This window comes from Abramis brama (genome assembly GCF_963993115.1).
Source record: "Abramis brama genome assembly, chromosome: 13".
NCBI classification, from domain to species: domain Eukaryota; kingdom Metazoa; phylum Chordata; class Actinopteri; order Cypriniformes; family Leuciscidae; genus Abramis; species Abramis brama.
The window spans coordinates 23,838,097-23,977,640 of record NC_139975.1 but is presented as its reverse complement, the minus strand read 5'-3'; the positions used below and the strand labels follow the sequence as shown (position 1 = coordinate 23,977,640).

At 39.0% G+C, this 139,544-nt stretch overlaps 6 protein-coding genes across 15 annotated transcripts; 3 read left to right on the top strand and 3 right to left on the bottom strand.

The window, feature by feature from the left end:
- The first annotated feature begins 18,824 nt into the window (after positions 1-18,824).
- Positions 18,825-23,067, top strand: chrm1a (cholinergic receptor, muscarinic 1a). The gene is made up of 2 exons (XM_084133697.1): positions 18,825-20,585; positions 21,612-23,067. The coding sequence occupies exons 1-2, from the start codon at positions 19,857-19,859 to the stop codon at positions 22,299-22,301; spliced, it is 1,419 nt and encodes a 472-aa protein (XP_083989823.1). The 5' UTR covers positions 18,825-19,856; the 3' UTR covers positions 22,302-23,067.
- Positions 22,926-30,962, bottom strand: dpf2l (D4, zinc and double PHD fingers family 2, like). Of its 2 annotated transcripts, XM_084133699.1 has the most exons (11): positions 30,730-30,962; positions 29,828-29,988; positions 29,635-29,742; positions 28,028-28,224; positions 27,836-27,928; positions 27,607-27,691; positions 26,891-27,022; positions 26,574-26,705; positions 26,371-26,483; positions 26,208-26,289; positions 22,926-23,852 (listed from the first exon to the last, which is right to left on the bottom strand). In XM_084133699.1, the coding sequence occupies exons 1-11, from the start codon at positions 30,759-30,761 to the stop codon at positions 23,770-23,772; spliced, it is 1,218 nt and encodes a 405-aa protein (XP_083989825.1). In that variant the 5' UTR covers positions 30,762-30,962; the 3' UTR covers positions 22,926-23,769. The 2 variants fall into 2 exon arrangements, with proteins under 2 accessions (XP_083989825.1, XP_083989824.1); XM_084133698.1 differs by having other exon boundaries at positions 26,208-26,483; positions 30,730-30,880.
- A 65-nt stretch (positions 30,963-31,027) lies between these two features.
- Positions 31,028-39,353, top strand: hnrnpa0a (heterogeneous nuclear ribonucleoprotein A0a). The gene is made up of 4 exons (XM_084133700.1): positions 31,028-31,902; positions 34,507-34,625; positions 34,790-34,869; positions 39,177-39,353. The coding sequence occupies exons 1-2, from the start codon at positions 31,089-31,091 to the stop codon at positions 34,560-34,562; spliced, it is 870 nt and encodes a 289-aa protein (XP_083989826.1). The 5' UTR covers positions 31,028-31,088; the 3' UTR covers positions 34,563-34,625; positions 34,790-34,869; positions 39,177-39,353.
- Positions 39,354-39,555: 202 nt separating this feature from the next.
- Positions 39,556-50,813, top strand: klhl3 (kelch-like family member 3). Of its 2 annotated transcripts, XM_084133361.1 has the most exons (15): positions 39,556-39,865; positions 40,424-40,546; positions 41,692-41,798; positions 42,382-42,503; positions 44,105-44,267; positions 44,390-44,499; positions 44,870-44,986; positions 45,093-45,242; positions 46,132-46,249; positions 46,329-46,526; positions 47,109-47,210; positions 47,407-47,535; positions 47,636-47,776; positions 48,851-48,994; positions 49,063-50,813. In XM_084133361.1, the coding sequence occupies exons 1-15, from the start codon at positions 39,852-39,854 to the stop codon at positions 49,089-49,091; spliced, it is 1,767 nt and encodes a 588-aa protein (XP_083989487.1). In that variant the 5' UTR covers positions 39,556-39,851; the 3' UTR covers positions 49,092-50,813. The 2 variants fall into 2 exon arrangements, with proteins under 2 accessions (XP_083989487.1, XP_083989488.1); XM_084133362.1 differs by lacking the exons at positions 39,556-39,865; positions 40,424-40,546; positions 41,692-41,798 and having other exon boundaries at positions 44,395-44,499.
- A 1,710-nt stretch (positions 50,814-52,523) lies between these two features.
- fam13b (family with sequence similarity 13 member B) lies at positions 52,524-98,885 on the bottom strand. 8 transcript variants are annotated; one of them, XM_084133352.1, is made up of 25 exons: positions 98,700-98,885; positions 94,663-94,761; positions 91,489-91,647; positions 90,771-90,951; positions 88,590-88,799; positions 87,127-87,304; positions 86,374-86,521; positions 81,288-81,403; positions 69,634-69,675; positions 68,283-68,402; positions 67,998-68,121; positions 66,357-66,460; positions 65,219-65,273; positions 65,026-65,128; positions 64,311-64,376; positions 62,762-62,972; positions 62,544-62,682; positions 62,253-62,334; positions 61,762-61,911; positions 61,053-61,273; positions 58,924-59,007; positions 58,744-58,839; positions 58,205-58,470; positions 57,495-57,596; positions 52,524-54,481 (listed from the first exon to the last, which is right to left on the bottom strand). In XM_084133352.1, exons 4-25 carry the CDS (start codon positions 90,919-90,921, stop codon positions 54,358-54,360), a joined length of 2,892 nt encoding a protein of 963 aa, XP_083989478.1. In that variant the 5' UTR covers positions 90,922-90,951; positions 91,489-91,647; positions 94,663-94,761; positions 98,700-98,885; the 3' UTR covers positions 52,524-54,357. The 8 variants fall into 8 exon arrangements, with proteins under 8 accessions (XP_083989478.1, XP_083989477.1, XP_083989482.1 ...); XM_084133351.1 differs by lacking the exon at positions 94,663-94,761 and having other exon boundaries at positions 98,700-98,858; XM_084133356.1 differs by lacking the exon at positions 61,762-61,911 and having other exon boundaries at positions 98,700-98,852.
- Positions 98,886-103,454: 4,569 nt separating this feature from the next.
- Positions 103,455-109,515, bottom strand: cxcl14 (chemokine (C-X-C motif) ligand 14). The gene is made up of 4 exons (XM_084132645.1): positions 109,092-109,515; positions 107,881-107,986; positions 105,766-105,879; positions 103,455-104,691 (listed from the first exon to the last, which is right to left on the bottom strand). Exons 1-4 carry the CDS (start codon positions 109,153-109,155, stop codon positions 104,676-104,678), a joined length of 300 nt encoding a protein of 99 aa, XP_083988771.1. The 5' UTR covers positions 109,156-109,515; the 3' UTR covers positions 103,455-104,675.
- Between the last annotated feature and the right edge of the window lie 30,029 nt (positions 109,516-139,544).

Below are 139,544 nucleotides of genomic sequence, written 5' to 3'. Positions count from 1 at the left end.
TCTCTGGCCTCTCCACACATATAAGTAAACACAATTCCCCCTCTCGACCACATCCACCTGAGCCAGCATTTACAGATGAAATATAATAGAATGCATATACGTGATGACTGTCAATTCAAGTCAAATATGGGGCCACTGAGAGGTAAAGAGAAAGGTCACACAGTTACAATAGTGGCCCACTCTTCAGAGGCGTTGAAAAGAACAAGTCAGATAACATGGGTTCTTTAAAGTTTCTTTCTCCAAACTTTTGAAAGGTAGTGTAGATAGAAAATTTGTTACAAAATTGATGCATATTCAACTCATAAACCATTTTGAATATGAATTATTATAACGGTTATGTTTGGTTTTGTTGTCATTGTGTTTGGTTTTCCCTGTCTGCCTGCCCGTCTGTGTTAGTTAGTCTCCTTGGTTGTTAATTAGATCTACACCTGTTCTGTTTTACATTGATTACTCTGTCTGTGTATTTAAACCCTTAGTTCTGTCTGTTTATTTTTCCTTGTCATTTGTGTTTAACATTATGTATTATAGATTTCCTGTTGAATTTATTAATTAAAGACTGTTTTTTGTTGAGCCGTGCCATTACTGCTGCAACCTGCTTGCTTACAAATATTTTTTGCTTTCTATTCTGTTGACAATTTTTGTGTAGAAGCTATCATGTTGGAGATACTCGTTTTCAAAATTAAAAACTCATTATATAAAACTTTGTAATTTCAAGGATCTTTGTAAGAGATTTTATTGACAATTGTCACTTCTGTCTAGATTTTGGTTCTTGTTTCATGTTTTCAATTCATGTTTATTTTCTTCTTCTTTTGAATTTAATAGAGGTTTTGGTGCATTTCCGCCACATACTGGAGGATGGAGCATTGATGAGAGGGGAAAAAAACTAAATTCCTCTAATCAAACTTTCTTTAGGTATTCTAATAAAGTTGTGGTCAGTTTTGAATTATTGTTCAATAAATTATTTAATACTAACCTTTTTATACAACCTCTTTTATGAGCTGAGATATTTCTTTATTATAACCAACACATTTTAGAAAAACACGTTCGACTGTTTCTGGTTATTCACTTTTGCTGAACAATCCTGTAATACGTTTACCAATTTTAAAAAGTGATTGATTCAAAGCTGTGTGCCCAATACGAAGTCGAGGAATTATTGTGTCATCCCTTCTTTTGCCTTAAACTTCTCTCCCAATACCTACTTCTTTAAGTTGTATACATGTCTTGTAAATGTTATTGTGCCTCTGGGGAAAGCTGAAATGAAGTTAATCAAAAAGCTATAATTAAGAATAGATGGCAAGAGATGTGGACACAGAAAGGAAAGGGAATACATTTATATGATGTAAAGAAGTGTATTATTGAACACTTTAAAGCATTTTCTGCAGCTATTTTGTTTTCCATAATCTCCACATGAGCAGGAATTCCCAAAAAGTAGACTTTAATTTCTAAATGTTGAATTCTGAACAGGATCTGAAGGGTTTCTATGAAAATATCCTGTCTTGAGTCAGATTTTCCATTTTTAAGCTTATGAGGCTTGATAAAGAATAAGCACCAATCACCACTTTAATGAACCTCTTCCACCCATTGAAGGGCCAATTGAATTGCTATCAATTCTGATGAGTAAACAGATAAATTATTAGATATTCTTTTACCTATATAGTGCAGCTGTATTGAGTACAATAATTATAACTCTTGATAATTAACAAACCTAAATACTGTATTGGGGGTTTGCTTGTCCACATTAAAATGTGTCATCATTGAAAGACTATCCACTTTCTCATAATTTTTTTTGGACATATTTCAGCTGTTAACATTCATTAATGATTCCCCCAGACATATTTCTCTCTATATCCTCAACTGATACATCCGTTGGAACTCCTGTAATGACTGCCACTCTTTTTTGGTGTTATTGTCTTTACAGAATATCCTATCTTGGACAACCTTAGTGCTTCCTATTTTAACTACGGCTTCCTTCAGTGCTACTTAGTTGTTACTTTGATTGGGCTTTGATTTGGGATGTTGGGCCTGTGGCCGACACTCTCCCGCCTGGCGGCCAGGAAGTGCGGCCTTCTGCGGCCTACACTGAGCTTGTGGACATGCTAACTCACGCTCCTGAGAAGCTCAACATTGAGAGGCCTGTCAAGTCTTGCGATTCTCCTCCTCTCCAAGCTATTTTGAGTGACCAATCTAATTCGCTCCCCATTAAAAGGAAGCTGCCATTTTAAGCAATCTTCATTATGAGATCTAAGACCCTGGAAGCAGCCTTTTTCTGCTTGTCTGACTAATGCGGTGGCCTCTGACTTCACCAACCTAGTTGGTTCTGTGGAGCAGGGCTATACTAGCATTCCAGAGGACATGCTGGCCACTCACCTTCCTCTGCTCTTCTTTCCTTCTTCTTCTCCCGAACACTTCTCCCTTCTAAGCCCCGTAGGATCACTTTCGCCCCTTGTGGGCAAATCCTACATGGAGGCTTCATGGCGCTTCATATCATGGCCATTCTTCAGGCCTACTTAGCAGACGTCCTTAAGGAAATGGACAAGGCCAGGGTCTGACACCGGAAGCGGTCAAGGAGCTCCGCAGAGCTACTGACCTGCCATTGCGTGCGACCAAGCACACTGCATGCGCAGTTGGGCGCATGATGGCAGGTTTGGTGGCTGTTGGAATCTCACTGAGATTCATGAAAAGGAGAAAGTCTTCCTACTGGACGCCCCTATCTCCCAGTCAGGTTTGTTTGGAGAATTGGTCAGTTCAATGTTCAATAAATTCTGTACTGCTAAGACACAATCTGCTTCCCTCTTGAGATGCTCTTCAAATCAAAATCTGTTATATCCGCTGCCATGCACGCTTCGGGATACAGAGTTAGGTTACCAACACCATCCTCTTGTATTGAAGGATGGAGACGCTTCAAGCTATCTCCCCTCAACACCTCTTCTCACTCGAGCTGCTTCACCCGCAACGGGAGACGCATCTGGCTTTCTCCCTGCATCCGATGCTCCAGCCTTTATGCCAGACCCCAGAGTGAGAGAAACCTCCTCAGTAGCCCTTATGATCTAATCTTCACTATCAGAGGATGCCTCAGGCCCCCCTCCAACAACTTTAGCGCTGTGCCAACCGCCTCTTGCGGGCAGCCGCACAAAAGCTCCAGAGGCCGGTCCCCTACCAGAGCTCTTTCCTTTGTCTTGCCACCTGCCAATGTGGAGGCTTCTGCCAGGTGTGTTGCACTGGGTTCTACGCACAGTCCAATTTGGATACACTCTCCAATCCTCCTTGCTTCGATGGGGTTCATTCCACTGTTACAAAAAGCGCCATAGAAGCTTCTATTCTACAGCAGGAAGTGAAGTCATTCCTCCTGAAGGGAGCAATAGAGGAGGTTTCTCCTAAAGACTTGAACCGTGGCTTTTACAGTCACTACTTCTTCGTTCCAAAGAGGGGCGGGGGTCTGCGTCGTCTGTATTTTTCCCTCTACAAAGGAAAGTTTAAGATGCCGACATTAAAAACTATCCTGGCGCAGATCAGACTTTTCCACATCCAGGTCATTCCACGGTACAGGGGGTTCCTCAGGTTCACCTTTGGGGGAAAGGTGTGCCAATATTTGGTCCTTTCATTTGGTCTGGCTTTGGCTCCGCGGACGTTCTCCAAGTGCATGGATGCAGCTCTGGCCCCTTTGAGGCTCCAGGGCATCCGTGTGCTAAATTACCCAGGGAACTGGCTCATTCTGGCTCAATCCAGAGAGTTAGTCCTTATACATCCCTCTCCACCACTTCCAGTCTCTTGGTCTCAGGCTGAATGGTCAGAAGAGCATCTAAAAACCTTCTCAGCGGACCATTTTCTCGGTTGTCCAGCTCAATTATCTCTCAATGCAGGCCCGCTTGGCCCCTGGTCGAGTTTACAGTTTCTGTGCGTGCTTGGCCCATTTCAGGCTCGTCCATCGCGTGCACATGTCACAGACTTCAGAGGCTCATGGCAGCAGCCTCTCCTGTGCTGCTTTTGGGTCTGCTTCATATGAAGCCATTCCTGTGGTGGGCGAAGCTCAGGGGTATTCACCCTTCTTGGTCAGTTTTCCATCTGCTGAGAGTATTGCACAGTGGCTTTCTTGCTCTCTGGAGGTGGAAAGACCCTCCCTTTTTGCTACAAAAGCCGAGCTGTCTCTCTGGCTCTGGATCACTTCCTTCAGGCTCTGATGGGTTGTCATGTTATTTTAAGGATGGACAACATGGCAGTGGTGTCCCACATAAATCGCCAGGGAGGTTTGCGGTCACGCACCCTGAAGAAAGCAGTTCACTTTCCAGGAGCCTTGAACCTCAGCGGACTTCCTGTCGACACAGAAACTCAGGTCGGGCGAATGGATGCTGAACCTCCAAACGGCGGCTCTTTGAGTCGCAAAACTCAACTCAGTGCCCCCTGTGGTTCTCCCTGTCTCATCTGACACCTCTGGGGATAGATGCCTTTGCCCCTCCATGGACTTATCCATGGACTTATTTGAGACTATATGCATTCCCTCCAGTCAAGTTGATCCCTGAAGTCCTTTGTAGGGTGAGGGAGTGCAGAATTTGCCTCCTATTGGTAGCCCTGTTCTGGCCATCCCAGCCGTGGTTTTCGGAGCTGAGCTCCCTTGTGGAGGGGTCCCCGTAGGAAACTCCAATCAGGAGAGATCTGTTGTCTCAGCTCCAGGACAGGATTTGGCCGTGATATGAAGACTGTGGTTGTGGCTGATCAGGGGTGGTTGCTAATGGTTTCTGGTCTGTCCACTAATGTCCGGGAGACCATTGATAATGCTTGTGCGCCTTCTTCTAGATGGTCTTTGAGTCTTAGTGTACAACTCGTGCAGTGGACCCAGTCAGCTGCCTGGTTGGTTCAGTGCTGGAATTCCTGCAGGATAAGTTTGTGGCAGGAGCAGCTGAGACTACTTTGAGGGTTTAGAGTCAGAAAAGGTTCCCTTAGGTAGACACCATCTAGTCTCTTCATTTATGCATGGAGTTAGATGCTTGAGGCCTGCACGTCCTGTTAGTGTGCTCAACTGGGTGTTATCGGTTGTTTATTATTATTGGAGCCTTCTTTTGAACCTTTGGAGTCAGCTCCTGACCAGATTCTGACTTTCAAGCATGTTGGGGATCTGCAGGCTCTCTCTGTCAATGAGCCTTGCATTGAGTTTTCCCCAGGTCTTGTAAAGGTGTTTCTGCAACCCAGGCCTGGTTTTTCTACATCCTTTCGCTCTCAAGTGTTAGTTCTTCATTCTTTCTGAGAAACTCCATTTGCTTTGCCCTGTTCGGCTTTAAAGGTGTATGTGGACCGCTCTGGCCAGTGGCGCAAGTCGACTCAGTTGTTTGTATGCTTTGGGGCAGCCGTAGAGGGCTCGCAGCCTTTAAGCACAGGATCTCTCATTGGATGAGAGACGTAATTTCTTTGACTTATGAGGTGCGGAAGCTTCTTTCATCTACAGGTGTTAGAGCTCACTCTACTAGGAGTATTGTGTCTTCCCAGGCTCTTTTTAAAGGAATTCCTTTGGAGGATATTTGTGTGGCAGCAGGTTGGTCCTCTCGGCACAGTTTTATCAAGTTTTATAACCTGGATTTTGATTATTTTATAACCGGGTTATTTACCCATGAATTGGTCCCTTTTGTCCTGGTTGAATTTGGTCTGGAAAAAAATCCTACCTACATAAATAGATGATTTGCTCACATTAAAATTAATTTCAATTCATAACATTATATCATAACCTCTCTCTTCACTTGGTTGACATAAAATACCTTTAGTACCCCACAAAGAAAAAAAAGAGTCAGTATCACGAATTCATAAAACTTGTACTACAAAATTAACCTACTTTTTACCAAAGCCTTAAACATATGTAAAGGATCAATTCCTCCATTAAGAAGTGTTTTATTCTTCCTTGTCAGCAAAATTGCCATTTTAGCCTTACCAAACAAGAAATTTATCAAAACTGTTTGTGTCCTGTTTGAGGCACTATATTTTGGTCCAAAAACAAAAAGACCATTTGTAAAGTGAAAACCAAATATATGACTCAATTCTCCTAATACACTAAACATGTCTTTTAGCCTTGAACATCCAATAAAAATATGAAAAACAGTTTCTGAAATTCCACAAAAAGAACACTCTTCCTCTTGCAAAGGATTCAAATGTGCCTTATATCGATTTGTTGCTATTATCCAATGTGAAATTCGCCATTGCAAATCTCCATTCCGTTTTTCAATTGGTCCTTATATAAGGACCTACAACTACCTTTTGGGGAAGTACCAGACTCTTAAATTGAGATATTTTACACAAACACAATAAAGAGCTTTCTTAGAAGTAATGTTAAAAAGACCAAGTTCAGGCGTCCTAAAAGAGAGCAGACTTCCTTCAAACTCCTGCCACTCTCCTATCCACAGCCACACTGATCTTGGGGAATACATTCTCAGATTTTTCAACTTTTAGTGGCAGAACAGGAAAAGAGACTTGAATTTCAGCAAACAGTTTTTGCACAGTTCGAACAGAACGGATACCAGTCTTTATGGCCAGTTTTTCTGCAGTAATCCACTGGTCATTTGACCTAAGATGGCAGATCTCATGGACTCCTACTCTCACCAAGCTTGTGCGTACAGTCTGTGATTCCAATATCGCACTGGGTAGGTGAGAATTAAAAATGAAGGGTTCTTAAAGATCCCAATGACTCTGTGTTTCAGAAATCTCCCTTTTAACAATAAAAATCTGCCATGCATTGAGTACTGAGGCATACAAAGATGGGAGCCCACTAAGATCCATCTCCTTTAAATTCATTAAAAAGAGATGTCTGTCCAAATTCAACCGTCCCACTCGATTCAATAAGGCACAAGCCACTCTTATCCAGTTCTGAGACTGATGATAAAGTAGTCTCTGAGCAGTTTGCAGTCTGAAAGCAGCCACTTTAGACTTAATATCCATAAGACCTTGACCTCCTTCATGTACCTGCAGATACAAAACTGACTCTCATAGCCAATGTTGTCCAGACCAGAAAAAAAATTTACAAGCAATTTTTGGACTCCTCCAATAAAATCTTCTGGTGGATTCAATACAATTAATCGATGCCATAGGATAGAGGCGGCAAGATTATTTATAACCAGCACGCTTCCCCTATAGGACAGTTGAGGCAAAATCCAGTTCCATTTTGACAATCTGGCACAAACTTTGTCCTTCACACCTTCCCAGTTTTTTCTTTGGTAGTTTTCAGAACCCATAAAAATTCCTAAAAACTTAAAACCAACTTTTTCCCACTTAACATTTTCAGGGATAACTGGTAAAGGCATTGTTGTTTTATCATTACACCAAAATGCTTCTGTTTTACCCCAGTTGAGTTTTGCAGATGATGCTCTCTCATACAATCCAATACTGTAATTAATAATATCAATATATTTTTGTTCTTTCACAAATCATCCGCATACACAATCAGTTTAACAGAATGAAGATCATCACCAATCCTTAAACCAGACAGATCTTTTCTTTGTAGACATAAAAGTGGTTCCACTGCTAAAGCATAAAGCTGACATGACAGTGGACACCCCTGCCTAATACCCTTCTGTATTCTTATTGGTTGACTTAAACCACCACCAATCTTTAAAATAGAAGATACATTCATATACAAGAGTTTGATCCAAGAAATAAGAACATTTCCAAACCCAAACGCATGCATTGTTTCAAACAGAAAACCATAGTCAACTCTATCAAAGGCTTTTTCCTGATCCAGGAACAAAAAACCTACATCCACTTTATAAAGTTTAGAGTAGTCCAAAATATCTCTGATCAGAAAAATATTATCATATATTGTTCTTTCTGGAATACAATAGGACTGGTCTTGATGTATTATATCCCCCAAAACAGATTTCATTCTATTGGCCAATAACTTAGCTATTAGCTTATAGTCAGATGTTAGAATTGATACAGGCCTCCAATTTTTTAGGAAACTCAAGTCTCCTTTCTTAGGTATCAGTGCCAACACTGCCCGTTAACAACTTTTGGGAAGTAGTTTATCTTTAAAACATTCTTGAACCACCTCATAAAAGTCTCTTCCGATGATCTTCCAAAAAGCCAAAAAGTCCACTGGCAGTCCATCAATTCCAGGTGCACAGCCAGCATTCATCTGTATTACTGCATCAGTTAACTCCTTAAAAGAAACAGCACTGTACAGAGTCCGACTCTGCTCTTTAGTGATGGTAGGAAGCTGTTGTAATAATTGTGAAATGCATCCAGTATCAGTGTCCTCCTTTTTTGAGAGAGAGAGAGAGAGAGAGAGAGAGAGAGAGAGAAGAAAGTTCTTGGGCGAGATCTTGCAGCGCTTAGCTTGGCGTATATGATATTTCACTCCTATTGCGTCATCGCTACACAGCGTTGAGTGAACCTATGAAAGAGAACGTCTCTGGTTACCTGTGTTCTCTGAATAGGGAACGAGATGCTGCTGCGTTCACTGCCAAGCTCTTCGCATTGCGGAGGGGGGCTTCTTCGGTGGAAAATCTGAGGAGCAGATGGCGCATTCACTGTATTAAGAGTGAGTGACGTAGCTCTGCTGGGGAGGTGCCCGCGCCATCAGCAAATGAATTGCCGTGATTCTATATGGGTTCAGACCAGGGGGGTAATCCAGCACCCGAAAAGCGTACCACCCCCAGGGGCAGCCATTGGCTAACAAGCCATCACCTGCTGTTAGCATGCCATTGACTCCCATTCATTTTGGCGTCACTTTGACAGCGAATAACTTTACATCTGAGGTGCTTAAAGACTCCATTTGTCCATTGTTTATTTCTAAAGAAACACGAAAATGTATAAAAGGCTCCATTACCTTGTATCTTACGTTATGGCCCCGTAGAAGCAGTTTTTGTAAAAGTAGGCTAACAATTGCGTCATAACGATGCGACTCTCTGGAAATTACTGTATAGACATGAAGAGAAGCTTGCAGTCAATCGGGGGGATGTGGAGGCATAAAGTCCGATAAAGTCAAGGGAGAAGCCCATAGAGAGTCATAGGCCCTGTTTACACGAGAACGCTCGCGGGTGAAAACGTAAAAATATTTTATCAGATGTGCCTTTCGTTTAGACGGCGACGGCGTTTTTGGGGCTTAAAAACGCAAAAAAGTGAAACCACCCTCCAGAGTGGAAATCTTAAAAACGCTCCACCGTCGCGTTTCCGTCTAAACGGTAAAAACGCAAAAGTCTGCTAGACAGTGAAGGCACCGATCAGTGCTTCACATTGCCACCTAGCCGCCTGGAGTGCATACTACATTGAATTTCACACACTTTTGCGTCACCGTATGCACGCAGATTTCCCCCCCATAACGCTCGTCTAAACGCAGAATAAAAAGTGATCACTTTTGCGTTTTCTCTTCAGATCGTTTCCGTGTAAACGTAGCCATAAAGTCAACCCAGGCTCATTGGAAATACGTTACTCTGCCTACATTTTTGCAAAACCTGAAATACGTACCTCCATGTACGTTTTCCTGCACTTTTCGGGTGAAACTTCCACTAGAGGCGCTAAGTGGTATCAATTTTTCTCCGTTCCAGATGCGTGTTTATTAAAAGGTTATAAAAGCGAAAATATCAGTAAATTACGTTCAGACTTCTCAGTATACACTAATTTTAATATAAATTAGGAATTATTTCCCAAAGGCGTTTCCCATTGAGTCGCCACACAGCGTCTCGTTCCTTATTCAGAGAACATGGGTTACACACAAGGGCGTAGATTTGGTTTGAACATTGGTTGAAGTTTGGGTATGCCTCCTGATGCCTCCTTTTCATGTGATCATGGTATAAATATTGGGGGGGGGGGGGGGGGGGGGGGGGGGGGTATCTTGGGGGGAGGTATGGAAATACACATGTTGACATTCAGCTAGGACATCGTATCATTGCATTCAGACCGGATGCAATGTTTGTAAGAATATTTTTTTTGGTCCTGAGACTTCCACATAAGATAGGCTATGTGTAAATTTATTGACATTTAGACTACTTAGTACTTTTAGCCTACTATTGATTTCTACCAGGATATGAACAGAGTTTAAACCAGAATAATAAAAAGTGTTTATGAAAAAATTGCCAACCCAAGATAAAATCAAATAAAAACACAAAATGAACCAAAGCAAACAATGACTTAAGGAATTGAGTCACTGTTTGGTTTGGTTTATTTTGTGTTTTAGATTAAAACTGCATGTGGTTTCATTCAATTTGCCTTCAGTGGATTTTATGTGACAGAAAGCTTGTACAAAATCTAGACAGATGTGACATAACAGGACTAACTTTACTAAATATTTTTGTTGAATAACTACTCCAGCAACAGTTATACATTTCAATTCTTAATATATTTATTATAATGTTTCCCTTTATTATTATACTCTTAATAATGTTATCATTAATATATGATAGTTAATGGCAAAAGGTGTTATGGTTAACATTATTTATTATAAGTTTGCTCAGTCAACAGTAACACACACCATATGCTTTTGTGGAAGTCCATGTTAACAACACTTGCAACCTCCAGGGCTCTCAGCAGCAAGCTGAAACACACCTCTTGCTCCATCCTGAGTTCCAGAAGGGCGTGATGCTTAGTCTGATGTAGGCCTTAGCAACTGCATAGCAACACCCTGGTAACCACCTAGCAAAACTTAAACAAACACCCAGGATAACAGTCACATAGCAACTACAAAAGTTGACTCAAAACTGCTTCAAACTTTTTAACTACTTTCTCAAGCCAACATAAAGTTTGTCTTGACAAACCTTTAATCTAGTTTGTTTAGTTATCTTCTGAGGACAGAATAGATAAGGATGTTAACCTAAAACACAAGGTTTGCATTTTCAATGATTTCCTTTGTTCCTTTTTGTTTCTTTTCTTTTTTTTCTACTGTGATGCATGTAGATGTGTGACAACCAATGATCTACAATATGCATAAAATAGGAGATTTTTTTTTCGAGTTACAGCTTGAATTTTGTAAGCAAAAAAAATGTACCCACAGAGAAGTAGGCTAATATTGAATTTTTTTTTTTTTTTTTTTTTCTTCACATATCATGTCTGAACTTTCATCGCAAGCATTGCAAGCAAGCAATTTCCAAGTTTTAAGCTGACCTTCATAAAAATCAAACAAACAAAAAAACAAAACAGGGGAGTATTCCAGAAAGCAAGATTAATTTACTGTCACACATAGCCTACCCTGAACTCTCTCTGATTGTTTACTCGGAACAAACAAACAAAACAAAAAGCATTTGTGTTGTCTAGTCAATACAATAACAGTTTTTTTTCCTGTTGATAAAAGGCAAGAATCAGTGAACTGAAATATAGACTATACCCAAAGTGACCAGACGGCATTTCTTGTTATTTAGTGCCCTCTGCTGTTGGCAATTGAGCAAAGAACAAATGTAGAATGTAGAAAAAAATGTTATGCGACAGTAAAGTGGCTCCATCAATTTTAATTCTCAGGACGATTAACGGAACAATATGTGAGGTTCGCATGACAAAAAATAAATAAAATCATGAGTGCGTTAAATCCGACTAAAGGGATTAATAGAGCATAGCCTATATTGATCTAGTGGAAAACGAAATATTGGCACAATTTACTGTACCGATATTTTTTAATTTACCGTTTTTTAATTGTGTTAAAGTGGACATATGTACATAGTAAAGCTACTCCTTTAATTAAATCCAATAATAAATTTATGATAAGAATCATAAATAAAATATAGCCTATTTTTCCAAAATAAGTGTTGTAGTATAACCATCAGGACAGTAGGGATGTGTGAACTGAATTTGGCAACAATGCAGTGAATTAGGCTACAGTTAAGTCATTGAATATTTTTCATAAATAAAAATAACAATTATACAAAAATATTTTATTCCCAATATAAGTGTTGTAGTAGCCTAGCCTATAACATCAGGACAACAGTGATGTGTGAACTTAATTTGGCAATAATACAGTGCATTACAGTGAAGTTGTTGAATATTTTTTATAATAAAAAATCATAAAAATTATGCAAAGACTTTTATACCAAAATAAGTGGATTTCTGTCCATTTCGCGGCGCTGTTTCTCGGCAGCTCCAGGGTGTGCGTTAAAGTGGGCATAAGCTCGTTATAGTAGAGCTGCTCCTCTAATTAAATCCAAATTTAAAGCAGTTTTTACTATGGAATTATTATTTTATGAAGCTTTGAACTTGACACATTACACAATGCACAAAGAGCCGCCTATTGCATTTTCTGCACATTTCGTGGCGCTGTTTCTCGTCAGCCTCAGATGGTGAGTTAATGTGGACATTATCCCTTTATAGTAGAGCTACTACTCTAACGAAATCCAAATTTTAAGCAGTTTTTACTGTGTAATTATTTTGTTATGACGCTTTGAACTTGACATTACACAATGCACAAATAACCGCTTATTGCGCCTTCAGCCTAATTCACGGAGCTGTTTCTCAGCCGCCTCAGAGGGTACGTTAAAGTAGACATAGGCCTAAGCATAATAATATCTCTAGGTAATGCAGATATATTAACAAAAAATCGTATATATTATATATAAAACATTTATAAAATACATATATATATAAAAAAGGGCCTCATTCAGTCATTTTGCCTGGGGCCCCCACTCAGTGTTGGTTCGTCTCTGCACACAGGGTGTGAAGCATCGCGTCATTTAAAGGGAAGGTCCACGCGTCAGTAAGCAACAAACGAATAAGTAGGCTAACTGGATTCAGCCTCCTCAGCAGATGTCCAGCTTCAGAGTTTGTCTGATTGTTCAGCTCAGTGAATATTTCTGTGCTGGATAGTTCAGAGCAAGAGACACATAGAGAACAACAGATACGAGATGATTGAACATCTCTACTGCAGGTGAGCTTTATGGATTTTAATGTATATTAATAGGCTACATTACAGAAACGTGTTATGTAAAACCCCTGAAATTTAGAAATAACTTGCCATATTTTGTTTTATATCAAAATTGCTTATCAAAAGATGCATTTTTACAAGTTGAAAATACAAAGTCTTATAGGTAGCCTATAAGTCTTTGTAGGCATTGTATGTTTTTTTAGGTACTCGAAATAACGTGAATTTGACTGTGTGTGTAGGCTACATTTATTTAATTATAATTAATCATTTATTTTAAGGTTAATCACATGTTCTTGAACAAACATTTTTTCAGCGAAATTTCAACAGTAAAACAATTATGAAAAATTATGATTTTTTTTTTTTTTTAGTTAATGTTTCCCCAACTTGACATCTTTGAAAAATACTCTATAGAGAACACATCTCAATCTTTCAGTTACAATTGAACCTTGTCTGAATTTATGTCAGTGTGGTTTTACTGTGTTCACCTGCTACAGCAAAACATAGCCTACATTAATATTGGATTTTCAGTTCAGAGGGGAAAAAATATTCAAATAATTTAAAGTGGACCTAGTTTAAAACAATGAAAAACCACTGTTAAACAAACATATGAGTTTTGCCTCAAAACATTTAGGTAATGAGATAGGCTATGTCAGTTCTGGCAGGTCACATTAGTCAAGCTTACATCAGCTGACTCTCAGCTGATCCACGTCTACCAAGGAATACAGCGCCTATCACAGCATCCATATACCCTCCTCCATCCCCAGCTCCTCCTCTCGTCCAGTCAGGATTTGGCATTCTGATTCCCCTTTGAATCAGACTAAATTCTCGAATTGTGTTGGCTGCATGGATGCGAAGGGAGTTCTTGCCCAGAACAGAACCATACCGCCAATCCAAACTGTATGCTAATTGGCAATCGTATTTGATGATAGTGGTCCTGACAGAACTTTTGTCACGTTACCAGGAAAGTAAGGCATTACTTTTGTTACAACAAAATATCTCTTTTTCAAATTATAATTCAAGTTACTTTTTCCAATTTACTGTCCCCTTGTTGAGAGAAATCAGAAGTAAGTGCAAAGGCGTTGTGTGCGCTGTGTAAACATAATGGTTATTGTAGTTCTAGACTAAATGTGAGCATATATTTATTCATCTCACTTGCAGATTCAGTATTCTTCAAAATGAATAAAAACAGTGAAATGCAAACACAAATCTACAAAAATTAAATATGTGAAATAATACAAATATTGGCTACTTTATGTATTCAAAATGACAATACTAATAAGCAAAAATTACTTTAGATTAACATTACATGATGTTTATTTTTTGTTGTTGATTTTAATGCTGAAGTAAGAGTGTTACTTTCTGGTCCTGCACCTTATTCTTCTGCAATCCCGTAAGACAGCACATCTGAAAGCACTACTGCAGTGGTTCCCAACCCTGGTCCTGGGATGTGTCTCAATCACTCAACCGTTTTAAGGGCTGTCTCAATTGCAAAATCTTTCCAGTGAACTGGAACGTTCGCTCCCTAAAAATATCCCACAATACACTGCAAAAACCAGGGAGAATTAATGCCCACTACGCTCCCTTACTGGAAATTAGGTTACATTTCTGAAGCACAAAACATAAAACGCATGAGTAGTAGTAACATAAACGCTAGTGTAACCAGTCCTACTCGACCCCTTCAGAGTGGGATTCGACCTCTGGCATGGGAGGCTAAAGACCGCGGACGCTAGCACGCTTCTTGAGGCCAGGAGAGTGAGGTTTGCATGCATTCACCCCCCTAAACCTCACTCCCATCCGGGTCATGGCACCAAATGTAACCAGTTCTACTTGACCCGCTCCAAGCAGGATTAGAACTTGGGTCGCTAGCACGGCGCTAATGACTGCTATCGCTAGCATCAGCGTCCCTCTTGAGGCCAGAGGAGTGAGGTTTACACACACAGCTCTTACTGGCCTATACGTCTGTTACACTAGATAGGTTGTTAACACATCTAGTAATCATTTATAATTAATATAGGGCTGTAATGATATGTAACAGAACAATATGTTTAAAATTGAGTAATCACTGCCCCAATGTGTTGTGAACCAGGGTCCTTACCAGTGCCCAGACTCATGTACACAATATAATGATTCACAAGCTCGGGAGCTAGGGAGTTGATTTAGAGATACCCCAGAAATTGACCATGATAATCTCACAGTGTGTTTGCTGCTACTACTTACTTCTACTGCATATGGGACCGAAAAAAAGCCATGAGCATGTACAATTTAGCAGTTAGTTGTTCCAATAAGCCTGGCGATGGCTTTGGGAAACATGTGGATTAAGAAGAGACTAGAATGACTAACTATCTTATTACAATTACACTGTTAAATATTTTGGAATAAATGTGGAAGTTCATTTTAGTAAAAATAATTGTAATTGGTGAAAACAAGACATAGTGGGCTACGCTGACCCATTTTCCACACTTGTTTGATTGATCTCTATGTTCTTCATTGCTGAGGGTGGAGTGAGCATCACATTCTGAGTGATGATTTTTCATTCAGAGGAACCTGTCCAACGGGGTTAACTACTGCATTCAGAAGAAGGATCTGCATCCGTGGACTAGAAAGTGATGTTTGTCAAGGACTTAAAGTCTTAAAGTTTTTGTATTGCAAGTGACAGTAACTATATTAATGATGTTCTATAGTAACCCCAGAAGCCATTGCTTTGACATTCATTCAATTCACTGCTAACTTCACTTAACTTATGGTCCTGTAAAAACATTTATGGTTAACCCTTGTGCATATGGACATTTTTGTCTTTTTCAGTTTTGTTTTTTTCACTTTGCCTGTGTTAATGCTAACTGCATAACATTTGGCACAGGTGTGTATTTTTATTGTAATTTTACTATTTCACCCCCATTTGCTTTAAAAAAATCTATTTTGCACCCAAAGGTACCCAAAATACTTCCTCTCAGTGCCTTTTGAACAAAAACGTCCCCATTGAAACTGCAATTTTTAATCCCTGGGCCATTTAACTATAAAATGATGCAATCTTTGTTAAGAGGCTTTCATTCTGTTGGCAAGGCTTCAAAAAATTTAATTTGTACTATTTTTTACTAGATGGTGCCATTTTTTCAGATTTGGCCTATAAAGCAAATACTCACTTTATTCCTGTTTTCTGCTTCTGCATATTATAGAGCCAGTTGGATAAATTATGCAACGATAGTCGTGTGGGTGTGTTGGTATGGATGTCAGAGTGTGGTTGGTATGTGTGTTATAAATAAAATATGTGTGTGTGTGCATGTGTGTGTTTGTAATGTAATATTGAGAGAGAAAAATTCAACTGCAAATAACAAAACCAATCACTGTGTGCACCAGAGATTTGCTGGCATCCAATGGGGAAAATCTGTTATTGTGCCCAAACAAAATCTTACCGAAAGCTCCTTTTTTAACATCAAATTTGGAACACAATTTATTTAGATTTATGGCTTTGATTTTTTTTAGCCGTTTTAGAGTTCAACTTGTTTCATAAAATATATATTTTATATAAAATAATGTTAATAAATAATTTTCATAAACTTAAACCTATATAACTTTTTCTTTTTATTTACTTGTTATTATTCTTTTAATAATCTGCCAATGGTCTTCTTTAAAATGAGACCAAACTTAAGTCTGTGCTCCCAAGCTTCAAATTTTTATGACAGTTTTTTGACACAGACATTTTTGTCCACTAAGTACCTATGTGTAACTTTTTTTAATTGATGGGTTAAATAACAAAGAGTTTAGTCTCATTTAGCAGCTGCTTATACAGTGACTTACAGTACACTGTGTATTTGCAGTATACAGCTACATACTGTGTTATGCTTTCTGTTGCTACAGCACAAGTAAATTAAATACACATGGAGGGTTGATTTCAGGATGATGATATTGACTTTGCAGGGCTGACTGGCGTGTGTTTCAGGCCGGCCATCAATAAACAGGCTAACAAGAACAAATACTCCTTTGCTTTTGTAACTAATCAGAGTTTACCATTCTTATTAACGGTCATGGTAGATGTTTTTTTGTGTGTGTATGTGTATTTTATTGTTGCAGTCATAATGACCAATCAAACTTGGTTGATGTTTTTAAGTTCTGTATTAAAATTCATTTTGATATGTTTTGGGGGGACTGAAATGTGTGCGGACCCAGTATCTCTCCTGGATGGACTCCCATGGGAGATTCCGGTCCAGAGGGATCACCTATCTCAAGCACAAGGGATTTTACAGTGGGGATGGCTCTGGCTATAAGGTGTATGTGGCCACTATCTCTGCTAACCACTCACCTTTTGATGGAGCCTCGGTAGGGAGACATCCTTTGGTGTCTTAGTGCTTGAGCTGTGTCAGACCGCTGAGGCCTATCTGCCGGTCGTGAGTTCCCTTCTGGGACTTGCCATTGGTCCTAGGAGCCCTGACAGAGGCCCCATTTGAGCCCTTAGAGTCGTTTCCAGAAAAGTAGCTGTATTACTTGCCTTGAAGACACTTAAAAGGGTATCAGGCCTTGTCAGTTGCCTTATCCTGCTTGGAATTTGCTCTGGGTGATGTCAGAGCCATATTGCACCAAAAGTTCCTTCTGCAACTGGTCAGCCAGTTTTTTTGCAGGCTTTCTTGAGACGCTGGAGCAGGAAAGCTTGCTTCTGTTATGTCCGGTCTTGCCTTGAGGATCTATGTCCACTGCTTAGGCCAGTGGCGTAAATCCTCTCACCTGTTCATTTGCTTTGGTCTTGTAAAACAGAAGTAATGTGGTCACCAAGCAACAAATTTCACACTGGATTACGGATGCTATGACCCTTTCCTATGAGGCGCATTGGAATTGCCTCACCTATAGGGGTCAGGGCTCACTTCACTAGGAGTATGGCATCTTCCAAAGCTCTTGCTAGGGGTGTGTCATTGCATGATGTGTGTGCTGAGGCAGACTGGTCCTCTCTGCACACATTCATTAGGTTTTACAGTTTAGATGCGGATTCAACCACAGAATCTCATGTACTTCAGGGCTGATCCAAGTTGAGTTGCGCTCAATAGTGTTCTGTGCTTATACACAGCCATGACATAGTAGAGTTGAGGTAAAAAAAACTGCAGATATTCACATTTATTCTAAGTCTTACTGCAAAACATTTCATTATGGCTGAATACCATAAGCAAAAATCAACAGGCTAAAGAACACAGACCCAAGGAACTTTTGCCTATGGTTTAAAAATACCATAGCAAAAACCACTAGCCTAATATAAATTTCAAGCATTATTAAAGACAAGTACACTCAGTAATTAAAAAAGAACAAATAAACAAATTAGCAATCGCACAAATAAATACAACTGAACAAAGATATGATTTAAATAAACAGTGTTTTAAGATTTTCAGGTATTCAGGTAAAGAAACTGTAATCAAATGTAAAACATGCTGCACTTTATGCATAAAATATAGGCTACATTACAATTTTTTAGGGAATATTGTGCTGCTGTAACTTTAAGAGCTGCACAAACCCAATATACTGTTACACATGCGTTTTCTTTGTCAACTGTTTACGTTCACTTAAAGGGACACCAGGCAACGTTTTCGTGTTAATTAATCATCTTCGTAAGTCGGTATATGGTTAAATGACAATGACTCATTACAGGGCGAATGAAGACTCTCTTGCCCCCCCCAAGTGCAAGTTCGGTGTATCCTACCTGCGTCCTTCAGTCTCACAAAGTCTCAGACATCGCGAGAAGCAGGATCAGTTTACGGCAAGCATCCTGAGCAGTGTACTCTATGGGCTTCTCCCTTGACTTTATCGGACTTTATGCCTCCACGTCCCCCTGATTGCCTGCGAGCTTCTCCTCCTGTCTATACGGTAATTTCTCTCCTGTTCGACAGAGAGTCGCGTGGTTATGACGCAATCGTTAGCCTATTTTTGCAAAAACGGCTTCTACGTTGCGGCCATAGTGTAAGATAGAAGGTAATGGAGCCTTTTATACATTTTCGTGTTTCTTTAGAAATAAACAATGGACAAATTGAGTCTTTAAACGCCTCAGATGTAAAGTTATTCGCTGTCAAAGTGACGCCAAAATGAATGGGAGTCAATGGAATGCTAACAGCAGGTGATGGCTTGTTAGCCAATGGATGCCCCCATAGAAGGTACGCTTTCCGGGTGCTGGATTACCCCCTTTCTTAAGACATAACCGACTGTGTTTACGAGAATATGTTGACATATTTTTGAGTGTATTTGTCCATTCAAGTGCAAAAAGATGCAGAAGAGAACTCAGTTCAGTATCGAGCAACACTATTCAGTATGAGAGGTGGATTTCTGTGCGCACGTTTTGGATGTGTGCGCAGCACAGAAAACAGCGCACGAGTCATCTTTGCGCTTAAATGGTTTAAAATCGCATTAAAATCACTTTTCTGTGCGCACGTTTTGGATGTGTGCAGAGTACAGAAAACAGATTGCGAGTCTTCTTGCGCTTGAATGGTTTAAAATCACATTAAACTGCGCACAAGGGAACCGATAAGTGGAATCGAAATGCGCATTTCTTATCGAATCACCGGTTCTTGGAAATTTGGAGCTGGTTTATAAATGTAACTGGTTCTAGATACCCATCCCTAGTTACGTATGATGATGATTCAGGCGTCTATTAATGAACTCGATCACGCACTATGTCAAATCACGACATCCATAAAGCTTGGCCAATTGACTCGTTTTTACACATGCTTCAGACACCGGCTCATGTGAAAGCATTCCCATAGGGTCAATGCCATGACGCAGCATCTCGTTCCCTTCTCAGGGAACCGGGTTACATATGTAACCTGAGACGTTTTCCTCTTTGATGTACGCTTTCAACAATTTTTTTAATTCAGAGTTTGTATGAATTAAGCGTGTATTATAATACATATATGCCTTCATTCAACCTGCAATATTAACTATTTAGAGTTTGAAATGTCCTATTTGTCTTCACAGAGTAATCAAACATCAGGAATCCCCAAAAGATGCAATACAAAGCACACATCAGACTTTTAAAGGACAAAGATAATCTCATCTTTCCAGCCATCTTCAGTTCATGATGAACGTGACCACATTCACTCTGAATCTCTCCAGTTTACTCAATGGGACAGACGCATCGGTCTCTGGTCCTGTCAACTGGAGGACAGCAATGATCACTCTCATAACCATTCCACTCTCCCTCATCACCATCATAGGCAACGTCCTGGTCATGATCTCTTTTCGGGTCAACCCACTCCTGAGGACAGTGAGCAACTACTTCCTCTTAAGCTTGGCCGTGGCTGACTTCATTTTGGGCGCCATCTCGATGAACCTCTACACTACCTACATCCTGATTGGCCAGTGGACTTTAGGAAACCTAGCCTGTGATGTGTGGTTGGCTGTGGATTATGTGGCAAGCAATGCCTCTGTTATGAACCTGCTGGCCATTAGTGTCGACCGCTACCTCTCTGTCATGCGACCTCTGACCTATCGAGCCACTAGAACACCTAGAAGAGCTGCAGTGTTGATTACTCTAGCATGGACTGTCTCCTTTGTGCTTTGGGCTCCAGCCATTTTGTTCTGGCAGTATATAGTGGGTGAACGGACCGTTCCAGAATTCCAGTGCTCAATCCAGTTCCTGTCTCAGCCTGTGATCACATTTGGAACAGCCATTGCTGCATTTTACCTGCCAGTAAGTGTTATGGTTGCGTTGTACTGGCGGGTGTATCGTGAGACAGAGAAACGCTCTCAGCAGCTAGCTGGACTGATAGCATCACATGGAGGACGCACTGGAAACGCATCTCAGGTGAGTTTTACATTAAAAGGGTTGTCCATTATTTAAAATTTGAGTGGGTACGAAGCCCTGCACATGACATGCGAAAGTAAAAACAGGTATCGTGGCTACTAATTAAAAAAATCTTAACGACAAATTATTAATTTGTGGTCACATTTGATTAATTTGTTCCCTTCAGTGTACTATTTGATTTAACTAAAATGAGGGAATGATTTATTACAACATGGTCGTGATTTACCTAAAACAAGGAAACTAATTAATAAGTCATTATCATTGTGACCTACCAGCGTTTTTCGCCTTATAGTAAGGAAGGATTCAGATGCAGCCTTACTAATGTTTGTGCTGTTGTTTTTCTACCTAAAATAACATCACTTCCTGGAGGATGATGTAAGGAACAGGCTTTTGTTAGTTATAGAGATTATACAAAAGACTTGTACAAAAGACATTTATGTTCAATTCAAGCAATAATCCAGAGAAACATTATGTTATGTAATAAACATTACTATTGCTAGTCAGAGCCAGTGTTATTTTAGTCATAGTAGGCTATTATAGTATTTATTAATATTTTTAGTTCATTTTAATTTTTATATTTTCAGTAATTTTAGTAAACTTCAACCTCCCAGGGCAACATATATATTTTTTGTTTAAGTTTTTAATTTTAAGTATTTCATCAAATATTGATTCCCCCTTAAAAGTTTTTTAGATTTATAATTCTAGAGAGCTTTCACTGGACAGAAAATGACTGAAACCTATGTGTATAAAATAATCCTTTTGGTCCATTTTCCTTTTTTTTAAAAAGGTTATAAATTTCATATTTTTATTTCTGATAAATGTGTAATTTGTCAGTTTTTTGGAGCACATTAGCATACAGATTGTCTTGAAGTCGACTTGAAGACACAAAAATACTCATTTGGATTTCATTGGGTTTTAAATAAACTTTGTTAAAATCATTCCAATTTAAGTGAACTAATAAATGACATTTATATAGATGAAAGAGCAAAGATGTTAATTTTTTTTGTCATCATTTATGTCTCCCAGAGATCTTGTCAAAGCAATTCTCGCAGTGTTGAGGATGTGAGACCACAAACAGACCAGAAGCAGCACAGGAAGGGACAAAGGACCATCTGTCCCACCATCACCCATCAAACAGCAGCGTGGTGGAAGAAACGAAGGGAGAGGGACGAGACGTCCAACTCATATACTACATACAGCCATCCACAGATGGACACGGACCACATTTCTCCAGGAACAGACGACAGTAACAAATACATTCCACTTGTTCGAATGGATAAGACTGCAGTCAATAATCAATCCATGCGGAGCTGTAAGTCAGGCAGTCAGAATTCGCTTGATTCGCCTATAACCACAAGTGCTGCTCAACCTTCTGCTCTATCACTGACCACAGGCCAGCAGGGCCGGAAAGCCCGGACCTCGTGTCTGATCAGGGAGAAGAAAGCGGCCCGGACCCTCAGTGCCATTCTCCTGGCTTTCATTGTGACATGGACACCCTATAACATCATGGTTCTAGTGTCCACTTTCTGTGACGACTGTGTTCCTGAGGGGCTGTGGCAGCTGGGATACTGGCTCTGCTACGTCAACAGCACAGTCAACCCTCTCTGCTACGCGCTCTGTAACAAGCACTTCCGGGTCACGTTCAAGGCACTGCTGCTCTGTAGGTGGAAGGAGCATAAGAAGGGGATCAGGTGGACCCCAACAGGAAATGGCTGATTTCATCACATTTATTAAGAGTTGGATTTTCTATTCATGATATTGGTGATTCAGCACTGGTTGACCAGTCATGAGTTCAGGGACAAATACTGATCTATATTAGGATGCCAGAGAGCATGTGGGCTTGAAAAGATCCCCGAGATCAAGGTTGTGCATCAAATATACGAGGTTCAGATTGTCTGTTTGTGTAATCACGTTTTGGCAGGGCATGTAGCAGTTTTCAGGGTTGAATTGCCTATCTTTGACACATTTAAAATACAAATGTAGCATCTAGGTATGTGTTTATCAAGCATAAACTCTTTAACGTACAAATTTGCACTAGAGCTATAGACATTTTATTAGTAGTGTGACATGCAAAACTTTTTTTCTAATTCTGTGAAAAAAATTGTCATGACATTATATAAGATCTTAAATTATTATAAAATGTCTCATCTAAAATCTTGCAGTTAAAAACAAAAGCTATTTTTAAAATATATTCTTATATCTCATGCATATTATTTCACACGTGGATGTTTTACTGGGTGTTTGTGGATCTGAGAGCTGTAGGACTCTATACACTGATACATCGCAGTCTTTATTTACTGTGCTAGTAGTGGTCATAAAAAATACTCAATTAAGATTATTTCTCTGTTACATGTATGTTTATTATGGAAAGGCCAATATGAAAAATGTAAATAAAAAAAGACAGAAAAATACAGCATTTACATTCAATACCAAATACAAACTGACATGATATACCAAAAAAAAAAAAAAAACTAATACAAAACGATACAGTACTCACGATAATTCAATATGGTTAGTCAACAATAATAGATATTGGTTATATCACATACAAAATTCTACTACGAAAGATAACCCGCCTTATGAGAGTGTTTTGTGGGAATAAAATGGATCAATAAGTGAGTCCAGAAAATGTAGCAAAACATGATGATATGATAATAAAAATTAAAAATGCAGCACCATCTTCTGGTTTTTGAATCTGGACCTTGGCACAAATACTTCCTGAAAGAATAACTTGCAAGAAAATAATTATATACGACAAAGATAAACAGGGATGCACTACTTATACAAATGAATATTTAAATCCATAACATCCTTAAAAGGATTAAGCCATATGTTTGCTCTATGTAAACAAATGTATCTTGAATGAGCAATAAAAAATAATAATATTTGGCAATGCATAAACAGGTGCTTAATCATCTGAACCATTGGCCCCAACATGAAGGAATGTGGAAATACTGCACATAATGCATGAAGTGTATATAATCTATTTCAAATGCGCCCTCTGTAATTTCAAACACTGCTCATGATGTGAGTAACAGTCATAGCAAAATAAAAACCCAAAACAAAGGCTATGTTAGGGGCAATGATTTCTCTTCCAGCCTCTCCATCACTCTGGAAAGTCTCACAACAGTTTAAGTGTGTTTCTGCGTGTTCTTCAAGGTAGACTGTTGTTGCGGTTCCTCCGTCACTCCATTGCGGTGTTCTGGCTCTGATAAATGGAGGCCTTGTCCTTCAGAAGAGCCAGACACAGGTGGCAACTCCAGCTTCCTGTAAACATGATTAAAGCCAAATACTGATCAGCAGCAGCAATGCATAACTATAACTAGTACTAACTAAAACAGCAATAAATGCATAAACTTGTATAACCTTGCCGTTTTGGTCTTCACAAGACTAGTTTGAATATGCACACAGACATGAGATTTGAGAACTTTTCAAAGCATACTGACTTTACTTTTTGGCCTTTTCTTCACACAATGCTATTGTACTGCATCACAAGACTTGGACTAAATCACAGTCAGTCAGTAGTGTGACATGCAAAATATTTTTATTTCTGCTTCTGTTAAAAAAAGAATCTCTCACGCCACATTATATAAGTTCTTAAATTATAATTATATAAACTTCAATCTAAAATCTTGATGTTAAAAACAAAACGCTTTTTTCTTATCTCATGCATATTATTTCGAATGTTTTACTGGGACTTTGTGGATTTCAGAGCTATAGTACTCTATATTAGGGCTGCTCCCTAAAGGTCAACTAAATATTACTCGATAAGAAGAGGCTTGGTTGGTTGGTTGCAGAAAAGTGGCAAAGTCATGCACTCCATGACGGACAGATCATTAACATGTTGGTCCATCTGTGGGATCATTTTGAGAGGGTAAAGGATGACCCCAAAAAGGTGACATGCAAACTCAGCGGGCAAACATTCACCTATCATTCATCAAACTCAAACATGGCTTATCGTTTGAAACATGTAAGTAGTAGCCTAATGATGTTTAACTTAACATGCTTTTCTGTCTATAGGCACATCCACTACAACGCGAAGTAGGCCTGGAACGACGCTCCGGCGTAATGGACTACGCACTTTTTGTTCATCTCAAATCCCCTGTCATATTTCACACAAAATAAAACTCTAGATATACTAGACTCTATAATATAGATATACTAACTCTATAATAACTAGTATAGCAGCGCCGCTTAATACGAGCCTGCACATTTTCAGGTCTCTCACAACCACATTCAGCTCCGGTGGATCTGCAGATGAACGCAAATCATTTCTCCATCTCAGTGAGTGAACTAAACCAGTCAAGGCTCTCACATTATATTACGTGGCAGACAACCAGTTGTCTAGTTGTGAGTCCTGAAAAGGTGCAGGTGTCAGTTGGGTTGTAGAATGGGGTTGTCACGCTTGTAAAAAACAAAACGCGGTATGAACTAAACCGCATTAAGTGGCACTGCCATAATAGCCATTAGCATCTGCTGTACAGTTTTGTTTTGTGTGAAACATGACAGGAGATTAGTGATGAACATAAAAAGTGTGTAATCAATTACATCGACATGCTGTCCCAGCCCTACTTGCGAAGATGATGAGTCAACGTCGCCAACTCCATCTTTGTAGCCGAGACAGACTCAGAAAACACTAGCTAATATCATAAAAGTGCGACTAGTTAACTAATGGCTGAAATGAATGACCAACATATTGAATCAACTAGGAAAATCTTTGTTCGGGGCAACCCTACTCTATATACAGACACATCTCAGTGCAGTCTATATTTACTTTACTGGTAGCAGCATAGACTGTGGCAGCCATAAAACAAATAGTTTTTTTGCGCTTCTGTGCATATTTTTGGAGATGCCCCATTCTCATTCTATTGAAAGAATCAGTGTAGACATTCTTAAAAAAAATCTACTTTTTGCATTTCACAAAAGCTAAAAAGTAAAATGAGTCTAGAACGACATGAGTTTGAGTAAATAACGACTACATTTACATGCACCCTCGTAATGCAATTATAATGACGTTTAAACAATTTTACAATTAAAATTTACATGAAAACTAAATACTTGGATCAAATTGATGCAATTAAGCTCATAATCATAGTAAAATATGTGGCTTATGCCAAACTTCTATTCCATCTCTAGCCAAAGTACGTATGTGCTTGTGACGTACACGGATGGATGATGTTTTCATGCGCATATTCGTATACAGCAGTAAAGAAGGCATCACATTTTTTGGGGTGCTTAAGAAACTAAGCTTATATTGACAACGTATCGAGATATCAATAAAATGCAGTATATTCATGGTCGAATACATCAAAATGGAGACATTTTAGGCATGTAAGAGGAAAAAATCCAAATACGGCCATAGAAATGTGTTTTTGCATTTGACGCAAGTAGAATAAAACAGTGGCCAGTAACACACTTACTGTATGCGAGTACATTATTTGTGCTGTGCATTTGGATATATGAATAATGGCGGCAAAAATAACCACAATTCTTAGGGAATAATGAAAATTGCATGGAAAAGGGTGTGAAGAACGTGAGTTTGCTTGTGTGAGTCCTTACTCTAATTATTGTTAAAAAAAAATGTTTTTAATTATTGGTGCACATGCAAATGATTGCTAGTACCTTCTGGAGGGTCTGACATGGGAGGGCTGAGGCAGTACATGTGGTATCCTCTGTCACAGTCATCACAGAACAGAAGCTGGTCCTGGGAAAGAGGATTTAAACACATTAACAGATGGTTTTCTGTGTAAGGGGTTTGTTTGAGTGATAATGTGCGGAGACTCACGTCATTCTCAGATGTGCCACAAACATTGCAGCACTTGCACTCAATGCACTGCCAGCGGTAAGTCTTTACGGCTGCCATCATCACGGCAGTGAACTGCAGGCACGAAGGATGTCCTTAGGAGGGATGAGAGAAAAATGCCATGCATGAATTACGTGCATCTGAGCGTAGAGGTTTAGAGTTCGTTCTGTGCCTAGGGGTCATACCTGAACGTCCACAATCAGAGCAGGACACCAGCTCTTCAGACTGGCCTGTTTTCTGGTTCATGTTGGAGTCACCCAGGCAGAAGTCACAATAGTCATTGGGTAATGCCAGGCCATTTGGTCCTTTTTTAGGGGCTGTAATAAAACAGAGCATCAGATCAACTGTTTTCCTGCTTCCGTTAATGTTTTGACAAGCAGGACTATCCAAATCGAATAGAATAGAACAGAACATCTTGTACTTGTTAAATCCTTTAAAGTGATAATGCACAAGTGATGTGTAATGACCGCATACTGTGCAGTCATCATGAATGAACGCTCACTCTTGGGTTCCTCTGGTGGTGCAGGGGTGTGAATCTCAGGTTCTTCTTTGTCTTCTCCCTCCTCATCAGCCAGGTGAGAGTGAGTGTAGTGGTAACTCAAGCCTGGTCTGTTCTTATAGCGTTTCCCACAGACTATTCAAAAGAAAAGGTTTAAAATTAAAACAGTCGTGTAAAAAGCGTTATGCATTATGTAAAACAGGATTTTCATTGATCTTTTAGCATAAAGGCTTTCAATGTACTATGCAACTTTCACAATCAAAGCTCCCTCTCCAGATGACCAAACGATTGATGGGAACTAAGCTGCAGACATGAACCACTCAGAATTCAGCTGACATCAAGTTTCAGCAACTTAATGAACAAAAGCAGTACGTAAGGTTAGCCAAAAACATATTTGCATAGACTACTGTTCAAAAGTTTGGGGTCAGTAAAATCTTTTAATATTTCTGAAAGAAATAGTTTTTGTAAGAGATCTCTTATGCTTACCACGGCTGCATTTATTTGATAAAAAAAAAAAAAAAACGTGAAAAAAGTAATACTGTGAAATAATCACGTTGTAGTATATTTTGAAATGTAACTTATTCCTGTGATGCTAAAACATGAACTTCCAACAGCCATTCCTTCAGTGTCACATAATTCTCATTATTAAAAATAATTCAAATCTTACTAAGCCCAAACTTTTGAGATATATATGTCCAAAATAACATGTCAAAACTCACTGTCACAAGCATACGGTTTGTCTCGTTCTTCCTGGGCAGCTGCAGCAGCTTCCATTTTCTTTTTTCCATTCCCAACTCCTCGACCCTGGCAGATTAAAATTACATTTTATTAACTGTATTCCTTCAGGCCATCGTATGACCAGTAGGCAGCATCACAAGAGGAGATTATCAATGGTTAATACTGTATTAATATTCAATTAATTAAGCAACAGCAGACTAGGCACGGTACCTTAGACTTCCCTTTTCCTCGTCTTTTTGGAGTTTCCTCCTCAAAATCTTCATCGTCCAGATCATCCAAGTATTCTTCGGGCTCAAGGATCCTCTGAGAACGACAGGAAACAATCAGGCCATGCATTCATATATGAAAATATATGAAAAGCCCAGAGACAAAAGAGGCCATATTGAAAGCCCTGCTATATACCTTCCTGATGCGTGTGGATCCACTGTGGCTGCTGGCCGTGCTGGTTCCAGTGATCTCAGACAGACTGGTTTCTTCCTCAGGTGGCCTGAGCTCTGTGGGCACTCTTTTATCCAGCGGCTCTCCTTTCAGCAAGGCTTCCAGACTGCTCCCATCCAACGGGCCCAACACATCTTTTTTCAGGCCCAGCTCCAGCTCAGCTTTGGAAACATGCCTCTCTTTAATCATTTAGTAATGATTTATAATCTCATTTTAAATATTTTTTCTGACTAGCATATCTCAATCTTTTTTTGTCTAAACTTTTTAACCATGTAAAGCTTGACCTATGAAATATTAGTCCAAAATACCTATTTTGTCAAGATCAAGACAAGACCAGCACTCCTCAAATGTCTGAGAAATGTCTTATATTTAATCAATAAATACAATTAGAATTTGACACTATAGAGCAATAGTTTGATTTGACCAATCAAATCACTAAAACATAACATTCATCTTTGTGTTGCAGAGGTGGCACAGAAGTTGCATCTGAATTGGTACAATTACATCTGCATAAATAATGTTGAGATTAATGTTTTAAAAATAACATTTTGAATATAGAAATATGATGGAAAAATAAAATGATAGGTCTACTTTTAAATATGAAACTGAAATCAATGAGTGAGTCACAGAATAATTTATTTAACCGATTTGTTTAAAGCAGCTGATTAAATTTTGTCTAAAATCGACAAGACCAAGTACAAATGCGGTCGAGGCCGAGACAAGACCAAGACCTTTAAAAAATGGTCTCAAGATCAAGACCGGTCACGAATACTACAACACTACTATTTTTTTTTTTTAAATTGAATCATTTATTGAAACTATAGACAAAATCTAAAAAAGAAGAAGAAACAGCTTGTATGCGTTTCTGTTGAGTATCGTATTTGATACATCAGCCTTTTATGGCTCATATGACATGGGAGAATATGAAGCCCATACTCAAGGAGAAAAAAAATACCACCATTTTTATTCAAATATGCAATTTGCTGCAGTTGTTGTCATTTATATGGCCAAAAGTAAGATGAAATTCTGATAGTTTGTAATGTAAATCAATGAGATTTTTATAATCAGTTGTCTCACTATATCTCCCAAAAATATGTCTTAGAAAGATGATATTTAAATGCTCAGCTTTATGATCAAAGCTCTGTAGTTTTAATTGTGGGGGCCAAGACATAATGCACTGCAATTCACTGGTACTCATATATTGATATTAATATTGATACTCATATCCTAATATGATTGTTCTAAAAATGATGTGTGATTTATCAAGTTAACCTCAGTTGCTTCAGCCTATAAATGCTTACCTTGAAATATTACTAACAATATAAAAGTTATTCTCACATTTACTTTATAAAAATCAGAATAGATTTCACAGCAAAAAGACATGTAGGTGGGCATTTTTACAATTCAACTAAAAACTCTTTTACTGGCTAAAGAAATATAAACTATCATTCAGATGACATGTAGAAGATTGTGTGCAACAGGTTTTTCATCAAAGTTATTCATCAGAAGTTTAGAGACCTTAGAAATTTGCATACAACAAGAAATCTACTACTTATGTTGTAACAGAATACCAGATTTGAGTGGAGGAAAAACTAGAGCAGGGTCTTCTGGTGGGTGAGCTCTTCTTTTCTTCCTCCAGCGCCGGGCGGGATATGTGTACAGCTGTCCTGGTGCTGTACCTTAAATAGTAATCATAAAGTCTGCATGTCAGTTACAGTAGGACAGACTGAGAATAGAATCAGCGTAAATGGGATGATGCCAAACCTGCGCTCCTGTGTCTCTTCTCCATCCAAATGTAGCAGTTGCTTTGAGCAACTCCAGTCTGGGAGTCCAGGAAGGGCATGAGGATGCTCCTCTCGGCACACAGTCGGGCGTTATAACTATGACACTGCTCCAAAGCATCTTTGTAGTACTGTTCTCCAAGTCTTCATTCCACACACAAACAAGAGAGAATACGAGCATATATAAGTTTCTACACAGCATGCGATTTAGATTTACTGTTTAGATGCATTACATTAGTTAGGCTAAATCTTAGTCTTGGGAAGATAACGGCCCTTACGAAAATTAACCATGGTTTTACTACAAAAAAACATGGCAACCACATGGTAACCACAAATGAACTATGGTTTTGCTACACTAACCATAGTTTAACCATGGTATTTGTAGTAAAACTGTGGTTATAAAAATGGTAATCAATCCACCAAAAAAAAACATGGTTACTACACTTAATAATAAATACAATAAAACAATGGTTAATTTTCGTAAAGGGGGGAGTATTTTTAATTTACATTTCGTGCGTCACAACGTGCTGATATTCAAACAATAGACATCAATGGACCCCAATTTAATGTATTCATTTTTGCCAGTGTTAAAAAAACCAACGACAATTTGATAGCCATTTCTTAAAAAGTTGGAGAACAGAACGCCATAAAAAAGCAAACTAACCAGTGACTGGTTAGTGTAACTGATTTAAAAAGTAGACACATGGCTGTAACGCTCTTTGATGTCACAGAAAACGATGAATGAACGAGGAGCAGATTAGATAACCAAACACCACCACAATACTTCAGCCTGACTTTAGTATATAAAACCATCCCAATTCAACAATAATTTAAGAATATCATATGGAGATTCATTCAAAGAGTTTAAAAACTACATGTACTCACACTTTAACGATATTCTCCACGGCAGTCGCCATTGTTTTGCTGTAGTGGGCTGTTGTTGTCTTCACTGCGCATGCGCATTGGGACCTTTTTGAATCAACGATACGTTCTTATCTTTACATGAAAAGATTTCCGTCATAGCAAATGGAAGCTGACCGCAATATTTTATTTTTTTCGGAAAATTTTACAAAATATTTTAACGAAACACAAACGATAATTCTAGAAAGCCAAAACAACTCAAAACCATTGATCTCATTCTGCGATGGGCGTGGTTACGTTTAAATGACGTCTTCCGTCCGCACCGCCGCCATTTATATCTCACCGCCATTTTACATCAACTCAGAAGAGATTAGATTACGAAGATGACGGCTCAAATGGAAAATCAACTTTGCAAGCTCTTTGTCGGCGGTCTCAACGTCCAAACCACCGACGATGGGCTGCGAGAGCATTTTGAGCAGTACGGGAAGCTCACGGACTGCGTGGTGGTGCAGAACCAGCAGCTGAAGCGCTCGCGTTGCTTCGGTTTCGTGACCTACTCGAGCCCGGAGGAGGCAGACGCGGCCATGGCGGCCCGACCTCATGTTCTGGACGGCAACAACGTCGAGCTGAAGAGGGCCGTTGCGCGGGAAGATGCGGGCAAGCCCGAGGCTCTCGCGAAAGTGAAGAAGATATTCATCGGCGGTCTTAAAGACGATATCGAGGAGGATCACCTCCGCGACTGCTTCTCTCAGTTCGGCGCGGTGGAGAAGGCGGAGGTGATCACAGACAAAGAGACCGGCAAGAAGCGCGGCTTCGGCTTTGTGTATTTTGAGGACAACGACTCGGCCGATAAAGCCGTGGTGCTCAAGTATCACATTATTAACGGGCATAAAGTGGAGGTGAAGAAAGCCCTGACCAAGCAGGAGATGCAGGCTGCTGGTAGTCGCGGTGGCCGCGGAGGCCGAGGAGGTGGACGGGGGATGGGCAGACCGCAGAACGGCTACGGCGGGCGCGGCGGAGGATACGGCAACTATGGCGGCGGCGGCTACGGGGGCAACGACGGCTATGGAGGCGGATACGGTGGCGGGTATGGGGGAGGCTACGGGGACCAAATGGAGGGCTACGGCGGTGGTAACGGCTACAGTGACTTTGGCAGCGGCTATGGCCAGCAGTCCTCTGGCTATGGCCCAATGAAAGGTAATTACTCGGGCAGAAGCAACGCTCCTTACTCCCGAGGTGGTGGTGGTGGTGGTGGTTACGGCAGGGGGGGTTACGGAGGCTCGTATTAGGAGCGTTTATTAGGTCTCATATTAAGAGCAGCTCCTTCCCCAGCCCACATCACAGTTTTGACCACACATTATCTTCAGCTAAGTAGCCAGATTTAGCCACCTTAATATGGCGTGGCATTGACTGAATCACTCAAGCTCCATTCAGGAGGTCACAACTTATCCAGCCTAGCAAATCATAGGTAGGGCTCACCTATCCGACTTTGCTCAACATCTTACAGCTGTTACTACTACTACTACACATCCTTTTGCTCTCTTCCCTGAAGTACTAGGGAGTTTTTTTCCCCCCAGCAAGACATAGGACTACTACTCTGGATCTCTACTTATTATAAGACTGGCCAGTGGTGGCAGGCTACCTGTTTGCGAAACTGTTTCTCACACGTTTTTTTTGGTGCATTGGGATTAAGTTAACATTAGTATTTTTGCTTGTTAGTGTTGGCATGTTTTTCTCCTTTTAGTATATGTATTGTATCTTTATTGTGTCTTTTTTTTCTTCAATTCAAGACTTATATAAATCTGGTTTAAATGTAGAGTCAATCGCAGTGAACCCCTGTAGAGATTAAATATTTCATTGGTTGGCAACAGGCATTATCTGCATATCACGTGATCTATAGAGTGCAACTCGGCGTAAAATGCTAATCTCAGTTTTTTTGGGAAATCCTAGTGATGAACTCACAATAACCATTATTCTGTAAAAAAACAAAACAATGAATTGAAACAAGCAAATTGTGCTTGTAAAATAATAGTAAAAACACTGTAGCACAAATGACTTAATAGTCGCTCCCAAACTACTTAAATATTGTGTGTGTATATACAAATATTGTTTCTGTATACACTACGCTTTAAATCAATAGAAATCAAATCAATTAATATTTCTGGAAATATGGCCACTGAAAAAAGTGGACGTTCACCAATGCACTTGAAGGACTCGCTGTGGAGTCTGTTGCCAACCAATTAAACATTTAATTTTATTTAATTAGGCTCGATGGCAACTAGAAGTTGTTCGTCCTAACATAAGAAACGTGTTGGAATAAACAAACTTCTGTGGCGTTTCAGTAAAAACAAAGTTAAATGGACTAGTTTCAAATGTTCAGGCTTACCTAAAAACCCCTCAATATTCGTTAATATAGTGACTAACGTGTCTCTCCCAATTAGTGTCTTCTGTTAAATAGTTCAAGCAAACTGAAAATATTGTCATTGGTGTTACAGTGAACCTTTCTGACGGGACTCTGAAGACCGATTTGAGTTGTTTTTCTACAGTTTAATCATTTAGTAAAGGACTTTAATGTTCTTGTCTCATTGTATTACTGCTTCAACGGAATAACCTATTGAATATTGTTTATTTCAGATACAACTGAACTGTATGTACTTCTGTTAATAAAAACCATTACTCCGTAGCCATTATGGTTCTTGACGAGCTGAGATTTATTGGGTGGTTTTGACGTATATGAGGCCCGTTTAGTGATTTGTCTTTCCAACTAGGTAAGACTAAAATTGGAGGCGCACCCATTGGCTCTAGTGCTCAATATTAATTACATTTCTTTGCATCAGACATGTGGGGATGTTAATATTTTCCCAGCCTTATGTTGTCTTTATTCTTAAAATATGTTTAGAGCTTTGTTCCAATACTTTTAGTGATCAAATAAGATGGATCTATACCTTAGCTGTGTCCACTACTACGTCATTGGATTCTCCAGGGGTACTCCAGAGATGTAGAAACCCAGCTGAAAATCCATAGGATAATCGCACCAGGTTTCCAGGTTTGTAGAAATACTTTATACACAAGACATTACATCAGGTGTGTCTTTAACATACTTCGGATCCACCTGGAAGAAAATCAGGTATTTGTGAGTCGTTAAAGTAAAGCGTGCATGCAAAATTTCAGCATTTCCTAAATACTAGCTGTGAATAGCGTTAACTTGCGGTGATCATGTAACAGAGGAAAAGTGGCAATTAGAACATACTCTGTAGTTCAATGTGTGTGACGCTGTGGTGATTGTGGTCTATGTAGTTATGTGTTAATCCAATATTTTAGCCGATTTCCAGTTTAAGGTCAAACCGGAGAATGGAGCTTATAGTTCCTGTATACTTGATGCATTAGTTCCAGATATTAATGACATCAAATGCAAAGGAGATCAGCATTTATTAAGCAAGGTTTGTGCTTTCAGTTATTTACTTTACATCTTATCAATCCCCCTCCCCTCCTCATCTCGGTGTTTTGCTCGTGTTTTGTCCTACATTTCTGGGACTCTTAAAGAGGACAGTGGATATTATTGATAATTCAGTGAGACTAGTGACGATTCAACAGTAAAACTTCTTGGCATTGGCTTTTTTTTTTAAAGTGAGATCTGCTACTCTCATTCTTAAAGCACAGCTCCTACATAGACCCTCCTTAAAGACAGTGTGTAAATCTGATGGGGTTGTGTCATAGATTGACAGTAGACAGACGTGTTTCAGGACACTGTTTGTTGACTTGACACTTACATGCATCTGCATCTGTCTTTTTTTCCCACAGAGGGTATGCAATGGAAGGATTTAAATAAAATCTCCCTTCCAAGTGCGGCCGCTTGATGAACCTCTTCTGTGGCTGTGAATCCAGTTGCTTGGAAGAAAGGAAGAACTCCAGTCAGTTTGGTGAGCAAGTTTTAAAATCAATATCTATCTATCTATCTATCTATCTATCTATCTATCTATCTATCTATCTATCTATCTATCTATCTATCTATCTATCTATAACTTACATGCATACATACATGGTCATACCAATTATGTTTACAATTCTGTTTTTCTTTTTGCAGTCTAGCAGAGTTTGCTTATGAATGCAGTTCATATGCTAGATTCCTGTGGAAGATGCCTATGCTTAGGCAAGATGCCTTTGGTAAGATTTTGTAATATATTGCATTGTAATTTTCAGTGATTTTACTTTTGAGATCAAACTGATTACATACTCCTTTGGAATTTTCTGTGATTTGTCAAACATCACTGCTTTTCAGTGAGATTTTTTTCTTTTCTTAAAGTGCCCCATGCAGTTTTAAAGTTTCCCAATTTTGTTTTGGAGGTCTCCTACAGTACGTTTACATGAATCCAAAAAACACTTTAATTTTCTCATGATATACACTGCAACATCACCTCTTTTCTCACAGTGTCTGAAATGGTTCGATAAATAATTCAGTCTCTAAACCTCTCCTTTCTGAGAGTCTTCTGTTTCAACTCCATTGCTGTCTGAAATCGCTTGTGTGTTCTGTCGCAGAAACAACATCAGTCACATAGTTTTATCCTACATGTAGCTTATTTACAATAAAATAACAGCCAATTACGTTGTAATTATATACATGTCTGCGTGCCAGCTTTGTGGTAATCATTAAATAATCATAATCATTAAACTAATCCAAAAAAAAAAACTGCCAAGAATACTCATTAGTGCACATTTATTGTATGCATTTAGACTAGATATTATTTTTAGTGTCTTGAACTGTCCTGTCCAAGCAGCTTTTTTGCACTATAAAGAGAGAATGCGCTTATCACCTTCAATCCATTTAGATGAATTCGGTAAAGAATACAGTACCTTCTCTCATTAATGTAACTCTGAAATAATATTTGACCAAGGCAGCAACTAGGAAACGATGGGGACATCATTTTAAGGTAATGCCGTCTCTAAACTGGGCTAATTTGGCCAGTCACGCTAAAAGCGTGTTTTCATAAAGGTAGTTTTAGGCTTTGTGTCAGGGGAAAAAATAGCCTACGTTTAGTGTGTAATGATGGCAATCTTGTATTCTTATTACAGACTCTGTTTTGACTTCAAGCAAATGAAGTTGATTCCAAGAGCAATGTGGGAATCGGAGTTGACTCCGAAAAACCCGAAATTGAACACCACTATCGAACAGTAATAATGTTGTTGCCTTGTTGGTTTTACCAACAGTCCTCATTTGGAAGATTTGATTTCGCAGCGCTGAAAACAGCATCGTCTCGACATGTCAACGACGCAAACTCTTCCAGGCCTCAGCTACAACTACAGTGTTTGAGGGTCAAAGTAGATGTTGTTTGCAGGTAGCCAATGAAGACCATAGGCTGGCATTATGCAAATTTGTTACAAACCTACGTAGGTTCATGTAGGAAGTAAGACTGGAATTACTGACGGCTCGTTTCAGGCAGAGACAATAACTCCATTTATCGTTGACTTTGCAGACCTTTTACATTCACAAACCACTATATAACATGCTACAGCAGCCATATCACCCTGTAGCCCAAGACTGGTTGTACCTGGATGGGAGACCTCCTGGGAAAACTAGGTTGCTGCTGGACGAGGTGTTAGTGAGGCCAGCAGGGGGTGCTCACCCTTTGGTCTGTGAGTCCTAATGCCCCAGGATAGTGATGGGACACTAAACTGTCAAAGAGCACCATCTATCGGATGAGACGTTAAATCTTAGGATGTCCTTTGAAAAAGTGTATGGGTTTAACCCTGGTTTACTGGTCAGATTTGCCTATTGGCCTCTGTACATCATCATGGCCTCCTAATCATCCCCATACAGTGAGGAAAATAAGTATTTGAACACCCTGCTATTTTGCAAGTTCTCCCATTTGGAAATCATGGAGGGGTCTGAAATTGTCATCGTAGGTGCATGTCCACTGTGAGAGACATAATCTAAAAAAAAAATCCAGAAATCACAATGTATGATTTTTTAACTATTTATTTGTATGATACAGCTGCAAATAAGTATTTGAACACCTGAGAAAATCAATGTTAATATTTGGTACAGTAGCCTTTGTTTGCAATTACAGAGGTCAAACGTTTCCTGTAGTTTTTCACCAGGTTTGCACACACTGCAGGAGGGATTTTGGCCCACTCCTCCACACAGATCTTCTCTAGATCAGTCAGGTTTCTGGGCTGTCGCTGAGAAACACGGAGTTTGAGCTCCCTCCAAAGATTCTCTATTGGGTTTAGGTCTGGAGACTGGCTAGGCCACGCCAGAACCTTGATATGCTTCTTACAGAGCCACTCCTTGGTTATCCTGGCTGTGTGCTTCGGGTCATTGTCATGTTGGAAGACCCAGCCTCGACCCATCTTCAATGCTCTAACTGAGGGAAGGAGGTTGTTCCCTAAAATCTCGCAATACATGGCCCCGGTCATCCTCTCCTTAATACAGTGCAGTTGCCCTGTCCCATGTGCAGAAAAACACCCCCAAAGCATGATGCTACCACCCCCATGCTTCACAGTAGGGATGGTGTTCTTGGGATGGTACTCATTCTTCTTCCTCCAAACACGTTTAGTGGAATTATGACCAAAATTCTATTTTGGTCTCATCTGACCACATGACTTTCTCCCATGACTCCTCTGGATCATCCAAATGGTCATTGGCAAACTTAAGACGGGCCTTGACATGTGCTGGTTTAAGCAGGGGAACCTTCCGTGCCATGCATGATTTCAAACCATGACGTCTTAGTGTATTACCAACAGTAACCTTGGAAACGGTGGTCCCAGCTCTTTTCAGGTCATTGACCAGCTCCTCCCGTGTAGTTCTGGGCTGATTTCTCACCTTTCTTAGGATCATTGAGACCCCACGAGGTGAGATCTTGCATGGAGCCCCAGTCCGAGGGAGATTGACAGTCATGTTTAGCTTCTTCCATTTTCTAATGATTGCTCCAACAGTGGACCTTTTTTCACCAAGCTGCTTGGCAATTTCCCCGTAGCCCTTTCCAGCCTTGTGGAGGTGTACAATTTTGTCTCTAGTGTCTTTGGACAGCTCTTTGGTCTTGGCCATGTTAGTAGTTGGATTCTTACTGATTGTATGGGGTGGACAGGTGTCTTTATGCAGCTAACGACCTCAAACAGGTGCATCTAATTTAGGATAATAAATGGAGTGGAGGTGGACATTTTAAAGGCAGACTAACAGGTCTTTGAGGGTCAGAATTCTAGCTGATAGACAGGTGTTCAAATACTTATTTGCAGCTGTATCATACAAATAAATTGTTAAAAAATCATATATTGTGATTTTCTGGATTTTTTTTTTTTAGATTGTCTCTCACAGTGGACATGCACCTACGATGACAATTTCAGACCCCACCATGATTTCCAAATGGGAGAACTTGCAAAATAGCAGGGTGTTCAAATACTTATTTTCCTCACTGTATATCCACCTTTTTCCTGAGTAGTCTCGCCCGACTCCTAGCAGAATTTTCCTTTACATTTCCAGTCTACAGTGTTTCTAGTCAAATTAGCATATTTTCCAAGCTGATGAAGCGTTATGCAAACAATTTTCATAAAGTTAAACTTGTGAAAATGGTTTTAAAAATCACATAGTACCATCACTTTACAGTGCCTCAGGTGTCAAAGTTTAATGAGTGCGTAGAGAACATGAAGCAGCCCGAACTCACATCCCACATGCATCTCCCTCTCAAGGTGAAGTTCGAGGGGGATTTTGTCCTCAAAATAAGAGCGCACATATACCTTTTATGGGGAGTATTTTAACTTAAGAGCTGCAAGCCATGCTCGTTTTCTCTTGTCAGTCTTTGGCTTAAAATGCAAAGCATGTGACGCCGAACACAGACATTCTTTTCAGATTTGCTGGTGCTCAAAACGTGTACTTTCCAGGAATTTCTTGCGTTTGTGTTGTTGTGGCAGTCAACAACAGCAGAGTTTAACCCTGTGATCATTTAAATTTTTAGTAATGTTCAAAAAGTTTAATTCAGTCGCTCTTTTTACTCCTTTTAAATAATGGGGTCCTATGGAGACCGGAACAGGACCGCATCCAAACGGAAGTTAGAATCCATCATGACGGCGCTCATCGGTAGCTCAGGAAAAATGTGGATACTGATTGGCTTCATCACTCTCTCTTCTACACCAGTAAGCTGGTGTGGGGTGGGCGTTCTGGCACAATATGGCTGCCGTCACATCATCCAGGTGGATGCTGCACATTGGTGGTTCTCCCTTCCATGTGAAGCGCTTTGAGTGCAGAGAAAATATAAATAAATGCTAAATAAATAAGCGCTATATAAATGTAACGAATTATTATTATTACATGAAAGGTAACATCTTTAAAAAAAAAAAAAAAAGCATAATGGGGCACTTTAAGTTAACAGATAAACAGTTTTTACTTTGATGTAGTGCATTTTCCCCCTTATCTCTTGTGTGTTTAAATCTGTTATGCTCTCTTAACTTAGAAATGTCTTGTCTTGTTGTCTTTACAGGCCTGGTGCCAAGATGATGCCATGATAATAGTACCTGGAGGACGGCTTCATCTGATCCTTTGACTGCTGTTGAATCAAATGAAAACAGTGATTGGAATCATTGTACATGTGCATATGAGCAGGAATGAACCTGGCATTGAATGTCTGATATGAATTCAATAAAAAAAAAAAAAATAACTGGATAACTTCTGAGTCTGTTATTAAGGTTTGAATACAAGTTTTTATATATATAGATATAGATTGGAAATCAGCTAAGCAATTAGAAACAGTTACCTAGCTTTAAACCCTTAGTGTATGAATGATTAACTTCTATATAGCTGATAAGCACAAATGCATGTTAGTGCAGTGCCATGAAGAGTGACTGGAGACTGGAGAGATTGTATCACTGTTGCCAGGCAACGGGCTGATGATGGAGGACCATTACGACGTTCTCGGGTGTAAAGTCAAAAGAGCCCAGCGTTAGCTGTGAGCTGCTATCCAGTCAGATAAACAACCACGGCCATCTCATGAGGGACTGCACTGACCACGAAACAGACTGAAGACATTCAGCACTCGACTTGAGGATTTAAGCTACCGTTAACGTAAATTAAAAAATACCTGAGACTTACAAAACATGCACGAAAATAATGTAGCAAGCTAACTTTAGCCAACTGCCTAGCGCGAAACTGCTCAGATATGGACTGTGAAGGGTAAGTGTGTGTTGTAACGGCAAAAAGGAGATGTATTTAATTAAATACTTTTGGTAAAGAGGAAACCGACGTGATTTGTAACCGATAAAGTTGTTATTTGTATCGTGAAATGAACTGGGGAACGCGTTTTATTTTGCTCTTACCACTATTTGTAGCAGCTAAATTGCTAGCGGTATGTTGTGTATTCACTTAACATCGAATTCAGCAGCGAACATTTTATCATGATACTTCATGTTTAAGTTTCATATATGAGAATTGAATGAAACATATTCGTAAACGTGTGAAATATTGCTGTGCTAGCGGTTGACGAAACATTCAAACTAGTAATCTCGTGCTAATCGTCTCGTGCGGTAACTTGATTATCGATGCACTGATGTGGTCAATATCTTTTATCATCCCGTATCATCAAAATGGTAGGTGCAGTGAAGCTGCCATACGAAAATAGTAAAAGTTAGTTTGTGTTAAGAGCAAATGATCCGTTATTTTAGAGCTTAATGGTGGTAGAACATTAGTGTAATTAAACATTAGTTGCAGAGATATTTTTGTTTCATTTATTAGATATGGAGTCCCTTGTCCTCTGCCTAGTTTGGATTCGCAGGAGGATGCCAAAGACCCAGGGTTGCACACCATCAGCCACACACACATGAGGAAAGCCTTTCGTCTAATGAATGACTTGAGAAGGTTGGTAAACCTACTCAGCATCGCATGTTATTCAGCTAACCACCAAAGTCATTGATGGGGAGATTTTCAATCAGAGTTTAAAGGGTTAGTTCACCGAAAAAATAAAGTGATCCCATAATTTACTCACCCTCAAGCCATCCTAGGTGTATATGACTTTATTCTTTCAGCCAAACACAATTGGAGTTGTATAAAAAAATATCCTGGCTTCCAAACTCTTCCGCCGGAACTAGACCCGCTACCGGAAGCCAGTGATTCTAGTTTATAAAGTTATAAATATGGATATTTTTCTCACAAAAACGCATCGCTTCGCTTCAGAAGGCCTTTATTAACATAGTGGAGCTGTATGGATTACTTTTATGAAGGATGGATGTGTTTTTTTGTGCTTCAAAATCTAGGGTACCATTCACTCCCATTATGAAGCTCGAAAGAGCCAGGACATTTTTTAATATAACTCTGATTGTGTTTGGCTGAAAGAAGAAAGTCATATACACACAGACATAGGGTGGCTTGATGGTGAGTAAATTATGGGATAATTTTCATTTTCAGGTGAACTAACCCTTTAACTTGTGTGGATGGATTCTTAACATCAAGTTTGGTTCCTCACAAAATCCAAAATTTGGTTATGGTCTTGAAGTTGTCTGGTGTTTTTATTTTTATTTTTTTATTATTGTCAGTAAGTTGTAATGTTGTAATCCAATGTAAGTTGGATATAGGCTACAAGTATGCCCAAATGTATCCTCATACATAGGCTTACAGTATACACACGTATGCCTACTATATGGCATATTTCAACTGCTTCATTGCTTGTATCGTCGCAAAATGTAAACTATATTATCGCCCAGCTCTAATCTGCTAAATGTGACTATGAGGCATGACGATATTAAATTATTAGGCTATTACATTAACATATTCTGTAACACTGCTTTAAAACATTTTGTATTGTGAAAAGTGCTAAATCTGACTAAGAGTTAATTATCGATTGCGTATGTTGCATATCCACAAGACATCTCTATCGTGAGTCTAAGTAGATCATAAAGACCATTGGTGCCAATTATTTCTACAACCTATGTAGGCTTATGATATATTCGGGAGACACAGCCCTGGTCCAGATCCTCAGTTTTCTTTTCTTTTCTTTTGAATCACAGTAGGAGGATGCTTTGTGACGTTCTGCTGGTGGCGGGTGAAGTGGAGGTACCAGCACACAGAGTAGTGTTAGCGTCCTGCAGTCCTTACTTCTGTGCCATGTTCACAGGTACTCTACATATACACATCCTAATGCTTTTCTTACATTGATGGGAGCAACATGTCCCACGCTGCACACTGATGTTCTCTAATACTTAGCAATGTAGGATCTATGATTATGATTTAGGAATTAAAAAAATGGAAGTTCTGTCATCGTTTACTCACCCTCATGTCATTTCAAAACTGGAAAACACAAAAGATACTTTGAAGAATGTTGGTAACCAAAAGTTTTGATGCCCATTGATGTCTTTTATGTTCCACAGACAAAAGAAAGTCATACAGGTTTGGAATAACATTGAGGGTGAATAAAGGAAGATCATTTAAATTTTTGAGTGAACTAACCCTTTATTGAAGACTGACACTTAATTGTTTACAAGGTATTTGAAGCTATATGAGTGACATTAGGTGATATAAAGTGTCCCTGCTTAAAAACATAAAAACATTCTGCATAAAAACATTATGATGTTCATTTTTGCTTATTTAAGTCTCATTTTCAACAGTTATTTTTTTTTAGATCTTTGATTGAGAGTTTGCTGGATTTTTAGGTGTAATGCTCACGCTCGCTGATTCTATATTGTGATTGATGTATCCAGGTGACATGAGTGAAAGCAAGGCTCACCATGTTGAGATCAGGGATGTTGATGGACAGACGCTCTTGAAGCTGGTGGATTATATTTACACCGCTGAGATTGAAGTGTCTGAGGATAACGTTCAGGTAAGTCAAGGCACATGAATGTACTGTACTGTAGCTCTTTGTGTAAAGGCTGATTTCACTCTCTGCCTCTGGTTCTCTGGTTCTTGTGGCTCTGTTGTGAGTGCTGAGAGGAAGGGCATTTCCTCTCATTATTAGCAGAGGAAATGAGCAGAGAGGGAGAGGAAGTTTTCTGTGGTGTGCACTTTGCCCTTTGTCTTGGAGCTCTATTGTCCCAGGATATTCTGTTGTTTGTGTCTGGGCCTTTTGTTTAGATGTACAGTATACAGCAGAGGAGAACAGATGATCTGAGAAGCTTCATGCCAGTTGTGCTGGAGCAGTGTGAAGTGGCCTAGTTTTTGGAGAGGATGGGCAGATGCTCCAGTGGGGGTAGCGGCTGTTTATGGCTTAGTTGGTCCATTGAGATTTGAACAATGTCATTCAGTGCAGTGATTCACCATATTTTAAATTTCCTTATAAGCCATTTCTAGGAAGAAAGTGGCCATTGAATTAGAAAAGAGCATCTGCACATTGTTCTTCCCTGTGGCCGTTGCTTTTGTTAAATAGCTGATGCTCTGTTAGAAACATTTATTTTCATTGTTCACCACCATTTTAATTCATATAATTCATTCAGTATATAATTAGATGTGGAGACACTAGCTTAAACTCTTTTGCAATTACTAATAATTAAATCTCTGTTAGAATACATTTTTGACCAATATAAATATTAAGTAAAATGTAATCCATTTTAATAGCTGTTGTTTACTTAATGAATCGTTACTGGAAAGAGAGAGAGACATATATAATGGTTCAAATACAAACTATAGGCTAGGTATTAGTGTGTCTCTATTTAGTATGTACACTACTGTCCAAAAGTTTGGGTCAGTAAGATTTCATTTGATTTTTTAAAGCTAATATTTATTTATTTTTAAGCAATGATGCATTAAATTGATCAAAAGTGATAGTAAAGACATAATGTTACAATAGATTTTAATAAATGTTGTTTTTAATAAAACCTTTTATTAATCAAAGAATCCTGATTTTTTTAAATCAAAGTTTCCACAAAATTATTTTTGATCAAAGTTTCCACAAAATTATTAAGCAGCACAACTGATTTCGACATTGATAAGAATAAGAAATGTTTCTTGAGCAGCAGATCAGTATATTAGAATGATTTCTGAAGTGTCTTACTTTATCAGTGTTGATTTCTTGAGTTAATACCAACGTCTGGTCAACAATTTTTTTTGACGTGTTGATTTATATTTATTACCTCCACTGTTTTAAGTACTGTATATACAACTGTATAAATATGTACGTACATCAGAGTTATTATTGCCCAATGCATGGGTAGTATAAACACCAAAGAATAAAAACAGGTAGATAGTAGTTAAAAAAAATTGTTCTTGTGCCTGGATGTTCTAGTGCACAGAGATCTGTAGCATCTCTCTGAGGGGATAAGTGCAAACACACTGTGTCCTGGTTGAGAGGGGTCTGTGATGATATTACCTTCCCCTAGACCTATACTGGTTAGTCATCATGAATCTGGTTCACAGGCTGGCTGGTCACCTCATGTATAGTGTGTGTGATGTGTTTTCATCTCTTTGTGTTATTCCTGCTGTGTTCAGGTGTTACTCCCAGCTGCCAGCCTGCTGCAGTTGATGGATGTTCGACAGCTTTGCTGTGACTTTCTGCAGACGCAGCTTCATCCCACCAACTGCCTGGGCATCCGAGCATTCGCTGACCTTCACGCCTGCACAGGACTGCTCAACCAGGCCCACGCTTATGCCGGTGAGCTCTCTTCTTTCTTGAGTCATTGTGGGATGGCTAACAGCTAGTCGATTAAACAACCCACCAATATGTACTTTTACGTTAAGATCCATTTTTTAAACATGTTTGCTTGTTTCAAACAGAGCAGCACTTCACAGATGTCATGGTCGGTGAGGAGTTCATGGCCCTCTCCTTGCAGCAGGTGTGCAGTCTGATCTCCAGTGACAAACTGACTGTGTCCACTGAAGAGAAGGTAACGCATTACCCAGCTCATATACCTTGTTGTTGTCTTTTCTAACTGTTGTGCTTCTCGTCACATCACAGAGCCTGTTTTTAGCTCAGCTGTGCATGATTTGTAGACAGCAGACAGTTGATGTTCGGTTTTTACACGTATGCTGGTGTGTGACGCTGAAAGGGACGACGAGCCATCTGTCATTCACACTGCATTAGCTTGTCTCTGCTTATGAGTAACTTGCGTCTCCAGTCTGCGCTCACACACACCCACTTGATGGCAGCTGTCATCTGTCAGATGCCTCAGTGTCACCGCTGTGGCTGTGAGTTGCAATCATACAATATGCAGAGAAACATATAGTTCACTTTATTGTGGTCTATTACACCCCCAGGTTTTTGAGGCCATGATCGCCTGGATAAAGCACGATAAAGAGGCCCGTTTGGAGCACATGCCTAAGCTCATGGAACATGTTCGACTGCCCTTGCTATCCAGAGATTACCTGGTTCAGGTATGACTGCTCACGGTTTTTCATAGCGAGCTCTGTATATTTGCTGCTATTGCATTTCTGGTTTTCTTTAAGCATTATTTTTAAAATTTAAATGTGTATTGTACAGATTGTAGAGGAGGAACCCTTAATAAAAAACAACAACACTTGTAAGGACTTTCTCATTGAGGCGATGAAGTACCACCTTTTACCTGCAGACCAGCGGCACCTTATAAAGACTGACAGAACCAGACCGCGCACACCAGTCAGTCTACCCAAGGTATTAATATATTGCAACACAAAGATTCACTTCATACAGTACCAGGCAAGTTTGGATGTACTTAGTTCTTTATTATCTCTAACCACAAGCAAGCTCAGGCTGTTCTGTTAAAGACTGTATATATTCTAAGATGCTGCACTCGTAATTACAATGAATGAGAAAAAAGTGCAATACACAATATGACAGAATAGGCCCCGCTTTCTAAATAAAAGAGCCAATTGATAAAGCCATCATGAAAGTCATCACTAATGGCGCTTTTCCACTACACAGTACCAACTCGCCTCGCCTCGCCTCGCCTCGCCTTTGTTTGGTTTTCCACTGTGTAAAAGTTGTACCTGTACCTGCTTCCAGGTTTTTTTCGTACCACCTCCGGCGAGGTTCTAAGCGAGCTGAGGCGATACTAAAATGTGACGTGAAAACACGGCAGACTGCAGATTGGTCAGAGAGAATCGTCACTATTCACTGCGTCATCATTGCACGCGCCAGACGGAGTATCCTGAATAAAAAACAGCAAAAACAAAAACAGCATACACTCGATTTCCTCCATTGCCCTGTGTGTGTGGGTAGCGGGTGTGTGTCGCATAGAAGATTAAGTCACGGCAGTTTCGTGCGGCGTCGGTATGACGACCAGGTACTATTGTGGAGGTACTATCTGCAATGGAAAACGGAGCGAAAAGCGAGTCGAGTCGAGCTGGTACTGGTAATGGAAAAGCGCCATAAATTTCACTTTAAGAATGAAAGTGTTGATTAAGAGGTAAGACTACATTTTACATTCTTATTTTTTATTAATTTTTGACAATTTTAGTCACAGTCTGAAGCCCTTGATGAATGTGACTTTCTTGTGAAGATAGTGAGGTAGACGGATTGATTTTTGTTGTGAATCTTGCAGGTGATGATGGTCGTAGGGGGTCAGGCACCTAAAGCCATCCGCAGTGTGGAGTGCTATGACTTTCAAGAGGACCGCTGGTACCAGGTGGCTGACTTACCCTCCAGACGCTGTCGAGCAGGTTGCTCTCTGTTCTGCTCCTCATCTCTCGACGTGTACTCTTCTCTGGGTCTCACTCTCTGTCTGTGTGTCTCATTTAGGTGTGGTGTATATGGCCGGTAAGGTGTATGCTGTGGGGGGGTTTAACGGCTCTCTGCGTGTCCGGACGGTGGATGTGTATGATGGGCTGAAGGATCAGTGGAGCTCCGTCCCCAGTATGCAGGAGCGCCGCAGCACTTTAGGAGCGGCCGTACTGGGGGACCTGCTGTATGCTGTCGGGGGCTTTGATGGGAGTACAGGTATATCTTTGAAAAATCAATCTCAGGATTATTCATACACTACTAGTATTAGTATGAGTTTTTTTTTAAAGAAAAAAATAATTTTATTCAGCAAGGAGGAAAAAGTGATGGTAAAGGCATGTATAACCATACAAAATATTTCTGTTTCAAATATTATCCATAAATAAATATTAAGCGGCACAACTGTTTTCAACATTGATAGTAGTAAAAAAATTATGTTTTTGGTGTTTGAGCAGCAAATTAGCATATTAGAATAATTTCCGAATGATCATGGGAGACTGAAAACTGGAGCTTTGTCATCACAGAAATAAATTACATTATATTAAAATAGAAATTAAATAAATTGTATTATTTTACAATATGACTATTTTTACTGTATTGTTGATCAAATAAATGCAGCCTTGATGAGCATAAGAGACTTCTTTTGAATGGTAGTGTATTTTTTATTATTTTTACTATATTTTTTTTACATTTGGGCGGTTGTCGTTAACATGACTTAGCACATGCACGACCAGCCTCATTTGCATCCCTGTTTCACTGACGCTTTGAATGGCTGATGAATGCATCTCTGTCTCTCTGCAGGTCTGTCGTCAGTGGAGGTGTATAACCCCAAGGCTAATGAATGGATGTTTGTGGCTCCCATGAACACCAGGCGTAGCAGTGTTGGGGTGGGCGTAGTTGACGGTGAGCATTTTGAGTACATGTGTGTTGAGCAATCTTCTCATCATATTGAGGCATGCAGCAATAAAATGTTTTAAGTGGCATGGTTTTGCAATAGTGAATTTGCAAAGAACATTTACCTTTAGGGTGGTGTTGTGACATATTTAAACTGTGCGGCTGTGATAGTTCATTTCACACGATGTGTTTGATGATTGTACAGGAAAGCTTTATGCTGTTGGAGGTTATGATGGAGCGTCTCGGCAGTGTTTGAGTACTGTAGAGGAGTTTAACCCAGTCAGTAATAAGTGGTGCTATGTGGCGGACATGAGCACTAGACGCAGTGGAGCTGGTTAGTTCCTCTTTGGACATGATTTTAAAAACACTTCTATTAATTCTTACAGTTGGCATCTCTATGTATTCACTGGGTGTGATTGTGTTTGTGTGTACAGGTGTTGGAGTGCTCAATGGACAGCTGTATGCTGCAGGTGGACATGATGGTCCTCTGGTGAGGAAGAGTGTGGAGGTTTATGACCCTGCCACTAACACCTGGAGCCAGGTGTGTGACATGAACATGTGCCGAAGAAACGCAGGTGAGTAACCGGAAAAGAGACAGCAGGGCTCGTATTTACACAGAAGCTCACAAAAATACATTTACACAGCAAAATTACAATAATGTTGTGAGATTGATGTTTTAAAGAATTATTTGAATATACAAATATGAAATGTTGGAAAAATTGACACGCTACATGGACATGATATTCAAACATTTCAAAGTTTCACATGCTACTATCATATGTTATCACTACACGCACGCAACAACTCTTTAACAAGGCTGTAGTTAATTTGATATTTTGTTATGCCACTTACATTTGTCTGTTTATAGTGCGACTAGTTTGTGCATGCATATTAATGTTTATCAACAAAATTTACTCCTAAAATGTGAGATATGGGAAAGAGGCTATATCGTCTCCCCCCACTTATAACGCAGTCATTCTTTCAAAACCTGATCTCATGCTTTCGTAACAGTTTCAGCCCACTTTTATCATTGTCTCCAAACACAAGATTATTGTAATATGTAATGAGAACATTTGGTTTAACCCCCGATAAACAACTATATGATCATCTTTCAATTTAGTACTTTTAACAATCAGTTCATTCAATAGCAAACAATGCAGGAAACATGTTTCAAATCACCCTTGTTACTGAAATAATTACAGTAATAAAAGTTTCATAGTAAGAACATTATGAAAGTCAGTTATGGTGAATAAAATGTTTAGATTTAGAACATTTTATTTTGTGTAGTGAAAAGGTTACTTGTGTACTGTACTAACACAACTGAAAATATGCTGAAATGTTTTGAAAAAAAGTGCACTTTTGATGATCTGTTTGATGAAGAGTTTTAGTCCAAAATTTGAATTTAATAAGTTTTAGTAGTTTTGACATATTTTCAAATTTGGGATCCTATACCAGAAATCTTTAGAAATCTCGGGTCAACAAATGTTTTATAAGGGCTGAAGCAACTGAAGAAAATGGTTTTTATATATTTGAAAAAATGTTGTGTTGTGAATGTTAAAAAAAGCATTTCAAGACCATTGAAATCATTGTTTTTTTAAAGGAAGAGCAGGAAAGGCCTGCAGTTCTGAGTTGCGTGTGTTTGTCTCTAGGAGTGTGTGCCATAAACGGTTTACTGTACGTGATCGGGGGAGACGACGGGTCGTGCAACCTTTCCTCTGTAGAATACTACGACCCTGCTGCTGATAAATGGAGTCTCATCCCCACCAACATGAGCAATGGCCGCAGCTACGCAGGTCTGTTTCACTCTCACAACCTCCATGTACAACTAATCTAAACTAAACCGCTGTCTTGTCTATTTCAGGGGTGTCAGTTATTGACAAGTCGTTATGACTAAAAGTCCTGGGCGGCAGGCCGAGGACTGAGCTGTGACAGACAGATGGTGATTTAAGGCACAATCCAGATGTTGACAGGTGCTTGAAGCTCTCAAAGCCTGACTGCCTCACCCACACACACACACACACACACACACACACACTTCCAGTCTCCAGAAAGTGCCATTTAGCTCTGTTATTAACAGAGAGGTCACATGGTCGCCCCATACTGTGGGTAATGAGACCTCGTTTATACAGGCCTGACTGGACTGAATCTGCCAGGGCTGAATATGCGTGTAAGGGACGACCTCAGGATACGCCCGGTGCGGACCGACTGCAGTGGGGATCTGGCTGTAGTCTATGTGCAGGTGAAGAATGTGCCAATAGAGGCTTCTCTGCCTGCTTTACTACTGACTTACAACGCTCTGAACTATGAGACAATAAGATGTCACTGGTTCTACAGGCTAACACTAATGCTCATGACACCCTTTAAACTGGATCAGGACTGGATATCACTGACTTCTGTTGTTTTGGTTACAGGGTTACTTAATGTTTTATGTTTGTATGAAAAGTAATATGGGAACAAGCCCATAAGTTGTTTTAACCAGCTGCTTTCGTGCCATATAGTATTGAGGATGTTAAACTGCTAAACAGAAACCATATAAATCTCACAGGGTCAAGGTGCGGTCACATTTCTGCAAAATATCACATACTTGAGGGATGTATGAAGGACAGTTCACACACTTTCAAACCAAGCAGGTCACGGCTACAAAATCTGCTTGGAGAAATCTTTCGCCCTCATAAAATTCCAGATTGCGTGGATTCCTATTGAAACGGCTGGATTTGTCCCCGTGAAAGTTTGCAGAACAACGTGACCGCACCTTAATGTGCCAAATGTAATTCATAATCATATGGATTATACTGTATGTTAGTTACTTGTACATAAGCTTCTTTTTTTTTTCATCATGCAGTTTGGTGTGCAATCGTCCATGTTGGACACACAGACTCTTTTATAATAATAACTCTATATATAGATGCGGTCACTGAAATATCAGTGGTTTGGTGTCTCTTTGGTAAAATTGCACTGTTCAACTTAATCAGTACTCAGTAGAGTTCTATTTCAATCGCAGGTAAATACCAAGACAGCAAATAGTTTTGAAAGGACACCATTTATCCTGTTCTACCCTGACATGGGCTGCTGGTTCACTGGGGATTTTGGATCTGTGATTCAACAGAATTGGCCATTTTTTGGAGACTGTTTTATTTTATTTTAAAAATATTAAGTCTTCTAATGTTTTTTTTTTTCCTCATTATTGAGTTGCAGGCTTTATAATGCTTCACTGATTACAATACTGATCATTGTAAAATGAAAATTAATTTTGTTTGTAATGATAAAGAAGTAACAAAACTGACTGCCCACATTCCCAGCTCACACATCACAGATTTTCACAGCAACCTGCTTTTTAAATTTGGATATATATTGATATGAAAGTCATACTATGCATTAAAACATTGTTTATAATGTTTTTGTTGTTCCCAGTGGTTCAGAGCTTATTTTGTGCTATGCCTGGTATAACTGCTGCCATTACATTTGATGACTTTAAACATCATGATCTACAACTCTCAAACTATGACATTCCAGTGTGGTGCATCAACAATGGATTATGCACGAATGTGGTTTGTGAACCAGGTGTTAATGTATTTCTAAACAAATGTATTAAATTAAGCTTTGTTAAGAGAATTTGATTGCCATGTGGTTTTACTGTGCGGTGACTGCAAGTCTATAAACTGCCACTAGAGGGCAGCGGTCAGTCATGCATCGCCAAGATGAGAGAAGATGAAAGTGAAAATGATCTCGGAGATAGCAGGGTGGGTTTGCATTACCGTCGCCACAAATAGGATAATATTATATCAGCTGGTCTCCTCTGTTGGAGTAAAATTGGTTAGGTGGCGCTGTCATAAAAAAAATAAAAACTAGGGTCCTAGAAATACGGTCCTGAATATGAAGCCTCGATCCGGTATTGCAGGAATAGACCTTGTTCACAGCAGCGCCATCTTTGGATTGCGTAAGTGGATTTGGATTGTTCTGCAGACGAAACGCTGCAAAAATATATTTTCGAGAAATTTAAGTAGGCAAAAAAACAAACAGACATGAGCTGTGGAAAATAAGTAATCTAGGAGCTTTATACAGCTGTTTTTTAATTATTATTATTTATTTATTTATTTTACAGTGGATGCCATAGAAAGCACGGTTTAGTATATCCCTCACAGCCTCGCTTTCCTTCCCAAAGATGGCGCTGCTGGAATCAACATCATGATCCACAACAAACCGTCGATGCTTTGTTGGGCGTGTTTTATGCAAATGACTAACCTCTGGACGTGGCCCCTCATTTAGGATACTCCAAATTCAATAACATTATGGCGATTAAGTACAAAGTCATGTGCACACGCACGTGTTGTGAATTATGCTGCCTTTATCGGAATTATTACAAAATAATTACGCATTTATTATTGAATGAGACCCACAGTGCGTCCGAAATGTACTGGCAGATGCTACATTTGAATTTGAGCTACTACGCAACCGTTAAAAAACGATGTATGAATGTGTGCAGTATGAATTTAACACTTACCATGTTGCCATTGTCATGTGACCTGCCAGTGTCAGTTAAGTAGCTTCACCTCGATCAAATGCACACTTCAGAGTTTCGAATTCTGTGTATTCGGACATACTAACTACTCTGTTGGTGTTGGTGTACTGTTTTTCGCATTCTAGTAGTTAAGTATTTGATTTAGGACGAAGCGCAGTTCATCCATTAGTTCATCAAATAATTACTTATTTTCCATTTTCCATTAGGATCACAAGGATGGCAATGCAAAGAAAGTTTTTCCACAACTTGCCACTTTAAAACATCTTGATTTTGAAATCCTCAGAGGCAACTCTGTCGTTCTGTTGCTGGAGTAATCCTGTGTTCCCATTGGCTAAAGAGGCAATGACGTGGAAGTAGGCGTTGATTTTCTTCTGAGGAGGCGGTCTTTCATCGCACTATGACATAACAATGTGACAAAATCCAGACTAATAATTTTCTGAGCTTGGTTTCAATTAAAGCGAGGAAGTTTTGAGTTCCAAAACTTGCAGTATATTTTTATAGTACAATGTCCTCAAGTCAAAAGATCAAGAAAAAATGAATTTCTTAATTCGTGACCCCTTTAAAAGTACTTAGTACAAAATGACTGGCAGGCAATGAAGGAAAGCCTTGTTTTGCCCTCCAGGTGGGTGTCCTTATAAGGGTGTGCCATCTTGCGCAAACTATGACTGGATTTCACCGTAATGGCAAATGTGAGTGTACCTTCTTCTGTGGTGTCATTATGGTATACATTGAGGTTTTTGCAGCATTTGTCTAATATTTGTAACCCCTACAGGCACAAAAAAGGCATCAACACAAGCAGGCAATAATACTCACAAGCTGTTTATTGAAAATGCACCTACTGTATACAAGAGGCCTCTCATTCCACTGATACAGGCCTCAATGCTAATTTATTGCTTAATTTTCATGGCACAAAAATAGAAATACAAATTTTTGCCATGCAAACCTACTACTGACAAGCTTTTACAAAACAGGACAAAGTAGGTGCTTCACTAATACAGAGAGGAACCACACTGTTTAGATGAACTGCAGGAAGCGAGACGATAAAAAACGAGAGTACAAAATAATGGTCATAAAAAAGGACGACACCACACAGTGAGTGAAAGATGAGCCAGAACGCGTCAAATAAGAACCTGCACTCCCAGCCTTCACGTGCAAGTAGTGTTTGAAAAATTGAGAAACACTAGGAAAACAAAACTCTGCATTCCCAGAATGCTGTGCAAATAATCTCCATCACCTCCTTCTGTCACGATCACATCTTCTCTTTGAAAGCTGACATTCATAACTATCATATACACTTGATAAATATTTCACCTCGACAACAAACCATGAGACCCCCTCAAACCATGCAACACTGTCCATCCCAACGATCCCATGTAAATCCCGCATCCCACCTTCCTTTAGACTTTAGTACTCAGTTGTTGTGCAGTTCCCTATCAGTTCAGATCAATGCCTGCAGGATTTAACCCGGCAGCTGTAAAGTGACCATGACAGATCAGATGATATGCTGAAGACTCCCAACATGTGGAAGAAAGCCATCCAATGCCCTATGCACACGATTATGACAGCATATACGCCACATCTGGAGTCACGGTGACACTGCAACTTCCTAAAAAGTCCAGTACAGAGTCTGTAGTTATGTAGTTGAAGAGGTTCTTCTAACTTGCAGCATTACTGGTCATGACAAGATGCTTAGTTGAATGTGTACACACTGGCAAACCATGAGTCTAGGAGGTGAGAAAAACTGACAAGGACACATTAACATGTATAAAAAAAACAAACTCCATCTATTTATACCATCTATAGTGTCAGAAATGATCTACCATGTACCACTGTGATCTAATGATTGAAAAACCGTTTGTCCGTTTGGCATATTCGCTTCACTGCAGCAGCCTTTAGTCAAATCTATATTACAGGTGTGAACATAGTAATAGAGCAGACATACAGATGTGTCATTTACATATGAATCAGGAAGAGTGTGTGACAATTCAGCTGGAGTTGCTTTTGTCAGTCTGATCAAGTGATCCGTCATTACGGAAAAAAACAAACAAGAGCACCAGCTTGATACAGGAGTCCTCTGATTTGTAACCAAAAGGCGAGGGGGCGAACAACCTTATTTGATAATTCACTGTGCCGATAAGTCTTAAATCAAGAAAAACACTGAAATATTTATGCCTACATACAATATTATATAGATATGTACAAGTATACATACACAGAACCCAAATCAAACCCTCAAATAGCATAAAGACCCCCATGAATTAGGGAGAGGAGGAGTATGATGTGGGTGTTTGAAATATGATGACCATCTCTGTGGTCTGAGGAAGAGTTCAGTGCTTGATGTCCACATACACATACTGATGCCATCACTCAGTCCTTTGTGGATTCTCAGTATGAGAAAGCTCAGTCAATGTAAAAGAAAAACAAAAGTCTAAATATCAAACTCAGGGGAGGGAAATAATTTCATTCTTCCAGTATGTTACTTTTTTAGATGACAGCACAAGGGTTTCATCTTCTTCAGCGGCTGAGTGAGGAGGAACGACAGTGGAAGTTGATGGACTACAGTCAAGATGTCAAGTTGGTTGGGCCGTTGGTTGGCCCGGCCCGACCTGATCTGATTGGCTCCTGGAACTGGGCGCTTTAGATGGACTTGGATGAATCCTGCTTACTGATGAGGACCTCCAGAAGCCGCAGTTTGGCTTTAATGCGCTTGTACTCCTTGTATTCGTCCATCATAGGCATGCGGTCTTCCTTCTGAACATTCCTGTGGGGGAAAAAAACATTTTGGTTGAGAGCAAAGCTGACGTGACATAAAACTTTCTGTGTGTGTAATGAGAAGTCTTTAATTTGGTAACACTATTTTACAGTGTCATGTTTACATATGTTACATGCAGTGTACAAGACAAATGTTACAGTTGTTACTGCAAACAATGTCAGAGGAGACTGAAACTATCATGGCAGTTTCTGATTACTTGTGGAAGAAGAAACCTACAACAACCAAAGTTAAACGAAACAATAACATTTTAAATTCCTTTCTGTTTTCCAATGCCACTGTGATTTGTTTCAGGGCAAACAATATAAGCAAAATTGTGTTTAATCAGTGTCTTCAAAATCTTGGTTGAAAGTGATTTTTTTAAATCTTGATTAATCACATAATCAAGTGTAAATAAGCATACGCCATTTATCTTGTTTAACATGTTCATTTTGTCATCATTTGCTATATTCAGCAAAATAAACCATCAGATTGAGGAGTGATTCTCACAAAAAACATATTTTCAGCAAGCTTTCATTCAAAGTAAATTTAGGTGTATTTCCAAAAAAGGACACGTGGAGACTCCAAAAGGACAACAAATAACCAAATGATATAAGGAGTCCATACAATTCATCAATGTATGCATACCAAAGCACCCATGAAAAATAATAATAACAATAATTACAGAAAAAAAAAAAAAAAAAAAACTTTTCAGAATTCAGTCTATATAGTATGTGTACAGTGCAACAGCAAAGAGCTCGTTTGCATTTTAGACAAGTCAAGTTGATACCAAACCACATGGACATGCCAAAAAAACTAAAACAACTGCCACAACAACGTGAATGTATTGAAATGTATCTGTGGATATATACGATGTCAAGAAAGTGCACATGCACGGATTGTTTACGCATCAATATAACAGACTCGCGCATGATTACTGTACAACTCCTGTACGTCACCGCAACTGTTACATGCATGTGTTTTGGTTCTGTTTTCGTTGTGCCTGCCAGTTTCTCATTAATGATCTTGTTAGCCTCTTTAGTTTGCTCTGTGTATTTAAGCCCTCAGTTTGAGTTAGTTTCCCTGTCCGGTATTGTTTGTTAATATGTAGTTTTGACTATTTCTCCTACATGCTCTCCTTTTTCATTAAAAAAACCCTCTGTTATTTCTCCGACTCATGCGTGTATTACTACACGTGACAGAATACCGGACCTAAACAGTTTATTATATCGCCGTTTTTCTTCCCTTTTTTTCTTTGTTTTTACCCCTTGTATGGACCTGCCAGCTGTTCAGCTGCTCTGCCTGGAGCAGGGAGACTGTCCGCTGGAACACGTGGGACTTTCTACATCTATTGCAGTGGTTCTCAACTCCAGTCCTCGGGACCCACTGCTCTGCACATTTTGTATGTCTCCCTTATTTAACACACCTGAAACAGATCATCAGCTCATTAGGAGAGACTCCATGAACTGAACTGAGTGTGTCAGATAAGAGAGACATACAAAATGTGCAGAGCAGTGGGTCCCGAGGACTGGAGTTGAGAACCACTGATCTAGTGTGCCAAACGCACTTCCCCCTAAGGCACACATTGCAGCGGATGGTCCTAAGGAAGACTTCGCCGCATTCGTGGAGTGGGTGCTGGTGAACAATGATTCTCCATTTACCATCGGCCTGGCTGAGGACCACACCAGCACCGGCCAGTTGAAGGGATTCCCCTGGCTCTGCCTCACGCCTCGGAACCCATCGCTCCAGCGCGGCCTGTTGGCCCATCGGCTCCTCCCTCCCTCGGCTCCACCAGAAACCATCATCCCTCGTCCCACCGGCTCCGCCTTGGTCAGACATCGTCCTGCCTGCACCTTCGCCTCCGTCTTTGCCTTCGTCCTCAGTCCCACCGGCTCGGCATCAGTCTTCAGGTTTCCTGGTTCCACCTCGGATGCCTGTCGCCGCAGCTCCACCTTTGTCTCGAGTGCCAGCAGTGTCACGAGGGCTCTTTGCCTCGTCAGCTCCACTTGGGTCTCATCTCTAACAGCTCCTTCTCCATCAGTCGTCCCCAGGGAGTTGTCTGCCCAGTTTCCAACTTGGCTCCTCCCTCCCTCGACTTCGCCCTAGAGCTTCGTCCTGGCTCGTAGGACTTGGTTTTGTACCGCCCCTCTCCTCGACCTCCCTCCTCAGTTGGACTATTTACAGCGTGAGGACGTGCCTTTTCAGGATGGGGCAGACTGTTACATGTATGTGTTTTGGTTCTGTTTTCCCTGTGCCTGTCATCTGACCCATTTCTCAGTTTGTTTGATTAATCTTCTCATTCACCTGTGTTCTCATTAATGATCTTGTTAGCTCCTTAGTTTGCTCTGTGTATTTCAGCCCTCAGTTTCCCTGTCTGGTATTCTTTGTGTTGATGCGTAGTTTTGACTATTTCTCCTACGTGCTTTCCTTTTTTATAAAGACTGTGTGTATTACTACACGTGACAGACAGTTTGCGTATCATCTGGCCATATGGCGGTGGGATTTGACGTTCTGTTCAGTCTGTATTTCAACGCAACGCAAGCTATTATCTCTGCCATCTCTGATGTAATAAGCCTGCGTTATTTACGTTCAATTATTTTAATGTGTTAGGATTTTGAATTACTCGCATGCGTTAATGCTTTAATGTTGACAGCCCTAATATATCAATACATATATATATATATATATAGGGTTAGGGTTAGAGTATATATATATATAAAAATAAAGTCCAGGATTCCAACATCTAAAAACTGTTCATCTTTGGGCATCATTTCTATAGTAATTGACCACATCTTAAAAGATATTTAACAGGTACTACTAGGAGAGTACAATAGAGTGAACAATAAGAGGCTGATGCTCTGCAGGCTGGAAAATAATGTGCCTTAGGACAAGTACTTCATGTTCCCTGCTTGAAAACATCGCACATTTCTACTGGTTTACCAATTCAGTCAGTATATCACACCTGTCTAGGTGAGTCTTGGAAACATGAAATGAACATTCAGATGAAATGAACGACAAGGCCTACCTGCCATTCTGTTGGTAGAATTCATCTTCAAACTCTCTGATGGTCCTCCTCAGTTTCTTCTTCTCTGCTCTGGCCTTCCATAGCTGTTCCAGGAGCTCAGGCCTGTGGGATACAAGTGGTGTTAAGTTGCTGGATTTCTATATATGGACCTATAACTCTCCTGATTCTACAGCAACAGGAAACTGTGTACTCAAAACACTCCTGAGCAGGAAACAACCTTTGAACAGCATGACAAGTGCACAGCTGAGGTCAACTCAGGTTGGTAAAAGTTAGTAACAAGGTGACATGGATCTCAGCGGCACCAAATACAGTATGCTAGACTTAGATCTGGCTGCCTGAGCTGTTGTTTTACTTCATACCAGATTACGGCATGATCCAGCTCAAGGCTTTCAGGCCACTGACTCCTGCAAATTTCCAGGCACCTGCCAAGCTCTTTTAATAGACCTCATATGACGAGAGCATGAGCCGATTGCTGCTACTACCTGATTAACTGGGGGACAGTGTGTGTATATGCGCATGCACATAAACAAGGTGTAGAAATCAAGTTCTCATTAACTCTGCCAATGTGGACTTTAAACCCGAGTCCTGCTGGGAAATTCCAGACTGAGGACAATTCAGATGAAACAGCATTTCCTTTTGACCTCTATACTGTTCAAGGAGCGTTTAGTGAGAAAGTAAAAATCAATTTAGATTTTCTGGTCAACACTCACATTGAGGAGGCGTTGGAACTGGACAGACGCAGATCGAGATTGAGCTTCCCAGAGTTGAGGACGTTCTCCTGAGTGGGCTGCTGAGAGCTGGGCTGGGCTACTGGGTCCATGATGATTTCCGAGCTCTCGCTCTGCATCTCTACATTTTCCTGCTGGCCCCTGCCCTCCTCCTCCTCTTCTTCTTCGATCTCACCACAGAAGTGAGCAGTTTCGCCCTCAATAATGGGCTGTAACATTTGATTGCGGCGTTTGCTGGAGGGAGAAGCCTGTGTGAGAGAGAAGAACCTGGTTATTCTGATTTCTCTGTGTCAAACACGCATGGATGTCATACAATCCGAAAACAACACTAGTTCCTGTTTCAGCACAACAAAGGAGTATCAGCTTTAATTTCGCTATCCTTTCAGATTTCAGCCACTCTCAGTGTAATTCATAGAATATTCAAAATATATAGAAACTCCAGACTTGGTTTCAGATTGCAAACACTAATTATATAAACTCCCAAAAGGTTAATGTGGGTGTGGTGAGAAAGAGGAACTTACTATGATGGGGGTGATGCTGACACGGGTGAGCATCTGCTTGACCAGACGATATCTGTCATACAAGGGCTTTACAATCAAGCGCTCTTCTCGGGTCACCTGCAGGGAAGACTTTTGTCAGAGCATTGTGTACATGAGGACAATTTTTCTGCACGTGTGCGTGTGTGTGTGTGAGACACCTACTGGGCGCCCATGAAGTCCCTCACAGTACAGAAGGTTCTTCTGCAGTACAGTTTTCTCACTAGCAAGCTGCTCCTTGGTCATTTTCTGTGAGAGCAGAATTAAAGCAGAATTCTCAAATTAGACATTAAGGCTGGATAAACTACACAACTTTTAATATCTGAACAGATTTTAAAATGCTAGGCATTATACACTTTGTAAATGGTTAAAGAAAAAAACTGGGTATCAATACACTAAACGATTGGCACACAACCAGACACACATGTGCCAGGAGACGCATGACAAATGAAAACAATGTGTTCTAAAATAAACAGAAAATATCAAACATGTTTAATATTCTCCAACTGGATGGAATCATAGTTGAAGCAGGATAGGAAATTAATGGGGGCTTGGGGTAAAAAATGCCCCAAAATTCAAAATATGCAGTCAAAAAATTCCCCCTCACAATTAAAACAAAATTGATTACGACGGCGGTTAAAGTGAAATCTGAAAATGAATAAAAAGTATTTATTGCGGCATTGCATTAAGATCTGCCCACGTTGCACTAAAAATGTCTTTTTACGCTTCATTTTTACAGTGTTGAGCATTAAAAACAATCACAGACATCTGTTGAGTGCATGAATGTTCTTTTCTTAAATTTATAATTAATTTCTGTTAAAGTTAAAAAATATCAGAATCAGAATGAGCTTTATTCGCCAAGTGTGCACAAACACACAAGGAATTTTTTGTGGTTTTTACATGAGCTCTCGGTACATACATACATATATGACATTAGAACAGACATTTAAATGGGAACATAAATAAATAGAATAAACAATAATAATAGTTTTAGTATACATCTGAAACAGAAGACTTATGTACAGATTTGTGCATTGTGTGTACAGCTCTATAAATAAAATTTGTATATGTATTTACACACAAAAAACCTCTTGCTTCTCTCTCAAGTACTGAATGAATTATACAGCAGGTGTTAATTGCTGTTTTAGCTGTTTAAGCTGGAGATAGCATGGGGGAAAAAAACTGTTTTTGTGCCTAGAAGTTCTAGTGCGCAGAGATCTGTAACTATCTGTGCCTATCATACACTATGAAATTTTCTGTGAAATCTGTCAACTTCAGCTGCCCAAAATCTGTAGACTAGCTCTGACTCTCTGCAACTAGCATCAACTCTAAAGACCCTTTCACACTGAGTGCGATTAAACGGCGCAAATATACGATGCGATGACGCTCTTGAATAGAAGCAATAGATCCCTATGAAGCTGTTCACACCGGGCGCGATCAAAAGTTTTGATAACCTGTGTAAACACAGAAGAAAAGTATTCCGAAGATTCTAGAGAATGTTGAGTTCTTGGTGGAGTTTATTGGTTTTATTCATATGTTCTTTATACAGTTTATCATTTCTATTATTTTTCCACTGAATTATGCGATTTGAAGAGCTTGAAACAGCGTACAGAGCACCGGTTTCTTCCGTGCATGTCTGTTATGAGTCAAAGAGCTCATTCGTTCTAGAGAGGTCAATCATATTATGTGATCATAACTACTGCCCTTCCGAATGACGAAGCTGTTGATTTCCTCGTTCTGAGTTCTGCATAGGTTCCCACACATAAAAAACTGAGAGAAACGTTTCTACAGATGAAAAATAAAGCCAAACAAATATGCTATGTTTGTGTTTTTCATGCGGCTCTGTTTATTTTTATAACAATAAAGAATAAGAAATGCTTACATGAGAAATGCTTAATTCACTTTATTATAAAACACTGCAAATAATGCACATCTGCCCATTATTTAATCAAAATCCACTTTAGATCATGTAAAGTGTAGTGTAGTACCAACGTTTATCTTTAATTTACTGTTGTATGTTGTACAGCGGACGAGGTTAAAGCCAAATGGGAATACCTACGAGATGCATACATGAGGAATTCGGTCGCATTCTCGGTCAGCGCCACCAATCGTGCAGGTGTGAATTAGCTGAAGGCAATCTATCGCGTCACGCTCAGTGTGAAAGGGCCTTAAATCAGGGGTAATATTTTGTGCTAAAGTCATGTAGCGTATTCCAGCCATTAAGAGAACTTTTGATTTGATGAGTTGTAAATAAATCAAAGCTGCTAATTAAAGTTGAAGAAGCTGGAACTCACTCTGACGTCCTCCGGCCAGCCGTCCTCGTCTCTTTTGGTTTGGATGCAGCGCTGAATGAGCTCCAGCGTCTCTTCTCGGGTGGGCCGGTGTTCCCGTGCCTCACTCTCCACAGGGCCCTCGTGAGCCGACTGATCCAGTGTGGATCCAAAGCTCTTGGGCAGAGTGTTACTGCGTGGACGCGTCTGTGGAGTCAGCTCACTCTCAGCCTTGTGTTTGGCATCTGGGTCACAGAAGGAGACACAGAGAGAAAGACAGCTTTAGGAGACCAGAAGGTTTGCTGGTCGCTGCGGACATTTAGGGTGGAGTTGGCCACCCTAACTGAAAGAAAAACAAGGTAATTGATCAACCCTACTCAGCATCACCAAGATCTGAGAAAAGGTCCACTAGTAGTGCACTGACGACCTCACCAAGTACAATATCAGACGGCCAATTTTCATTTTCAGTGTACTCAAAAGGAGCAGAGGAAGCACACGGAGCTCGTGACTGAGAACATCCTGTGAGCCCTTGAACCTCAGCACCTATCAAATGATAACCCTCATAAACATACACTTTAGATGATTAAAGAAGCTGAGACACGTGGCTGAGAGCGTCCCGTACGGGGAATGCATCTGCGAGACCGCGGTCAGAGAGACAGTCAGAGAGAGAGGAGAGCAGAGAGTGTCAAACTCAAGTGTTGAAGTCTACTTACTGCTGCTTATATGTACTTACAGAAGTGGGGCGCCTGTCTAGAGGCATTGAGGGGGCGTGACAGTGTAAAATGGGGTGTGTTCGGGACGGAGGAAGAGGACGAGTGGCATCTGTATGACTGAAGCACGGCCTGGTGCCTCAGGGAACCTTTTGGGAAGAGGTGCTGTCGTCCTGCCGATGCGGGCCATCCGAGTTGATTTAGTTAAAGAGAAAGAGAGACTTTATACGACAGTGCACCTCTGATGGGGGGCATCAAATGGAAATGGATGATGGGAAGTGTGGGGGGCCAAACACAGTGAGCGGAGGGGTCTCTGGTAGAGTATGAGGGTGGTCCCATGAGAGAGAGCCCCAGAGCCTCTACAGACATGCAGTGCAACTCCACACTTCTCCACTCTGCCCTACAGGGGACAGGGGAGCAGGCCCGGACCAAGACTGCCCAATAACGGTATGACACTGACAATAACACACTCCACAGCCAAATCGCTCCCCTGCTCACACAGCCACACTCTTACCTTTGAGCTGCTTGCGGATTTTGGTAAGATCAGTCATCCACTTCAGCACCTTTGGATCAGCTGCCTTATCAGCGTGAGAGGGCTGCAAATGACAAACAGCATTATCAATTTAATCGATAATCGTTCTTTTGCCATTTGTGTGGTACTTGTCAGAGCAAGCATTGTGGGAGCAAGTTAAGGGTTTTGCTATATGATCGCTAAGGTGTTATAAACAATTGTTGCTATATGGTTGCTAGGGCGTTCTGGGAGGTTATTTAGGGTGTTGCTTGTGTATGACTAGGTCTTTCTAACCTTGTAGTTTCTATCTTTTTCGAACTGTTCCTCAAAGTGCTTAATTTTCTTCTTGAGGTTCTGGAGTTTCTTGGTGAGCTGATGGGAGACAGTGTCTCCCTTCAGACTGTCTTTGGAAGAGAGGGAGGCACGGCGAGGCCTGTGAGACATGACATAAGCATGAGTTTGATTGTCAGTGTATCTGAGTATTCATAAGTGATTGTGGTTACTCTGCTCACCTCCCACAGGACAGAGTTTTGGTGGAGGAGGTGGCATCGTGGTCCTGCTGCAAGAACCGCTGACTGTGGCCAAAGTCCAGGAACCGCCGGGCCAGTAGTGGCTGAGCATCCTCTTCTAGAGGCAGGGGCATCATGCGGCCCGCCAGCGGGGACAGTTGGGCCTCCCCTGACTCGGCCTCCTCTTGCCATGGCATGAACACTGGCACAGGGTCTGCCAAAGACATAGACACATACGCTGTCATGCAACCAACATCATCACAATGTTTGTTTTTCCATTAAATACATTTCAAAACAGACTTAGAAGTTCACAAACAGCCCTAACCTGAGGTCTAAATGGGTGAGCTGCTCTGATACATAGTGAGCTAGCAGGACAACACCGTGTTATTTGTCAGGTGACACTTCTGGGTAATAGTGCAAAGTTTAATGTCATCCACTCTAGCAAACATTCTCACACACACACATTTTGGAGCCAAAATATTTAAAGAGCTTATAATTGCTGCTACATCAGCAATGACAGCTGTCATTGTTTATCGTGCTTAATGCAAGGAAACATGCTCAGAGCAGAAGTCACATTGCCCACATTGAATGTACTGGACCTGGGCTGATCAAATTTACACTGCATAGATGTCTGACATGGTGGTTGATTAGGAGAAAGCTGATGCATTTGCTGATGGCAGATGGTAAATAGTGGGAGTCAGCAGGTCCAACTCGGTGCGTGTGACGAGCCGAATGGTTAGTCAGAGTCAGCGGGGGTGCGTGTGTGTAAGGGGAGGGGGGGTCAAACTCAAACTGAAGGCGTTTTCACACCACTGAACTTTTAGCGCAGACCAGAGTCTTGGTCTTTGTGAACTTGGTAGGTGTGAAAGCTAGAGTCTGTTAGAAAATGGGGATCTGGGGTACAATGAATTCAAGTTATTGGACAGTTAAGGCCTGTTCACACCAAGAACGATACCTATAAAGATAATGATAACATCCAAACTACAATGTTCTGTTTATTCTAAGAGTTATGTCATCACCTGCTTTGAATGCTCAAGCTCTTTAAATAGGATATATTCTGATTGGCTGTCAATGTTCTTATCGTTCAGCAGGGAAAAAAAAATGTCTTTGCCATTATGGTTGTGGTGTGGACTTCCCTATTCTCAGAATTAGAACAATTATTAAAACTCTATAGTTATCATCCTTGGTGTGAAAGGGTCTAGTCAATACGGCCTAGTTTTTCTGAAGTAAATTACTTTTGTACAATAATACAATAAAAGGAGACAACAACAACAACAACTGCATCCACAAGTGTTCTGGGTGCACAAGATTTGGTAGTTAAATTGGGAAGCCAAAAACACTTCATTTTAGCGCCTGATAGGTATTAACAGTGGAACTCGGTGAATGATGTTGAAAGTGTACTGTGGTTTGAGGTCAATATAATGCAGTGTGAGAAGAGAGCTGTGGGGTAAAGGGCAGGGGGTGGAGTGAAACTCTGGTTCGAAACAAGTGTGAAAGGAGTGTGACTGAGAGGGGCAGCGGGCGATGGACGAGCAGTGGAGATGCTACTTACCGCTCCCTTCTCTCTGCAGGTGCATACATGTGAAGTCAATGGGTGGGAAATTGATGGGGCATGATGCTGACCAGGCATGGGCGGAAAGAGATAGCACAGAAGAGTGCGGTGAGCTATGAGCCTCACACACAGAGACATACATACACACACACACACTCACACGTAATGCTGTGAATCTATGGCTGAAATACAAATGAGTCATAACTAGCATTCATTCACTCCACATAAGCCATATTTATGACTCACGTACATCTACACATACATGAGAAAACAGAACAGTGCATGTTGGTGATTTATGAATAATAATGGTTTACATTCCCTATTTATAGCTCTATGATCTATTAAATTCTCTAAAATTTCAGAGTCAAGAGCACTGTCAACATTCAGCCACAGCATACATTCACTAGCACATCCTATCAGTCTTGTATATATGAGCTTAAATGTGAAGTTTGTACGCCACAATTTGTAAAAATGTAAAAATAATGACTGATTTCAAACAGGTTTCCTAAACCCTCCCCATTTTCCACTGGTCGGATAAACAGATGCATACAAGCACACCGTTTTCAGGATGTGTCCTGTTTATTAATTAATTAAATTTGAATAAGGACCGTTTTTTGCTCAAGGCTATTTTGCAGCATTTGTTCCCACAGGAAACATTAGCAGTTAATATACAGTGTGACTTGTAATCTTTTATCGAGACATAATAGAAAGTTACCTTCTTGTTCACTGTCCGAGAAAACGCTTCTGGTCAAAGACTGAGGGCCGCTGACTGGCTCTGTGGATTCAGTATTAGCATTCAGGTCACAGTCGTCAGGCTCCTGTGTGTCATTGGATAGGTTTAGTTAGTTGCTTCAGTCTCGCAGCGTAGAAAAACAGACAGAAGCCTAGTGGTATCCAGATATACTCACACAGGTGATAACATCAGCCTGGTCCATCTGCTCGTAGTCCGGGTAGTTCTCCAGTCTGTGTGAAGATGGAAACAAATGACTATGAACTCCTGAGAGAGGTGATGACCACTGTGTGATCTTTTCCCTTCACGCATGTCATTTATAGAGCTATACTATGCAAGGTCTTAAAATGTCTTGCTAGGAAAAAAAAAAAGAAGTCACATTTAGTCTATTAGTAAGGGCGCAAAACAAGCAAACTGTGCTAGCTTAAAGTGTATCCAAACTTTACTAGTCACACCCTCACATATTATACAGGCTAATTATGCAGACTAAGGAACCTAGGATACTAGCTTATCAGATGTAAGATGTAACAGGCTAACAAAAGTTTTACAAGAACACAATTTGAAATTTACAAGCTATTTATAGCTAGACATTTCTATTATTATTTTCCATTAAAAGAACAGAACAATTTTGAATGTTTTCTTGTAAAACGTTATTCTTGGAAGCTTGCTCCAATAAAACCATTTTAGCTTGCAGAAACTATTTTTTATTTCATTAGAAAAAAAATTTCTGCATGGCAGCTGAAGTCCAGAAATACACTCCACGTGAGCACACAAATGCAATGCCTGGCCAGCGCTTTCACATGTGCGCTCTCATTGTTCGTACTCAATGTACATTCTTGCGTGCCTGAGTTCAAGGAGGCAAAATGTCTGTGCCTTCATGCCCATGCCACTAAAAATATTATTCAGGCAGCTAGCTTTAAACATGTCAGATTGAGTAATGTGTGCTATTAAACTGTTATTTCACCATGACAGCAAATAACCTGAAAGAGAAAACTGACTACAAAAGATGAGTTCATGGTAATGCTCGCTATAACAGCCCTACAATGTATTCTTTTGGCACATTTTTAAAGGCAACAACGCGATATTGAACATAGCTAGAGCATTTGCGTTCATGTAGCCTACTTGTAAAGTATGCTTCAGGTCTCAAGGTGTGGCCACATTAGTAAAATTGCAGCAAAATCTGCAAGGGGAAATCTTTTGCCCTCACGCAAAACTCCTGAATTCGCGTGAATTCCTATTGAAACGACTGGATTTTGCCCTTAAAAATGAGCTGAACAACAGTGATTGTGACTGCAACTTAACACCTCCAATCTAACCTTTCTATGGTGAGATTCTCAGCATCTATGAGAGTCTCTGTGTCAAGGTCCATCCCAGAACTTTCTTCCGTGGCAGGGCTGCTGAGCTGAGAACCTTGAGATTCCTGCGGGGGAAAAGGAGGGTAATTACCACTGACTGTACCAACAAGTTTAGAAGTGAAAAAGATAATATGTTTTGGCATTATGCTGGAGATATCACACAATGCCAAATGTTCTCGAAGCCATCTGAACACTCAATTATATCTAGGCCTTGTGCGTGTTTACTGATGATTGCATCTCAAGGTCGGCAGCTGATAAGACTGAGGAATGGTGTGGCTCTCTGTGGGAGGGTGTGTTTGGGTTGACCAGGTGGCGCTGTCATTCCTCAGGGTTGGCTATTAAAAGAAGGTAACCCAGTTCATATGTTCCTAACCTGTGGCCAGGCCACAAGAACTTTAGGCACGAGTGGAGGGAAGAGAAGCCTCCCCAAGAGACTGTTAATCGGTCTCGTCAGTGATCCCAGACACATTCGTCATTTTATTACACCTCTTGGTTGAGCAACTAAAGAGTGTCAAGAGACACAAACCTTTAGCGTCAGCGTCAGTCTTCTGAGCCATCCTCATCTTGTTACTTAATTACCTACTTGAGGAAAGGGCTTTATCTGAAATGTTTCATTCGCTCTGGCAAAGTATTAAATGGGGGAAGATTGCTTGTGTCTGCTGAGAACAGCTGATGGTCTGCTTATCTGACAGGAAGGCCCTTGTTTCTCACTCTCCTAAAGAGAAGCAGCTCTGCCGTGTATTACGAACCTTGCTGATAGCAGAAAGACTAATCTTATTCAAGGCCAGATGTAGACTAAAGAAATGGTCTAAGACAGTGGTTCTCAACCTTTTTGAATCCAAGGACCCCATTATCCACAACAATATTCAAAGACCTCCAAACCCCAGTTTTGTTTTGAAAACCAATTTTAATCTATGGGCTTAGCTTCTGTACATTTAAGGTTCATGAACAATTGCCAGGGGGTCCGTGAAATAATCTGCCATAGGCTACCGTGTTTTCCGGACTATAAATCATGTTTTTTTATAATCTAAAACTTGCTGTGACTTATATTCCAAAGTGGCTTATATAATGCATTTCAATTTGATCACGTGCTCCAGAAAGACGTTCACAGAGATCGAGACTGCAGAAAGCGCATCCTGTTTGTTTTCATTATTTATTGATTTTACATTACTTCTCCAGTTGTTTGTGATTTAATGGATAAGGACTAAGCATAATGATTGGTAAAAAAAAAAAAAAAAAAAAAAAAAAATCCAATAATATATTTCAGTGTAACATAACTAGTAAAAATGTATATTAGTTATAAAAAAGATTTTATTACCTAACCTGACATCTACAAAACACACTTTTAAAATAGTCTATCTCATATATTCAGGTTTTCCAAGACTGTGGAATTCTGATTTTTCAAAGCAAACTAAAAGCTTTTGAGGGGGTAATTTTTTTAGATTTTCTGTTGTTTTAGCTTATTTCAATGCTTGTTTTGTCTTATTTTAAGACATTTTAAGACATTTTAAGTCATCTAAAGCACCCTTTTGTAAGTTTGCCAAAATATAAAATTGAATAAAAATCAAATAAAAATCTAAGTTTAACCCTCTAATTGCTTACCTCACTATTCTCTGATGGCAGGCTCTCCTCTGTAACCTCTGGGAGAGTCTCAGTCTCTGCCTCAGAATCAGATGGCACATCTTCATGGTTCTCAGGCCCTGGTGTCTTCTGAGTAGGGCTGTTTCTGTGGAGGAAAAATATAAAGATTCACATCAACACATCAAAAAAACTTTCAAACCAAACATCCATATTCAAACTTCTCTCCAAATACCTGCTAAGTTCAGCTACAAACAAATAAATGCCAGGGTCAGTGTCCATATGTACTGTGTTTATTGTCAAACTCACCCTTGAATGGGTTGGGAGTCCAACACCTGACTCTCATAGCTGCCGAGCTCCTTGTCAATAGAAGTCTGTAGGTCCAACAAGTGCTGTTCCACTGCAGCACGGATCGTCCTCTGGATTATACTGCAAATAAACACATTCAAGGCGTCTGACAAAATGTAATTCAAAATGGCTTCCCATTAAGGCCGAAACACGCAGTACCCCTATTAATCATTGTTTGACCTATTAAACAAGGTCATCCAAGAAGTTTTCGCTGCAAGCTCATCTTTCTAACAAATAGCCCTCTATCCTGAGCACCACAGATTCTTGTGTCTGAAAATAGACATGTTTTGAGCTTACTAAGACTTTCAGTATTATAACTGCCAAGTCTCTAATGTCGACACAGCTCCCGTGTCCTGTACTGGGAAACTGGCTATGTTGAATTCACATGTTTTGTGTGGAACGATAGACCCCCAAACATGCCTTCCTAACTAACCTCCACGTGCCCATCTGGGCCAAAAGGCACCCTGGGTCACGCCGCCTCTGCGTGCTCCATATTTCAAACAGCAAATCATTAGAATATGGCATTGTTGAAGTGATGTGGAGGTCTCCTTTTAGCTAATGATGCAGAATTTCAGGACCAGATACACTAGCTTTGTCTGAAGCTGTTCAGTTACAGATACTTTAATGCATTTTCTGCTCCGAGAGCATTTAGAAATGTGATAATATTCTTCCTGTTGCCACAATTTGCTGCTGGTAGTCAAGGCTTCAGTTGAAAAGCCATTCACCAGTAGGAAACTAGAAGCAATTGAATGTAATTTCTTAATTGTTCTTAATGTGATTGTGGGTTTCATTTCATTTTGAATACAATTAGTGGAATCTCAGCAATGGAGAGCAAACTGGCAGAGTATAATTGCAGAATTCAACTTTCAATTCTATTTTTCTGAATTGCAAAGTCGCAAAGCAAATCGGTCTCTTTGTCGGCAAGACAGCATCCCTTAGTTATCTGCTTTTAAGAACATAATCACATTCGTTCAGCTTTATTTTGCCTTCTGTCCATCTAAAAGGTCTGTTTAGTGCATACTGTTGCCCTTTGAATGAACAAATCTGATTTAGACCAGAGGATAATTGCATACAGACCTAATTAATGTCAGCTAAATTAACTTCAAATAGACAATGAAAATGGACCTATTGGTCAAAGAAAGGCTTTGTATGCTGTTTATGTCAAGGTTTCATAATAGCAAACAAACAAGACTCAAAGGAAATCATCTGATTCAAGATAAGAATAAGAATAATAATTGTATATATATATATATATATAACTATATATATATAGTTGCCATGGCGACTGTTTAAAAAAGCAGTAGACACTTACTCGGCAGATCCTGGAAGAATGCTGATGGAAGAAATGTGTGAACTGGAAAGAGAAGAAAAGGAAGCAAACATTAGGAGGATATTAACTGTAACTGTATGATCTTACCTACTCAGCCTCTTTATACAATAACGCCTGTGTGTGCCATCAGGGAAAACATGCATAATTTAGCACACATTTCCTAAGTCACGTACAGACTTAGGCATCTGAGAGAAATTGAGGGCAGGGTGACTTGCAGACCCATAAACAAACTCAGACATGTAAGGAACGCTTGCTTACATAACACTAGTTGACCACTGCTTGTTAACACCCGTGTCTGGTTCTGGGGTAGGAACAAATAGGGCCCTGATGGATACAACAGGTGCTCCGCCATAAGTTCTCACAGGCCAGGCCACATCAGCACACAAACAGAAACAGGACAAGCGTGAAGTTCAAGATCAGCTTTTGAAGTCCTCTGTGTCATTTGGCGACAGCTGTGCGATCTATGGTGCAATGTCTTGACCCCTTAAGCTCTTTAGGCTGCAAGGAAGTGTTCAACCAGTCATCCCATGGAAAAGGAAAAGCACCTTTTTCTAGAAACTACAGTCTATGTAACCCATGTTTCCTCTAAAAAACATAATAAAAGTTTAGACAAACATGTTTAAATAGTGATCACTCACAATTTTTTTTATATATATAGTAAAGTAAGACTACTTGACTAACTGCAAGTGGGTCATACTAGATCTTAAGACACAGTCTTACCATAATGGCTAAGTTTATGTAACTGGCCACTTGTGTGAAAATTAGTGCTCAATTAACCTTTTATGATTCTTTGAACAACTGTATAAGGCCACCTTATCCACAGCAGAAACAACTAAAAAGTAAAAAATAAATAAATAAATTACGGCAACACAGCAACAAAACTACTAGGCTAAAATAATTCATCTCAGATATCTTAATTTAGATACATGAAAATGACTTTGCCTATCTAAAAATAGTATGGCTATTGAAAGATGTATTTTCACAGAGGAAGGAAACTGCTGCTGGGGCAACTAGACTAAAGGAAGCACTTTTTGAAAAATGTTCTTGAGTGTTTTTTTCTTTGTCAGCACTGAAAAGTGCATTGCTCAATATTGCAAGAGAGAACAAAACGAGCCTTGTTTAAGAGAGATTCGGTATCTTGCCCACACAAAGCTCTAGAAGCAGTAAATGAGATCAGTTACAGTAATGCATCCACACTGACTATACATTACTCAGTATGAAGCACTCTAATAAAGAACCTTCTGTGACGTCTTTCCATTCATTTCCTCTGCTGCAACACCTCACCTGAACCTAATGTCGATGATTTAGCCTGAGAAACAGATCAAAACTAAAGATTGATGATGTAGACCGTCTGGCTGATACTGAGAGATGTTTATTTTATGGTCGATAACCTGATTGATATTAATAATCATTGATGGTTTAAATGCTTTTTTTAATGTTTAAACAAATGCATCAAAATCAGGCATCAAAACATTAAAAGTTCAGAAGAGATATGGCTTCAATCCACATTGTCACCAATATATAAGTGTATCACAAATCAAAAATCCTGGTCTTATCGTGAAAAAGTTTTCATAATCTTTGACCAATGTCACTCTTTACATATTTACATGCATTTCATTTCCGGATAGTGTCTGGATTTTTCAATGGGTTTCCAGTGTGAATGGACAGAGATCCTATTGCACTTAGTCACACAAAAAGGAATTCGACACATTTCATGTTGTCTTTAAAAAAAAAACACCAGGGCTGAAGTGTGAATAATAAAGGAGCCAACAACAAAGTGTGGTGGACAGAGCTAAAAGAAATATGCTGTGTCACTATGAGATCAGCTGAGGCTTTAAGAGGATTACATACAGTCGGCTTCCTCTGACTCGGCACTTTATCTTATCAGCAGCGGCAAACACACACACACACACACACACGGCAGTCTTTCCCTCCCACACACACACTTGAATGGTATTGTGTGTGAATTAAATGCTGCATCATGCAGTGATTCATCATTTTAAAATTCTGCCCGAGTACATCTCTCGTTTTCACCATTTTAACTCATCAGCAGTGTTACACAAGTTATTAGTGCTTTCCATCATGCGATCTGAGAGGCAGTGAGCAGTCTTATCTGACTGTCACACACAGCCTTGGTCGAAAACCAATAAACAACACTCCATCAGGGAACAAATCAATCCACTTCAAGAGTTTCACCCTGAATGACAGCTTTTTCTACCACATTCACAGCTCTTTTTCCACTGAATCGCTAGATTCATTACCTGTGGAGAAGGACTTGACAAGCCATGTTCTTCAGTTTGGTTCTCGTTGATGAGCCGTTTTGGTTGTTAACGTTGGGCGTATGGTTATCCTGATTGGGCACTTTGTGGTGCTAAAGTCTGGATGAGCAGGTCAAAGAGCAAACACAGGCTGCCGGAGCTCATTCTGCGGAGTCCTGTATGTGCTGTCTGCCTCTGTGTAGGATTCGGCACTCTGTTAAAAAAGTGCTGCAGTGGAAGAGCTGGACCCTTGCTTAAATACACGGCCGTCTGACGCAGTCTTGTCGCTAGTGCTCTGAGCCAATCGCCTCTCCATACACACACAGAGAGAGAGAGAGCACTCCTTCCCCCCAACCCAAAGTCAAGCCTGCACACTCAAACACCTGTTAGTCTTTTATATAACCCTGTCACAGTCCAAACATCAGACCGTCTTCTGATGCACTGCCGTTTACAGTAAGGGGACTCATTGTCGGACAAAAATACACGTAAACACATGAATACAGACATGGATGCCATCCTAAATAGATAGTTCAGCCAAAATTTTTAATTCTGTTATCATAATGTCATTCAAAACCTATTGATTCTTCTGTGCTGCTCACTATCAATTTATGTTTTAGTCTGTTTGTTACACAAAACCATCATATGGCTTCAGAAGACTTTAAATATGGCATGAAAGTCATTTAGAACACTTTTTATGATACTTTCTGGAATTGAAATCGTTGGTTATGGCATGGAAAAAAGCATGAAACAGTGTCTCAATGAAAAATGATGCACTGAAATTTCGTCGTCTGAAAATATTTGGCAGAGAAATAATTTTCAGTTTTAGTCGAAACTATAATGATTTACCTTAATGGTGACATAACAGTTCTCCGATGGCACATTTTAGCGGTCACCATCTATTTTGAGCACACGACATGGATAAGCTGAAACTGTCAACTGTCGATCTTCATTTTGATTATCTGAGATCTTTTAGTCTACGCTGTATTAAGTTGATGCGTGAACAAAATTTCACTAAATATTATTAGTAGCACGCCTCCAATAATCGCAATAAGCTTTGTTTATTTTTATATGAGAATAAAGTTTGCAAACAATAAATGTTGTTTTGACACTCTTTAATGTGGTGTGACAGATCTCTGTAACCATATCTATGTCTGTGGCCTTAATCATATCATTAAAAGCTGATACAAAAACGTCCTTATGTACAACTTAAACTCTGTAAAATTTCGGTAAAAAATAATTATCCTCATCACTACCACCAAAGAGTGATTGACAGAATTGTCATATTTGGGTGAGCTATCCCTTTAAGCAGTACACTCTGTCAACTACCAATCCCAGACCGGTCAGAGGCTGGTCTCTGCCAGTTGAAGTACATATCACATTTCCTGAAGTTTTAAGGATGAGCAAGTGTATCAATTAGCAGGAAACAAAATAAGAAGCAACTTCAAGAACCAATGCAATGACTCAGTTGTCTTCCCCAATGTAATTTTGATGAGATGAGAATGAGAAATCCCTTTAAACATGAGAGGCACAGAGAATGGCAGAGTAATACAGACATCCTCATGGCAAGTACTTTAATAGATTGGTCACAGGGAGTATCAAATTTCCCAGCGTGTTATGGGTGCTGCTTGACATACCCAGGTGGTAGGATGTCAAAAGAAGGGTGAAACCCAATAAATGTAGCTGGATGCCTGGGTAACGCTTAAAAAGAGGAGTGGAAATGAGTTATTGCACTTTCCATGTATTGGCTGTCCATGCAGGCCAGGAGTTCACGTTGAGTCAATACTGCACTTGTTTTGATGGTTCAGTATAAGAGTGCATGGGAAAATGAGGAGACTTGATACAGAGGGGAGACTCTTAAATGCGTAGATACAGATCAGACCAGGAGGTCCTAGCGTCTCCAAAGCCAGAATATACCACAGCTTTGTGTGGCAGAGTGCCATAAAAGATCTAAGCTTAAAGATATTTTTGGGCGTTTTTTTATTATAAAAGAGTAAGCCAACAGGAAGCGAAGTGAAAGAGAGAGAGAGAGGAGGGGTCCACGAGTCGGGACTTGAACTCGGGTTGCCCGAAGCGCAACGGCGCTATATGTCGGTGCACTACCCACGAGGCTATCACCGCCGACTAAAGATCTAATGCTGGGTACACACCAAAAGATTTTTTACATCTTATAAGATTTTCAAAATGTGATAGACCACAAACATGAGGACAAAAAAATCCTAGATTTAACCGTTTTGCTCCTATAGTGTGGGGTGTGCCATGACAGCACATCACACACGAACAGATTTTCAACCAGAGTCTCGACTGTGAACACAGGAAATCTCGCAAAATCTTGCGAGACTTCAGAATAAGCATGCCAGACGATATGCAGGAAGAAATTGCGATGATAGTGTTTGGAATGATTTTGTTGTTGGAACAACAATACTTGTTGGAATGACCAACAAGCTGATCCTCCATTTCTGCTGTCCACATCAATTTCACTTTGTGCTGCGCTATGACTGCGTTTGTTATGCTTCCGTCTTCCATCATCTCGCTTTCTGATTGGATAGTTTCGTTTCACGTGATAATCTCCAGAGCGTGCGCGCGTTTGTCCTTGGTGTTCCCCCCACACATCAGGATTTCTGATTCGTGATCGGGGCGGCTCTGATGTTCTTCCGAACAGGTTCGGACACTCTTAACACACCTCACACCAAGGAAAAATCTGATAAGATAATCTGTAGAACCATCAAGATAATCAGGACATAACTAGGATTGTCGGAAGGGGGGAAATCAGCCCAAAATCAGCCCGATTATCTTTTGGTGTGTACCCAGCATAAGCTTGAAACCTAAAGATTGTATGCTTGAATCCCATGAAGACCAACAGGCACTAACCACTAGACTAGAGCATGTCTCCTGAAATTTCATATTTATTAAAAGTCCCCAATAAAACTATTATTTCTTTTAGAAAGACAAAGTTTGGACTGGACTGATCGTTACTAAATGCCAACCTCCCAATCATTTTTTAGGAGTAATTAGCATATAGATAGTCTCAATGCTAAACGACCATTAGCCAGATTTATTTTTTCAGTCTGGAGGAGTTAATGCTAATTGCCATCAGTCAGAGCCAGTCTAAGACTTTGGAAAGCTGGAGCAGAAAATTGCATATTGTGTGATAGGCACAGACACACTTTCTTTTAGCTGCAGACCATGAAGCCACCCAGTCAGAGGACTTCAAATATGTTTGATATTTTGAGCCGATTTTAGAACACTTTTCTTTCATTTGTCATGTGTCTCCAAGCAACAAGAAGCATGTTAAAAAAGTAAGCAACTGTTTAATGCCCAGTGTTCAGATTTTAAAAGTTGTATCACATAGGAGTGTAACAGTACACAAAAATTAAGGTATGTTTTTGGCAAACCGGTCAATACTGGTCCAAGAGCCTCAACACACTCATAATGCAGTTTATGATACAAAGATACAACAAAGTAATGCACAGAAGAAAACAGGTTTCAAATGCATTAAACAGCACACACATGGGTATCGAGAACCGGTTCTAAAATGGAATTGTCCAAATGTCCCAAGAACCAGTGATTCGATAAGAAACATGTATTTTGATTCTGCTTATCAGTTCCTGTGTGCACATTTTCATTTTAAACCATTAAAGCACAAAAGACTCACGCACTTTTTTCTGTGCTGCGCACACATCTAAAATGACGTGCACACAGAATGGCTTCTCATTCCAATTCTGGAATCGAATACTTAAGGTTAGGAATCGGAAACTTGTTATAAAATTTATTTCAATTCCTCTAATCGATTCCTTTCTGCATTTTAATGTGATTTTAAACCATTCAAGGCGCAAGAAGACATGCTGTTTTCTGTGCTGCGCACGTGTTACAGTATGGTCCGTGCAGCTCTTTAATTGACAGCAGCCAATTATTCCTGCTGATGTCTCTATAACATTAATCAAACAACAAAAGACAGAGAAAATTCAGTTGCTGTTCTAGAATGAATAATTTTTGTAACTATATTTGTAATGTATATTTTATTCATAAAGTGGAGTGTTATTTTACATCTGATTACAGTTTCTGTACCCGAATACCTGAAAATCTTAAAACACTGTTTATTTAAATCATATCTTTGTTCAGTTGTATTTATTTGAGTGATTGCAAAAAAAATGTATTTGTTCTTTTTAAATTACTGAGGGTTTACTTGTCTTTTGTCTTTAATAATGCTTAAAATGTATATTAGTTAGGCTAGTTGTTTTTTCCATGATATTTTTAAACCATAGGCAAAAGTTCCTTGTGTAAGTGTTCTTTACTCTGTTCATTTTTGTTCAAGGTATTCAGCCACAATGAAATGTATTGCAATAAGACTTAGAAAAAATGTGAATCATATCCAATTTTTTTTGTGTTTTTTTTTTTTACCTTATTGGAATCTAAATAAGGAAACGATAAGAATCAGTATCACTAAAACTCAAACTATACCCAACCCTACAGATGGGTAAGCCGCTATAAACTGTGGGGTTGCGAGTTAGTTAAGCACTTAATATAAAGCATGTCTCATGTTTAGGAGATCATGGATCACACACTTTTCCTGCAGCAGCCTACTCTGTGTCCTTCATAATTTTGCATTAGCAACATCAAAGTATACCGATGTAAAGGTATCGCCACGTGCAGCTCTTTATTAATTTGGTACATCATGTGTGCCGAACACAAAGGACCCATATCCTACAATTTCGGTATGAATACAGTTACATCCCTAGTGTTCCAGCCTTAGTAAACATGTTCTAAAATCTACATGTAAAATCTACAAAACTTAATTTTCACCTGAAATTGCCAACTCTCTTCAAAAATGTTGTCGCTGTAAATCAATATCAGAGTGAACATCCCTTATTTCAAACTACAGACAAAACAAAAGTACAGTCATCTGTAAATTATCTATGAAGGACTCTCTTGATCTATAATATAAAGCTGTGCAACCACTGTAACTGCAGTCATTAGGAAGTGCACTCATAAGGGGCCTGAAATTAGTCATTGACACTTCCACACCTACAGCAGACCAACGTTGTCAAAAACGGTTTCACACATTCCAAAGCTTGAACAACATGTCTCAAGAACACCAATCTACTGCCGCTTATTTTAGAGCTGTGTTAAAAGTATTTTCCATTGCTGGTGAAGGATACATTGCAGCGCTTATATTTAGCTGAATGTGCGACACCCTTTCAGATTCCACTGGGGCACAATGGGGGCAAGTATAATCACGGCAGGACCCCAACGAAAACAAGTCCTGCTGCTCTTTCTCAAGAAACCACCAAATACAGACGCTTTGATCGGTTTCGTCATTTTATCATCTTTAAACGCACATGACTGCCGGTTAACCTATTCTGTCTCCAAGTATATGAGACCATATCTCCACTGGTGATTTGATAAACATGTCAAATTATACAGCAATAAAGCAATTTTACAAAACATGATAACTACTTAATTGGAAATTCCAAAATACAGCTTGGAAAGTATTTATAGCATAGTTCAAAGTAAATTGCATTCTCTGAAGTTAATCATTGATTATTTGCTATCCTGACACAGCAAAAATGCCATTTGAGTTCCTTATAACATATCATAAAAGCCATAAAATGTTATTTGCAACTGTTGTGAATGACAGGCCATTAGAGATAGCATCACAGCATCAAAAAAATAACAATGCTCCTGTATGCCTCTGTCATGACACGGCTCACGTCCTTCAGGGGATTCGCGATTTGAAAGCTTTCTTGGCCTTATAAGTGACATGACATACTTTTTTTAAGGTCCAATTATATTGGCACTGAAGGTTTTTGCAAAAAAAAAAAAAAACAGCCACAATTTAGTAATACATGTAAATTTTTTTGCTGTCTTATGACCATTTGAATGAAATGTGTGGTTTTGCTGCTGCCTTTTAAACCACCACTGCAAAGAAAATAAATCACAAAACAATCAAGTAACTCAATTAAATAATCGTGAAAGGCCTAATCGTGCCCTTTATGCATGGTGAATTGGAAGGAAAATCGATGTGCAAATGGTTTCATAATATACTTATATACATAAGAAATGCTGGTAAAAATGTCCAAAATAGAACATGTTTTTTTTTTTTTTTTTGCTGAAAAGACGAATCTCTTATCCTGACACTGATGAACAGCTTGTTATATCCAGAGCGTTTGGATGTGCTCATATTAATTAGCAGCTTTGCTCTGCCCATTTCCCTGCTGATCATAGTGTTTGCTTGCATCTGACTTGAAATTACTGCAGCAGCTGCCATCCAAAGCTGCTCATGCAGAGACTAAACACTTCAAAGTGGGTAGGATTAGCAAAGTTTACCCAAGATATTATTCTAGTAGACAGACAGGACGTCTGGAGCTTTGCCTCACACAGAAGATGGTCTGAACTTGTTTTGGTGGGGTTCTTGTTTTATGCAACATAAATGCACACGACAGCTTGTTTCATAACCTAGTGAGATGCCCATCAAGACGTTATTTTAAGGCATCACATCTGCAATCCTGACACGAAGGTTGTTTGAATAGTCAGTAAATTATGCTGCTTTATAAGACCTCATCTTGGTCAAATTGTAAGCAAGCAGGGCATGTATCCTTCATACAAAAGTTAATACCAGAATGCATTGCAACAAGTGCAATAAAAAGAAAGCAGACTAAAAATATACACTGCTTTTCAAAAGTTTGGGGTCACTAAGAGTATACATTTCTTTTTAAAAAACCTATTTCAGTCAGCAAGGATGCATTAAATAGACAGTACAATCTTTTACATTATTACAAAAAAATGTTTTATTATTAATTAATTCATTATAAATTATGTTCTTTTGAACTTTCTATTATTCAAAGAATTAAAAAAATAACTGATTCCACAAAAATAATAAGCATTACAATTGTTTTCAGCATTGAAAATAAGAAAAGTTTCTTGGGCACCAAATCAACATATCATAAGGGTTTTTCTTGGCTTAAAATAAGGGTGGAGGTAGTAAAATCCTGATCATAAGCATACATTCAACTGGCTGAAGAATTATCATGTTTAGGTATTTATAATTATAAGATAATTCGATTTTTATTTTGATAACACGATCATATACAGTGTTTCCCACAGGGTTTTGTGAGACTGTGGTGGGTGGACCTTGGTCTCTCTAGGGAGGTATGGGGGCAACATGTCAAAATCATAAATCAATTATGAGTAAAGGTTCTTGTGTGCTAAGTTGATGCCTATGAGCATTTCACATCATTCACTTCTAAAGACCCTTAGAAGGGAGCAGTCAAAAAAACAAAACCAACAACAGTGGCTGAGCCAAACGAATCAAACATTTTCTTGCATTCTTTCCAAAAAAATACAAATCTTTGTCTCGCGTCAGCAATGTCAAGGATTTCTAAACTGTGCATGTTGTTTTGACACATGCCAACTTTCATGGCCGTCTGTTTATTAGGATTAAAGGTTAAAGCATTTAATCACCTTAAACAAGGAGCGACTGGGCCTAACACTGTTACTTTATTGTCATTGTCAATGATTTGAGTTACGAATGTTTCACATTCTCTCCATTTAGTCTTAATCCAAAACATCTATCCAATTTAGCTTGTGTCAGACAGAAACAAGCTACCAATCCATTTTATGTTACCTAACCAGACACCTCTCAGCATCCAACGTCTTGTGGAAAGAGCTACAGGTTTAATGACAGCCATTAATTATACCCTCCACACCCATACATACCCACCCATGTTTAAAATCTAGAGCAGGTCTATAAATACAGCTACACATAAAAAAGGAGCATTGACTTGATATTAGGGATGGGCATTTCAAGCAAAAATAATATTCGAAGATCGCTGGGTATTATTCGATTATTATTCAAAAATAGCACCCCTCCCCCACATGCACACACATATGCATGTATAGGCTGCAATATAGCAGACAATATAATCAGGACACTGAGGCGCCGGCGCGGTCACTTGCATTGCTCGTGAACTGGAGCTCTTCTCATAAATGAACCGAAACTCAGCGTAAAGGCTACTTGCCTCACAGACCTGAGAAATATATCTATAGAAAGCTTGAAATGTCTACTTTTAAACAAAACAATTAAAAACGAAAAGAAACAGGCTACTCTCTGTTTATTTAGGCTAACTCGTATGAAGTGTGCATTTCTCTCTGAAGGCGCGTTCACTACTGCGAAGATGACGAGTCAGCATCATCAACTTTATCTTTGCAGCCGACACTGACACAGAAAACACTAGTTAATTAAAAAACAATTAAAATGTCTCATGCATAATCATTACTTTTGCCAGTTCTTTGTGGCAAGCTTTATGCATGCGCTTGAGATGCGGAATAGGCAATATATTACGAAAAACGCTCATTATGGTTTATTCTCGCCCATATATATTTAAGTAATTAAATTAAATTAATATAAATATGCAATTAGACTAATGGCTTAAATGAACAACTACTAGTCGACTAGAAAAAAAAACTTAAGTAGGGCTGCCCGTGCACGACTAATTTTTACATATTTCGAACCAGCATGTCACAAAGGGCATTATTCTGGGTTGAGCGAGCGGAGCGGGATCTTCAGAAAGGCACTCTCCGCTCTGGAGGAAATATTACCACCCCACTCACATGCTCTGGTGTGAGACAATGTTTCTTCTTCTTTTGTCTGAGAGTTGATTGACAGCTTTTAGATGCGTTATTGGCATCACCACCCTCTGGTTACATGAACGTGTCACCACCGCATCAGAACGGAAAACATGGGGATTTTTTTAAAGACAACAATCTCACAACCTATTCGATATTCTATTAAAAAAAAATCAACTAATCGGATATTCGAAAATCGTGACTCATCCCTACTTGATATGGCTCTGAATACTACCTTTATAACCTGACATCAAGGTAAGGCCATCTGACAATTAGGACACTGGAATTTGAGTTTGCCCTCTGAAAGTGTGTCCCGATCGAGGTGTAGAGGGACAAAGGCCAAGAGAGATCACGGCTCAGACAGCGGATAGGTCAGTTATGGGTCTCAACACAGCAGGCTGATGGAGATCACAGAAGCTTTGACACAGAGACGACACCAGACCAGCGATGCCATGAGCTCCTCGCACATAGATAAAGTGTTGAGGAAGCTACAAGCTTTTGATAATTTAAAGCAGTTAAGCTAGTCAATCTACTCTTTAGGGAAAGTATTAACTGATCTACAACCTACAAAAAGTAGCTAAATACACTGAAGCTACTTAAGTGGAAAATATCTATTTAAATATTACCATTAACTATAGTTAACCATTAACTATACATGCTCATATTAAATATCACAGGGAGATACCTGAGAGGGACCACAGCACAGACTAGACAGAACCCAGATGAAGACATTTCTAAAACTGGGGTTGCTTGTACCTGGAGGAGGGGGCGACGTGGTCATGTTTAGGGGACAGGGAGGAGGGACCATCCTCTCCGTCTCGCGGGAGCTCCTCGCAAGCTTCCAACTTCTCTTCTTCCAGGAGCTCAGTGATCTGTGGGGGTGAGAAAAGGGGACATTTAAATACCATATCCCTGTTAACACTACTTCAGCAGTATTTATTTCTAATTCATCATAAGTTATATTACATTGTCAAAATCTAACACACCTGCAAGATTAAGGCATTATGTAATGCCCCGCACCTATGCTGATTATCTGCAGGGAGCCTAATTTTCACGCAGATCACACACATGCTGTGGGTGCAACTGGTGACATCACACATTCCTTGGCGATAATTACAGGATGTTATGTAATGCTGCCATGTAACTAATGTTATGAAGTAGCTACAATCTTTATAGTTATTTTATCAATTTAAAACTTTTTATTTTATTAGTTTACTTAATAAATGTAACAAGTTGAATCTAATATGAGACGATTAACTCATCCGGTGCATTACAGCACCTGACTTTCGTTGAAGTCACATCCCCTTATCGTTATGTATCCAAGTGCTTTTTTGTATTACTAGTGTGGTTTTCCTGGGGACATGAGAGAGTTAGATAACGCAAGAGTCTACAGTACGTATGAAAAATGTGAAAAACAGTCAGCTAGAGGAAATCAAACCATTGCACATATTGTTTAGGGCTACACATCCATGTGTAAATCTACCTAACAGTATTTAATATCAGACAAACTTTGGCACTAGCACATGATCAAATGCACACTGCATCTGCTGCAGTATCGCTGCCATGTTGCCATAGCAACCATTTCCCTCTACATCTGATTGGCCGAGCGGGGCTGCTGTTCAGTGGTCATGCAGATATGAGTCACATGCAGTGTGCAGAATGGCTGCCGAGAACGGCTCTGAGGATGACTATTTTCACATCTCTATATGCCTTCAGCCACTGTTCCCTCTCGATTGTCTTTTGGACAAGCTCCAGACTTTGCAATTTTAAGCATGTCACACTATATTTCTCCACACTAGTGTCTTATGCTGTATATCTTAGAGGTGTGGATCTTTAGGCACCACACATTTGATTTGATCTGCTTTCAAATCTGATAGCAGATCACTCAAAATTGTAATGCAGACACATGCATTTTCTGTGCAGCTGCTTTGAAACGATACGTATTGTGAAAAGCACTTTACAAATAAATGTCAATTCAATTGAATTGAGGAAATGACAATGCAAAAAAATCAAAAAAAAAATCAATAGCATAGCTCATTGAGGTGCCTCTGTGTAAAGATCCAGCATGAATTTGTGGACTTGTACAACAGTTAGAAAAAAAAAAAACACATTAATAATGGTAATTGAGGTGTTATAATAAAATCAGCAATGCAAAACTTGACAGATGAAAAGGACTCCTGTGCTGTTTACATCAGTCTTGCGGTGGAAAGAGCAGGTAACATTGAGTGACTCAAACGGTCCCTGCCGAACACTGTCTTCAATAGCGTTTTATGCTGTCAAAAAACAACCATGTAGTCTTAAGTATGGATGCTGAAGCCAGGGCGGGGGAAATATCCTCATGGGTTCATCCATGATGTTTTAATACCTCCAAGAAGCTGAAGCATGCAGAAACTCAGCCTTTGTTTGGCCTCAGAGGCCTTATTAATGCGTGGTCTACAGATTATACAACATCTGCATACAAAAAACAACAGCAGAGAGCTGACTGAGACTCTAATTAAAGACGCTCTTCATTAATTAGTAAAAAAAGCTGTCAAGCGCACGCACGAACCAAACAGGAAAAACAGCCCACACGAATGGAGAAAACATCTAACAGCCTCCGAGGATGAGAAAAACAGGCTTGGCAACTGGGTGGATGTGTGTGGAAAGATGACCTGTCTTATTTTTGTGTCGGTCCACAACAGGTCTTGAATACTTCTGGGCAGAAACAGGAATTTGAAGAACAAAAGGGCAGTCACCAGAGTTTGAATGATAAAACACATAACAACCAGTGCTGCGATGGAGATTAGGTCATAGTCAATCACCAGTCATAGATAATAAATCGTTCTCCTTAGATGGGCAGGACATGGTCCATCTCTTAGTAATGTGCAATTATCAAAATGACTTAATCTTAGGCACATAACAAACTTATGTAACAAACCCTGCTGAGCCCAAACGCTTTATTCAACCCTAATGCACGCCAACCTTGACAAGGGCCAAACATTTACACAAGTCAGCTCCGTCTCATCTCAGTGAGCCCTGGGTGAGACATGTGATTAGAGAGTGGGAGAGGCTCTCAAGCGAGAAACCCTTAGAAATAAATCTGTGATTTATGGTCATATTCATTTCAGCATATGCCAGATCCTTGAGCACTGGCCCGAATCCAGATAGGTCAGCCAGGACCTTCCCCCTTCTACTCAAATTTGTTTCTGCCCCTTCTGTTTCTAATGCTTCCCAAGCTGTCTTTTACAGTAGGGAGGACCTTCTCAGCAGTGGGATGACTGAAGCGTCTAGTACCTCCGAGCATGTCTGCAGAGGAACCCACTGAAGCAAATAAGATCCTCTGTATCAACCTGAACTATGCTTCAAGGGAGCCCGTGGCTCAGCTACAAACAGACTCGAGCCCTGGGTGATCCTACCTAGAGAGCATTTTAAGTCATCATTGTTGTGAAAGGCTGGTCTAGAATATTGGTACTAATGGTGAATCTAAGAATTTCAATAGAAATTCAAGAATTCTGGACTTTCATGTTAGAGCGAAAGAGTTCCCTGAGCACTTTTCGTAATTGTTCAAGCTGGTCACGCAAATTCACCATGTTGACCAACACTAAGCTGCTTGGTTTGAAAATTACTTCTGTGTGAGCTGGACCTCATTTAAAATGTACTATTTTACAAAATATTTGTGAATACTACGTTTTTATGCATAGAGTACTATGTTGTTAACTTTATTAACATATTAACATCAAACTCAATAAAGTTATCTAGAGTGATGGCGTATTTGTGTAGGCCAGTTAGCATCTCCCTGGTTCCCTCCACAAAGAGGAATTATCCATTCATGGCTTTTGGATTATTGTGGAAAATAAGCTCTGTGACTAACAAACGTTTATAATTCCTACACGTTTTGTTCATCGTGTTAATCTTTTATGCATTTTGAAGCCTAAATACAATTGACAGAAGTAAAAAAACTAAACGCAAGCTATAAACAAACCGACTGCCAACAACTCTTTCAATCTTTAAGAAAAAAAAATTCTCTGAAAGTTTAAGCTATAACAGTTCTCAAACTCTGTAGTCCCAAGTGCCAAAACATTAACTTGTTTCTGGGCAGCTGCTTATGTAGAGATTAGAAAGCAAGGCAGCTCACCAGGTTGTCTTTATAATAACCCGGGAAGTCTGTATAATTCTGCTCGTTATGAAAACGAGATGTTTTATCAAAATTAATTTCAGTAATCACACTGGTAACTAGTAAAATCTCCAGAGAAGTCATTAAAATCATTTGATATTTAGAAGGAAAAGTATTGATTAATTCCTTGATTACAATCACTCATTACATAAACATTGAAGCAGCGGTGGATTCCAATCCACCCCCTTCAGAGACAGTTATGTAACTGCAGTTAGTATTGTATTGTACAAAAGGGCTGTATCCTCTTTTTCTGCAAGTCTGACACAAGCAAGAATTTGTGACACAAGATGTCTTGTGGAAAGTATTTACAGCCCATTATTGACTATTTCCTGTGTATATGAAGAAAGCAGACATGTAAAGGTCAGAAATCTTGAGATCCTTAAAAGGATGTAGACTGTCACACAAATGAGATTTAAAACAATCTGCACTTTCAAAGAAAACAAAATCAGTCATTCCTTTGGTGTGAGGGAACCTGCAGTCTGCAAATACACTCACAGACACACTGAATGGAGGAGACAAGCCTTTGCATGGTTTTCAGTGTATTACATAACACTGCAGACATAATAACCTTCTAACACTGCTTCTCCTTTTTCTTTGATTCAAATCTGGCCTGTGTAAAGCACTGCTTCCACCTCGAACTGGGGCAGGTGGCACAAATTTACACGCTTAAACAAACACAAAGCATAAGTAAATAATCAGCTTTCAAAACTCAAATATCGCATTTGCAAGGTTTGTGCAAGTATTTCGCGAGGAACAAAGCTAAAACCGACTTACGCTAATCCCATTGATCTACAACACAAATAAATAAATTGCCCCCAAAGCTGCATTTTAAGTGCAGCACACTGATCAGGAAATATGAGGCTGATAACTGATATTTTAACACTGTTACAGGTTGAAACTGATCCAATAATTAATATTTTCCAAAGAGACTCTTTTATCATCATTTTCCAAAGCACAAAATGTGAAATGTCAACATTTACGGGAATATTCACTCTCAAAAATCTTTGTTATAGTGTAACATTGGCAAAGTATAAACACCAATAGGTCCAGTTTTACACAAACCACACTTTATCCATTAGCTCCAAATAATTACAAGCATCTGTTTTAGGGTTTGGTTTAGGTTAAGTAACACAAACTACTATTAATGAAGCCTTTACAATACATCTCAGTGATATTACTCCAGGAAAAACTTTTCACAAATCACGAATTTGTTTGTTGTTTAATTCACTGCTACATCTGTTTGCAATTTAGTTTGCATCTTTGTCCGCTTCAGCCGAATTACTATAATTACACTTAAAAGTGGAGTTACTACAAATTATATGCATTTCATATTTATTTTCCAAAATAAACAGGCTATAAACATCTGAATCCAACAATTCACGTCCAGTGGCTGCTCAATTCATATGGATTAGTTTTATGACTCTTTCTTTTTGAAGCGTCAAAGTGGTAGTTGCATAACTGTCATTGGAGGGACAGAAAGCTCTCAGATTTTATCAAAAAGATCTTCATTTGTTTTCCGAAGATGAACGAAAGTATTATGGGTTTGGAATGACATGAGGGTGAGTAATTAATGGCAGAATTGTCATTTTTGGGTGAACTATCCCTTTAACTTTTCAGAACTTTGAATGAATAACAGATTTTCACAGCATCCAATGATAGCATCGTCAAGACAGCTGCAAGAAAGTTTACCTGGTCATTAATGGAGCTGTAGTCATTGGTGTTGGAGATGTCATCGTCATCCTCCGAGTCAAAGAATTCCTCCTGGTTCTCCAGCAGTTCAGCCAGAATACGGCTGACTGACTCCTGCTCTTTCAGATCCTCCACATCTGTGTCTAAACTGCAGAACGTAGAAGGCAGGAATCACTATAAAGGTGAATTTACTTCTATTGAAAATACTTCTAAATCAGCTTAATATGCATTTACTCAGTGTAAGCACTGACTTTGTGGTGGTATCAAAACATTGCTCCATTTGTTTGAGCATCCAACCAGCCTGACTCTAAAACATTGGCTTAATCATTGGTGTGAGTATAGGGCACTATGGCAAACAGGAGGGGAGTATTTAGGAAGCAGTTTCAAAACAATCAACATTTTCATTGTTATTCCATTTGGTGATGCTGCAGAAATTACTAATTTCAGCTATAATTTTTTTTCACGAATCTCTGCAGAATTGATCAGACAGTCAACTACTATACACCATCTACTCTACCATTTAAATTAGTCTTAGCTGTTTTATCATTTCACCATATTTAAGGTTTCCCCACACAATCGAAACTGTGAAAAAAAAAAAAAAAGATTCTGTGTGCGCCTACACAAGACAAAATGTGTTGTGCTGGAAAAATTGACTGTTTGCTCCTCCAACATTAATTTCTCTCATACAGCTTCTTTATATATTGTGAGCAAGACAGCTAACACGAATTGCCAGGAAATGCAAAAGAGTCTTACTGGAAAACGTCTGGCCCAAAGACTGCGGCGAGAGCCCCCATGCTCCAGCTCTCCTCCTGAAGAGACGCCACACCGGACAGAAATCGGCACAGAAAGCGGAGCAAGCTGTAATTGACCTGCGGCAGCTGTTGAAGGAAGTACTTCATGTTTCTGCCCAGCTCTTCCTCACTGCTGTAGTCTAAAGGAAGCAAACAAATCATCAGTCATAATGAGGAAAAAGTTCAGAGGGATGTGCATTTATGATGATGTGAAGTTAAAGGGGACATATCATGCCAAATGCACTTTTTTAGCCCTTAAATGCATTTTGTTGTATATTTGGAGTGTTTAGAAGTACAGAAAATATGAAATTAATCTCTTCAGGTGCTTCGTTGATATCTTTATATTCTGTTTTGGTCATATTTTTCAACCTGTTCCGATTTTTCTGTTATCTATGACGTTTTTTGAACTATTACGTCACAGTATTTGCAGCGGAACTGCCAAATAAGGACATTGACTTCTGGCCCAACACTTCGAGCAATCTGCCATTTTTATTTCTCGCTGCAATTTTGTAGTCCAAGCTAAAGGATGCAGAAGTTACGAGAGGGTAAGTTAAAATGTTCGGTTGTTGGATGTAGTAACCCACACGCTTCATTACACCGTCTAATGTAGATGAACTGCCGCGCGTGACAGGGCGCATGTTTAACTGAAAGAACCCGGTCGCGCGCGCGCTCACTCTCTCTCTTCAGAGCCAGGCGAAAGTGTAAACAAGACATCACCGTCTCCAAACTAGACGCTGTCTTGCTCTCTCTCCCTCGCACATACTAATCAAAATAAATCGACACGGTGGTAAAAGGTCGGAAGACCAAAGTTTCATGTGTAAATACAGTAACACACCATTGCGATACATCCATATGAAGACGTTGTTCTACAGGTTCGTCGTCTTCATTTTCATCTCGCTCCGGCTCCGACTCTGGCTCGAACATGTAAGGCTGGCTGGACAAGTCTTCCGTTGTTGACATTTTGTTAATAACGTGTGAATAAAAAGTTTCTGTGCCGCTAGATAATCGTATCTCTGCTATCAAACTACAAAAATGGCCGAACGGGGTGGAGTTGAACCGCTGCAACCTGGAGAGGGGGCGGGGTATGAAGTGTCTCAATTGTATTTAAAGAGACCGCACCAAAACGAGTTGCTCTCAGACGCACATCAGAAAAGGGGTAGAAAAGGGGCCTGTGGAGCTATAATAATGAGGAATTCAGACCCAAGCATTGCAGTTCCGCTTTATATAGACTACAAATGTATGATTTATATGTAAAAAGGAACAATTTAAAAGCATGATATGTCTCCTTTAAGAGAATGGCGAGCTGGCTGATGCAAAGGTGTGAAAGAACGGCCGTGCTTTGATGATGCAATTACATTACAAGTGTGTAAAGTGGGCAGAACATTCCAGGAGGTCAAAACAGGGCAGTGTAAAAGCTTCACCCACCCTGATAGAGCTGCATGATTTGCGCCTTTAGGCCTGCAGGGATGACGGGCTCGGGGAGCTCCTGCAGGAAGAGGCGTAGCAGGCTGACGGCAGACGCCAGGTCGGCCTCTTTCTCCAGATTCACTTCAACGCCGCTGTCGTAGCGCTGCCTGAGCCATTCCACGCGTTCTGCGTTCCCGTTCACTAGAAACAGACTCAGGTGCAGCGCTCCTACAAAACGCAAACACATACCTCACTAAGACAAACATGCTCACAGCACAATGTATAGACATTTCACACAAGAGACTCTAATCGCTGAATCAATGCACAAGGCAGAATCCCTTTAGTCAGCTCTGTCAACAAAACATCAGCTACATTCTCTCCGTCTGCGATTTATGAGCTAATGAAACAGTCCTGCAGAACTAGCTTACATTCTTCAGCCCAAATGTTTTGAATAAAACCAATAATGGATATTCTTTACGGCTGACTTCTTGACTGAAGCTCTTTTAAAACAAACTGCTGATTTCTGCCAGATCAGATCAGAAGCTTCCTAACAGCTTTGTTGGCAAATAAGCATTAGCTGGTCTGTCTCAGTTCCCATCCCTGGTGCTCTGCGTGTGTACATAAGAGTCTACTCTACACCGCATAAGGGGAAGCCACCGCGTCGCTCCCTGTTATGTCTAAATTAGCCTCAGAACAAAAACATCCTTCCAAATGAAAAAGTGGAGGAGAAATGTCAGTATGCTGAACTCACAGAGGAAGAGCTGGTGTTTGGAAACAACCCCTAAACCCCTTTCAAGGACTTAACAACACTGCCAACATATTTTCAACATCCTGCCTGTGCTAGAGTTTAAAAAAGGGCAAAAAATTATTAAAAATATATTTACAGTCTGCTTGATGTGTGAGCACTTTGCTAATAGCAGTAGTTGAAGGAAAACAGGAAGGACTTGGCATTTATGCATCTACATGTGGACATTAATTAGTAGGTGAAAGACTATAATGATAGTGTCATTATAAAAGCCCCGGCCTGAATATGTTCCTCTTTTCGCTTTGACTCTGTAATATTGCAAAATAAAGGAAGTCCATCTTTTATCAGGGAGTTCAGAGAGGCCACTCCCATCATACAGACCAAACAACATTTTTGGCTTTATCAGATGAAAACATCACGTTCTGCAAGCTCTGCTTCTTTGAGTTGTTACAAGATTTATGTAGAAGCTATCCAGATTTACTATTTGTCAAATGAATATTATTCAGTTGCTTTTTTGATCCTATATATTCATTTGTTTCACAACATTGTTGCATTTATGACTACTTTAACCCTTTGATGCATACGATCACACAGCTTTGATTAGAATGTTGTACATCATACAAACGTAATTGATGACGTTTTATTCTAATCAGATACACATTGTGTAGGTATTCGGTAACTATAAAATTTATTCCATTCTTCTCCCACGTCACCGGCCACTTACTTTCATGTATTTTGGGAGTGGATGAATTGATGTGTTGTAAAGATACGATTCTTTGAATTGCGGTGCAAACTAATATAGCGGCGCCCATCTCGCGTTATAGATCAGCTAACATGATCATTATAAAGGTTAATAATAAAGCAATAAGTTCTAAAATAAAAGTCACCATACAAAAAAAAAACCTCACACTTAACTCAAAGCTAGAATCTTTTAAATTTACGTGTGAAAAGGTTAAAGTTATTTTTTTAAGTATTATACACAATTAATATGAAACCATATCATATCAGTTACACTACCATTTAATAGTTTGCTGTATGCGTCTTTGAAATAAGTCTCTTAAGCTGACCAAGGCTACAATAATTGATCAAAAATACAGTAAAACATTAATTTTGTCAAATATTATAATTTAAAATAACTTTTCTAATTGAATATATTTTAAAATTATAGTTTCCACAAAAATATTAAGCAGCACAATTCATCATGTGACACTGAAGACTAGAGTAATGATACTGAAAATGCAGCTTTGTGAAATAAATTTCACATTTATTGTCTAAATGGGTCAGAAATGTCCTAAAACCATGATTTCATTGGCAAAAATGTACTTTCTGGTCCGTCTTCGATCTTATCCCTGGAAGGTCAGTAGCTATATTGCTGCTATTGATGAAAGCTAAAAACAAATAAATAAAGGATAGAAAGAAAGCAACATAAATCATCAGGGTCCCCCCTCACTCACCGTGCTCTTCAATGTACTCTACGATGCTCCTGACCAGTAGGGGGACCTCATGTCCTGGCTGCCCGCTGTGCTGCACCTCCTCCAGGGGGATCCCAAACACTCTGGCCGTGCTGAGGGAGTCGCTGAGGGAAGTAGAGAGGCTCTTCCTCATCGCCTCCACAGCCTGGCTGCTTCAGTCCGTCTACAGAGAGAGATGGCGAGAACAAGGTCACGTACACATCACCTCCCTGTACAAACACGCTATCATGGGTGGGGCGCGGACTCCAACAACAAACTCCGGACAACAAGAACAAAACAAGCTGAAAATTGAAGCGGGACCTCTCCCATCACGGAAGCGATGGTTCTTATCATGTGCGAGCGTAGAGATGAGGAGAGCGTACGCAAGAAGAGAGTTTGATCGTACAGCCGTCAGATGCGGCACGCCGATTCTGATGATGGTAAGCAGGTGGCTGCCATCTCGTTCAACATGCCATCACAAACCATACTGCCACGGTGCACAAGCTGTTAATGTCGTAAAGGGAAAAACTCTGCAACTGGATCTGATTAGCATTCCGTATGTTTAGAAATGCACATAATCTAAACTTGATCTGTCAAGACTTCTGATGTCTTCATGACAACAGCAGCTGGTCTCACATCATTTTAGTTTCAATTACAACAACAAGAAGAATTTCAGAAGACAATTGTGATATAAATAGATTTTTTGGCATAGCGGGCTCACCTTGTAGTACAAACGCCCAGAAGTTAACTTTATCTCCTGCTCCACTCACTAGTAGTAAAAGAAATATTCATCTATGGCTGCTTCAGGTTGTGGCAGAAGATGAGCCTGTAGTTCCTCATTGACGGACCGCAAATCCTGTTCAGGACGTTAGTGGTTAAGCTGGAGGAAATAAAACACACAAGAAAACAGCAGCATCAGCAAATGCATTAAAACGGATAATAATCCTTCTGATTAATATCAGCTGGGCCAAATTTACAAACCACTTATTCAGTTAATGGACATCTGCGGTCTGAAAAACATATCTGCTGAAGTTTAAATCTCAATTAAGAAGAGAAACAGAGAGCAATCTGCTCACCCCTCTGCATATGGCATCACATGAACAGCATTTATTACGAAGTCGAATTTTAATCCAAACAAGGTTTCCAATCATGCTACTGAGAGCTTTGATGCTTCACTTTCATTTTTCTTAAAAAAGCAATATTAATAAATGTTGCAAGCACTTCCAAGTGGGAACGCATTACAAGTAACATGAGTTACATAATCAAATTACTTTTGTTCAAATACTGAGTAAAGTAATGCATTACTGTTACATTTACAACAAAATATCTGAGTTACTTTTTCAAATAAGTAACGCAGGTTACTTTTTTTTTTCTAATTTTACCCTATGTTGAGAGCAATAGGGAGTAAGAGCAGAGGTGTTGTGTGCGCTGTGTGAACATGATGGTTATTGTAGTTCTAGACTAATTGTGAGCATGCATTGCTCACTTGCACAAAAACAGATTCAGTATTCCTCAAAATTAATAAAAACTGTGAAATGCAAACTCAGAATATCACGCAATCCTCCAATAATTGAATGTTATGTAATACAAATATACTTTATGCATTTAATCTCACTTTATTAAGCAATGTCTTTGCTGCTGACCTTTGAGGATCCAATTTAGTCATACTAATAAGCAAAAATGACGTTAGTTAAACATTACATTTGGGTTACTTTTTTTTTTTGCTTAAGTAAGTGTTGAACTTTCTTCTATTTTTCTGCAATACAGAACAGCAGCACAGCTGTAAGGTTTGTTTGCGCTACGCCCTCTACTGTAGGTGTGAATTTGCATTTCCTTCAGCCTGAGACTTATTAATTTCACTTTTGGTGTGAAAGGACTAAAAATATAACTTTTCTTTGTTATTAAAAACAAACAAGCAAGCCCAGACCAGGTGAGGAAAATGTAATGCAAAAGTAATCTAAGGAATTACTTTCCATAAAAAGTAATGCAATTAGTTACTTTTTTTAGGGAGTAACACAATTTGTAACGCATTACTTTCAAAAGTAACTTTCCTGGTCCTAACAGTATAAACAAGGAAATAAAAATTCCAAAAATATTAATCAATGTTAAAAACAGTTGTGCTACTTAATATTTTTGGAAACTATGATACAATTTTTTCAGGCTTCTTTGATGAATAGAAAGTTCAAAAGAACAGCATTTGAAATAGAAATATTTTGTAGGCTAATTGTATTACTAATGTTTTTACTGTCACTTTTTTCTGAATAAAAGTATTAATTTCTTTAAAAAAAAAAAAAAAAAAATCCTATTGGCCCAAAAACTTTTGAATAGTACAGTCCCTCAACCCTCTCTATATACACGTTTTCCAGGAAGAACATTTTCTCTGAAATGTATATACACAGTGTTACAGTTCATTAGATCTACTCCATTACCTATCACTTACTCAAATGACTTTTTGAAATGTTAAGAGCATTTTCACTGCCGAATTACAGACCTCTTTAACACTTTAGCCACGACTAGCAGCCCGACACCAGGCATGTGGAACAGGAACAAAATGTCCCCAAAACGAATTGGAATAATGTGTGAATTGAGCTCTAACAGCAAATGTCTTAGTTTGCAGACAATTGAGAGTAGATGTGCTTCTAATCCCACATATCACACATGATGACCTTTCGCTCACAATGTTCACCATTGTTGGATAAGCTAAACGCGGCTCAGCACTTAGATTGTTAGCAGAGAGCACAGTATGACCTTGGCTCATTCCTCAGAGCTCTGGAGAACACATAAAGGGACGATGCTGGAATTTTCTGCAGGCAAATCTCTCCGCATCTCCTTGGTGACATGATGTTTGCAAAGCTTAGTTGTTTCACTATGGTTACTGATTACTGATTTGGTGTCACAGGGAGAGTTTGTAGATCCAGTCACAGAAAAGCATGCCATAGATACACAAAGAGTGGCTTCCAAAATTCCAGAACATTCCCTGGAACAACAGCGTCCTGAAGATGACCTAACAAGGAGATTATGGGACCACCTACAGCACAAAGGCCAAATCTCAAATGCCAATGATTAATTACTAACAGTGGATATCTTTTGGCAAGTCTTCTTAGGCAAGGATCTCAAGGTTAACACTAGATCTAAGCGTTCTCCCTGTAATTGAGGCAAAGCACTTTATTGTAGGAGGTACCTGGCAATCAGGTAACTGGCAGTAACAGGCAATCAGTGAGGTGAAAAAGCAATAATTCAAATTCTGATATAACAATTTATGGCACTAGTAGTTAAAAACCCTTGATAACTAATTTTACAGTTTTGCTTTTTATTCTTCTTCTCCATAACTGGATGCAATTCAACCTTAAACTACAAAAAAAATCCATTTAAACTTGTTTTGAACCAGCAGTGATAATCTACTGAAATATTTCCATATTGAATTGCAGATGGTTCTCTTCCTTTCATTTTTTTGAATACTGAATCCATTTAGCCATCTATAGACCCCTTCAGACCGCAAAGACTGTGTTGCATTATGTATTGACTCCAGACAGAAAACAACATGCGTTGAGTGTCATGACAACGGCAGCATTTCATTTATGCAGAACCAAAACCAAAAACATAAGCTCACTTAAAGATTTAACACTATTCTACTGCTGTCTTCACAAATGAACAATATGGTGTTGAATAGGTACAGGTCTCAGTGGTATGGAAGATCTAGATTAGTTTGCCAGACTGTGTCTTGTATAATTATCAGAATCAGATTTCAGTTTTGAAATGCGTCATGCAGGAGAAAATAACTTAATAATAAGCAGCATAACAAGACAAACGCACAAATGAAAAACCCTGAGGCGATATGTCACAAAGTACATGTGTCATACCACGGATTGCATATAAGAAAAAGAAAGTTTCCCACCTTGTGCAGAAGCTGGATGGAGAGTCGTCATGTGACTTCAAAAACGCCATGTCGTTTTCAAGAACAAATCCTATCAAGCCTGACCATCACAGACAAGATCTGATCCACAAATAAATAAATAAATAAAGGAGGACAAGTATAAATTATTCATAAATAACCAGCTGGCCACACAACTGATGAGTCCTGACACTTAAAAAAAACAACTTGACATGTCTGTGACATTATTGATTAAGAGTCCTAGCTAGCAATGCAAGGAAATGGAAATTTCCAGAAGGTTATACTAAACCACTGGATGTTCAAGCGTGAAGTAAAATGGCAGTCTAGCAGTGTGGTGGTCCCTGGCAACACTGAACGCAGCCCTAATCATTAGGATGGAAACAAGAGACACTGCAAACTTGGCTGATCAGCTGACAACGTTCTGAAGGGACCCAGAGTAAGAGCGGCAGAGGTCAGAGCGCAGATTAACTGCTTAAGACAACAACTACATCAAGCCTACGTCTGTCTTTGCTTATGACCTAAAAGACAGCGACATGGAGATGCAGCAAATTCATCAGTATTTACAGCATACAAACGCAGGAGCCACTTTCCCGCGCTGTGAATAACTGTAAAATTGTTAGATTGACTTTTCGGTTAAATGCACCATGTCTGCTGTTCACACAATCAACGGCTTTACGAAATACTGGTCAACTCTGTGATGTCAAGAATCAAAAATGAAGAAAATTGTGCAGCGTTTAAAGGTCACCCACCCACATTTGGGTTGTTCACACAGAATGAATTTCTGCTGTTAAACTTTCCATTCCAGAAAATTGCCCTGACTGATTTACCAATCTTTCTAAAAAGATCCTGTTCACACATGATCTCTAAACATAGAGTGAATTCCAATCAGAAGTTAGCATCCCTATGCCCTACTCACTCAGAAGGGCAGATCCCTTGATGTGGGGACTTGGGAGTAAGCAGGCACAACAGAGTTGTGCATGTAAACCTCACTCCCCTGACCTCAAGAGGCACGCTAGCGGCTCTGGTTTTTAGCGTTCTTGTTAGCACGCACGCCTCCCACGCCGGAGAACCCAGTTCAAAACCCCGCTCAGAGCTGGTCGAGTACACTGTAAAAAAATTATTTTCATGATTTGTTATCACATCATTTTTTATTTTATTTTTTTAAAATCCACTTAGATCATTTAAGTGGTTCAGATAACTTAATATTTTGAGTTTCTTTTGATTCATCCATTCTCCTTCATTGTGTTAACAATTTTGTTTTAATTTCAATGAACTTAAAATTAAGGCAACCAGGTTACTTTTTTTTTTTTTTTTTTTAATTTTAATTTTTTTAAAGTAAAACCAACAATACATTTTTACAGTGTAGGACCGGATACACAGGGTGCTCGCATGTCATAATGTAGCCGTTTGGAACGCACTTGGCAAATGGACTTTTGATGTAACCATGGCATGCACCCCTAGCTAACATACTTGTGGAAGGGCCCTTTATCAAGGGATTCAGTTGTTCACTTTCGTTTGGAATGCCCCTACAAATGAGTCACCTTCCCAAAGTGCCCTTCAAGGTAGCAAAAACGCTGCCTGGAATTTGAACGAAAATTACAGGGATATATGTCTGAAAAACCCTATTGGAGATTTTGCATTAACAAAATCAAAACTAGATCTTTACATCTACTGAAAAACTGTAAGTTATGCTTACCCTTGCTGTCACAAAGCTTGGGTGTTATGGGTGGTTGCAGGGTGTTGAAACTAGAGTTTCACTATGTTGGCCATGTCAAGTCAGGAGAGCCCTTAAAGTCTCTATGATATTCTGGTCTCTAGATATGACTCTGGCCCCCTCTTCAATTAAGGTTTATGGGATTTTTTTTTTCTTTTGCCAGTCTCATGAACATAGGTTGACAAACACAAGAAATGTTTTTGTGTAGATTTGTTTAACGCAAATGGTTGTCGCCGCTGGGATTTCCATTTGAAAAAACTTTCTGTTCTCTAAATTTGCAAGTAACATTGACTAAGCAGACAAATGAGGTGGACACACCACGGTTTCATAATGTACCACAGTCACAAATACCAGATGATTATCATGTAACTAGAACCAGGCCCATTTGACAAAAAATAGGACGCAAGTATCAGGCTAATTTACAAAATGCAAATACTTCTTCAGGGCGACTGATGTAATTGCGTTGTTTCTGTGGAACTGACAGCATTGCATTTAGACGAAACTGAGCTATGCTTCCGCTTAGATCTATTTTCAGTTGAGTAACTTTTCTTCAGCTCTGATTCCCACAAAAAAAAAACATCTTTAACAATGAACAGGAAGCAAACTTTCACTTTTGCTATCTGAAAAAAATTCAAAGCAGCTCATCACATGACTGTGCTCACCATAGCAATAATCACTTAGTGCAATGTTCAAGATCTGATTTCCAGAATGATAATTCTGCTATGATGTACAGTAAACTTATTACAGCACATTTATAACAACGGAGAACCAATGCACGGCATTACAAATGAAAGCAGTTAACCGTAATCTAGCTCACAACCCATATGGTGCTCCAACTGTTTTCATGACAGGCGGTTGGATGAATCTAAAGAGAGTCTGTCACTTCGAGATGAGCCAAGCGGCAGCAGCGCTGAAATCTCCTCAAGGACAGCTGGGTTTAGCTGTAATCTGAACAAGACACGTTCAGCAGGTTTTAAAAACCAGGTCACTTACCCGCCATATCCACAATGGCTATAGAGGCTAAAAAACCAATGAATGCCAATGGCTACAAGTCATCATAGTGCCCACTTTTCTGTTTTGGGAAGCTACGAGCAGCCTGGTTTCATGCTGGTGTGAACGCAAGGGTTTGTCTAGTCTTTCAGACATCCTGTCCAGGGCTCATTGGGAGATCTGATGCGTTTGGTTTTGCTTGGCCCTGCTGCACTACAAAACAAGTGGATATAACAACAATCTATATCAACAGGAGGGACAACAGTCAATGACTTTGCTCTGTATTACTCACGTACGCCTGGAAAATGTATTTGGCTTACAAGGTCACAAGGCAAGCATAGGATGGCTTGATTTGAATGTCAAAAAATTCTCCATAACATTCTTATGCCTTTTCCAGTTTTTCGTGACTACTGGAAAAGGATTTTTAAAAATGTAAAAAAAAGTGTTCACACTCACAAGAGCCATTTGTAGCTAACTAACTAAATATATGGGATAGCCTATACAACAAAAACGGTTTCATCCTTTCTAAACTCGAAATAAAATCCAAATGCTACATTTTAGCATTAAAAACCACTTGTTTATACAATTCGAATGAAACAAGGCCATCAAAACATTACAAAAATTAATCTATTATTAAACAGCACAATCCCCCTCAGCTGCTGTTCCAGAAACAGCTTCTATACAGGATTCAGGTTTCACATCCCAATTAAACGAAACTGAAGCTATTTTAGGACGTCGACGACCAAGAGCACTCTCCTATATTTCAAATGATATGTTTAACAGGATATTTATTTAATTTTTAGACAGAATGTGATTCTGACAGTTAACGTTACAGGTTGAACCTTCAGCTGTCAACAATATCACCCAACTGATAGCAGCATCTTCTAGCAAAGAAAAAAAAAGAGATACATTTACAATGAAAAATGAAGGGAACCCACTATAAAAACCGATGCAGCTTTGTTTGTGATTAATGCCTTAAAGCACGCCAAACACTAAAGAATAAACAGAATATATAATTCTCGTTAGTAAGAAATAAACGTCTTTCTACGCTATCGCGTTAGCCTCATAGCTTAGCACTGTCAACATCATTCCTGCAGCCGCACACATCAGTTAAGCCACAAAACAGCTTTAAATCCACTATACGGGCATGATATGCACATTGCATTAAGGTAGAAATTAATGAAATATGTAAAGTATGAAATACTTAGATCACACTACATCCAAAGAGAGTGAAAATCAATAAGTTGATACAAAATAGGATGAGGCGATCCCTGAACTGGCTAACGCGACGGCTAGCATCCGCTAAAGTCACTCCATCGAAACCATCCGCACTTACCAGGTCAAACCAGACGATAAACGACAGCAAACTGATTTATTTTACTAGTCCCTGGTCCAAAGGAGGCGATATGAATGGTGATAATAAAGGAGACTAGCTACAGTGTTCAGCTGGCATGGCCAGTTTTAATGTGAATAGTTGCTTCGGTGGAATGGAGACAGTGTTAGTTACACCCACAACGATGCCAAAAACACACTGACCCCGCCTCACTCTCTCTCTCTCTCTCTCTCTCTCTCTCTCTCTCTCTCGGCATCTCCTCAGCATTCTTCTCAACACAGTTTTCCAGAATATTCCATGGAATTACTTTATATTTATTTCAAACTGTGTAGCTTTTATCTAACATGTCAGATTGAGCATAGATATAGGAATCATAGAAGGGTCATTACTTTAAAAAGTCGCACATTCAAACAAGTGGTTTCAACGCATAAAAAGTGACCAGCTTCGAGTATCCTGCACTGTAATACAATTACAAAATTATGAAATCTTTTTTCTTTTCTTTTTTTGATGTAAAGCAACACAGATCTGTTTTAGTAGATTCAATGTTTCATAATTTGACTGGAAGTTATTATTTGAATATACTACATTAAATACAAAAACTAAATTATTCCATTCGTTTGTTTTAAATGGGGGGACATTTTTTGAAAAATACAATTCAAAACAGCCTGAAGCTGTGCAGTACAGAATAGTATTTTATATGGAACTGCAGCGCCACCCAGTGTTTGTTAACATTCAGCTAAATGTAAAAAAGTGAGGCAAGGTATCTTACAATATATTGTATGCTTATTTGATTTGCTTATTTTAATATTTTTTAAGCCACCTGGAGACACCCTGATCCCAGCCCCTCGTTGAGAACCACTGGTGGAGATCTAAAAACAGTGAGGGGGCAAAATATACCTGTATATATTGGCATAATAATATACCTGATATTTGGGTGTTTTTACAAGGTGACCTGGAGATATAAGTACAATTATTACATGGCTTGGTTGAATTCCAATGTAAAATGCGGTCTGTTATTTCTTGATAACACTAACACACCGTTGCCATGAAAAACAGAGCGTTGCTATGGACGCGGAACGGACTATTTTCTTTAGCGGAAGCAATACAATCGTTTTTAAATCAATAAGTTAAACTCCTTTTTAAATCAATATTTTGTGTCAAATTATTTATTTATTTTGTAGGTAGCCATGTAATGAGCGGGATAATGTCAGGCTGATTCAAGACCCCGACGCGAAGCCTGTCGGTGTTGTTATTCGCTATAACAACCGCCTCGCTATACATTATCCCTTACATAGCATAGAGCTTGTACTGGTCTGTTTCACACTCTGATCAGTTACTTGAAAAAAAAATGCATTACAGTATTGTGTTACTCCCTAAAAAGTAGTTTATTGTGTTACTTTGTTACTTTTTATGGAAAGTAATGTAGCCTACTGTTACTTTTGAGTTATTTTTTCTCACTTGGGCTGGGCTTGATGGTTGGTTTGGTTTTTAAATAACAAAAAAGTTTTATTTTTGGCAAATGTAAAGGTCTTTTCACACCAAAAATCAAACAAATCAGGCTCAGACTGAAGGAAATGCAAAATCATGCCTGCACAGTAGAGGGCACAGCTCAAACAAACCTTTCAGCTGTGCTGATATTCTGGATTGCAGAAGAATATGATGCAGAATTGTAGAAGAAAGTTCTCCAATCTTACTTCAGCAATAAAAACAAAACAAAAATGAAAAACATATGTGCTGTATTATGTTTTGTTTATGTTTGGTTTCATTGTGTTTGTTCCTGTCAAGTTGGCCTAGCTAGCTCCCAAGTATGTGTCAGTCTGATTCAGCTCACCTATTGTTGATTAAATTATACCGGACTAAACAGTTCCCTTGTTTAGTCTGGTATACTCCCTTTTCTGTTTAGTTCTTTGCCCTGTTTCGTTGTTGTTAATTGGTTTTGTTTGCTCTATTTTCCTGCGGATTTAATAAAGACAGTTTCTGTTTAGATATTGGAATGGGCTACTTGCACAACTACTTCCGCGTTCTACTTATTACATATCGGGAGTTTCCGGTTAGAGCGTTCAGCGCACATACACATGAGAATGCAGATTATCACTACGTTTAATGGATGCCAATTGATTAAAACAATGAATAATGATCTCTGTATTAATTATCTTGAGCCTGCTGAAATGTTCCTATAAATATATTTTCTTAACTGTTCATTCTGAATAATAAATAGGCTAAATATATTTAGCTTATCCACTAACCTGCAGCATATGATCGTCTTCTCATTAACAGAGTTTTTCTCTTAGCCTACTCTTATACCCGTTTAGTTTACATTTTTTAATGAATTTGACTAATAAAAAGGATTGCTTGTGTGCATTGGTGCTTTATTACAGTCTTTTTAAAATAGTTGAATGAATGAATGCTCGCGAGGTGCCTGTAACAATGTTAAATAGGCTAGGCTATTTATTTAATCTTCAACAGTAGCGCACACAGCGTAGAGGAGAATGTCAACTTCTTTGAATATTAATTAAGCATTTTGGGCATGAACATGTAAATAGTAAAAAGATTGACATTGAAAAATGACACAGAAAAAAAATATTTAAAAAAAATATTGTTTAAAATATTTAATCCAAATAAATAAATGTTGGTGGTTCGTACTGATGTTATTCATCTGTTCTTACACACACTTCAGCGTCGCGGTCACTAGACTAGAGTGTAGACGAATACTGACACCCTGTGGTGATGCGTATTTTTAACAGCCGCAGCTTTCTCAGATTGCTTGGTTTGGATTAAAACTTCATGTTCCGATGAGTTTGGAAAATTCTGCACAAAGTAAACATTAGAAAATCCCTTCTTCTGTCAATAAAAATGTCCAAATTTTTAAATCGTATCGCAGACACTCATTTTAGGTGGTGTTTGTACAACTCATTGACCACAGTATCATTGAAAGTAAACATAACCGGAAATAAGTGATATGTATTGTTTCCAAGCGGAAGTGCGTCACGGAGTTCAGTGCAAGTGGTCCATTGGTGTGCCTAACTCACTATACATTTGAGGATTTCACCACATATGTGGATTGAGTACTGGTAAATTACTCTGCATTCATCATCGGCCCAGCGGAGGACACCAGTTCCACCCCAGACCCAGAGTCCAGTCAGCCCTACAGAGCTAAAGCCTGATTCCACCGCAGACAAGGAGCCTGAGCCAGCCATGGAGAATGTGCCAGTGAGTCCTACTGAGCCATATTCCGCCTCCTGGTGCCTGAGCCCAACGATACGTCTGAACAGGTGCGCGAGTCGACAACAACGCCCATCCAAGAGGGAATACTAGTGGAGTTTGAGGGCATGGAGGGAAGCCCTGCCACTGTGAATGAGTTTTGAATGGCCTCTGGAAATATAATGGATGAATTAAAGGAGGTAATACCCTTAATTCCCCTGTTACCGCTGGTCCCGCCCAGTTCTGAGTTTCCTAAGCTTCCTGAGTGCCTGCCCAGCCTTCCTTTCCCACCTCCTCTCCCACCTCCCACCTTCCTTTCCCACCTCCTCTCCCACCTCCCACCTCCCACCTTCCACCTTCCTTTCCCACCTCCTCTCCCACCTCCCACCTTCCTTTCCCACCTCCTCCTCCAGCCACAGAGCCCCGGACTCCACCTTGGTCCTCCAACCCAACGGCTCCGACTTGGGTCAATGCTCCCTCAGCTCCACCGTGGCCCGTCATCCTACTAATTTCACCAGGCTCTCTCGTCCCACCGTCTCGGGGTCAGACATCAACCTGGTTCCACCACGGGATTCCTGACCTTTGGATACACTTCTGCCCTCCATCCCTTCGGCTCCACCATGCTCCGCCTTCCCTCCGGCTCCACCGTTGTCCTCGGTCGCACTGTCTCCTCTGTGGCCTTCCAGATCCCCGCCTTGGTCCCATGAGCCGTCAGCTCCACCTTGGCCCTCCAGACCTGCAGTGTCATCCTGGCTCCGTGTCTGTTCATCTCCATCTGGGTCTCCACAGCGGTTGGATCCATCGCAGGAGATCGCATCTCTGGTTCCGTCTCCCAAGCCTCCACCACTGGGTTGGGTGCGTACTGTCAGGATTATGTTTTGTTTCATTGGGTTTGTTCCTGTCATTCTAAGTTGACCTGGTTCCCAAGTATGTGTCAGTCTCATTCAGTTCAGCTGTTGTTGATTAACTCATTAGTTCCCTTGTTTAGTCAGGTAACTCCCTGTTCTGTTCTGGGTTTTTTTGTTTTTGTTTTTTTTGTCCTGTCTCATCGTTAAGTGGTTGTGTTTGCCCTATTCTCCTGTGGATTTAATAAAGACAGTATGTGTTAAGATATTCTCCTTCGGCATGCGTTTGTGCATGCATGATGTTTATCTAAATTCATTTTTGTTTATTCGTATGGTTACATTTGATAATTTAAGGACAGCAGCATACATAGCTTAATAAAGTGAGATTAAATACATAAAGTATATTTGCGTTATTTTATATTTAGTTATTGCAGGTTTGCATTTCAGTTTTTTTTTTTTTTTTTGTTCTTTGAGGAATACTGAATCTGTTTTTGTGCAAGTGAGATTTTAAAGTAATATGTTACTTTACGAGTTACTTTAAAAATAATCTGATTACGTAACTCAATTTTCTTATAATGCGTTACCCCAAACACTGACGTTGATATGAAGTGCAGCAGGGAGCAACTGGAAGATTCCGTTATTGGATGTTGTGCATAACCTTGAACCAGTGAAAAAGAAGGATTGCAATATACAGTAAATAAGATACACCCTGTGATTTATTTAAATGTTTATTGCTGTGCTTGAAGATTACACTCCTTGGACTTTAGTTGTGTTTGGTGGGTCAGTCCAAACACAAAGACTTAAAACATTTCTATTATTTATTATTTAAATAGTAAAACAACAATTCTGTGATACAATACATAGGCTTCACTAATAAATTCTGAACAAGCTAGACTATAGGCAAGGTGGTCAATGCACAAGAACCTATTCTGTGTGCTTATACATACAATCTGATGTACAAGACGAGAAACATTCCATTTACCAAAAAGAAAAACACAGTCATACCAAACAATTTAAAACAAGAGGTTACAAATCCTGCACACCTCAAAGAGGAGGCACATATAGTGTGCTGATAGGAGGGCCAATATTAAATAAAAAGCTTAATTTTAAACACATGAGCTACTGCAGGCCCCAAGGTTCATGTGCTCACCGTGTGACAGTTCATGTCCACAGAGGAATAAAATATGTGTAAATATAAAGTAAAGGTATGATATGATTTGAATTGTTTATATTATTTAACGTAGCATTGTCTCCTTCACTTCACCATGAAGTACCAAATTCCAAAGTAATAAGTTACAAAAGAAAGTTCCTCCGGCACTTTTGGGCAGATCAATGAGAAACTATTTTTGAAAAATGATTGTAAAAAACATTAAAAAAAAAAAAAAAACACTTTGCCTTTTACTGGTTAAATGTTGGCATAGAACACAGTAAAGTCTTTGAAGATATTATTTACACATCCTCTATATTTCTGTTCTTTTTATACTGTGAGAACTCTAAGATCTACTTTGACACTTGTGGATAGTATACCACAGTAGTTTCAAACCAGACAGTATCCAAATACAGTTCCAGGACCCCATTTATATGCCACAACACAATAAATCAGACCAAAAACTGATGCTTCAGAAAGCATTACACATTGCAAAATGTAATGATCACTTCTTACAGATGGCGCTGATTCACAGAAACGTTTCTCTGCCATAACTGCACATTTGGCTCATAATTACACTGTATAAGAAACATTTTTGTATGACTATAAATGATTCCACATTAATATAACTTAATAAAATAAAATTGACTGATGTGCTTTATTATAAGCTTGTCTGGGTATATGCTTTGTCATGCTTTTAAAAAATTGGTCCTCTGGTCATCCACAGTTCACTGGTAGTGCTGTGTATCCCACAACGTTTTCAGCCTCGTGAATAATGTAGAACGATTAGGCCTCGTACACCCTACAAAGGGACGAGAAACAAACATTTGTGAGGGGTTATACTGGCCTTTTTAAAGATGCATCAATTATTTTTTGTCTGTTGTGCTGCCAAACATGCCAGTAGTTTTGGGATTATAGTGACACCTACTGGTGTGGAGTCTTCATATCATGTGAGTGTACATGGTTTTAAAGTCAGCATGAAACAGAAACAGTATTTTCTTATGCGAAAGTTATGCGATTGAAAGAGCAAAAAGGAAGGCTAAGAGACGAAATTATGACAACGTACAGTGCTACATATCATAGAGGCTGAGAAAAGAACACAAAGGCGACAGGTAAATGCCGTTAGCATTAGCTTTCTGTATGTTTGTGTCTTATTACTGTTTTTCATATTCATGGTTAAATCGTGGAGTAAGTCGTTCAGCCAATCAACATACACTTACGTCACAGGTAGTTACTATTGTGCTGGGTTAGACCCTAGTCTGAAGTAAAAGCTAATTTAGTCCCTCCAAATGGCATTCCTATGACTAAAATCGTTCCCAGTTCCTGCGGTGTGAACACGACAAATAGCGGCAACTTCCGCCAATGTTCCGCTGGTGTGAAAGCCCCTATTGTGATGTATATCTGAGTGAAAATTTATACTAAACACTATAAACACTGTATTATTTATAATAAACACTGCAGCATAAATAATTGTCAGTTATGATTTCATGGTGGCTGTAAACATATTTTTCAAGAGTATTATTTAATTTCCTCTTAATAAAACCTTTTTAGTGCACCTTCGAAGTCAACATAAAATCAAAATTGCTCCTCATCTTATTGTACACAAAAAGTGCATTTAATTTCAACAATAATAAAAAGTTTGCATATAATCCTTAATCAAACTATAATAACTTGCTCTTCTTCTGAAAGAGCTTTCCTTTTCGACTGACGATGCAAATTGCTCTTATTTTTTCAGCCCCTTTGCAACAACCACAACCATCATTATCTGTTTAATATTTAACTTTGGAAAAATTTCATTTTATATCAGTAATTTGGGATTTAAACAGTTTTTGACTTCGCTGTGCTGGAGGCCATCGTGTATATCAATGAACGCTACCTGTGTTTGTCCTTCCAGATTTTGAACCACTTGACAAGGTTCTTAGTGCTCTGGAGTCTGGGGTGCAGGCAATACTCCTGACCTTTGAAACGGGCCACATTCTCCATGGTGACACTATAAACACACGGGGAAAATTATGGATGAGTGGATTGGAGGAGAAGATGGGTAAAGAGCATGAGACAAGGGGAAAACATTAGTCAATCAGCAACACAAACATTATACAAGGATTTTCATCCATTATCATTTTTGTTAATAAATGTATGTAACACTGTACAAATTAGAGATTTGAGAAAAATCAGCACTCAATTTATTAGTAGATGGTAGAAAATAGACATCCAAACAAAACGTTCTGAGGTGAATCATCATCATGACCAAATAATGCTCTGCTGAACATGTGACCAGTCAACAAATACAAAACCAAAGCAGAATTCAATTCAATTTTTCCTATTAAGAAGATGTTTACCACATTGCCGGAGTCACTGAATCACACTGACCAAGAGTCCCTAGTCTTTTTCCTCGATTTTCTTTTTCCTTTATTATTCACCTGTGCAGCCAAAAGAAAATGTCTGTTGTCTCTAAACTCACAGGAGCTCTTGTGAGACTGGAGAAGCTTCTAGAATGTTAAACTCACACTCAGAATCCAGTGCCATTTACTGGAGAGAAGGGACGTTCTCAGCACAATCCACTGGGTTTGTTTTGAGGTCAGAGCTCACGAATGCAAATCCAGACAAATGAGCTAAATGGCCACGGATTGTTAAAAACTTTGAGGTTAAAAGAAATTTGAGTGAGCCAATCTAATAAATGCAGAATTGTTTCTTTTTTGTAAAAGGATAACAAACCAACTTAAATACTAGGCTATATAGATATTACATACTCTTCAAATGATTACAACAGTACAGCACTTGAATCAAGATTGTCTGTGCACTTCAAGGAATAAAGCAAAGAATAAGTTTCACATTCGACCAATTTGATTTGAAATTCACAGTATAGAGCAAGAGCTCTCTCTCTCTCTCTCTCTCTCTCTCTCTCATCCATGTTACACGATTTTATTGCAAGACATGCTTTTGAATAAATATCTAATTTTACAAATAAGAACGTTGTAATGCTTGATTGAATTTCAGAATATTCCCACAACCTTACTACACTGTAAAAAAAATATATTTTCACGATTTATCACAAACTTATATTTTGTCAAATCAACTTAGATAATTAATTTGGTTCAGATAACATAATTATTTTAGCTTCTATTTATTAAACCAATCTCCTTTGTTGTATTAACTTAATTTTGTTAATTTGTTAATTTAACTTACTTTTTTAAGTTAAACCAATAATCATTTTTACAGTGTAGAAGTCTCCAGCTCTGTAAATGCACTGCAATACCTAATATGACCAGCAGATGGAACAGTAATGTATAGTAATGTTGACAATAAAAAAGACAAGCTTATCACAAACACAAATTTGCCTTACATCTGATAAATCACGCTTGGATTTTTTAGGCTTCATGAACAGAATACAATGTCATAACATAACCACGCGGAGTAATTTTGAGTCCATTTTGACTAAGCTCTCTACTACTCTCTACTAAGCTCTCTACGCTGCAAGTGCGCCACTCAATTGTAATACGCATCTTGGAAAATCCGACTAAAACAGCTTCTGTTGGCAGCTAATTGTGTTGGATATATGGCTGATCTAAGATGGTGATTTATTATCATTAGCTAGTCTAAATTTTTTTTGTGCCCGATCAGCTGCATTACCAGACAGTTACAGCCTGGTTTGAGCTGGTTGAACTGGTCGGGACTGGATTGAGCTGGATGACCATGCTTGACCTTTCTAGCAGGTTTTGAAGCAGATGGCACTTTATTTTTTTCTTTATTTTTACAGCAATGACAATTGCTTAACGTCTACACACATGCTTGAAATGGCTCTCCTCTACATTATTAATTTCTTAGCTAAATCTTATTATTAGACTAGTCCATTTAAGCCCATTAGAAATATTACTGTTTCTTATCCAGTTATCCAGCCTATTTCAATTGGAAGTCATATTAATACAATACACCAAACACACGTTACAGACCCAAAACAAGGAAATAAAAGATAGATATTTTTCCAACTCACAATATCATCTTTTCTTGGCAGTACGGATGTTTAGGCTTGATCTCCAGCTTTTGTACATCTTTGTACCGGATCTTCGGGCCTTTTCTTGTGCATCTGCACTTGTATGCTAAGAAATGAATAAAAAGGCAAGGTTTAGTCTCGAGAAAAACCATGCAGTAGACGGGTGAGTCTCAAAAACAACAACAACTGTCAAGAGATTTCTGATTCATTTTGCACCCCAAAATTATATTTGAAAAGAAGAGAGAAATAGAAAGAACAGTATAATTGCATAAAGAAAGTGGAACGTGAGTCCATAAAAAAATTTAAAACCAAATTGAATGTGTCATCCTTATACATGCGCTTCTTTAATAATATGTTATTACAAAAAAAACACTGAAAAAATATATTTGCATTAACAAATGAATTGTTACTAACATTTATGTGATTTATTTAAAATGTAAAGTAAGTACTACTGTAAATATGCATGGTACTTTTGTTTCCTGATTTTTAGGCAATGACTTTCATATTAATGAGAATGTATTGCATTAAAGTTATGATCATTTGTGAGGAAAATGTGCTTAATTCTGAAGACAGGCATAATTCTTGTTTAGATTGTGTTTTGAAATGTGACACGGACATTTCTTCCTGAGATGCTTTCTGGCAGGTTCCAGTATTCTCTAACTTTTAAACACTTGCAGAACTGAACTGACAAACGAGGTTGTGCAAAATCAACAAACAGCACATCACTGGCCTGGTGATTCATTAAAGTGCCATTTGCTGTTTTCACTCTCTTTCAACACTCCGGCTAAGAGGCAGGTGAGCTGCTGAAAGACGTGTGACCCACATCTAATCCCTCATCAATCTTCTCTGCTCCATTCAGCATCATCTCAGGACAGAAGCCAACAAGACTCATCCAGCAGCAACACAAAGAGCCACTATTTACTATCACTGGCCAAGTTTTGCAGAATGAACTAGACTGTCTCAGAGAAGAAGAGATGTTTGATAGTTGCACCAGCATAAGGCGCTGTTATTCTGCGGGAAAAGTTGTAAACATTTGATAAAACAAAAGAAAAATAGGTTTGTTATAGCTACTAAAACCATGTACTCTTCACTCCGGATAAAAGCTAAAACATTGAATTATGTGTTGATATAGGCCACTACACATATTCGCAAACTCAATGAATAAACATAACTTAAAAAAAAACAAAAAAAAAAACATCACACACACTCACCCTCTGTATTGAGTGAATAAACGGCGATCACCAGCAAAAGTAAAGCGGCCGTAGAGCGATTCATCCCAAATAGTTGGTTGAGAACCTCCAGCAGCAGCCTCCGGTCTGTTTGTAGGCTACCACTCAAATCCAATAATCGAGATCCTCAAACAGTGTGAGTTTGATGATAACCCCGGTGTCTGTCTCTTTGATGTCAGTAGCAGGTTGAAAGTGCTCCGCGAGACGTCAGGCACAGCTTTGCACGCGCTCTTCTCAATCTGATGAGACGCTCTCGAGCGCGCTGAGCTTCTATAAACACACGCTCGAGCGCCTCATTGATATGCAGAGCCCGCCGACGAATTAACGGTGGCTCTGTCTCCAATCCAAGCGAGTTTCCTTCCTAGACAGCATTTTTGGGCCGTGTGGACACAGTCGAGGCTGTCTGGGTAGGCAGCTCTCTAGGTTTTAAGACACGGTCCACATATCCCCAGTGAAAAAGAGATAAAATCGAGTTATAAAGTTTATTAGAGTCTGTATGTTGTCAGGGGAGATAATTGCCTTGGCTTTCATGCCTTTTAAGACTCACTTAATTTGCTCTCATTGATTCTTGCTCATGAATTAAGGCTCAGTTTAGCACTCTTTCTCTCTGTAAGAGTCTTTAGAGTTCTGTCTTTAGAGAATCTTCATACTGAATACTAGAATACTGTTTTTTTTATCTGTTTTTTTTTTTTAAGTCTTACAGAATTCTTAAATGTTCCATCAGATATGGTTGACAATGATAATAGTTTTATCTATGTAATATACATAATTCTTTTATGATTGATTCACCAAGCTGTACAAAGAAGGTTCAGTGCTTTTTTGTGCTTCTTACTGACTTGTGTAAAATCTCTTACACACTGTAAAAAAATGATATGATCAATAAGTTATGACAACAAGTTTTTACATTGATTTAACTCATCAAAATAGCCTAATATAAGCAATATTCAAAAAATGTATAAGTTATACAAGATTCAGTTTAATGTAATTTAAGTTGAACTTGATTGTACTTCAAAATTTCAGGCAGCTAGCACACAATTGCATAATGGTGACACTTGCTTGGAGTTGTCCACACTTATATAATGTTTTCACTGGCATTTTCTTTTTAAACTGAATTACAATAGAAGAAACGAAACAACAATTGCTATGGCATTCACAGCATAGTTCATGTTGAAGGGAGTTATATAATTTCATATGATCATGATTTCATGAAGAATTCAGGTCCCACATTAACAAAACATAGAATTTCTGAAAGGTTTAAAAGTCAGCAAACATTTTTTTGAAGATGCAAATGTTTTATTTCCACATTGCACAATATGCAAAGGGAGTTTCTATGTATGTCATACAGGTTTATTCAATAAGCAACCCTGCGTAAGCTGTTTGTATTAGCTGTTGCTGACCTATTTTATTTACTTCCATAATATCATTTATATTAAATTCTTTTCTAATAATATTTAATAAGTCACTGAGTAAAACTATAGATATTGTTGTCAGCACTGGCACAGTGTTTGGCTTTGTAAATGATACCCCTGAGAAGAGGTATCTGGTTCCCCCCTCATGCATGGATGATTGGAGGGTATAAAGCAAACCATCTGAATACCTGTGTCTGTGGACAAGCGCCTCATCTCAGCTGTCATCAGCCGTGCCTCACTCCATTTCATGTCCGTCTGTGTTCGATCCAAAGGTCCAGGAGAACTGAAAAGCATGAAAATAATGTGAAGCTGCCCTTCATTCTGTCTGACTGGATGTAATAGAGACTTAATGGTAATAGACAATATCTATGCCCCTCTTTAACCCAAATCAACTAAAATTGTCATGTGCATCAGTCATACCAAAAACAGGCCGCTATATTTATTTTTTATTGTTAATGTCATAATACTGAGATTGTCCGCTCAGGGAGAAAAGGAAAAAGCATTGCAAAAGTCAAATGGAATATAAAGTTATTGCAAAGAAATTCACTGAAGAGCCTTGAGCTAACAAATGATGCTGGATCTCTTTAGCATAATGACTTATAATAACCAATTTGACAACCACAAAGTGTCCACTGTACACAAATTGCCACAATACATTTTTCTTCATTTTGAACTGTATTGTTTTATCATTAAAAACTTAAAATATCTTGAAATATTTAACTTTTAATGTGTGTTATTTTGTTAAAATACAAGCCGCTTGATATTTTAGCAATGACATGTTTTAAGAGCAGCATAAGAGTCCAAATACTTTTGGAGCTGAACTTATCAGAAGCAGACTTAACCAATCGCCAATGAAACATTTTAACTGGTGAATGCCTCTATATACAGTAGACTATAAGCAATAAGAAGGCTACCTAAATAAGGAGGTAACATGCACAGAAGGGTCTGGTGTGGTAAATCAGTGGGTGATCTAAAATAAACATACCCAGTTCTAAATGCAGCTTTAATGAATCAAATCTTCTGCTTTTACTCTGTCCCAGCCACATGCTGGAAACAGTGCGAAACACTCCCCATTGATCACCTTCCTTCAGGATTATAAAAGGACCCGACTGACCCTCCACAAAATGAAGCTCATTCCAGCCAAGCATATTGGAGCAATTACTCTTGATATGTTTATAAGACCCTTCTAGACCAAAGGACATTTTTGGCACACAGTCCATCCTCCTTCTCTTTGAAAAATGTTTGTTTGCAACAGCGATAGAGAGAGGATTCATAAGGGTCACTGAGATTTACCACAGCTGATAATACCCAAGTCGTTGTATAATTATTTGGGAAAGGGAAATGCATAGATCAGTGGTTCTGGTGGATCGCGAGTCTGTTCTGAAAGGGTTGCGGACAGTAAGGGGAAAATTATTCTAAATACAAATAAAATAACAAAACATGTAATTCAGCAAAATAAACAGGCTTAACAACTTTTAATCTCGTCCCATATCATTCACTGCATCAAAGGCTAGCGTCCAAACAATCCATATTTTGGCTCATTTTCATCTTCCTCACTTGATAGAATCAAACTAAATTAAGCAGAATGGACATGTTGCGCAATATGCCCTCATTCTCAAAAACAGTTAGGCTAGAATTAAAATAATATCCGCAATAAATACAATTCACTAAAATACAAGGATGGTTTTGTGCAGTGAATTATTGGCTGTTGGGAGTATTAAAAGAACCCAAATTCAAGAGACATTTAGAAACCTATTAATAAATTTTTTTAAGTGCATTTATGCTTACTTTTTGAACAATTTTAGTATTGCGATGGACCATCACTTGATGTGCAATTTTGGTTTTGAAGCAAAACAAGATTAGAGTTATGTTTCAACAAGATAAGGGCCTTTGATTTGAACGCAATAGCGTGACTATGAAAGTATTTTATTTTTCCCCATGCACTCACAGGCCCATTTTACTTTATTGTTGCTCTTTCATTAACTAATGCATTCAGATAAAACCTTCATGTCTTTGTTGCATGGACATAGTCCGTGGGTCTATCATGTTGAGTAATATTTCTTTGTTATATAGCGTATTTGCACTGCATATCAGCACCAAATCTCTGCTGTTAAAAGGCTAGCACCGTGACATGACAAAGCATATATCAGCACGTCAACAAGCATCAGAGCGGCTCCTTTTTTTCTTGATCAGGCATGTCTGTGAAAATTGCTCCCGCAGAAGGGTGGTGTTTGTAATTACACGTAATGATTTTAAGTCAGGTTAGCCGATGGCCAGCGGGCTCTCAGATTCTTCATGTTTACGTGCTCCGTGAGAGAACATGCTGGATAATGACTGTGTAGAATTCCACTATATAGTCTAAATGTCCTGGAGGCATCATAGGAATGCCTGCGTTAAATAACATGCAAAGGGAAGCCTATACTGCATAAGACTGAGAATACCTAAACAGGAGACACAGAAGATGCATCTGACTTGCAGAGTCACAAATAATTTGACTTCATAACAGTTTATTTTAGAGAGAACAATTTACACTTTGCCTGTAGAATAATTGTCCCCACATTGACATATAAACAAAAGCATTAGAACATACCAGAATCCTTCAGAGTCGATCTGTTCAGCATTAAACAAGCAGAGATGTTGGATGCATCCAGAAAAGTTTCTGTATCCGTCCGTCTCTGTATTTTTCTTCAAGAGCCTGGTTTCAGTGAGTAAATAATCTATATAATCTGATAATGTTACATAACACTGTCTTTGGAGCTTGCTGATCTTCATCACATATCTTGGTGGATTGAACATTTTCTTAGGCAGGTTTGTTGTTGTGCTTGTATAAGTTTCTTCATCACCGAACAAATTTAAAAAAAGGATCTTAATTATCATCAGAGACAGGGTAAACAGTGTTTGAGATCCCTTTAATATCATTTGTTGTTCATAAACCCAACCTAACCTGTTGACAATAACAACACACACACAATACATAAGTCAGTCCAGTTCCATTTTAATAATGTGATATTTCTTGACGCGCACATTATAGTCAATCAAATTCATTTACAAGGCACATTTGACGTGCTGCACAATGGAATAAATCAAACTCATACAATACAAGACAAAGTGCTACAAATATACTTTTGAACAATTTGAACACAACAAAACAATTCACATACAAAAGGCTAGGACATCAAACAGGATTTTAATATGTAATAGTCCTGGAATATCAAATGCAGAGGTATATCTATTGCCTCCTGGAAGCAACAGAGAAATCATGATCACCTTTAAACTTTAATCAGGACCGTGAAGTGGACAGAAGTAATTGCTTTGAAGATTTATGAAAGCCAGAGGTATATTGACTTTTTAGAGATTCAAATATCTATAATGATCTTGTATTAGTAAAGATAGGCCAGTTTTATAAAAAGATTTTTCGTGTTATTGGTGCCAGACAAGATCCTGGCAATTGTATGTTGGACAGGCGAAATTGAGATGAATGACAGATTCTCATTTACTGTACAGCGATAATTAAATGAAAGGTTTTAATTTAGCAGAAGCCCTGAGGTAGAAAAGCTACAATTCAATATTAATTATACTGCTAAAATGTTGCCTAAATAGCTAACTAACTAACTAACTAAATGAATTAATACATTTATATAAATATAAAAATAAATAAAAGTGCCCAATACAGAACCCTGGGGAACCCCCAAAAGTGATAGAGACCAAAGTAGAAGAGAAGTTGTAGAAGAGAAAATGTTCCATCTTTAAGTAGAAAGAAAACAACTTTTGAGCAGTGCTTGCTTGAGATGACTGAAAAGTGAAATTAAAAATTAGAAATTTTACAACAATACCATCCCTTATATAAGTTACATAAAAAAATAAGTTCAATGTATTGTGTTCATATTGTATTGCAAAACACCTTTTCTGCAACTGAGGTGGGATACGGGTAAAGCTAGGGTCAGGTTTGGTGGTATGTGTAGATTTAAGGGTTGGTTGAGGTGTAAGGGAAGTATATAAGGTGGAAGTTAAAAGCATAATCAAAGCAGAAATGAAAAAGAAGTGGCAGGAGAAGTGGAATATGGAAATAAAAGCGAGAACAGTATCCAGAAGAATGTAGGAGGAATGAGAGGAAATAATAGGAATAAAAAAGAAGAGGACATTATTTTCGAGAATTAGATTTGGGCATACTGGATTAAATAGTAGGCTACGCTTAAAATAATAGGGAAACATGAAACTTGGTTGTGTGAGCAGTGTAATAGTATAAAGTCAATAGAACATGTAATTATTAATTGTCCTAGATACAAGCAGGAAAGGATGATTCTAAAAGATAGGCTAAGTAAAAAAAAAAAGGTGCTTTGAAATGAAGGAAATATTACAACTGAATTCAGGGCATGTGGGGTATATAGCCTAGAGCAATATTTTTGGGGAAAGCTGGGCTTATTAGAAGGATATATAGTTTAGTTATTATTAAAATTGTGTTTATAATGATGGGAATAATAATGTATTATTATTAATAGTTTTCTTTAATTATTTATGTATTTTTTTTACTTTTTTTTTGTAACGGACTGTATAGGCTATCTTGATCCACAATCCATTTCAGAAGGTGGCGGTAATGCACTTTAAAAAGTTGTTTGCCAACCGCCATTAAAAATCAGAAGAAGAAGAAGAAGAAGCAGAAACAAGAGAAGTCTGCTTATGCAAATGTTAATAATGGGAGGCGACAAGATGGCACTGAAGACCCATGCGTTTTAAGTTTCTCTATAGGTGTTGGCCATTACTAATAAATGCTTAGTTAAACGGATTGCCTAGTGTTTAAGTGCTTAAATCATTGGAACTCTTGAACACGTTCAATTAAATGTGACTTGATAACCTTAAAAGAGGAAAACAGGATTAAATCAATGGAAGTAACGTTAGCCGAAACTATAACAACGGTAAAATGAGTGGCGCAAATGAAAAACGCAAGAAAGGTCTTCAGAAACTCGTGAACCACTCGTACCCTGAGGAATCTAACAAGCCAAACAAATGTAAGTGGTCTTAAAGGCTTACTTCGTCAGTTTGCCTATATTCAAATTTAGAAGGAGAAAAGCAGAGCTTTCTTTTTCTTTCTCTTTCTCTTTTGATAGTACTGTTTTTATTTGTTCTTGTTTATTTGTCTTGAAATTGTTCCATTATGACAGAGGTTTAAGGAACGTGGTAATTTATTTATTTATTTATTTTTTGTTTGTTGCAAAAAAATAAAAAAAATAAATGCAAACTTAACTTTCATTCAAGAGACTCATTCGTACGTACCCTGAGGGTTTACATAAAAAACAAAAAAACAATGGGGTTTTAATTTGGTCATGACTGATTTCATGGACAGATTCCCTCCTAGAACAAACAGTCAATCCAGTGATCTTTTATGTTTAAGTTACAGTCTTGACTTGATATCTGGAGGGTAAAATCCCCTCAATTAAGCAGTTTACTTTAAGCAACAACAATTTCACATAACAGTCACGTATTGACTTTTGGTTAGTTTCTTCAGACTTTTAGCTTTTTATTTTAGAAAAAGTACATCTGCTTTTAACTGACTATAAGGTTATTAGCCTTAAAGTTGCATTATCTGGGCATAAGGATCATATAATTAGTGGAAGACACATGGAAGCTCAATAAATCATTGCTAAATAACGAAGACTGGAAATCTATTACAGAAAGACTTAGGCCTATCCATAATCTCTGAAATTAATAATGGTGAATTTTGTAAAAAATGGGAACATTTGAAATAGGATGTGCTGTTAGAACCTATGGTGTAAAAAAAAAAAAAAAAAAAAAAAAATGCTATTAAAAGAAGGGTAGGCCTAGACTTAATTGAAATTTCAGCTGAAATTAATAATTTAATAATTTAAGAGAGGCACTTTCACTATTGAGGATCAGGCCTCTTTGAATAAAATCTAAAATAAACTTAAGAAAATATTTGAAGAAAAAGCCAAGGGGGCCTTTATTACATCAAGAAACCAGTGGTTAGAGGAAAAAAAAGAAAAAAAAAAGTTAATATGTTTATAATATATCATAAAAAGAATGGTGGAGGTAAATGCGATAAGGAAAATGAAAACTGATGGTGTTGTCTGTGAGGATATAAATTTTATCTCGTTCCATATATCAGAATATTTTGGTAAATTAGCCTATATGACAGTGATTCTAATGCTATTGACCTTTTACCTATTCTAAATTATTTAACTTCAATGAGAACTGTTAGTAATATTTAAATTTTATATGTAAAATAATAATAATAATAAATAAAATCATTGGAAGAAGATAAAGAGGGTATTAAAAACTTTAAAAAATAATAAAAAAATAATGAATCTCCGGGGAGTGATGGGTTGACTTCAGAGCTATATAAAACTTTTTGTGACCCATCTATCTAAATTTTTATTGGCAGTGTATGAAGAATCATTTATCAATGGATGCCTTGCACCATCAATGAGAGAGGGTGTCATTACTCTAGTACCAAAATCCAATCACATTATTAAATAACGACTATAAAATTTTGGCATCGGTTCTGGCAAAACAACTTGAATATGTCCTGGATGATTTGATTGAGTGCCAGTCAGGGTTTATGAAGGGTCGCTATCCAACAATGTAAGGTTATTTCTTGATTTGTTCTTGACTTCCAAAAATCCTTTGATACTGTTTTTACATTTTTAGTGTATAACATTTCTTTGACTTTAATAATTATTTTATCAATGCAGTGAAAACATTGTATGTAAGAGAAAAAAGTTGTTAAACTTATATCTGGAACAACACCAAAATGTCCTAATCACTCACATGAATAAGACAGGGTTGTCCTATTTCTCCCTTTCTTTTTCTGTTATTTACTCTGATTTTAAATGCAATGGTCAATCAGAATAATGTGATTAAAGGTGCTCATTATAAATTCAGGAATTCATGATAAAGAAATACAAATTTCTATTAAATAATTTTCTCAGGTCTCTGGCCTCTATCAATATTTCAAAATGTGAAATATTGTCTTTAAAAAATACTGACAAAACAGTAATCTGTGGAATTCAACGTAAAGATACAGATATTAATTTAAATACCATTTAAGGCACAATGCCTTAAAGAAGTAAAATTTTTGGTTGGCGAGAGATTTGTAGGCAGAGAGTCTATCAAGAGTTTCTGATTAAAAAGAGTAAATTGGTTAACAAGATACAAAGGACTCTATGGAGCATATTTCTTTTTTTTAAAAAAAAGGTTGTGATTTTTGTTCTCAATTGCTAACCTACAGGCTTTATTATTGTGGTTACTGGTTTACAAACATAATCTTTCACATCACCGTTTGTCACGATCTGTTAGTTTTTATGGACTTTTATTTTGCATTCATCAGTTATCGGTTTCCTGTGTTTCCTTTGTTCCTAGTTTCCCACCAGTCATCAGTTTCCATGGACACTCATTCATCTTCACAGCTGTTTTTGTGTATTTAAGTTCCAGTCCTCTGTCTTTGTCTGGTATTGTTCATGTTACACACTCTGTTACATTGCCATTGCTCTTTTGGATTATCATATTTGCTTTGTTTAATGAACTGAATTTTGATTTATAACTACCTTCTTCATCCTTAAAAATACATGTTACAGAATACCGGACAAAAAAAAAAAAAAAAAGAGCGTAAAATGGCTATTTGTATACTGTCCACCAAGGCAGGTTGCCAAGGCAGCACCCCCCATGGAAGAGAGGGGTGGGGTGAGCAGTTGCTCATTATCATTTAAAGAGACATGCACTGAAACGGGTCGTTGGGAACAGAGCTGTTTTTGAGGAAGTAAAAAGGGTGTTGTTTTACACAACCATTGAGGAATTTTAACCAAAGTATGTTACAAACTTTACATGAAGACTCTAAAGAATCATACCAATTTGTGGAAAATGGGCATCTGATGACCCCTTTAACAAAAAAATCTAGCCTTTAAACCTAGCACTACGTTTTACTTTTATCAATCTTTTCATAGTATATGCAGCTTTTCTCTCTTTTAATGTGTCTATGAGAGAGAGAGATAGAAGGATGTACATTATCCCTTACATCTTAGGACCTTTATTACAAACAAAACACATAATAGAAAGATCATATATTTTGTCTATATAATACAATTAGAATAAAAACAGGATTTGAGTATGAGAATGAAAACATTTTTTGTAAGGCATGAAATGACTCGACTCAGACTCGTGACAAAAGACTCCAGGCTTGACTCGGACTCCAGCTTAAAGACTTTAGACTTGACTCGTGAACATATCTGTTTATCTGTTCAACATATCTGCTGTCTCCCATGATTTTTATTCTTACCCTTGGTTTTCTTCCTATCTCTCTGACAGGCAATTCTACATTTCAGTATAATATTTTTGATCACCTACTGTCACCTAGCAAGGTGTCCCCCAGGGATCAGTTCTCTGGCCATTATTATTCATAATTTACATACTACCTCTGGGTCAGATCTTACACCTTCTTGGTTTTAATGATCATTTTCATGCTGATGACCTCCAAACATACACTATCTGTACTCCTGTTCTATCTGCTCAAACTGACAAAATCTCTGCTTGCATGCATGAAATAAAAGATTGGCTCAATAAAAAATGTATGACACTAAACATGGACAAAACACATAATTTTTATTTGAACTCTGTCACTCACAGTAGGACACACACACACAGTAGGATAGCAATATTCCTACTGATTTCGCCTGTGAGATTGCTGGTACTCATATCAAACCTTCAAGTACAGTTAAAAATCTAGATGTAATTTAATACTCTTCTCTCTCCTTTCAGGCTCATATTAACTCTATCACCAAATCTACATTCCTTCAACTACGTCACATTGCCCAGCTGTCATCCATGCATTTGTCTCATCACGTTTATCGGTCCAAATGGGGGTCTCACGATCACAATCTCGCCAGGTTCGGTCACTAAACAGAGGTAATTGCTACAGTATATACCTGAGATTGGTCGCATTCACGCTTACACAATCAAAGATACTTTGGTATAGCCCCCATGGAATTGCACACACTTGAATTTAACATAACGTTTACTTCAATAGAGGTATGGCCACTATTACAGATATAAGCTGACCAACATTACTTCTCATATATAGCTTTGGATTGGCCATGCCGTGGTTTCCCACGTACACTTATCTAAAGTAACATTAAATTAAAAACAGAGGTAAGACACAGCCAAATTTAGATTGGTCAAGCAGTATTTGCTGTTCTAAACGGAAATTCACTTCTTGTCTTTGCAAAACCAAGTACACTTGAATTAATGCCAAATATTAGTAAATATTAATCTGACGCAGACTTGCAGTAACACGAATCCGTTTCATTTACTTGGGAAAACAATTTCAGAGTCAATCGGAATAAATTAAATGTAACGATTTATTATGTCAGGTAAATGTATATTGCCAATTTCAGAATCAGTTCAAAGATAATAAATACAAAACATCAGATGCTCTGGAATAAAGAGAGAAGATGCAAACCTGACATTATAAAATACATGATGTGAAGTGTTTTGCATACACTCAGCATCACAGGCTAATTTGAGTTACAAATCGCTCCGAGCCTCTTGTTACAATTCATTATATACCCAGACCAAGACAAAAACTTCTTTCACATGGAAACATTTGCTAACAATGGGAATTTGCATTCAGAGTTTACACCTTTTGAGAGTAGGAGGCCATTTGCCTGGAAGATGCACTATGTAAAACTTTATTACCTTTTGTTTTACTTCTTTGGGAATGAGACCTTTGTACCAGTCGCACTGAGACATTTCAAATGATACCAAACATGTATAATTACTTATTGCATAGCAGGGGCGGTTTCTTCATTAGGGCGATTGGGCGACGCACCACCAAAGTGTGAAAGGAACTTTTTCAATCACATTCGCATTCAACCACAGAGTTACACTAGCAGTCACTGTTGTTCTGCCTCTGGATATAGTCCAATCAGCGTCAAGTCACGTTCTGTGGAGTACCGACTCTTTTTGGGGGATTTTACTCTAGCCGAGAATCGCCCAGAGTCTTCCCATAGACTTCCATACAAAGTTTTTTTTTTTCGAACTGCAGGCACTGCAATGCATTCTCTATGGGTTCCGGGAGGGCTCGCACTAACGTGCATTCATCATCATACGTAAACTTCACTTTATATACCTCTATTAATAATCTTTAAGCTGAAGTGACATCCAATAATTTCCTCAGTGCATAACTTACATTCCACGGACATATTCTCAATATGTAAATGTTAGAAAGTCAAGCAAATTTTTCCATTTTGCTATCATGAGTGGACGAGCCTTCTGCAAGCTAAACTTCCGTGAAGGAGCACCGAACGGACGGAGCGCAATAGAATAGGAGGGCATTGCGCAATAATTCTGACTAAAATATACATTAACACTAAATTATAAATATATTTTGCTAAAATATTTCATTTGACCCCTTTTTTGGATATACTGCAGGGTAGACAGACTGCAAGGTTACATTCACTGGGTCTCATTCATGAAACATTCGTAAATATACGAGTAAATATGTGAGTGATTTGCGCGTAAAGAGACCTTCCTGAAAACTCTTCTCCTGATTCACAAATACTTCGTAAACGTCAGATGTGATAGTGAAATGTGTGTGTGTGTGTTAATGAATTCCAATCAGTCGTAAATGGGACACGCGTGCACGCTCATTCTCAATTACCATAAATCCCGCCCATTAAATCCGACTGACAACTATATATTGGCATCATATTATGACACCAAACGAAGGATTTCAATATGTCTTCTCAAAAGCGAATGAAAAAGAGAAATTTCTCAGATGCAGAAATTGAAGTTTTATTATCAGAAGTTCATTCAAAACGCCACATTTTATTTTCAAGCGTACATAGTGGCGTATCAGGTCCTAAAAAAAAGGAAGCTTTGTAGAATATTACAGATGCAGTTAATGGAGTTTCATCTGTTAATCGAACAGTCCCAGAAGTGAAAAGAAAATGGTTCGACATGAAGCTTGACTGCAACACTTGTGACTTGCGGACTTGTGTTCCGTTTGCAGATGCTATTACTGGCTCTCATAATAAAATTAAAAAGAAAAAACGTATGTAATTACTATATATAATTTTTTTTCAAAATGCTGTGTAAATATGTACCTGATTAAGGTTAATTAAAATGCAGCCTTATTAATGAGCAAAACGTTCGGATGTTAAACGCACTATTTACGCGTGGCTGGGAGCAGGTGTAGATTTCTTTCGTACCAACTAACATTTGGAAAATACGAACATTTTAATGAATCCGAAAATTTACGCCAGAACCACTTTACACACGATTTACACACAAATTCGTTCTGCTCGTGTTTCATGAATGAGACCCACTGTTTGTTTTCATAGCCTTCAATATGAACATTGCTGGTAGGACAATATTGATCAGGATATGAAATACATTTTTTTTTTAATTAAATAGATTTTTTTTCAATTCAAATAGAAAAAAATGTAAATACTGAGATTATACCATACATCGCCATTTAGCCCAAAAATTCAGATTTCTTTGGCAATTGGCTATTGCCCAACCCTTTAAATGCTGAATTTTCCATTTTTAGCTAAGCAGTGTTCTAATGGCACATTATTATCACTGTTAAATGGTTATTTAACAATTAGCCTACATTCAGTCCTGCATTAATAATTCAGTTTGTTTGCGCACCATTCCGCCACAGTTGCATAGGTTTTTAGTGAGTTTTAGGTGAGGAGGAGAAGAGGGGGAGCAGGGGGAGATGATGAGACTGTAAAAGTGAGGTGTGAGCTGCACTGTGTGGTGCATCTTGGATGTTGCTGTTACATATGCAAGAGAGAGTTCAAATGTTAATTCTCAGGAGAGCCTTTTGCTTTCTCGCGGGGTAGCCCAGACTTACTGGCACCCGCCTTACAACGTCTTGATTACTGTAATGTCCTTTTCATTGGTTTACCTGCCTGCTCCATTTCCAGATTACAATATAATCAAAACTCTGCTGCTAGAATACTTGCCTATACCAAGCGTTCTGCCCACATCACCCCAATTTTGTATGATCTCCACTGGCTTCCAGTGGCCTATCGTATTAAATTCTCTCTCTCTCTATATATATCCTCTGCCCTTTGGCTATCCAGCTCAACAAGCTCCAGGAACACAAACTCAGGAGTAGCTCCATCTACGGATGCTTTCACATTTACAATCAAGGCAGATCTGTGGCTGAGAGATGTAGCCTTGTCAATGAGAAGAGACAACTTGCTTGAAGATGACACAATACTGACCTATTTTTTTTTCTGTATTTCTTTTGCTGTGTTCCACAATTTTTGTGGAACTGAACCTTGAGCTCATGTTGACAAATTTTTTTTCCTGAATCTCCTGGGCTTTTCGTGTGCCCTGGATGTCTCATGTCATTGTATCTTGTTCCTCAAAGAGGTCAGAGATGTTGATCAGGGCCCGGTTTCCCAAAGCGTTCTTATCTCTAAGTAGTTCTTAACCTGTTCCTTAACCTCTCTCTTAACCTTATGCCACGATTCCCGAAACGTTCGTTCGCTAAGTATATCTTCTGTAAGTCACACTTTCGTAAGGTTGGTCTGGACCACTCTTAGCTTTACCTTATCACTGTTGCAGGTCTATATGAATATAATTCTGAAGTTTTAATACACCCAGTCAGTATTAAATTAGGCTAATTCAAGTGTTTTCATGCAAAGAATAAAATTGTCATTACACTGATTGTTGTTAGATTTTTAATTATATTATTATACAATATTATTAATTTAATTAAAACGCTCTTTTAAAGGCCAGTGAAAGCATAGGCTACTGTCAGTTAAGTCCTATTCGGACACTAATATTGTTTCTCATGGGCTCGTCCGGTATTTTAAACATTTACAGGGGTAAGTCGGTGATTTTAGTGCCGTCCGAATCCATAATATCAGTGTTTTTCTCACCCAACCCGCGTAAAAATCCCTGGCCAAATTAGTACCTTCTGTTTTTTGACAAACAGGTCGTGTGGTAATTTAATTGCCGTCTGAATCCACATCTCTGAGTTTACAAGAGATTCAAAATTCACGGTTTAAATCCTTTTTGATCACTGCCGAGCACCGTAAGCAAGATGTACACTTTTATTACTGAAATGCTGGAAAGTATTTACAAGAACAATATTTCATCGGAGCTCCACCTCAGCGAACAAAAATGGGAAAGAGAAGAAGGCACGTAAATTTTTGAAAAGGTTATTGTGGCAGCAATATATGTTACAATTTTAAAATATGTAGGCTAGGCTATTATAGGCTATTATAGTTTGGATTATTTTTTATAATATCCAATAATCATAATAAATTGCAATTTCAACTATTTCTTAAGTGCTTCATTTATAAAGATCACCGCTTTCTCACATAAACAGCCCCTGCACGAGAGAATAATTGATTCTCGAGCCATCGATATCAAACAATTCAGCACCATCGCCACGGACAGCGCCGGGTAACGTCGCACGTAAGAAGGTATATCTTAAGCAGCTTCCTAAGGTATGGTTCGGGGAACACACTTAGGAACATAAACAACTTTGGTAAGATATATCTTTCGAGCTTTCTTAGCGCGCTAAGAGTGAGCGTTATCGGGAAACCGGGCCCTGTTTGCGTTTGAGGCTTGGATCTTAAAGTACACTTCTCAGATATGGACACTTTTTTTTCTGTGAGGATGCCAGTTGATTTTGTTGTGCTGCAAACCGCACAACCTGGAAGTAAACAAAACAATGACTAATTAGCATCATTATACAATTGTTGTATCTCTATTAGCAATAACATCTGCTGAATAGGGCCAAAATTTACTCAAAAGTATTTAATATACTGTTTACAATCTTCACACCATGGCTAACAAATGCATGAAAAGCAGGCGAAAAGGAGAAAAATGTTCCACTCTTCCAATAGCTAATTATCTGACAACTATTGATAACTAACATTACTATATAGTAATTTTAGGGTGTAAATGTTCTAAATTAATGCACATTTAAGATGACCATGAATTAACTCTCATTTGCATAGTCACTGACTTTATGAGTTTCAATTGTTTATATCAGCTTTGCATGTGTGCTGATATCTACCTAACTTTCTGTCCCTCCACTCAAACCAAGGATGCCTGTTTTTAAATTTCATATTTAGTTCTTATCTCTCTCATCATCTGAAACAAGGAAATAGAAATTGAACATTGTATTCTGTTTACTATTGTACACAGTCAAACACACGCACGCACGCACACGCACACAGTATCTAAGCGGCAGTAGCTTCACGGGCAGGTTTACGAAAACACTGAAAGAGTATAGTTTGAGTTTGCTTTTGTTTTATATCTCCTTTAGTGAGTCACCTTAGTTAATTTTAAACTTGCGCCAAAATTGCACCAAGCATTGTTCCTAGGTGACGTCAGATGCAGGTCACTGTCACAGGCCACGGAAGCCCCAATGGTCCAAAAGTAAGTGCTTTGCAACACAGACAGGGTGAATTTATGAATGAAAGAGTGAAAGTTCTGTCACAAAACAGTTGTTACGTATCCTCACACTTTTTTTAAGAGGGTATATGGAAATCCTTGACCTTTCCTAGAAGGGTATACAGCGTATACTTGCGTATCACATAGACTACACCACTGGTCATCGTCCTATAATGAGATTTTGTCGTCGCTGGTCACGCTCAGTCTCTCTCTTTGCTGGTTCCCTTCAGTCCCTTGTCTTTTACCATGAAACATTGCGGTGTGGAAAAGCCTCTCTTAAAGTTGCCAGCTTCGCCAAAGAAAGTGGATCCCCTGACTCCGCCTCCAGCCGCTGATCCCGTCACTCCACCTCAGCCCATCGACCTGTCGGCTCCACCTTGGCTCCTCCCTCAGCTCCACCAGAGACCTTCGGCCTTACGGTTTCAACAGGCTCCCTCTTCAGTCAGCTTGTATGTAGTAATTAGTACTACATGTATGCATGTATTGTATTACTTGCATTACATGCATGTATTACTTGTATGTCGTAATCAGTAATTATAGTGTACCTAAAGTACGTGCATGTAAGTATAAGGGAACATTATGTAAAGTTTGGGGAATAAAGGGGTAACAACTTTTGCTTAAATCTTGGGGAAATTTGTTTCATGTAGTGGTGCTTGTTACCCTCTTGTTCCATGCAGTTACAGGGTAAGTGTGACATTGCGGGCCATAAATTAAAGTGGTGCGTGTTACCCTCTTGTTCCATGTAGTTACAGGGTAAGTGCAATAAAAATACATAAACAATCTTATATCACTGACTCGGAAACATTTTTTATTTGAAAAACAACTTACTTCAAAACAGATTTACAACACTTCTTTTTCGTTTAAAAATGCTTTTTTAAATCAACAATTAATTTCAAATGCTTAAGTCTTGACAGAAAGTAGCACGTTTTGTCCCCGCTTTTTTCTCTTGCTTGGCTTCTTCCTTTTGTTCCTCTTCTTTTTCTTTCTTTCCACTGATGAATCTGAAAAATAAATAATGTCTCTTGCTATTCTGTATTCTGTATTAAAAGAAAATGCAGTACACCCAGAAATATGTCCTCACCATTTACTCATCTTTTACCCTTATGCCATCCAAGATGTATATGACTTTCCTTCTTCAGATTAACACAAATTAAGTTTTTGAGAAGAATTTAAAATACATCTCTGGGAATACATATAATGCAAGCTCATGTGTTCCTAAAAGTTGGAGCATCAATCAGCACATATATGCAATAACTGTAGTAATCCATACCCCAATGGATGGATCAATATCTTCTGAAGTGAAACGATAGGTGTTTGTAAGAAAAATTTCAAAATTTTAAACTTTTTAAACTCTAGACTATTGCTTCAGACCAACTGTAATAATTTGTTTTTCAAATGAAGGTTTCAGAGTCAGTGATATTAGATTGTGTATGTATTTTTATTGTACTTACCCTGTAACTACATGGAACAAGAGGGCAACAAGCACAACTTACCCTGTAACTACATAGAACAAGAGGGTAACAAGCACCACTTTAATTTACGCAATGTCACACTTACCCTGTAACTACATGAAACAAGAGGGTAACAAGCACAACTTACCCTGTAACTTCATGGAACAAGAGTATATTTCCCAATATTTTTTTTAAAAAATGCAATAGTTTTAGCTTTACTTCCCTTGAAACATGTAAGCCCAAACTTAAACATCTTCATTTTTGCTATCAAAAAAATAAAAAATAATAATAATATAGATATGTACCCTGTAATTTTTAAAAAGCCTATACAGTATGTATTGGTACACAATTATTTAAAAAAGGTATGCAGTGCATGTTCTCGCTAAATTGCACCCAAATGTAAGATTGTTATATGATAATAGTAGAATAAGTACCCCTTAGTTCTATAATACTTGCAGTGTAAATATATATTTTTTAATTCTCCTGGTTGTACCTCTTTATTCCCCAAACTTTACATATTGTTCCCTTATACTTGCATGCAAGTACTTTATAGGTACACTATAATTACCGAAAGTTACGCTGTAAATTTGTCTTAATTACACAGTACTTTCCCGGGATGTCATCTAAACCGTTACCAAAATCTATTCCAGCATCTTCTTTTAAATGAATGGCGTTATACAATATTAATTGGAATCTGATCTGGTCTGTTCCACAAATATAATAATGGGGGGATTGGTTGTCTCCCTCTGTAGTTTTGGTCTTTTGCTAAATGGTCCAAACATGCAAAGTGGTTGATAACATAACTGCAATAAAGTAGCCAATAGTTAACAATCAATTGTTTACAAAGTGCAATGGGAAGTCAAACTAACTTTACTTAAAATTGTCTTATACTGAACATTAATTTCCTGTCATCTCTTGGAATATCTGAAAGCAGGTTTTTCCTAATATCTGTCATTATTAGCAGAACACATTTTACACATGGTGAAAACCAATTGTTTAGTCGATAATTCAAGAAGATCCATATTTTAAAGCTCTTTCTAACTTGTGCTTGGCCTCCATTTTGTAATTGTTTAACTATAGCATTTTTTACAATTAGGATATAATTACAAGTAAGACAATTGATGGCTCCTCATTACTATGCTTAGGCCAATTTCTTTCTTTTTTATATCTATAGCATTTGCTATGAAAAACATGAACAAAGACAACAGGAAATAATAAGCAAACTAAATGTCCATGAAAATGAAAACTAAACTGACAGTTCATGACAGTATGATATTATGTTCTCTTAAAAAAAATGTACATGTATACTTGCAGTATAAAACTACTAAACTAGTATACCTCAAAGTATTTGACTAGTAAACTATTATAAGTTTACTTGTAGTATAGATGCAGTACAATGAGAAACTTGTGTACTCAAAGTTTACTCGTTACACTTTTATACACTAAAAAGTGGGTATTACCCAAGTATTATTGAAACAGGACACTTACAAGTATACTTCTAGTACATTGGTATTAGTATACTTAACTACATAAAGAACTTTACTTAAGTATACTTATTTTTTTGTAAGGGTTTGGAGTCCAGATTAAAGCACTGGAGAGCTTAAGTCAATTATGTGATGTTCTTTGACAGGCAGTCCAAAATATTTCCTATAAATTTTGTTTTCTTTTTTCATTAATGAACCTCTAGAGCACTAAGGTCCATCAGACAGAGCACATAACAGGCTGATGGTGTAACATGGAGAGAAATGTGTTTTGACCAAATCTGGCACAGTAGAGAAGCCAATCGCTTTCACCAAGACCTTTCGGCTGTTTTTCCAAGCGTAATTGCTCTGTTGAAGCCAGGAGGTTTATTTGACTGGGTGAGACTGATGTAATACACCAGCACCCATGTGATAAACTCATGTCTTTTTAGAACTTTGTCCAAACATCACATACCTTGCTCATCAAATCTGCCAAAGCAGGGAACACATCTGAAGGCCTAGGCCAGAGGCAGGAGTACCAACGCAAGGCTGGTGTTTAATCCAGATTGCATGTGTCATGAGCTTAGAATGGTTCTTGGGAAAATAAAGCTTGGCTGATTATAGCTGTCAGAGAGTGCTGTCCAGAAAATCATCCCACTACAGTGTAAATAAACAGCAGTTAAATAACCTGATTAATCCCACAAGGCCTAGCACTCTCTCTCACACACACTCTCACACACGCACACGCACACATACATGGGTTTCCATGTCTTATGGGGACTTTCCATAGACATAATGGTTTTTATACTGTACAAACTGCACATTCTATACCCTTACTCTACCCCCACCCCTAAACCTACCCTGACCAGACCAAATGGCCCAACAATGACAACATTTTCACATTTTACTATCCTTGTGAGGACATTTGGTCAAAAAAGGACGGACACACACACACACGCTTTCAGATATTTCCTTAACTCTCAAAATATTTTGTCTGAATGAAACTTTTAAATATTGAACACTTTGTTTCAGGGGTCTTTTCTAATTTACTGATCAACATTGTCATTTATTGTTTTCATATTTTAAATATTAATAAAATATAGTTTAAGAAATTGGTTTAAGAAAATGAATAACACTAACTAGTTGTCGATTTTACAGTTACAAAAACAAATGTAATTTATGGATATTCATATAAAATCTCAAAATTGATTTGTTTATGCCAGGTACACGAGAACACTAAGGGCATGCATCTATATACTGAGGATGAGCTGTAAGCTGTAAATAGAATATGGGTCACTCTGGCATTGTGTTTTAAAGCCGGTATAAGACAACAAAAGAATAACGTGACTAAAGTGTTAAATAGTTAAAGGGGCATGTAAATGGATATCTAAAACAGCCTGAAGATAGCCTATGTAAGGTATACAACCCAAAGAGAATGTGCTGCCATCCAAAAAAAATGCTCTTGGCTGCGTACCAATTCATTACTATGGGGTATTGACGTGTATGGTGAATATTTAAAATCTTCCACTCGTCTCAGTCCTCCCTCAAGATGTTTCTGGCAAACATTGACACAGTTCAATATTTGTTTGTTTTCCAATGTTTTTTTAACTTCATTCTGTATTTAATCGGAGCACTTCATAGTCATTGTTATTAGCACAGAACAGATGCAGGTAAAAACTGCGTCCAAGTATGAGAACCCAGAGGAGTGCATTTTGCTCGGGCAGAAGAATCAGGCACCTTCCTTTAAGCTTAGGGCTCAACCTTGGCTGGGAAGTTGAACTGGTAATGGGCAGCCAACCCAGCATCTTAGCAACTGCCATTGACCTGCTGCGGAAACTATGTGTGAATGAGGCACAAGCCCTGAGACAAGTTTGCACCCAGGGTATAGGGCCATTTTTTCATGGGCCATAATAGTGGCTTTGTGCACACATTATCTGCAGGCCTGGAGGACCCTACTTGGGATGAGAATCACGGGAGACAAAGCAGATGCCCGCTGGTGTAATTGCACCAATAGTGGCATACCATAGTGCACCACAACTGTTGTGTAATGAAGGAAATGGGCAAAATGCATTTTTTTATTTATTCCATTGCATAAAAAAATACACGTGGACCTGTTTAATTTTTTTTTTTTAAATATCCTTACTTAGCCTTTGCTGTGGTTAAGAATGGCACATGTCATGGGCATCTGTTAAAACACCAGAAGACGTCGTTCATCATCAGACTGACAAATCGACTCACTCCATTGTGGGATTATGAGAGAAAAGTTGATAAATGCAAGACAATGGTCCTATTGTTCTGATGGAAAAGGAGGCAGTGACATATTCTGAGTCACAAAACATCCTCGTTATTACATACAGAGGCGCATGACATGCTTACAATATATGAATAATAATGACACATTTGAATAGTGACGTTGGAAACTCAAACTCCTGAACGGCCTCACTGTGGCTTCACACAACAGAACTATGGCAAAACTGAACATTTGTTTAGTATTTTCAACAAAAGCCGCTCAATACAGCACACTGCAAAAATGATCAAATAAAGGGTGAGAGATTCACTGGAGCTTTAGCAGCTAATTGTTGTAACTAAACAAAATCCTCTTAGTGATTACATCAAGATTCATGTGCTGAGGATTAAGGGAAATGTGCAGAGGTTGTTTTGTTCTGGATCAAGAATGACAAATAAGCAAATAGGGCTCAACACAGCTGGGTGACTGAAATGCAAAACTGTGAGGGGGAGAGATCACAGTGAAGCCACACAATAGATAGACTGTAGAGATTTCTTCTGGTTTGGAAGATCTGGTGCTAATCTGTATTTCACTGGGGAGAACAATGCGAAACTGAGATATTTCATGAACCACTTTAAACTTCATTGTTCTGCAGGGAAATGCGTCATCACTTGCCGGAAGCATTTAATCACGTCAACCCACGTATTACATACCGATATAGCATAATGGCAATTTGAAATATATTTTATTCTTTCATCAGCAGGGAATACATGAGTCACTGAATGTCTACTGATAGTGGTTCTGTGGTAAAAGAAAAGTCCAACGAAAGAGAATAAATTAGGTCTTTATAAAGAGACCCTTGCAAAAAAGAAGTTTGCTTAATTGTATTGAATGTGCACTTGTGTACTGCAAATTTTAAATATGTATATTTTTTTAAACTCTCAGATATATTAACGAAATAAGGCCACTTGAATGTATTTAAATAGTGTACAATTTCTAAACGCACTTTGTAATTAAGTGTTACTTTAAAGTACATTTTGATCATGTTAATAGTCTTTTGTGCTTTAAATAAGTGCAATTATTTTGATGTGTTACTAAAGCAGATGTAAAGCACTTGAAGTGTAGTGTGTTATTCAATATTACATTTAAAGTTGATAGTTTTAACATACTAAATTGCATCTTCATCATTAGTCATTTGTACACTGTAAAAAGGTTATGATAGCATGTTTTTACATTGCTTTAACTCATCAAAAGAAGTCAAGCAATTTTCGACAAGTTATACAAGATTCAACTCATTTTTAAAACTGTTTAATGTCATTTAAGTTGAAATTAATTAAAAATGCAAGTTGATTGTACTTAAAGGCACCAACTTTTTTTTTACATTGTAATTGCAATAGAAACAATATTTTTAATAGTTTCAACAGAATTTACAAAAATGAGCTTGTCAGTACATTCAAAGTTGGTCAGAAAAGATACAGTTCTATAACTGCATTTAATATTAATTTAAACTGTAAAACCTTTTTGTTAATTGAAATTGACATGCAATTAAGTGTCCAAAAACATTGTTCACATTTAAGTATATTCGTTTAAAGTATATTATTAAGCATATGCTTAAGTGTGCATCCCCCCCCCCCACCCGCAAAGGTTGGCCTACATGTGTGGTAATTCATTCTGAAGCTAAAAACTCACCACACCTGTAATGTACAGGAAAGGTTCATCCTTTCATTCAGTGCCACACAAACCATGCTTTTCTTTCCAGAACAAGCCATCATCACAACACAAACAGAGCGTATCACATCCCTCCCTCGTGGAGATTATATTACAGTAGCAGGGAAGGGCATTGTTCCCTGTTTCTTTGGCAAATAACGCAAACATTTCCATAAGCAGTTACGAAAAGAACAGGTGTAAGAGTCACAGATGACAAGGCAAGTTTAACACAGAAAGTTCCCCATCCCTCCACTGAAGACTCAAGACAGAGAAAGGCCTTGTGCATTGGTGTCCTTTTACTGATGAATCATACATGATAATGCTCAAAAGAGACTCCCAGGACAATAAGTGTCGTCAGGAATCCTCTGGAATGTTATATAACCGAGCCCTTTGGATTAGCAATGCTATTACAAGCAGAAACAATATAGCACTTTTCCCTCAAATTTCGACATAAACAGGACGTTTTGTTTACTCTTCAATGAAATTATGTGGTCCCATGGTGCAGCGGCCGCTCATCCATCTGACCACGTGTGTCGGGGTGAGGGTGTCCATACCCTCTCACTCACAGCAGGGGGGTTTCGCTCAAAGCTGCCAACCTCAGCAGGACGCTAATGACTGTCTCCTCGCCCAGCATGGCAGGGGGTGTGAAAGCGTGTTGTGCGACTCCAGAGGCACTGCAGAAAGTAGAGCGGCAGCTCCGGAGCGGCCGCCTTCTCAAGCATGAGAACCCGATTCACATGCACACGCATGGGTCTCGCTTCAATCTGGAGGTCCCATGGAGGTGTGTCATTCCCAACCACATGCAGCTCTTCATAACATTCTGCTTTAATGTCCTGTGACTGCACCCTTGTGCAACATCTCTATTAGGGAGAATTGAGATGATTCTGATATGCTTTTCCTCAGTATTCCAGATGCAGTGTGCTATACCGGAATTTCAAAGCAAGAATGTGGTAACATTAAATCAATGCGATAACAACTTGACATTCTTCTTAAGAACTCCTGAAGGTGAATATGAATGACAGGTCAGCAAATGTGTACAGTCAGGCTTTTTTATACCACACCTGAAATATGATTCATAGCAAATTTCTGTGCACTTGCTAGGGTGTTAATGGTGACGCATCATTGCTATGTCGTTGCTAGGTGGATGGTTTCTAACCAACATTTTATGTGAGAGAAAACAAACTTTTTCCATCACCTTAATGTGCTTTTTGTCTTAAAGGGATAGTTTGGACAAAAATTTAAACTTAGCATACCAGACAGGAAAGATGACATTTTGAAAAATGTCTCAGCTGAAACATTCTTTAAAATAACTTCTTTTAGGTTTAGGTTTTATGGTAATACTTGGTATTTGTATTTGTCCTCTGCATTTAACCCATCCAAGTTAGTGCACACACATTAGGAGCAGTAAGTAGTGAACACACACGCAGTGCAAACCGTGGACACACACCCAGAGCAGTGGGCAGCCATTCACTGTGGCGCCCGAGGAGTGATTGGGGGTTAGATGCCTTGCTCAAGGGCACCTCAGTCATTTCCTACTGGTATTGAGAATCGATGTTCTGCATATATTCACTGGCAAAATCCAGTCTTTTGAATATAAATCCATGTGATCGGGAATTCTGCGTGAGGGCGAAAGCTTTCCCCATACTGATTCACCTTCAAATTTGCAAAAAATTTCACGTGAATTCAGTGTGTTGACCAACAGAAAGTTGCTTGGTTTGAAAGTGACTTCTGTGTGAGTTGTGCTTCATCTCTACACCATTTACAATAAACAATGGACCTTTTTGCCCACAAAATTCAAAATCGCGCTAATGTGAATCTCACCTTAACAAACTTTTAGCCATTTTTTTTCCTATTCGCACTAATTCCAAAATTTGCCTAAAAAAAATACCTGAATGGAAACTCAGCAACTGATATTTAGGTCCTTAGATATGGCTTTTTATTGTTGGTCAGGGGAATTCCAAACACAAAAGGAAAACAACACACTCTCTTCAACATAATTAAGGTCTGTAGCACAAACAGCATAGGATGAGCCACATAAAACTGGAAGTTTGAAAAGTCTGAAAGTGTCACTGCTGTTGCCATGTGACTTGAAATTGTTGTGCAGTGAAACTGACATTGCACAATATATCGTGCAAAAGAGACAGTGAGTCAGAAGGATGTTACAGACATTGTTTGGGCCAGCTGTCAATGAGAGGTTGGAGCATTTATTTATCTGTGAATGGTGTGTTAAATGCTGTATGATAAACACAGGCTGTTGTACCCTGAGACAACGCCCCCACCAACTGGAGCTCAGCAGTGTCTGTTTTCTGGGACTGTAAATGCAGGTATTCGTTAACAGATAACAATATTTAGCAACCACTATAACTATTGCTCAGGGTTAGCTTATGTGAGCAAACCTCTAATCCTAGGTTTAAACTTAGGAACTCGTCCCACACCATTTGCTCTGTGGACATAGATGATGGCTCAAAGCAGCTCGTTAAAGATAGGTGTGCTATTACTGTTGCTATAAGTGTTTAGACCCTTTACATGGCAAATGATAAAACTAAGCTGAGTCTCATTGACTTCCATTTAATATGTGACCGTAGCCATATCTAAGGACCAGATTTCAGAGTTGACTCTTTTGCCACTTGAGCCAGACACCTAGCAACCACCAACAGTCAAGCAACCACATAGCAATACCCTAGCAACCACCCAGGACATGTTAGCAACTGCAGAGTAACACCCTAATACAGTGTCAGCAGCTTTTGCACAGGCAAGCATTACACACATTTTCGGCAGTGGCTATTTACAACTTTTGAAATGTATTAAAATAAAAGATGAATACTAATTACACAGAGGGTAAAAGCAAGTATATATACTGTTTGCATGAAGTTCACTACTGATCAAAAGTGACAGCAAAGGCCATATAATGTTAAAATGCGGTTATTTTGAACTTTCTATTTGCTGAAGGATCCTACAATAAAAGTTTATATTAAGCAGCACAGCTGTTTTCAAAATTTATAATTTTAATAAATGTTTCCTGAGCATCAAATCAGCAGAATGATTTCTGAAGGATCATGTGATACTGAAGACTGAAGTAATTATGCTGTAAATTCAGCTTTGATCACAGGAATAATGGTATTTTAAAATATATTAAAATAAAAAAGTTACTTTAAATTGTAATTAAATTTGGAATAATATAATTATTCGGTCTGAAATTATATCCTCTGGTATGCCGTAAAAGATGAAAACCTGCTGGAAGAGCGCCTTGGCGGTTTGCATTGCTGAAGGAAGGCATCTGAGGGAAACAGCCGGCATGATTTAGAGAAGCGGTCCACTGCAACGAGAATACTGGTATCAGAGGGAGAAAGATTGGTTATAAAATCAACTCCAATGTGAGATCTATTAGGAATAGGAAGTGGTACAAGTTTTCCTTCAGGTAAGTGATGGGGGGCTCTTGGAGATTACACATGTGGAGCAGCCTTGTACATACCGAGCGACATCCTGGGTCATACTGGACCAGTAACGGTTACGAAGAAGTGAGAGGGTTTGCTGGCTGCTTGGGTGTCTGGATCCTGGATAGGTATGAACTGAGTCCATGAGGGACACGCTTAAGGCTCATGGTACATATGTCCGTCGCTCAGGACCTCCCGGTGGAGCTGGCTCGGAGCATGTTGCCTCAGTGATCTGGTCGTCCAAGGAGCATTGGATGGAATTTACAATGAAAGCTGGAGGGAGTATGGGTTCAGGTTGGTTGGTGGATACTTCAGGAGAGTGCAGATGGGATAGATCATCAGCCTTCAGATTTTTGTGTCCTGATCAATAGGTAACTGTGAAATGGAATCAGGTGAAGAAAAGGGCATAGCGGGCTTGACGAGGGTTAGAAGATATAAGATGGCGTGTGTCTCGAAGATATTCCAAATTTCAATGATCAGTGATAACTTGAAAAGGGTGTTTGGCTCCCTCCAGTCAGTGTCTTCACTCCTCCAGATCCAATTTGATTGCCAGAAACTCCCTGTTACGATGTCATAGTTTTGCTCCGCCGGGGGCAGTTTCTTAGAGAAGAAGGCACATGGACCAAGTTTGGGTGGCTGCCGCTGAGAGAGGACCGCTCCTACCCCAGTGGTGGAGGTGTCCACTTCCACGACGAAAGGCAAGTAAGGATTCGGATGTGATAGGGTAGGAGCGGTGCAAAAGGCTTCTGTAGAAATTGGTGAAACCTTAGAAGCATAGCAGTTCTTTGCCAGATGATAGTTGTGGCCAATCTCTGACAGCTTGGATCTGGATACCATGTTCATCAATGACATAACCCAAGAAGTGGATGGTGGATCTGTGGAACTCACATTTTTAACACCTAAAACACCTCATTCATGAACCCTTGTAATACGGAAGGGGAGTTTGCCTGCCTGTACAGCATACTGAGGTACTCATAATGGCACCTGGGGGTATGGACAGACGAGGCGAGAGAAAAGGAGACGGAAGCATGAGGAGCGACAGAGAGGGGAGAGAGGAAAAAAATCTTGGTCCGGTTCCCAGACACACTGCTGCTCGGTCTTCAGCCAGCTGAGAGACTCACTCGCGGTGCCATGCTATAGTACTAGACATCCGTTGGGGGACGGCTCGACGCTCCTCCGCCTCCTGGCTGACGGCGATGGCTCCTCTGGTAGAGGGCAGCCGGCAGCGAGTCCCCCGTTACCTGCTCCGTCCCCATCCTGGCTGATGGCAAAAGGCTCCAGCCCACGATAAACAGGAGCGACTCCTCCGCTCCCTCTCGGACGGCAGTCACCCCTCCTCGACCCAGGAGCACGGCAGCGAGCTCTCAGTCCCACCTGCTGTTCAAAGACATATTCGCTCCAGCACCATCGCCTCGGGCAACCATCGGCGGTCTCCACTCCTTTGCTGCCCGACCTCCTCATTACCGTGATCCCCCGCAGCAGCGAGGGCTCTCCGATAGCGCGTCCCTCCTTCCTCCCGGGTTTCGGCACCAGTGTAGCAAGGTTAGATGTTGTGGGAAGAAGGAGGTGGGAACTGGCGAACATTCAAAAACTTTAATAAACATAAAATAAACAAATACAAACTGAAAGTAAAAACAGCAGTCCCTCATGGACGACTGCTGTCACATATAACAAAACACAACATAAATCCAGGCCTGGCCTCTCTCGTCCTTCACCGTCGTCACTCCTCCTTTTAAGCAGCCGCTCCTCCGTGAGAGATACGAGACAGGTGCGTTATGCAACCACCTACCATGCAACCACCCGCTATGTTATGAGCGCCACTTCGTTCCACCCACTGGCTGCATAATTAGAAACGGAGGAACGTCCCTGACGCAGGTGGTACAACTGATCGTGAACTGACAGGGAATTGGCAGTTTGGGGTCTTGAAGGAACTCTATAAGGAAAACATCCAAGGAATGGGTTATCGGGCCATTTTGCTCCTTAATGGATTTTGCCTATTGCAGAGCATATCCGGTGAGCAAAGTGATTATGTAGGCAATTTTATCTTGGTCTGATTGAAATTGCTGGGTCTACATATCAAAATACAGCACACACTGTAATATGAAACCGCTGCAATCCTCCACCGCACCTGCATATGTCGCTGGTTGGGCCATGGGACTGGCGGAGACATCGGGTACAGAAGCGTTGACTGGTGGTTGAAGCGTTTGATGGAGATCCTCCAAAAGATAGGCAAATGGATCGGCTGGTGGATTACTTGAATCTTCAATATCCATCTCTCCTTCCTTGAGGTCTGATCTTCTCTCACGAACAGAAGAACAGACTCAGGTATGCACAGCAAACAGCAGTTTATTAAACGGATATCACAGTAGCAGGAATCTCACTGGTAAGTAAAAAATGCAGAAAAACATTCAGTCACCACTTCACTTAACTCAAATGTCTTTCTTTCAGTTGTAGGATGATGGCTTGTGCAGAAGATGATGAAGACAGACAGACAGACAGACAGACAGTTGAAAATGGATGAGCAGTAGGTTGGGAATGCTGAAGGCAAGGCATCATAGAAGGTAAGCATCAGGTAGGTTAATGCACCGCCAAGTTGCTGACGAGACCAGACAAAGAGAGGTGGTGAAGTGTGAGCTTATAAAGGTGTCCTTGATGAGCTGCAACAGGTGTTAATAGTTAGAATTCTGAAAATGACCAAATGGGTGGAGCTGTGGGGTTCGGTGCTGATGGTGTATGGAATTTGCTACAGATACATGCTAATCACTGTGATTTTAGGTATAAATGTGAACCATGGTAGGGAGAGTTAGTAAAAAAAGAAATTGCCAACAATGTTGGTTATTTTCACTCAGTGTCAATAAACTCTCCCCTCATTACATTTTAGAAAATGTAAAAATCTCCTTTTAATTTTTTTGGCACTTTTGTGAGGGAGTAAAATGTAAAAAAAAAAAAATAGGGAGGAGATGAAGGGAGGACAGGATTGGATTTTAACCTAGATGACCTGCATGAGCACCACTACACATCACGTTGGAGCATGTGCACTACCCAGCAGGTCACGTCGCCAACATTTCAACCATTCCACCCAAATCTGTTATTTAACCACATTTAAATCTTGATTAAACCCTTGATATGTTATTGTTTACTGTAAAAGTTTAGCACAGCCACAAATTTGAGAGGAAATCCTAAATAGAACAAATGTAATGGTGTAGGTTTAAATAACACCTCAAGATAATGAAACAGCTTGAGGGTGACTATAATTACTGCTTTACTCTCATAATCTCTGCTAGCCTCCTTCGGGTGGGTGTAATGAGAAGTACGGTTAGCATGTCTGCCCTACCCATGAACTGAGATTTGTTCCACATCATTAGAGTGACATTTACGGCAGCCTCTTATCATGGTTGCAACATTGCCTCAAGACATGTAGGTTAGGGACTGCGCATTTAAATGGATCAAGGACAGAGTATATCATCTCATCCAGCCAAACTTTGAAAAGACCATTGCCTTGGTTTAAGCCTAGTCCTAGACTAAAATGCATGTTTGAGCTGTTTTAACTGAAAGCAACTTGCACTGACACATCTTAAACTATGTCAGTGCCATTGTTTTGTCTCAAGATGCATACCAGTAATGTTTAATGTACCAGTAAAGGCATGATTATTAAAGCTACTTGAAGTCAGTGTGAAGGCAATTCAGAGATTTGTTTCTAAACACATTTTAAATGTTATAAATGTGTTGCTGAAAACACGTTATAAAGACCATCTATGTAGTAATGAATTGTGGAGTTAGACCATTAAACAGTTTTTTCACAATTTTTGTGTTCAGGATTTTTTGAGCGGGCCTGAAATAAATGGCTCGAAGACACACTGGAGCCACTGAATATGGCCTCTTCCCTAACACTATAATAACTAGAGCACATTAGCATTACTGGTTTGCACGCTCAATCGAGAGTTACTGTTATTACCATTAGTTACTACAGCCTACAGTTTGCTAGCAAGCTTACGCCTTCGTCCCGTAAATGCATATTACCTGGTTGCGATAATTTACAAAACAGTTCAGTCTCATTTAAATCCCCTAAAAACAATTTCAAAAAGAGGTGGATTAATTTTGTAAAGAACCACCTTGATGGACGCCTCTGCATTGAACATTTACACCAAATAGTTTTACAAACTTTCATCAGAGACAAATGGGATTCACTGATAATCCACTGTTACTGGTGAATGGGGCTGAACTGACTATCTTCTGCCCCGGCCTTCATCCTCCTGTCCCCCTGGCAACTGGTGCCATCGGTGGCAGTACGTGCCCACCAATGAGTGTAAGTTT

Coding starts and splice junctions, on each gene's coding strand:
- chrm1a (XM_084133697.1), top strand. CDS start 19,857: ATGATGAACGTGACCACATTCACTCTGAATCTCTCCAGTTTACTCAAT. Junction 20,586..21,611: donor GCACTGGAAACGCATCTCAG/GTGAGTTTTACA, acceptor TATGTCTCCCAG/AGATCTTGTCAAAGCAATTC.
- dpf2l (XM_084133698.1), bottom strand. CDS start 30,761: ATGGCGACTGCCGTGGAGAATATCGTTAAAGT. Junction 28,225..29,634: donor TTTTCCTCCACTCAAATCTG/GTATTCTGTTAC, acceptor ATGTTTCCAAAG/CTGAGCTGGAGCTGGGCCTG. Junction 23,853..26,207: donor CATGTCAGACCCTCCAGAAG/GTACTAGCAATC, acceptor TCATGTTTACAG/GAAGCTGGAGTTGCCACCTG.
- hnrnpa0a (XM_084133700.1), top strand. CDS start 31,089: ATGACGGCTCAAATGGAAAATCAACTTTGCAAGCTCTTTGTCGGCGGT. Junction 31,903..34,506: donor TGGCTATGGCCCAATGAAAG/GTAATTACTCGG, acceptor TTTTTCCCACAG/AGGGTATGCAATGGAAGGAT.
- klhl3 (XM_084133361.1), top strand. Junction 44,987..45,092: donor CCAGAGATTACCTGGTTCAG/GTATGACTGCTC, acceptor TGTATTGTACAG/ATTGTAGAGGAGGAACCCTT. Junction 46,527..47,108: donor GGGCTTTGATGGGAGTACAG/GTATATCTTTGA, acceptor GTCTCTCTGCAG/GTCTGTCGTCAGTGGAGGTG.
- fam13b (XM_084133352.1), bottom strand. CDS start 90,921: ATGAGGAAGAGCCTCTCTACTTCCCTCAGCGACTCCCTCAGCACGGCC. Junction 59,008..61,052: donor GCTGGCCGGAGGACGTCAGA/GTGAGTTCCAGC, acceptor CTGCTCTCACAG/AAAATGACCAAGGAGCAGCT. Junction 54,482..57,494: donor TTCTACCAACAGAATGGCAG/GTAGGCCTTGTC, acceptor TTTCCCCCACAG/GAATGTTCAGAAGGAAGACC.
- cxcl14 (XM_084132645.1), bottom strand. CDS start 109,155: ATGAATCGCTCTACGGCCGCTTTACTTTTGCTGGTGATCGCCGTTTAT. Junction 107,987..109,091: donor TTATTCACTCAATACAGAGG/GTGAGTGTGTGT, acceptor TTCATTTCTTAG/CATACAAGTGCAGATGCACA. Junction 105,880..107,880: donor TGCCAAGAAAAGATGATATT/GTGAGTTGGAAA, acceptor GTGTGTTTATAG/TGTCACCATGGAGAATGTGG.